Source organism: Anomaloglossus baeobatrachus, chromosome 4, assembly GCF_048569485.1.
Source record: "Anomaloglossus baeobatrachus isolate aAnoBae1 chromosome 4, aAnoBae1.hap1, whole genome shotgun sequence".
Classification (NCBI taxonomy): Eukaryota; Metazoa; Chordata; class Amphibia; order Anura; family Aromobatidae; genus Anomaloglossus; species Anomaloglossus baeobatrachus.
Genome location: NC_134356.1, coordinates 430,642,284 through 430,786,462, shown reverse-complemented (window position 1 = coordinate 430,786,462; position 144,179 = coordinate 430,642,284). Strand labels below are relative to the sequence as shown.

Here is a 144,179-nt window from a genome sequence, read left to right as displayed (position 1 = left end):
ATCTCCGTCAACTGTGGTCCTGCTTACCGTCTACCACCTAGTCCGGTAGTCCAGGGGCCCCAACCCTGACTCCACTGCACTTCACACCCTTCCACTTCAACTCTCGACTTCCACTGTCAGTGCTTGACTACTGTGTTCCCGCCCCTGACACCTCAGGACCCCTAGGTGGGGGCTCCCATCCGCCTGGTCCCGACCACTGGTGTGTCCCTATTGTCATGAGGGGGTGACTAGGCTTTACTGGCTGGTGTTGTGCACCTGAGTGTGGGTTTTGTGTTGGTAAGCCAAGGAGGGTGGAGTTTTGTACTTGAGAGATTTGTACAACCTCTGTGACTACCTGGTTTTGCCAGGGCGTCACACATGTAACCAGCAAGAACTAGTATAATTATCCTGTTCTCTGAATTCTCTTAAATGAACTAACAGATTATCAGTATACAGTAAGGGAGAATGACCTGAGATCCTACAATATAACAGTGTTATCCTAGCTGTGTAATAATAATCATCAATTGTGATATTTGTTCCCCCTACACCACCATGTGAACAAAGTGTGTTTGGTTCATTGCATGCAAATGCAGCATATAATCACTGCTGAGATGAGGAGGCACATCAGAGAACATAGTGACTCCCTGAGAGTTACATGACTATGTGGTCACATAAGAGAAGTATACCAATTTTACTTCAGACTGCTTCATCATTCCTGGTAATACCGTTGCTATCCGTCCTTCCTCCTACTTACTGATTGGCAGGACAGTCTCGCACATTAAAGTCATATAGTCCTCCCTGGCCAGGGTCTCGTCCCACCCACAGGGACTTGTTCTCTATAACGGTGTCGATCGCTGTCGGACCTGCCTCGTCGTAAGTAGGTTTCTGTGCTGACCTGTTCACCCAGGTCTATGCCAAGTCTCCACTTGAGGACTCCTATCACTGGAGTCAGTGAGAACCTCGGTAGAATTCGGGCCTGGAGCTCACGATGACAGGATGTAGGTGACCTTCTAAATGTTCCCGACTAGAGTCCTTTCCCGGCTCTCTGATCCCACTGTTGACCCTTAAGGTGAGTTGACAGGTCCCTCAAACACTCCCTTACTATGTCCTAAGGTATCTATCCGGCTTGTACACATGCGAGAATTGCACTGCTCTTGCATTACACCGGTGTAATGCGAGAGCAATGCGATGCTTCTCTCGCCCCCATAGACTTCAATGGGTGCGAGTGGAACAAGATCGCATCCCACCCACAGCATGCTGCAACTGTTTTCTGTGTCCAATTAGGGCTGAGAAAATAATCGCTCATGGCAGCGGTCCCATACAGTAATATTGGTCCAAATGGAATGCAATTTTTTTATCGCATTCCACTCGCCCTGTATAAGGCTGGTTTCACATCAGCGGTATTCTGACGCACTGCCGGATCCAGCAGAAGTGTGGTACAGTTCAATACAGTTCACTGGCATTGCGGCAAGCTCCGGTCACATGACTGCATGTGACCGGAGCTTGCCGCGATGCCTGTGAATTGTATTGAACTGTACTGCATTTGTGCCGGATCCGTCAGTGCGTCAGAATACGGCTGATGTGAGAGCAGCCTTACTCTCCATGTATGCTGGCCCTTCTAATTAGAATAGGTGACTGGGATGCCGGCATGTAGGTGGTGGCTTGCATGGCTCTGGTCCGGCAGTCGTGGACTTCGCTGACGTGGCAGTTAGAGAAAGGTCCTGCAGTTTTTTTTGCTCAATTGCAGTTATGCATGCTAGATTTCTGGAAATGGATTGTTGAGTCAGGGCTTTAACCGGTTTCTAGATTTGGAGCCGAGAGGAAATTTGCCTCAGACCCGCAACACACAGCCGTTTAATTTGTACGTGTGCGGTACGTATTTGCACGTACCGGAGACACGTACACACGGAGACCCATGATATTCAATGGTAGATGGCACACACACGTAAAATCACACGGAACGTGTGACCGTGTGGTAAGTACGTGTGTGCGCTTTTCTACACGGACGACATGTCCGTTTTTGGCCGGCAGCACGCAGGCACGGACCCGCTTTAGTCTATAGGTCCGTGCCTGCACGGACCGCACACGGAGTATGTCCGTGTTCAGCACGTTTCGTGCGTGTGCGTTTTTACACTAGCGATCTTATTTTTTGTTTTTTTTTAAATTAAAGTCAGTATACTTACCTTTTTTTCTGCTGTTTTCAGTCATACTTACATTGGCGCTCGGTTTTTTTCTTCCCCCGGCTCATACCGCTCCCCGATCACCAGCGCGGCGAGGAACAGCTGTGCAGAGAATACGCGGCAACAATTACTTTGAATATGCCGGCCGCTCATTAATCAATCTCATATTCCCTGCTTTCCCCACCCACAGACGCCTGTGATTGGTTGCAGTCAGACACGCCCCCCACGCTGAGTGACAGCTGTCTCACTGCACCCAATCACAGCAGCCGGTGGGCGTGTCTATACTGTGCAGTAAAATAAATAATTAAAAAAAAACGACGTGCGGTCCCCCCCAATTTTAATACCAGCCAGATAAAGCCATACGGCTGAAGGCTGGTATTCTCCGGATGGGGAGCCCCACGTTATGGGGAGCCCCCCAGCCTAACAATATCAGTCAGCAGCCGCCCAGAATTGCCGCATACATTATATGCGACAGTTCTGGGACTGTACCCGGCTCTTCACGATTTGCCCTAGTGCGTTGGCAAATCGGGGTAATAAGGAGTTTTTGGCAGCCCATAGCTGCCAATAAGTCCTAGATTAATCATGTCAGGTGTCTCCCCGAGATACCTTCCATGATTAATCTGTAAATTACAGTAAATAAACACACACACCCGAACAATCCTTTATTAGAAAAAAAACACAAACATATACCCTGGTTCACCACTTTAATAAGCCTGAAAAAGCCCTCCATGTCCGGCGTACTCCAGGATGGTCCAGCGTTGCTTCCAGCTGTGCTGCATGAAGGTGACCGGAGCTGCAGAAGACACAGCCGCTCCTGTCACCTCCACGCTGCTAATAAAGGGAATAGCGCGGTCAGCTGAGCTGTCTCTGAGGTTACTCGCGGCCAACGCTGAATACAGCTGATTGCGCTATTCCCTTCATTAGCTGCGTGGAGCTGACAGGAGCGGCTGTGTCTTCTGCAGCTCCGGTCACCTTCATGCAGCACAGCTGGAAGCGACGCTGGACCATCCTGGAGTACGCCGGACATAGAGGGCTTTTTCGGGCTTATAAAAGTGGTGAACCAGGGTATATGTTTGTGGGTTTTTTTTCTAATCAAGGATTGTTCAGGGGTGTGTGTTTATTTACTGTAATTTACAGATTAATCATGGAAGGTATCTCGGGGAGACGCCTGACATGATTAATCTAGGACTTATTGGCAGATATGGGCTGCCAAAAACTCCTTATTACCCCGATTTGCCAACGCACCAGGGCAAATCGGGAAGAGCCGGGTACAGTCCCAGAACTATCGCTTATAATGTATGCGGCAATTCTGGGCGGCTGCTGACTGATATTGTTAGGCTGGGGGGCTCCCCATAACGTGGGGCTTCCCATCCTGAGAATACCAGCCTTCAGCCGTATGGCTTTATCTGGCTGGTATTAAAATTGGGGGGACCGCACGTCGTTTTTTTTAATTATTTATTTATTTATTTTACTGCACAGTTTAGACACGCCCACCGGCTGCTGTGATTGGGTGCAGTGAGACAGCTGTCACTCAGCGTGGGGGGCGTGTCTGACTGCAACCAATCACAGGCGTCTGTGGGTGGGGAAAGCAGGGAATACGAGATTGATTAATGAGCGGCCGGCATATTCAAAGTAATTGTTGCCGCGTATTCTCTGCACAGCTGTTCCTCGCCGCGCTGGTGATCGGGAAGCGTTAAGTATGAGAGAGGGCTGCTAACTTCAGTCACTCGGGGGATTAGCGGTCACTGGTGAATCCTTCACAGGTGACCGCTAATCAGTACGCGGCACACAGACAGAGCCGCGGCATGACAATGAAGTCGGGTGAAGTTCACCCGAGTTCATTCTCATAGCGCAACTCTGTCTGCTGTCAGACGACATGTATCAACGACATTGTGCAACACACAAACGGACATTCCACACGGACATTCCACGTACACATACACGGGCATTTTACACACAAACACAGACATTTTACACGTACACACGGCTCGCATACGCCATGTGAGGTAGCAGCGTTGCTTGGGCAAAAACGTGAGGCAGTGAGGCAGCAGCGTGTTCACACCAACAGTCTATTTATTGTTGCAGCATAAATAGATCCAATTTCCCACTGTCAAAGTCTCTTCCGGATCACAGCCGGTGCATATAGACAAATTCTTTGCATCAAAAAGTCTTGTTACCTTAGGACCCCGTTAACCGCAGGGATCTGTGTAAGGTTCTCCTAGGCTCACACTCTTGGCCTGTGTTCACTCCACACAGAGTCAGCCCAGCTCACACGGCATGTGTTAGCTTCACCAAGCCTGGCTCTCAACTGAGACACACCCTGCTGTGCTCTGCATGATTTTAAACGAAAATGCCGGACATGAGGATTGCTACAAAACCTGGACTGGGAGGAGGGATCTGTCTCCCTGTTACCCTTTGTGCTATACTCCCAGTAATAGCTATAGCAAACTCAGAGGGTTTCCAGACACATTCTGGGGGACACATAGCGGTCTTCAAATATTACCCCTGTCACTGCCTCACATATCCCCCCCCTCAGTTCAAACGGGCGGGGTTGAACTTTTGCCAACATACAGGGACCTCTGGACAGGGCATCCGCATTGCCCTGCAACCTACCAGCCCGGTGTTCCACAGAAAAGTGAAAGTTCTGCAAGGAGAGAAACCACCTGGTGACTCTAGCATTTCTCTCCTTAGCATTCCTCATCCAGACCAAAGGGGAGTGGTCTGTCACCAGGCGAAAGTGTCGCCCCAGCAGGTAGTAGCGTAGGGATTCCAGAGCCCATTTTATGGCCAGGCACTCCTTCTCCACTATGCTATAGTTCTTCTCTGCCGGGGTGAGTTTTCTACTCAAATAGGTGACCGGGTGCTCTTCTCCATCTACCTCCTGGGACAGAACTGCACCCAGACCCACCTCAGAGGCATCTGCCTGTACTATAAACTCCTTTTGAAAGTCAGGGTTGACAAGGACAGGCTGACCACATAGGACTACCTTTAGCACCTGAAAGGCTTCCTCTGCTTGTGTATTCCAGTGGACCATGACCGACTTCTTCCCTTTTAAAAGATCGGACAAAGGCGCCGACCGTCCAGCAAAATTGGGTATGAATCGTCGGTAATACCCCATTATACCCAGAAAGGCCCTTACCTGTTTTGTGGTAAGGGGACGAGGCCAGTTTTGAATGGCTTCGATTTTGTTTACTTGTGGCTTGATAACCCCTTGGCCTATCACATACCCCAAGTAACGGGCTTCTTTGAGACCCATAGCACATTTGCTTGGATTCGCCGTCAGACCAGCAGCTCTGAGCGAATCCACTACCGCTTGTACCTGAGATAAGTGGGTGCTCCAGTCACTGCTATAGATGATGATGTCATCCAAATATGCGGAGGCATATGGTTGATGGGGTTCTAACACTATGTCCATTAATCTCTGAAACGTGGCCGGAGCCCCATGTAAACCAAATGGCAAGACGACATAGTGATAGAGCCCCCCTGGCGTGACAAAAGTGGTCTTTTCTTTTGCCGCCTCTGTCAGCGGCACCTGCCAGTAACCTTTAGTGAGATCGAGAGTCGTGAAGTACTGGGCCCGTCCCAGTCTCTCTATCAGCTCGTCGACCCTGGGCATGGGATACATATCAAACTTCGATACCTCATTTAACTTTCGGAAGTCATTTCAGAATCTTAAAGAACCGTCTGGTTTCGGGATCAGCACAATGGGACTGGCCCATTCGCTCGTGGATTTTTCAATAACCCCTAGTTGGAGCATCTTTTTTTACCTCCTCCGCAATGGCTTGCCTACGAGCCTCTGGTACCCGGTATGGCCTCAGGCGTACCCTTACTTGAGGCTCGGTGACAATATCATGGTGGATTACGGTTGTTCGGCCGGGTAGGCTTGAGAACACATCCGTATTCCGCTGCACTAATCTCCGAGACTCCCGTCTCTGCTGTTTTGAGAGAGAATCCCCTATCCTCACTCCCAATTCATCATCAGGGGACTCCTCCTTTGTTGTTGTCAAGGCACCTGAAAAGGTTAGGTCCAACGTTACATCAGCCACCATACATTCCCTGTCTTTCCACGCCTTCAGCAGGTTTACATGGTAGATTTGCTCTGGTTTTCTTCTACCTGGCTGATACACCTTATAGTTTACTTCCCCCACTTTCTCACGGATCTCATAGGGACCTTGCCATTTGGCTAAGAACTTACTTTCTGCAGTAGGTATTAGGACTAAGAGACGATCTCCTGGTTTAAAAGACCTGATGGAGGCCTTTCTATTATACTGAGTACTTTGGGCTGCCTGAGCATCCAGCAAATGCTCTTTAACAATGGGCATTATTGCCGTGATACGATCCTGCATACCCATAACGTATTCCACTGTGCTTTTGTGAGGGGTGGGCTCCTGTTCCCAAGTTTCCTTAACTATATCCAGCAGTCCCCGCGGATGTCTGCCATACAGTAACTCAAATGGCGAGAACCCGGTGGAAGATTGTGGGACCTCGCGGATAGCGAACATTAAATAGGGCAATAACATGTCCCAATCTTTCCCCTCTTTGGAGACCACCTTTTTCAACATAGCCTTTAGAGTTTTATTAAAACGTTCCACTAGACCATCAGTCTGGGGATGGTACAATGACGTGCGTAGCTGCTTGATCTGGAGCAGTTTGCACAGTTCCTTTGTAATTTTAGACATAAAGGGAGTGCCCTGATCGGTCAGGATTTCTTTGGGTAACCCCACGCGACAGAACATAGCAAACAACTCCCGAGCAATAAGCCTCGCCGAGGTGTGACGTAGTGGAATGGCCTCCGGATAACGTGTCGCGTAATCCATCACTACCAGGATGTGCTGGTGACCACGGGCTGATTTTACAATGGGTCCGATCAGATCCATAGCAATCCGCTCAAAAGGCACCTCTATAATGGGTAAAGGTATCAGAGGACTACGGAAACGGTGCGTTGGTGCGGTCAACTGACAAACTGGGCAGGACTCACAGAACCTCTTAATTTCTGCGCTGACCCCTGGCCAGTAAAACCGCTGAAACATGCGTTCCCGCGTTTTCTCTTCACCTAGGTGCCCACTCATTAGGTGGTTATGAGCCAATTCCAAGGTCTGACGGCGGTATGGCTGAGGGACCACCAACTGTTCCACTATTTCCCCCCGGATTGTATCAACCCGATAGAGCAACTCTCGCTTTAGAGCCATGTAGGGAGTTTCCAGCCTGGCACCAGGCCGCTGGGGTACCCCATCAATTACCTGTACATTTCCACGTCCAGGAGCCAATGTGGGGTCCCGGAGCTGTGCTGTTCCGAAATTATCTGGAGACACGTTCAACTCCGGGATTGCCTCGGATGGCTCAACCTCTCCTGCCATTACCTCTAGGGGGAACCTGGCAGGGTTACACTCTGTCCCTATACTGGTGACCCCTACGGCAGGTATCCCTGAGTCGGGATCGTCCGGCTCAGGGCCTGGTTCAATCATACACCTCGGAGGGCTAGGTCGCCTCCCACATAATGTCCAGAACAGGGGCAAGTCTCTTCCCAAAATAACAGCATATGGAAGTCTTTTCATCACCCCCACTTCATGTTGAACCTCTCCACACGAGGTAGCAATGGTGACCCTTTCCATAGGGTATTCACGTAGGTCTCCATGAATACAAAGTACCCCTACTTTATGTCCCGTAGGGTTTTCCCCGGAGACCAAGGAGGCATGTACAAGAGTCACTAAACTTCCTGAGTCCAACAAAGCCTCTGCTGTATAGCCATTAACACGTACTTTGCAGAGATGGGGCTCCTCCCCCATAGTAACAGTGCTTACGGTACAAACAGTATGGGCATACATTGATACCCGGCGAGCGTACCGGCAGTCCATGGGTTCTGATGTGAGTGGGCACTGTGCCATCACATGCCCGAGCTGATGGCACCGCCAGCACATAACAGCAGAGGTGTCCCTGTTTCGGGTGTCTGACTTTGGGGAACCGGGACTCCTGCTGACCTTAGTCTGGGGTTTACTCTCTGCCAGGGCTGAAGACGGGGCAGCACCCAAGGAGGGACGGGAGTCTTTTACCAACTGTGAAGGAGGCGTATCCCTACGGAGTGCCCGCCATGAAGCAGAGTCCCAGACCAACTCCTGGGTAGCTGTGTAGCGTTCCACCAAATTCACTAGCTGGTCTAGGGTACCGGGGTCCCCCTGTCCCACCCACCGTTGAATGGGGGCTGGCAAAGTCCGCACAAACCGTTCAATCACCACCTGCTCAATCATCTGTCCGGGGTTCAAGGTCTCCGGCTGCAGCCATTTTTTACAAGGTCCAGTAAGACATGGGCCTGTGAGCGTGCAGGTTTTCCCTCCTCAAAGGACCACTGATTCACTCATTGGGCCCGGAGATAAGTGTTAACCCCCATTCGTGCAAGGATCTCACCTTTCAGTGTGCCATAGTCCTTGGCATCCTCTGTGCTGAGATCCAGGTAGGCTTTTTGGGGTTCACCTACCAAGAACGGGGCCACGACATCAGTCCAACGGTCGATAGACAATTTCTCTCGCTCAGCGGTCCTCTCAAACACGGAGAGAAAGACTTCTGGGTCATCCTCTGCACTCATCCTCGTAAGTGCTGCCCTTACTCTGTCCTGGGCCGCAGGAAGGACTGGATGACCTGGAGTTACCGCTGGGAGCGCTTCTCGCAGAGCAGAAAGCTGCTTAGCCAACAAGCTGTTTGTCTCCTGTTGCTGAACGAACGCCCGCTGGAGCTGGACATTGGTTTGTTGCTGCTGAGCATTAGCCTGGGCCAGCTGCTTTACAAGATCCTCCATAGTGGCTGCTGAGTTAAACTGTAACTTTGCAGGCTTGATCATAAACATGTGAAAACTGGGTTGTTGCCCCTAGCAACCAGGCTGCAACGCCTGTAAGCTTCGTGGACCCGCCGATCCACCGCAGTCATTAAAAAATAAAATTCCTTTTTTTTTTTTCCCGGGTAAGTACCTCTTAGGCCATTGCCCTTAGCAACCAGGCTGCCATGCCCGCATTCTTCATCATAATGTGAGGTAGCAGCGTTGCTTGGGCAAAAACGTGAGGCAGTGAGGCAGCAGCGTGTTCACACCAACAGTCTATTTATTGTTGCAGCATAAATAGATCCAATTTCCCACTGTCAAAGTCTCTTCCGGATCACAGCCGGTGCATATAGACAAATTCTTTGCATCAAAAAGTCTTGTTACCTTAGGACCCCGTTAACCGCAGGGATCTGTGTAAGGTTCTCCTAGGCTCACACTCTTGGCCTGTGTTCACTCCACACAGAGCCAGCCCAGCTCACACGGCATGTGTTAGCTTCACCAAGCCTGGCTCTCAACTGAGACACACCCTGCTGTGCTCTGCATGATTTTAAACGAAAATGCCGGACATGAGGATTGCTACAAAACCTGGACTGGGAGGAGGGATCTGTCTCCCTGTTACCCTTTGTGCTATACTCCCAGTAATAGCTATAGCAAACTCAGAGGGTTTCCAGACACATTCTGGGGGACACATAGCGGTCTTCAAATATTACCCCTGTCACTGCCTCACAGCCATCACACGGATGCCATACGTACCGGAGAAACGCCCCAAAAAAACGGAACATGGACCCGAAAAACGGACCGTGTCACACGGACGTTTTTTTTGTGGAAATGTGTTTTAGGCCTCAGAGGGTTTTTGCCGACTTCTGAATCATCATGTTAGTATACTAGGACTTGATGGACCGGCCTCTTTTAGCAGGGGCCTGCAAAATTTTCTGCTCAACTCTCCTGAGAACTTATTTTAATAGGGTGCAAACAGAAAGAAAGTCACGTTCAGCTGCTTCTTACCTGCACTAGATGGCGATAATAGTATGATTCACTAAAAGAGCATGAGTGACAAAATGTAAGGAGAATGTAGTTTGATAAAACACCGGTTGTCAAGTTCAACAATGCAGTTTCTGTTGCAAGGACCTTCATGTGACATGATCTGAATGTCTTGGCGTGTTTTCAGTCACTAGGATGTAAGACAACATCCAGGAAGAAACCAACAAAGGTAATTATCATATAAAATGAATATTTTTATTTCAATACATCATTAAAGACTATATTAAAATAAAAATATATTCATGGAGAGAAAATAAATAGACATGGCGGAATGTAAAAAGGGTATGCACTATTTAAAGTATATATAGAAAACAGATGTGGGAGGGGGTAAGTAATAGGGTAACATTTATTAAGGTCTAGGGCGGTTGTGTTATTTCTCTTATTTTGTTATTCGTTCATCATGCTGTCTTAAGTGGGGATGTGTTGTGGGTCATTATACAGTGTGGAGGGGAATCTACTGTGGGGTCATCATACTATGTGTGGGGAATGTACTGCTGGGTCATCACACTCTGTGTGAGGAATGTACTGTGGGGTCATCATACTGTATGTGAGGAATGTACTGTGGGGTCATCATACTGTATGTGAGGAATGTACTGTGGGGTCATCTTAAGGGTGCTTTACACGCTGCGACATCGCTACCGATATATCGTCGGGGTCACGTCGTTAGAGACGCACATCCGGCGCCGGTAGCGACATCGCAGCGTGTGACACCAAGGAGCGACGATCAACGATCGCAAAATCGTTCAAAAACGGTGATCGTTGACACGTCGCTCCTTTTCTTAATATCGCTGCTGCCACAGGTATGATGTTGTTCGTCGTTCCTGCGGCAGCACACATCGCTATGTGTGACACTGCAGGAATGACGAACATCTCCTTACCTGTGTCCACCGGCAATGCGGAAGGAAGGAGGTGGGCGGGATGATACGTCCGGCTCATCTCCGCCCCTTCGCTTCTATTGGCCGGCCGCTTAGTGACGCTGCAGTGACGTCACTATGACGCCAAACGCCTCTCCCCCTTGAAGGAGGGATTGTTTGGCGGTCACAGTGATGTCGCTGACAAGGTATGTGCGTGTGACGCTGCCGTAGCGATAATGTTCACTACGGCAGCGAGCACCAAATATCGCACGAACGACGGGAAGGGTGCTATAGCGCTCGACATCGCTAGCAATTGCTAGCGATGTCGCAGCGTGTAAACCACCCTTTACTGTATGTGAGGAATGTACTGTGGGGTCGTCGTACTGTATGTGAGGCATGTACTGTGGGGTCATTATACAGGGTGGAGGAGAATTTACTGTGGGGTCATCATACTTTGTGTGGGGAATGTACTGTGGGGTCATCATACTGTATGTGAGGAATGTACTGTGGTGTCATCATCACACTGTGTGGGGAAAAGTATTGTCTGGGCATCATACTGTGTGTGGGAGAATGTATGGAATGTACTGTGGGGTCATCATACTGTCTGTGGGGAATGTACTGTGGGGTCATTATACTATGTGTGGGGAATGTACTGTGGGGTCATCATTCTGTGTGTGGGAAATGTACTGTGGGATCATCACACTGTGTGGGGGAATGTAGGTGCATAATACTGTGTCTGGTAGGCCATGAAAGTAGCAATATAATGTGTGGAAAAAAGATCTGACTCACTAGGAGCAATATATGCTCTCTGGCCTCCCTTCCAACACTCTTGCACCCCTCCAATCTATCCTAAACTCTGCAGCCCGCTTAATCCACCTCTCCCCTCGCTACTCCCCAGCCTCGCCACTCTGCCAATCCCTTCACTGGCTTCCCATCGCCCAACGACTCCAGTTCAAAACATTAACCATGACATACAAAGCCATGCACAACCTGTCTCCTCCCTACATCTGTGACCTAGTCTCCCAGTACCTACCTGCACGCAACCTTAGATCCTCACAAGATCTCCTTCTCTGCTCCTCTCTTATTTCCTCTTCCCACAATCGTGTACAAGATTTCTCCCGTGCATCCCCCATACTCTGGAACGCTCTACCTCAGCACATCAGACTCTCCACTACCGTGGAAAGCTTCAAGAGGAACCTCAAGACCCACCTCTTCCAACAAGCCTACAACCTACAATAGCCCTCAGCCCAGTAGACCACTGCGCAACCAGCTCTGTCCTCACCTATTGTACCATCACCCATTCCCTGTAGACTGTGAGCCCTCGCGGGCAGGGTCCTCTCTCCTCCTATACCAGTCTGTCTTGTACTGTTAATGATTGTTGTACGTATACCCTCTTTCACTTGTAAAGCGCCATGGAATAAATGGCGCTATAATAATAAATAATAATAATAATAATAATAATAATATTTTTGTGTGGATGCATATAAAGGACTGAAAAAATGTATTACAAAAGTATAATAGAAACACATGTGTGACGCCCTGGCCTATCAGGTCATCATAGGGTATTGTGCAATCTGCCCTTCTGTGCAATATCCACCTCCTCCTTGGTTATGGGTCCCTAACTAATGGTGTTGCCAAAACCAGCTAATCAAAATCCTAGGAACAATCTGCACCACACCCACCAGACACACCAGTGTACGGCCTGAGTGGAATAGGGTCGCCCACTTGGGGGGTTGGAAAATGGGAGGTCAGGAGTGTCAGGAGAGAGAGAGTGTAGAGTTGGAGGTGAAAGAGAGAGGAGGTCAGGAGCGGAGCTCCTTGGAAGTACTAGGTAGCAGACGTTGGTCTGGACCTGGTAGGAGCATGGGATCCTACCATGGCAGGGGATCATGACAAGGGGCATGGCATTGTCGTGGAGGTCAGCCGGTGGCCTTGTACCCTCACCGGGCTGGGACCAGGGCACGACGGGATACGTGGACCCTAGGTCAGGGAGTAGCTTCAGGCAACCTGACAATTCGCCCGACGAGAACGGAGCCTTCAAGATACGCTCTCCACCCACTCCAAAATCGGGGTACTAGCGCAATGAGAGGGATAGGATTTTCCACAAATACGGTCCAAGAAATCCTAAGCATGAACACTGAGACCAAGCTCCCTCAGTTAGCCACACTGGGGAGCGGGACCCGACTAGTTTCAAGCTATAGGGACCAACTAGAACGAAACAAGGTGCCAAGGGAAAGGTCACAGATCAACAGGTAACACCAGCAGAAATGGAACCCAAACGTGCTCCCCCTCAGCGGCAGTGATGTCCATAACTTTGGTTTACTAAGTTGTTGGTGTCAGCGTTATTGGACTGAGTGAGTACGCAAGTGACCCTTACCTCCCCAACGGCACCTCCCTGCCATCACCACCAAGTCCCGGGGCATCCACCCTACCCATGGAGGGGTTAAACACCTGGCTGCCCACTCCATCACCACCGGGTACTCTCAGCTGCAGCGGTGGTACTCTACCCTACCACACACCACGGGTGGCATCACAAACTCTCAATACACCACCCCCTGTAAATACCCCCCTTCTTTTGAGTGGCCGTGAGACCCCCGGGTCCGGACGCTCGTCGAGCCACCGCGGATCCGGATCCGAGCAGCTCGGCTGCTGACACGGGGGCGGCACACATGCACCACTTCTGCATTTTTCATCCACTCCTCGTTGTGGCTTACAAATACTGATATAAAATACTGACCAAATACTGAACATGTGAATGTGGTCTTTCCAGCGCTGATTAACTATGTACAAGTTGAAGGAAAACAAGAAGAGGGGATCAGCTCACCGTAGCTGCAGAAGATAAAATCAGGCGCAGGTAGTATTCATCCGGACTCCATAGCAGGTGCACGAATACATGTGGCTGGCTTTCACAGGTTACAGGAACAAAAAAGGTGAGTATCCAGCACCAATCGGAATAAAACTCAAAGTTTATTTCATCATTCAAATTATGATAAAATGCAGAACACTGAAGCGTTTCGGTCGTCAGTCCTTAGTTGTAGGTAGTGTGTAAAACTAGAGCAAATATTTAAGTGTTTTGATACAGAAATTACATATAGGATATATAGTATACTTTTTTTAACCTAACTAATAAAGATATGTTTTAATAATATTTTGGACACTCACTTCCTCTCTGAAAACTGTTCCTTTCTTCCTTCATGGACTACTTTTGTCGTGGACTGTTCCCCCTCATCCGTACGGGGAATATGTGATCTGAAGTTAGGACTGCAACCCAGATAACCTCGTGAACGGTGAGTTGGCATTTACCCTGTTTTTTCTCTGTAATCTGCTTCGTATAGGCCCCACTTGGTGATTTCAATGTGTAAAGTCTCCATTTGTGATTTTGGAAGAAGGTGTTTGTGGCGCCCTAGGACCTGGTCGCCACAACGGCATTGCCCTCCTGAGGGTTAATGCTGAGCCTGGAGGTAATGGGGAAATCTACTGGCCAGTAAGTTAACATCCACCGCAGTTTCTCCCTCAGGCCAGTAGGGGGAGCTCTGAACCTGAAGTTTCAGGGAGCTTCCTTAAGCCTGACCTGGGGGAGGAGTTAGTTAGTCTGTAGGGAGCAGCAGAAGTGAACAGACACAGAGTGAGCTGTCCTGTGAATCTGGGGCCTAGAGCTGGAGCAGTTTGGCCCAGAAAAGCAGGAGTAGCTGAGAGGCAGCAGAGAGACTCGGACATCGGAGTCTGTGGTTGCCAGGGTATAAAATCCGTCCCTGGTAGCCGAATCCGAAGGGCAGGGGAGCTGTAAGCCCCTGGCCCAGACACATCCAAGGTACAGCTGCAGCATCAGGGCCCGGTGTGGACCCCAGCGGAGAAGCACCAGGGAGTGGGCCTGCGCAGCCACCTACAGAGGGAAGGGACGTGCTATTGGTCCCAGCAGCGAAGAGGGCCATTGCTGGATTCAGAGAAGCAGGGTCCTATCATCACCAAGAAAGGTACAGGAGTAGGCCTCATACTCAGCTGGCCAGAAAGATCACCCCAAGTACTTCCAGGCCGACCGGATCCCCATCACCACCTGTAACGGTCTCCCAGGACTGGACTGTTCCCAGAGTAAAAGAGGAAAAGGTAAAGAGACTGTTGTTTGTGCCTGGTTCTTTCCTCGCCTGTCGGCCCTGCACCGTGTTAGTCACACAGCACCATAGACTTTCACAAGCACCAACTGTGTCCCGGGCATTGCTCCACCTGTGGGGAGCAGTACTACCATAGCTGCTATATCATCATCCCGGAGGCCTCACACAGCAGCGGCGGCTTAATAGCCGCATGCCACAGGTGGCGTCACGAACACAACCATTAACAAGCAAGCCACATATTCAACTGACACCCACCAGGGCCACGGAGCCGGGCCCAGCCACCACTGACTACCACCGGACTAGTCCGGCCCGGCACCGGGTGTCCCATAGCCCTGGGGTGGGCGAGTCAATTTTGGCGTCACGAACAGGATTTCGTGCCCGGTCCCACCGGGTACTGTGCGCCTGCCGGAATTGTGCTTAAAAGACTGTGTACTGGCTGCAGACCACCGCCGCCATTAGCCTCGCCGAGCGCAGGAAGAAGGGGGGGCGTGCCTGACAAAGAGCGCGAAGGGAGCGCGCCATCAGAGCAGAGCGCTGTTAACCCCGCGCGACCCGGAAGAAAATTTGAAAAGTGAACGGAGCCTGGTAAGGTTCACTAAGGGGGAGGAAGATGTCCGACTCAGAGGGAGGGCAGGTGGCTGCCATAGCCCGAGACGCCGCAGCACCAGCAGAAGCAATCCCAGTCGCCGTCGCCCCGGCCCCCACTGTAGCGCCGGTAATGCCGATCACCATGCCATACATACCGGGAGCAGAATGGCTGCCGCAATACTCCGGGGAGTCCCATACCTTGAGCGACTTCAGAGAAAGCCTGCACAGCTTATTCCGGGTGTATCCGCTGACTGAGAGCCAGAAGGTGGGCATATTAATGGGACAGCTAGCCGGCGCAGCCCAGCGTGAAGCGAAGTCATGGCCTGATACAGATAAAGGGACAGCAGCCCAGATACTGGCCAAGCTAAAGAGTACGTTTGACACTCGCACCGCAGCAGAGATAAAGATGAGATTCTTTGGGTGCAAGCAGCGGGCCACAGACAGCATAAGGGACTATGCCCTAAACCTGCAAGAGGCCCTGAAAGCAGTTAAACAGGTGGACCCAGAGGGTGTACGTGAAGAAGACAAACTCCTAACTGAGCAGTTCATAGAGGGGCTCCTGTCAGATGCCCACAGGACCCAGCTGCGTATCCTGGTCCTGCAGAACCCTGCTCTGGACTTTGCCAAGTTTAAGGACCAGGCCATCAGGGTACTGAGAGAATCTACGCCGAATGACCCAGTACCCCTCCGGCCTCCTGCTATCACGTACCCCAGGGTGGTGCCTGCAACACGAGCCACTGCAGGGGCTGAGGCGCAGTCCCTGGATAAGGATCCCACTGCGGAGCTCAGACAACAGGTCCAGGAGCTGACCAAGACTGTGGCTGCCCTTGCCAAGACCGTGCAGTCTCTACAAATGACCCCCTCGCCTGCGAAAATCGAGTTGGCCTCCAGCCCAGAGGACGTCCCATGGATGCGACAGAGAAGGATTCCGCCGACCCGAGGCAGAGACACAGACCGGTACGATTCAACAGGACAACCGATCTGCCGCAACTGCAACCAGGCGGGCCACATTGCACGACGCTGTCCTTTAAATGGGCCGAGCCTGGGGCCAGGAGCCGACCCCCAGGTGTAAGGAAGCCCGGCTCAACCCCCAGCCGCAGCAAGTATGTGGGAGGACGACCGGTCCTTCCCATTGTGCTGGATGGGATCCCTTTGAATGCCCTCCTGGATACGGGGTCCCAGGTAACAACCATCCCCCACAAACTGTACAAAAGATATTGGGCTGATTCAGACATTGACCATGGCCCAGATGATGATTTAACAATTGTGGCCAGTAATGGTCAGCCCTTACCTCAGATTGGGTACAAAGAAGTAACCATTAAAGTGGGGCGGGTGGAATTGCCATGTCAGGGGATGATAATTGTAGATATTGATCGCAAAGAATCTGACCCACTGCTAACTCTTGGTACAAATGTGATAGAAAATTGTATTGCCGAAGTGATAATTTTGTTACAACAGGCGTCTGAAACTGCCAGCTCCGGGCAGCAGCGTGTCCTACAGAGGGAGATCAGAGCCCTGATGAGGAGGCAGCAGGTAGAGCTGGCCGGAGGAGAAATTGGCAGTGTGAGGGTAAGTGACCCCCTCCCCATTGTAATACCCCCAAGAAGTGAAATGTTGATATGGTGTCGGGCAGCAATAGGCCTCAAGGGTCAGGATTACCATGCCTTGGTAGAACCAATGTATTCAGACAGTAGGCCTGGAGTCCTGATAGCCAGAGGGGTAGCGGACGTCCGCAAGGGGAGAGTGCCCGTCCGTGTCCTGAATTGTGGGGAGGAGGAGGCCAAATTGCCCCGGTATGCCACTGTGGCAAAATTGTACACTGTCAGCAACAATACCATTAAAGCAGTGGAACCCTTGATCCCGTCCGACCAGGCGGAAGACAATGGCTCCAAGGGGCAGCCGGAAGACTGGTGCCAAAAATTACATGTGGGCACCGACTCCACCCCCTCACACCAAAAGCATGGGGTTTACCGGGTGGTACAGGAGTACGAGCGGGTCTTCAGCAAACACCCCCTAGATTTTGGGCAGGTGAAAGGGGTTCAACATCAAATCCCCACGGGTGATCATCATCCCATTAAAGAAAGATACCGCCCTGTACCCCCCGCACAGTATCAGTGTGCCAAGGAAATGTTACGGGAAATGAAGGAGGCTGGGGTTATCAGAGATAGTTGTAGCCCCTGGGCAGCTCCACTAGTGCTCGTAAAGAAAAAAGATGGTACAATGAGAATGTGTGTAGATTACAGGCAAATTAACCGCATTACACATAAAGATGCTTATCCACTGCCCAGAATAGAAGAGTCACTAACAGCCTTAAAGTCAGCTAACTATTTCTCCACCTTGGATCTCACCAGTGGGTATTGGCAGGTTCCCGTGGCAGAGGCGGACAAGGAGAAGACTGCATTCACGACACCAATGGGTCTCTGTGAGTTCAATTGTATGCCATTCGGGCTCTGCAACGCCCCAGGGACATTCCAAAGGTTGATGGAGTGCTGCTTGGGCCACCACAACTTCGAAACCGTGCTGCTGTACCTGGATGACGTCATAGTCTACTCCAAGACTTATGAGGACCACCTGAAGCACTTAGCAGAAGTGTTTGAGTCCTTGTCGAAATATGGCCTGAAGATCAAGCCGTCCAAATGTCACCTCTTGAAGCCAAAGGTACAGTACCTGGGTCATGTGGTCAGCGCAGAAGGCGTGGCACCTGATCCGGAGAAAGTCACGGTAATCAAGGACTGGCCAAGACCCACCACGGTGAAGGAGGTGCGGCAGTTCCTTGGACTGGTGGGCTACTACCGAAGGTTCATTGATGGGTTCACCAAGATAGCAGCGCCCCTTCAAGATCTCCTGGTGGGCCAGCCGAAGCAGGCTAAGAAGCAGAGCCCTCCATTTGAATGGAGCAGCCAACTGGAAACATCCTTTGTCCGGCTGAAAGGGGCTCTCACGGGAGAAGAAATTCTGGCCTACCCTGACTACAGCCAACCGTTTATACTGTACACAGACGCCAGCAACGTGGGACTGGGAGCAGTTCTGTCCCAGGTACAGGGATGCCGAGAGAGGGTAATAGCGTACGCCAGTAGGAAGCTTCGGCCCACGGAAAGGAATCCAGAAAACTACAGTTCCTTCAAGCTGGAGTTCCTCGCTATTGTGTGGGCAGTGACTGAACGCTTCAAGCACTATCTGGCATCGGCCAAGTTTACCATCTTCACGGACAACAATCCGTTGACACACCTGGCAACAGCCAAGTTAGGTGCGATGGAACAGCGATGGATGGCCCGGCTGTCTAACTTTGACTTTACCATCAAGTATCGGGCTGGCAAGAAGAATAACAATGCTGATGCGCTGTCCAGAATGCCTCACTTACCCGAGTCTGGAGAAGACCTGGATGAACTCGAAGAGATAGAGTTACCGGCTTTCCATCACCAGGGTGTTTCACAGTGTGAGCATGCTGTGGGAGTGAAGCGCTTAAACCAGCACGAGGTCTCGGTCAATCCATTACTCCACCATAATTGGGAAGAAACACAGAATGGTGACCCGGCCGTGCGATTGGTCAAAGAGAAGCTAGCGCAAGCTGAGACCCATCTTGGCCCAGACGCTCCAGAGGAAGCCCAGCAGCTGTGGAAGGAGAGGGGACGACTGTTCACCTACCAGGGCAAGCTCTGCAAGAGATATGTCAACTATCGAACAAATGAACTTGTCTGGCAGATAGTGGTTCCGCAGAGGGATGCTCCAATGGTCCTAGCAGCGTATCATGATAACGCAGGGCACTTCGGGTGGAAGAAGTTGGAGGCCTTACTCCGTGATCGGTTCTACTGGGTGCACATGAGAAAGATGATCGAGAAATGGTGCCGAGACTGTGGCCCGTGTAACTTCAGGCGGAAGGATGATGCCAGCCAAAGGTCTCCCCTACAGCCAATTGTCACGAAGCAGCCCCTGGAGTTGGTGGCCCTGGACCACGTGAAGTTAACACCAAGCCGGTCAGGCTATGTGTACGCCCTCACCATTGTGGACCATTACTCTCGTTTCCTGGTAGTAGTGCCTGTGAAGGACCAGACAGCCAGGACGGCAGCTAGAGCGTTCCAGGCATCCTTTTGTCGACCGCACGGCTATCCGGAAAGGGTACTGACGGATCAGGGTCCTGCATTCGAGGCTGAAGTGTTCCAAGAGTTCTGTAACATGTACGGTTGTAAGAAAATTCGAACCACACCGTACCACCCCCAGACCAATGGACTGTGCGAGAAAATGAACCATGTGGTTATTGATATGCTGAAGACCCTACCGCTGGAAGAGAGGAACCAATGGCCAGAAAAGTTGCCAGATCTGGTAGACTTGTACAACCACATCCCAGTGAATTCGACCAACTGCAGCCCCGCTTACCTGATGAGAGCCAGACCAGGCAAGTTGCCTGTAGACTTTGAGATGGGGACTGTGTCGCCTGAGGCGGTTCAAGAAATAGAGGATTGGGATGCAGAACGGCAGCAGCGGTACCGTAAGGTCCAGGAGTGCGTGGAAAGGAGCCTGTCTCAAGCAAGAACGAGACAAGAACAGCATTACAATCAAACAGCCCCAGCAACTCCCTTAGCACCTGGAGAACAAGTCCTCAAGAAGAAGCGGAAGACGCATAAGTTGGATGATCAGTGGGAAAACGAGCCCTACACCATTATCCCCTCCAACTTTGACAATAGTAAGGTATGCCTCATAAGCAAAGATGAAGGCAAGACCTGTCAAGCAATTTCCCGAGACCGCCTGAAAGCGTGCCCTGAACGGTGCCGAATCCAAAGAGAAATGGAAGGAGTACAAGGAAGTCCCCAAAGTCAAGAGAAAGAAGGGGAGATGATTCAAACCATCCTTGGGAAGTTCCCCAAAACTTGGACCCGAATCAACAATGCCATAGTGGTACCAGTTTTGGCGTTTCCGCAGTTGGTCGAGCCAGAAACAGAAAAGGTTCCGGATCCACCTAAAGAATCGTCCGCTCCAGCACGAGATGACACGCCAGCAGTGGAACAGGAGGATCAACCCCCTGTCAGTGGTGAACCTGTCATACCCTTGGCGACTCCTAGACCACAAAGGCAACCATCACGCTTACCTATTGGGGTTAGGCCCACCTGTAGTGCTGAGATAGAAGACGCACCACGTAGTCAGGGGCAAACACCAGAGCTACGTAGGTCCCAGCGCAGCACTCGGGGACAACCCCCTCTAAGGTATAGGGAGTCTACTGTATAAAGTAAAGAGTACTTATTAGAGTGTAAATAGTTATGCAAAATGTCTGTCATGTTGTGTACAAAATGTTTTCTTTTTCTTTGATTGCGAAAATGGACAATTGGGCCACTGGACTATGGGTGGCCAACACCTAAATTGTTCATAGTTAGCACCAGTGTGCTCAAACACCCCTGAAGAAAAACCCGTCCGGCGTGCATAGAGTGGGGTCATCAATGCTCTGACGCACGCCCAGAGCCTACGTTGGGGGTTTGATCGCGGCGGGTCCCCCATGGAGCAGTGTAATGGACACCCGGCAGGGAGCCACACTGGACTCTTATAGAAATGTTTAAGATTGTAACGTTAAAGAGAATGTGCCTCCCATATTGGGATGAAATGTATGACATGTTATGTTTTGTTTCTACAGTCCGGGAGTACTGAATTTAACTAAGGGGGAGTGTGGCGCCCTAGGACCTGGTCGCCACAACGGCATTGCCCTCCTGAGGGTTAATGCTGAGCCTGGAGGTAATGGGGAAATCTACTGGCCAGTAAGTTAACATCCACCGCAGTTTCTCCCTCAGGCCAGTAGGGGGAGCTCTGAACCTGAAGTTTCAGGGAGCTTCCTTAAGCCTGACCTGGGGGAGGAGTTAGTTAGTCTGTAGGGAGCAGCAGAAGTGAACAGACACAGAGTGAGCTGTCCTGTGAATCTGGGGCCTAGAGCTGGAGCAGTTTGGCCCAGAAAAGCAGGAGTAGCTGAGAGGCAGCAGAGAGACTCGGACATCGGAGTCTGTGGTTGCCAGGGTATAAAATCCGTCCCTGGTAGCCGAATCCGAAGGGCAGGGGAGCTGTAAGCCCCTGGCCCAGACACATCCAAGGTACAGCTGCAGCATCAGGGCCCGGTGTGGACCCCAGCGGAGAAGCACCAGGGAGTGGGCCTGCGCAGCCACCTACAGAGGGAAGGGACGTGCTATTGGTCCCAGCAGCGAAGAGGGCCATTGCTGGATTCAGAGAAGCAGGGTCCTATCATCACCAAGAAAGGTACAGGAGTAGGCCTCATACTCAGCTGGCCAGAAAGATCACCCCAAGTACTTCCAGGCCGACCGGATCCCCATCACCACCTGTAACGGTCTCCCAGGACTGGACTGTTCCCAGAGTAAAAGAGGAAAAGGTAAAGAGACTGTTGTTTGTGCCTGGTTCTTTCCTCGCCTGTCGGCCCTGCACCGTGTTAGTCACACAGCACCATAGACTTTCACAAGCACCAACTGTGTCCCGGGCATTGCTCCACCTGTGGGGAGCAGTACTACCATAGCTGCTATATCATCATCCCGGAGGCCTCACACAGCAGCGGCGGCTTAATAGCCGCATGCCACAGGTGGCGTCACGAACACAACCATTAACAAGCAAGCCACATATTCAACTGACACCCACCAGGGCCACGGAGCCGGGCCCAGCCACCACTGACTACCACCGGACTAGTCCGGCCCGGCACCGGGTGTCCCATAGCCCTGGGGTGGGCGAGTCATGTTCATAATGGGCAGTTGATTTGCCTTGTAAAACTCAATCAATTTTCCTCCAGCCTTATTTCGTTCACCAAGTCCAACGTTTCCAACAATGGTTACATGCCTGCTATGGCCCACTTTGGCATTCAAGCCTCCCATGACAATGAGTACGTCTTATTTTGGCGTCTTGTCCATTTCTTCTTGAACTTGATTGTAGAATAGTTCAACCTCCTCCTCCTCGACATGGATTGGCGCTCCTTGTAGTTGTATCGAGATGGCTCTATCACTGACTGCATTGTACTTCAGGAAAGTGCCTGCCAATGTTCGGTTAAGAATAAAAGCCACACTGTTTCTTGCTCAGTTATCATTACCTTAATAGTAGACCCAATGTTAGTTTGACTGGAAATTTCCAGATTGAGTCCATAAGAGATTGTGGGGAAAATGTCCAATGAAATTGTTTCTCCTTACATAAGTCAGTTCAGATATATCATCTTGTGACACACATTGAAGATGGCCGCCACTTCCATCCCAGGGGAGCGTCATTGAGCCACCTGATGCGGCGGTCTGAGGTGTCCAACTGTTGGCCATTCTCTGAGCCAGCTGCAAAGCTGACAGCTGGTCCAAAGAATGTGCAGCGCGCCGTCCCCCAGCGATCAAGTGTACTCGCGTCTTTCAGACGCGAGTCTGATTAAAGCCCTGACCACCAGCACTTCCAGGTAATCTGATCATGCTGCTGTCATCACTTGCTGGCACCGCAGAGGTGCATACAATGTTGATGGTAAGTGCTGCTCCATTAAAACGGAAGACACCAAAGATTTATTGTAAATGTGGGCGTTATTTGAGGACATAGTTTGGTTATTTGAGGATACAGTAATGCCATAGCCATGTTGGCTACTGGCATTACTGTGATTGACCGGCTGCATTGCATCATCAAGTCTATATGCATCACTTGGTTCACTATACCCTGCAAAAAATATAGGGAGAGCTGCTGGAGAAGGGATCGTATATTAGAGCCATCTAAGCAGGGATTATAGCCTTGAAGTCCCTGCTGCTGCAGTGTAAAAAAACTTTTCTATTCTCTAATAATACCACTGTTAGCTGCATTTAGTGTAGTACTAGCTCCTGGAGAAGAGATAGTATATTAGAAATATCTAGACAGGGATTATAGTCTTACAGTCCTTGCTGCTGCAATCTAAAACCAAAAGTCCTTTTCACAGCTAAGTCTAATCTATTCTCTTCTCTAATACCACTCTTAGCTGCATTTAGTATGGGGCTAGCTACTGGAGAAGGGATAATGTATTAGAGGCATAAAGGCAGGAATTAAAGCCTTAGGGGTACTTTGCACACTACGACATCGCAGGTGCGATGTCGTGGGGTCAAATTGAAAGTGACGCACATCCGGCATCGCAGGCGACATCGTAGTGTGTAAAGCCTAGATGATATGATTAACGAGCGCAAAAGCGTCATAATCGTATCATTGGTGTAGCGTCGGCGTAATCCATAATTACGCTGACGCGATGGTCCAATGTTGTTCCTCGCTCCTGCGGCAGCACACATCGCTGTGTGTGAAGCCGCAGGAGCGAGGAACATCTCCTACCGGCGTCACCGCGGCTTCCGTAGGATATGCAGAAGGGAGAAGGTGGGAGGGATGTTTACATCCCGCTCATCTCCGCCCCTCCGCTCCTATTGGCCGCCTGCTGTGTGACGTCGCAGTGACGCCGTACGACCCGCCCCCTTAATAAGGAGGCGGGTCGCCGGCCAGAGCGACGTCCCAGGACAGGTGAGTCCATGTGAAGCTGCCGTAGCGATAATGTTCGCTACGGCAGCTATCACAAGGATAACGCAGCTGCGACGGGGGCGGGGACTATCGCGCTCAGCATCGCAGCATCGGCTTGCGATGTCGCAGCATGCAAAGTACCCCTTACAGTCCTTGCTGCTGCAACATAAAACCAAAAGTACTTTTCTGGTCTACATCTATTCTACTCCAGTTCCTACTAATACTCCTCTTAGCTGCATAGCTAACATAACATGTATAAGGCATGCGGTAAGGAAGAGGGAAATGGATGTCCTGCTGATGGTAGTGTACGCAGATGCCATGGCCATTGGCCAGGGCAAACTGTACCTGCTGCGGCAGCACAACAAACACACATATCATGTAGACAGCTACCTGTCCCACTTTGCAGACTGTGGAAGCCAGAACAATGCATTCAGGTGGTGGGTTGGATAGCAGATAATCCAGTCTGTTTCCCAGCAGCACCCTGTCTTCCACCCAGTCTAGTCTCAATACCCAAGAATCTGGACCACATAATCCTCACACTGATAATCCTTCCTGCCACCATTGCGAGCCCCAGGAGACAAGTGATCCCACATTGGGACACTCCGTGGAGCTCTTTACATTTACATGCATTGATTGCCCTGATTGATCTTGATTGCCCTTGCCCTGCATGTTTCAAGAGGAACATGAGGAGATTGCGTGCAGTGATGCCCAAATATTTGAGCAGCCACTGTCAGAAGAAGACGATGGTGGGGAACAGCAATTACTGTCTCAAGAGGTGGATGATGATGAGACACAGTTGCCAACAAGTCATGTTGTTAAGTCAAAAAGTTAGGAGGAGGACCAAGAGTGTGGAAGTGGAAAACTAAGTGGTGGAAAATGAAATCACTAACCCAACCTGGGAAGGTGGCATGCAGAGGACAGCAGCGCAGAGGGGGAGGGATCCCAAGCACCGTAATAGGCAGGACAAGGCAGTGAGGTGGCCAGAGAGAATAGGTGCTATATGTTCTCGATAGCACATACAGGTGGCAAGTTCCCAGGCCAAGGGCTAGATGTTCTATAGTCTAGTGCTTTTTTAAAGAAAGTGCAGATGATAAAAATATGGTCATCTGCAACCTGTGCCATACCAAGATCAGAAGAGGGTCTGATCACTACCAGCCTGGCCACAACCAGCATGCTCAGACACATGTTATCAAAGCACCTAACTAGGTGGGCCAAACATCTGGATGCACAGTCAGTGTCTGTGAGTGACACTACTGCCTCTTCCCCTGTGCTACGTGCAAATCCCCTCTCTAGGACACAGGCATGGATGCCTCTCACCCTGCACCTGTCATTGTATGTTTGCAAGCACCATCAACAACCACATCTGGTTCTTTGTCCCATGCGCAGTGTGCAGCTGTCCCTATCCGAGGACTTTGAACACAAGTGGAAATACGCAGCAACCCACCCACAATCCCAAACACTAAACACATGCACTTAGTGCATAGACTTAACCACTACAGGAGTCATACTCTTTTTAAAATTGTTCAAAAATGTATTATGAGGCCCTCCTCTACTTGTCTTCCATTGTGTATTGCAATCCCTTCTTTAAATTTCTACTAAGTCTTGCACTTAGTGCATAAGATTTACCAGTGTAGGAGTCGCACTGTTTTTAAAATTGTCCATCAATTTATTCTGAGACCCTCCTCTATGTGCCTTCCAGGGTGTATTGCAATTCCTCCTTTAATTAAATATGGTGAAATATGGTGAGAGATGGCCTGGCTATTAAGGCTATTTCACACAGTTGCATTTTTGCTGTGGATTTTTTCATCATTTTTTTCATGAGTTTTATGCAAATTAAAAGCTGAGTTTTACAGTACCAGCAAAAGCTAGACAATTTTTATAAATCTAACCTTTTTATTCCTCTTTATCAGTTTGCATGTCATTTTACAGAAAAGAATGTTTTCCTGGAAAATCCATTTTATCTTCAGTTTTGTATGTTTTATTGTGAATCCATAAAAGTGGTGTAATACTCTGACAATATTATTCCCAGCAGTGACCTGAGAGTCAGAAATGCATCCAGGCATCTTCTCCTTGCTGTTCCCATTCCATTTGAGTATTGTGTTAATCTATTTCAGTAATTTTACTGTCCCCCCCCGCCAGACCTTGTTGGAGGGTCTACTGGAAAAATGATCACATTTCCCATTGACTTCCATTATACTTGAGTTGAGTCCATCCCAGGGTCGAACCTGCTCGATTCAAGTAACAAGCTGTCAAGTATTTTAGTGGTCACTCATCACTAGTTACTATGTTTTTATTTATGTTAGGTGCATTAAAAGGTTTGTCTAAGTTGTTGATAAGTCTTCAGTCACTCTATGTGACTGCAGACTTCTGAATTCTCATGGTACGTGCACTGCATGTTGTCAGGATTCTCTGGTGTCTGTGGTGAGAGTAGCAACTCACAGAATCACACCTACGTGATTAACATACCTTCGGTGGCGTCCCAACTAGACATGCCCGGTCTCGCACAATATAAGTGAACTGAGTGAGGCTGGACACATCTAGTTAGAATGTGGCCGGAAGTATGCAAATCGCATTCTTCCACTCACATGACCGTCCACTTTTGCTGCCAGCATGGAAGAATCTGGAAAGTGTGCAGAGCGCACACTGTGATAATTCAGAAGTATGCAGTCATCTGGAGTGAGTGCAGATTTACATCACAAACCTGGACAAACCCTTTAATTCTAAGATTAAGCACTGTAGCATGCCCAATCTCAGCAGTGTGCAACTTGCTCACTGTAAGGATTCCACTCTGCTTGCTGGTTCCAGCAGTCATCACATGGCCACTCCATTCACATGCAATTTTCATACTTACAGATACGTGACATCTAGCTGTTCTTCTTGGTTCTCTCTATGAAGCAGGGACTGGAATTTTCAACTGAACATTGAGAGAATTATGAAGAGCAGCTCGTTGGCACGTGACTGTAAGTGTGCAAATTGCATATGAATGAGCGGTCACGAGACAACTACTCAAAATGCATGTGCGGGGCAGGAGGGCGCCAATCAGAATTCTTGCCCTGGGTGTCGGAAAACCTAGATTTGCCTCTGTTATCTAGTCTTATTGTATTGCTGGCAATACGGAACACATAAATCATAATGATCACAGATGAAGTCCAGACTATAAAAAATTGTGTTTGTTTCAAGAAAATGGAAAGAATAAATCGCATCTCCAGCATTAAATGTGAATGTGTTTCGACCTTGTAATCTTATCCATGGCTATAATAACTTGTTTTTATTTCAGGAACATGGAAAATTTAAAACAGCAATCTCCAGCATTAAGAGTCAACGCGTTTAAAGTCAAAAGTGAAAATGCGTTGGTTTTAATGCTGGAAATTGCTGTTTTATATTTTCCATAATACTGAAATAAACACTGAAAGTGGACTTTATCTCTTCCTATACAAATTTCACGTTCGTGGAACCGTGCACCCGAGACGAGGGGGAGGATTCATTATGAAAGCGGTGAGCTGGCAAGCATGACCTTTGATCATAAATGATAATGCCTAAAGGAAACAGTGTGACCAGGTGATATAGCCAACAGGGTCTACAGTAGCCCCTCGCAACCAGCAAAGGATATTCCAATCCTGGACAATCTGGGACGTAACAGTTAGGTTCAAGTGATGTCACTCCTTAGTTTTGTAAGACAGTAACAGACTTTTTACAATTGTCACAGTCATCTGAATGTGCACGCTGTAAACAGCCCATTCTAATTTAGGAAATACTTTAGATTTTTGGGAATTTCTGTGACAAATTTTGTGAGTGAGAACGAATCCTAGCACCTTTAAGACAATATAGAAGCTTTGGGGTTGCACAAATTCAGATCCCTCTGATGGCTTTAGGTTCGTTCCATACATGAATGCCTTTCCTGTAGCTACATACTGTATATTTTCAGTGGGCTGTCGGGTAAAAGAGTTCTTTTAATTGGATGTTTTGTTAACAATATATGGGGGAAGCATTCCGTGATGTTTTAACACTGCAAAAAGAAACCACAGAGGAGGAAGTGAATTTTTACAGCCGCTTCATGTAAGAGAGGAACTGTGTCAGCAGGAAATCTATAAAGACGGAACAGTTAACCACCTACATATAAAGAAAGAAACTTTAATACTGCATATTGAAAAAAAGGCACTTTATATAAAGAAGCAAGGCAAAGAGCAGGCGAACAAAGGTAAGTAAATACTGGCCTGTATCCATGTTATTATAGACTGCATGTCATGGCAGGTGCTGCGTCACCCTATGAATATGTCTGTAGGATGGGCCAGGGTATCTTCTTCATGGGCAGATAATGTATCGTGTGCCAGAGTTAGGGTGCTGCGCTCTTAAGAAGATAGAACCTGCCCTCCTTGTCATTTGTAACAATGTAAATATGCTCCATTGCTAAATATTAACCTATAGAAAAAAAGAGATAATAGCATTTAATTCAATGTGCACGAGTACCAGGAGGATGTAGTACTGTATAGCTCTCAGTATCATAAAACACTAAAAATAATAAATCAATGAAGTCTTAATTCTCCATCTGGAAGTGACTTACGAACATAACAGACGTAATGGCACTTTGTTGCATCACAGTGTTTTTTTATTTCATTATAGGAGCTCTCCCACGTAATGTTTAATAATGGCACAACCTGCAACACAAATTGTAAAAGGTCTTGCTGTGTAAATGCAGCCCACTCTGTTCATTATCCGTTCTGGTTAATTGTAACAAGGGATTAAAACTACTGGAGATGAGAGAATTGATTAGAAGGACCTTGGCCCAGCAGCCAGGTCAGTAATCTATAACTGCTGGTTGAAAGCCCTGTAAATCGCCTCTTACTACAAGACATCCATGGTTCCTCTTTTGATTAGCCGGGCTGGAATGATGTGTGTGAATTATGCCGCAATAATGACATTGCACCAGCCCGGGGACCAGCAAATGCCATCAGGTATGAGGATTTTTGTAGGCCTCCCAATCAGCGGTCACAAAATACTGATGTTGCACCAGTCTGGCTAATCAAAGGAAGATCCACAGATACCATCTTGTAAGAGGCGTCTTACAGGCCTCCCATCCAGTGGTCACGAAATACTGATATTACGCTAGCCTGGCTAATCAATGGAAGATCCACAGATGCCATCAGGTAAGAGGCATTTTGCAGGCCTTCCATCCAGTGGTCACAAAATACAGTGCCTGGCTAATTAACCTCTTCACAACACATGACACACTCAGCGGCCAACATCGGAAGTCACCTGACATGATTAAGTAGAGCCAAAGGTTGCCATGGTATCACAGTTTCATGTGATGACTCCTGTAGCTATCACGACTCACTTCCTCTTACTGCCAGCAGAGCGCCATCTGTAATAGGACAGCAGCATTTCAGCAGATCAGAGCTGTGCAGCTGTGATGTACAGAAATGCACAAGCGATCAGACTGCTGATCCTCATAGTCCCCTACGGGGACTAGTAAAATAAAAAAAAGGTAAAAAAAAAAAAGTTTTAAAAAAATTAAAATTTTATTGAAAATTAAAGAGTTAAAAAATTTTTCAAAAAAATAAACATATTTGGTATCGCTGCTTTCATAAATGCCTGATCTATCAAAATATAAAATCAATTAATCTGATCGGTAAACAGCATAGTGGCAAAGAAATTCTACATGCCAAAATTAAGTTTTTTGGTCACCGCAAATTTTGCGCAAAATGCAATAACAGGCGATCAAAATGTAGCACCTGCGCAAAAATGGTACCGTTAAATATGGCAGCTTGAGATGAAAAAAATAAGCAGTCACTGAGCTCCAGATCCCGAAAAACGAGAACACTAGGGGGTTTGGAAAATGGCGCAAAAAGTGCACCACTTTTTTGGGACACTTATCAATTTTTTTAAACCTTTAGATAAAAGTAAACCTACACATCTTTGGTGTCTACAAACTTGTACCAACCTGAGGCATCACACCGACACATCAGTTTTACCATATAGTAAACATGGTGAATTAAATACTCCAAAAACAATTGTGTAATTGCACTTTTTTGCAATTTTTCCGCACTTGGAATATTTTTGCCATCTTCCACTAAACATTATGGTAAAACTGATGGTTTCATTTAAAATTACAACTCGTCCTGCAAAAAGTAAGCCTGTATATGGAAAGATGAATGGAGAATGGCTCTCGGAAGAATGCGAGCAAAAAACAAAAACAAATGGAAAATTGACCGGGGCTGAAGGGGTTAAAGGGAACCAATCACCAGGATTTTTATATATAAGCTAAAGCCAGTGCTATACTGGCACTATCAGGCTGATTCTATACATACCTGTAGTGGTCAGCTCGGATGTTTAGGTTTTGAAATCCAAAAAAGTAAAGTTTTAAAAATTAGCTGCTTGTTGAGTGACAGTTGCACTGGAGCAGATCATATATTCATAGTTATCCCCTCCTCCTATTAGAATTAGCATAAGTATTATACAAACGATTAATTTTGTCTGTTGAAGGACTTGTGTGAGGTCATACCCATGTGACCAGAAGGGGCGGGGCCTCAGCCAACAAAGCTGGATACGAGGTCGCATGGGTATAACCTCAGCACAGGTCCTGCAAAAAAGTGAATTGTTTGTATAATACTTATGCTAATTCTAACAGAGGGAGGGGGATAACTATGAATATATTATCTGTTTCGTTGCAACTGTCACTCAAGAAGCTGCCGATTGTTTTTAAACTTTACTTTTTGAATTTCAAAACCTAAACATCCAAGCTTACCACTACAGGTATGTAGAGAATCAGCCTGATAGTAACAGTACATAACTGGCTTTAGCTTATATACGAAAATCCTTGTGATTGGTTCCCTTTAAAGGAAGATCCGCTTATGACCGTCATGTAAGAGGCAATTCTCAAGGCTCACATCTACCAGTTAATATAATATTGACATTGATGTTAGATCGGGGTTCTGCAAATCGATTCTCTCTTCACTACTATCTACTCTCGTAACTACAGTGCCTACAAGTAGTCTTCAACCCCCTGCAGATTTAGCAGGTTTGATAAGATGCAAATAAGTTAGAGCCTGCAAACTTCAAACAAGAGCAGGATTTATTAACAGATGCATAAATCTTACAAACCAACAAGTTATGTTGCTCAGTTAAATTTTAATAAATTTTCAACATAAAAGTGCGGGTCAATTATTATTCAACCCCCAGGTTTAATATTTTGTGGAATAACCCTTGTTTGCAATTACAGCTAATAATCGTCTTTTATAAGACCTGATCAGGCCGGCACAGGTCTCTGGAGTTATCTTGGCCCACTCCTCCATGCAGATCTTCTCCAAGTTATCTAGGTTCTTTGGGTGTCTCATGTGGACTTTAATCTTGAGCTCCTTCCACAAGTTTTCAATTGGGTTAAGGTCAGGAGACTGACTAGGCCACTGCAACACCTTGATTTTTTCCCTCTTGAACCAGGCCTTGGTTTTCTTGGCTGTGTGCTTTGGGTCGTTGTCTTGTTGGAAGATGACATGACGACCCATCTTAAGATCCTTGATGGAGGAGCGGAGGTTCTTGGCCAAAATCTCCAGGTAGGCCGTGCTATCCATCTTCCCATGGATGCGGACCAGATGGCCAGGCCCCTTGGCTGAGAAACAGCCCCACAACATGATGCTGCCACCACCATGCTTGACTGTAGGGATGGTATTCTTGGGGTCGTATGCAGTGCCATCCAGTCTCCAAACGTCACGTGTGTGGTTGGCACCAAAGATCTCGATCTTGGTCTCATCAGACCAGAGAACCTTGAACCAGTCTGTCTCAGAGTCCTCCAAGTGATCATGAGCAAACTGTAGACGAGCCTTGACATGACGCTTTGAAAGTAAAGGTACCTTGCAGGCTCGTCTGGAACGGAGACCATTGCGGTGGAGTATGTTACTTATGGTATTGACTGAAACCAATGTCCCCACTGCCATGAGATCTTCCCGGAGCTCCTTCCTTGTTGTCCTTGGGTTAGCCTTGACTCTTCGGACATGCCTGGCCTCGGCACGGGAGGAAACTTTCAAAGGCTGTCCAGGCCGTGGAAGGCTAACAGTAGTTCCATAAGCCTTCCACTTCCGGATAATGCTCCCAACAGTGGAGACAGGTAGGCCCAACTCATTGGAAAGGGTTTTGTACCCCTTTCCAGCCTTGTGACCCTCCACGATCTTGTCTATGATGGCCTTGGAATGCTCCTTTGTCTTTCCCATGTTGACCAAGTATGAGTGCTGTTGACAAGTTTGGGGAGGGTCTTAATTAGTCAGAAAAGGCTGGAAAAAGAGATAATTAATCCAAACATGTGAAGCTCATTGTTCTTTGTGCCTGAAATACTTCTTAATACTTTAGGGGAACCAAACAGAATTCTAGTGGTTTGAGGGGTTGAATAATAAATGACCCTCTGAATAAACTTTTCACAATTTAAAAAAAAAAATAAAAAAAGAAATAACATTCTTTTTTGCTGCAGTGCATTTCACACTTCCAGGCTGATCTACAGTCCAAATGTCACAATGCCAAGTTAATTCCGAATGTGTAAACCTGCTAAATCTGCAGGGGGTTGAATACTACTTGTAGGCACTGTATGTGTGGCTATGAGAAGGGTTGGCATTTCTGTTCTCATTTCTACATATACAGTTAGGTCCAGAAATATTTGGACAGTGACACAATTTTCGCGAGTTGGGCTCTGCATGCCACCATATTGGATTTGAAATGAAATCTCTACAACAGAATTCAAGTGCAGATTGTAACGTTTAATTTGAAGGTTTGAACAAAATTATCTGATAGAAATTGTAGGAATTGTACACATTTCTTTACAAACACTCCACATTTTAGGAGGTCAAAAGTAATTGGACAAATAAACCAAACCCAAACAAAATATTTTTATTTTCAATATTTTGTTGCGAGTCCTTTGGAGGCAATCACTGCCTTAAGTCTGGAACCCATGGACATCACCAAACGCTGGGTTTCCTCCTTCTTAATGCTTTGCCAGGCCTTTACAGCCGCAGCCTTCAGGTCTTGCTTGTTTGTGGGTCTTTCCGTCTTAAGTCTGGATTTGAGCAAGTGAAATGCATGCTCAATTGGGTTAAGATCTGGTGATTGACTTGGCCATTTCAGAAGGTTCCACTTTTTTGCACTCATGAACTCCTGGGTAGCTTTGGCTGTATGCTTGGGGTCATTGTCCATCTGTACTATGAAGCGCCGTCCGATCAAATTTGCGGCATTTGGCTGAATCTGGGCTGAAAGTATATCCCGGTACACTTCAGAATTCATCCGGCTACTCTTGTCTGCTGTTATGTCATCAATAAACACAAGTGACCCAGTGCCATTGAAAGCCATGCATGCCCATGCCATCACGTTGCCTCCACCATGTTTTACAGAGGATGTGGTGTGCCTTGGATCATGTACCGTTCCCTTTCTTCTCCAAACTTTTTTCTTCCCATCATTCTGGTACAGGTTGATCTTTGTCTCATCTGTCCATAGAATACTTTTCCAGAACTGAGCTGGCTTCATGAGGTGTTTTTCAGCAAATTTAACTCTGGCCTGTCTATTTTTGGAATTGATGAATGGTTTGCATCTAGATGTGAACCCTTTGTATTTACTTTCATGGAGTCTTCTCTTTACTGTTGACTTAGAGACAAATACACCTACTTCACTGAGAGTGTTCTGGACTTCAGTTGATGTTGTGAACGGGTTCTTCTTCACCAAAGAAAGTATGTGACGATCATCCACCACTGTTGTCATCCGTGGACGCCCAGGCCTTTTTGAGTTCCCAAGCTCACCAGTCAATTCCTTTTTTCTCAGAATGTACCCGACTGTTGATTTTGCTACTCCAAGCATGTCTGCTATCTCTCTGATGGATTTTTTCTTTTTTTTCAGCCTCAGGATGTTCTGCTTCACCTCAATTGAGAGTTCCTTAGACCGCATGTTGTCTGGTCACAGCAACAGCTTCCAAATGCAAAACCACACACCTGTAATCAACCCCAGACCTTTTAACTACTTCATTGATTACAGGTTAACAAGGGAGACGCCTTCAGAGTTAATTGCAGCCCTTAGAGTCCTTTGTCCAATTACTTTTGGTCCCTTGAAAAAGAGGAGGCTATGCATTACAGAGCTATGATTCCTAAACCCTTTCTCCAATTTGGATGTGAAAACTCTCATATTGCAGCTGGGAGTGTGCACTTTCAGACCATATTATATATATAATTGTATTTCTGAACATGTTTTTGTAAACAGCTAAAATAACAAAACTTGTGTCACTGTCCAAATATTTCTGGACCTAACTGTATATAGGAAATGACCAGCTGAGCTTGGTCGAATTGCTGTGTCATGGTCCTAAATCTGATTTTTAATCTCTTCTTGTACATTTACAATACATCGAAATAAACTGGTAGACCTGCTGTTAGATGTGGCAATATTATCATGTCAAAAACATATTCCAGATTTCAAAAGAAATTGGAGCTTATTTATCTAAGTAAAAGTGTCAGACTGTTTAGAGCAATTTCCACCAAGAAACTATCTTACCTAACAAGTCTTGTTAAACAAGGGAGCTTAGCCTCACTAAAAAGGAGCATGATTTGTTGAGAAAGTGGAAAATCCTAATGTGCAGTACTAATATGCCAATATTTCTGGCAGCAAGACAACCAAGTAATAGAGGGCGTTACGTGTGATTTAACTGTCTTAAGATATTGAGACTTATCAACCTGTGTGAATGACTATGAATAACCGGGCACATTGTAACACTGTCTAGTCTGAGGTTCAACTGTTTAAAAGTGCATTTACACTACTTGATTATCATAAATCATTATTTCTAGGAACCATTGGCGTAACAAGATTCCGATGGGCCCTGGTGCAAAATTTGGACCTGGGCCCCCCTACATGTTGGTCAGATGTATAGGCCCTTGTATCGTTCCCGATCCTATGAAGACATACATGTTGCCCTCCACTCTTCATTATATACCCTGTTTCCCTGAAAATAAGCCCTAGTAAGATTTTTGGGTCCTCTTTTTTAGTATGCTTAAAATATAAGCCCTTACTTCAAAAATAAGCAGTAGTTACAATTCCATAAGGAAGCGACCAAGCAGCAAAAAAAGTTAAAGAGTACAGCAGGACTCTTCATCAAAGAAAGCAGACATCCCCAAAAGAAAAAAAGAAAGCAGACACCTCCCCCCCCCCCCAAAAAAAAAATCACTTACCAGATTCCCAACAATTGCAGTTGGCAAGTGCCGATGGTGGACGGGCTCTCACTCTGAGATCTGTTTTGCTATCAGGTCCCTCTCCATTCCAGCTGCATTGCACTGCAGCTCTCACAAACAGATCGGGTATCAGTATCTCTCCAAGTGAGTGATTCTACTACCAGTCACCAGGGAGAGCCAACCATTGTAGAACAAAGGGGGACCTGACACAATTCAGATCTGTATGTGAGAGCCCATTCACTTGCCAAATCTAATTGTTTGGGGTCTGGTAAGTGCGATTCTATTAGGGAGTGTCTGTGTTATTTTGGGGGTAAACAGTACATACTGAATAATAAATTTAAGCAGGTAATTTAAAACTCTGTAAATATGGTATGTACCCACCACTATAGGACTGGTTCTGCACCATGAGAATAACAGATTAGATAAGAAAATGTGCATTTGAGCCAGTAATAGGAATAACACAAAATGTTGATGTTCCAGAATGTGATGACATGATTATATTTGAAACGTTAATTTTTTATTTTTTTTTCAACAATAAATGTGGCTTGTTCATGGGAAAATATAACATATCCCCTGAAAATAAGCCCTAGCGCATCTTTTGGAGCAAAAAATAATATAAGTCTTATTTTTGGGGAAACACAGTAGTAATGTCCCCCATCCATGTATATACAGTATATCATGAAAGTGAGTACAACCCTAAGATATGACATTTTGATACAAAGTAAAGTAGCCAGTACACACCTTGTGAAACAGTGTAAATTTGGTGTGTCCTCTAAATAACTTCATACACAGCCATTAATGTCTAAACCGCTGGCAACAAAAGTGAGTACACATCTAAGTGAAAATGGCTGAAATGTGCCCAATTAGACATTTTCCCTCCCCAATGTCATGTGACTCATTAGTGTTACAAGGTCTCAGGTGTGAATGGGGAGCTGGTGTGTTTCATTTTGTGTTATCGCTCACACACTTTCTCATATTGGTCTCTGGAATTCAACGTGCCACCTCATGACAAAGAATTCTCTGAGGATCTGAATAAAGAATTGTTGCTCTACATAAAGATGGCCTAGGCTATAAGAAGATTCAAAAAACACCCTGAAATTGAGCTGCAGCACAGTGGTCAAGTCCATCAGAGATTTTACCACAGATTCCACGCAGAACAGGCCTGGTCATGGTCAAAGAAGTTGAATGCACATGCTCATCGTCCTATCCAGAGGTTGGTTTTTAAAAATAGACAGATGAGTGCTCTAGCATTGCTGCAGAGATTAGAGGTGTAGGGGTTCAGCCTGTCAGTGCTTAGACCATATGCTGCACACAGCTTCAAATTGGTCTAAAGATGCACAAGAAAGACCGCAAATAGTTTACTGAAGATAAGCAGACTACGGACATGGATGACTAGAACCATGTCCTGTGGTTTTATGAGACCAAGATAAACTTATTTGGCTCATATGGCGTCAAGCGTCTGTGGCGGCAACCAGGTGAGGAGTACAAAGACAAGTGTGTCTTGCCTACAGTCAAGCATGGTGGTGGTAGTGTCATGCTTTGGGGTTGATGAGTGCTGCCGGCTATGGTGAGCTACAGTTTATTGAAAGAAACATAAATGCCAATATGTACTGTGACATACTGAAGCAAAGCATGATCCCTGCCTTTCATATTCCAACATGATAATGACACCAAACACACCTCAAAAATGACCAATGCCTTATTAAAGAAACTGATGTAGGAGTGGAAGAGGATTCCAGTAGCAACCTGTGAAGCTCTAATGTACTCAATGCCCAAGAGAGTTAAGGTAGTGCTTAAAAATAATGGTGGCAACATAACGTATTGTCATTTTAGGTACAATTTGGCCATTTTTACTTAGGGGTGTTGACTCGCCCCAGGGCTATGGTTTACTCAGTCCTGGGCAGTGTATTGCAGGGATGTGTCACTGGGTGGTCGTTGTCCAGTTCCTTGACCCTGGGGGTCACTTGAAAGAGGTTATATACAGGGGAATATTTAATAAAGTTTTTATTGTGATGCCACTTGCGGGTTGCGGTTATGGAGATGGAACCGCCGCTGGACAGTCTCGCACCGCTTGGGCTGATGGTAATGGTAGCCTGGATTTTAGGCCCTCCGCAAGTATGGCCGGGGCCCCAGGGGGTAGGTGATGGAGTTAGGCGCGGAAAGAAGGTAGGACCACACAACGGATTGCAGTGTAACTGGGCTATTTACTCACACCAGTTTGATGGCTGGTACCTGGAGGAAGGCTGGTCCTCACCGCTGGTTCCCTTAGTCCCAGTGCCGGTTTGGTGACCTGGTGGCTTCTTTGTTTCTTTCCCCTCCACCCTTCTCTAGTTGGCGGGCAGTTTGAACCCTGTAGGGTCGGTTTTCCATTCCGGTCCCTGGTTCTCCCGTCACTGCTGGTGCCCCCAAACTTTACAGTCAGTGAGGTCTGGATGGTCCCCTCACTGTGCAGATTTTATCAGGTCTGCCTGGAGCATTTGCCTGACCTAGGGCTCTGTACCCTGTCAGTGCTATGGTCTCGAGAGTACTCCACTGTACTCCTTCGGCAACCACATGCCTGCGCCTGACAGGTCACTGTCACACACTCCCCGTCAGTACAGGTACGTCCCTCTCCTCTCACTTCCACTTACTGACTCTCTGAGCCCTCGTCCCTGGTTGTCGTCTAGTGGACTGGATCGGCTCCACCCCTGGGTGGCCATCTATTGGGTCCAACTCTAGTCTGTCACCAGTCCTTGGGAAAGGGAAAAACAGGGATTATATATGTGTTTTGGTGTTATAAACACTCGTCTTCCAGGTTCCTGGGGGTAGGCCCTGCATCTTTAACAGGATAGAGTACCTTGTAGCTCCTGATGGCTTCAGGGGCACTACAGTGTACTAACTTTTAAAAACAAAAAAGTGAGCCGGAGTATGAGATGGTATACATGGAGCTTGCCACGAGCGTTACATGTGCCCCGCTGGAGACATCAATAGTCTTAGTATAATAGTGCAATATACTGTACAGTATATGCTATGTAGTATTGTATAAGGTGTAATGCAGTGGGTGATATAGCAATGTTAATGTAAGGTATAGTGAATAAGAGGGATGAAGTTATGTGAGCTGTGATGCTAAATCTGTCCACAAGAGGTCGTTTGTTTCCTACAGATATAGTTAGTTTTCCTGTGTTTAGGCAAGATAGGATTAGGCATTACAAGCCATGGAGTAGAGGAGAGGATGGTTAAATTATACAGGATGAAACAGTTCTTGTTTAGAGTTCAGTGAAGTGCAGTGTGGAATGTGGGAAAAACAACTAATACTGTGTTTCCCCAAAAATAAGACCTACCCCGAAAATAAGCCCTAACATGAGTTTTTAGCAAGGCTTAAATATAAGACCTACCCCGAAATGGTTACAAGAAAAAAAAAAGGGGGCGATTCAGCTCACCATTCCAAGTCAAGTTACAAGAAAAAAAAAAGTGGGGATTCAGCTCACCCATTCCAAGATGCTATGAGTTAGAGCTCCTAGGAGCTAGAAACGAGTAAGACATGTGGTTCTAAGCATGATTTTAAATATATAGAATAAAGGTTATTTCTTATGAAATGAAGAAGTCTGACGTGTATTAAAAAGTCAATTTGGATGGTGCTAGACAACCCTATTGAATTCTCCCGAAAATAAGCCCTAGTCGCGGTTCAATAATGAAGTGTCCATGCAGCTAAAATAGTTGAAGAATACTGCAGGACACTTCATTATAGAAAACAGACACTCCCAAAGGAAAGAAGACAGAAGAGAGAAGTTTGACGCCCTGACCTATCAGGTTGTCACAGGGTATTGTGCAATCTGCCTTTCTGTGCAATATCCACCTCCTCCTTGGTACGGGTCCCTAACCAATGGTGTTGCCAAAACCAGCTAATCAAAATCCTAGGTACACTCTGCACCACACCCACCAGACACACCAGTGGACGGCCTGAGTGGAATAGGGTTGCCCACTTGGGGGGTTGATTAAGGGGAGGTCAGGAGTGTCAGTCAGTTGGAGTCAGAGAGAGAGAGAGTAGTGTTGGAGGTGAAAGTGAGAGGAGGTCAGGAGCTGGGCTCCTTGGAACTACTAGGTAGCAGACGTTGGTCTGGGCCTGGTAGGAGCTGGACCCCTGGTCGCAGGGGATCATGACAAGGGGCACGGCATTGTCGTGGAGGACAGCCGGCGGCCTTGTACCATCACCAGGCAGGGACCAGGGCATGACGGGGTACATGGAACCCAGACCAGGGAGTAGCTTCAGGCAACCTGGCAATTTACCCGACGAGACCGGAGCCTTCAAGATACGCTCTCCACCCACTCCAAAATCGGGGTACTAGCGAAACGAGAGGGATATGACTTTCCACAAATACGGTCCAAGAAATCCCAAGCGTGAACCCTTCGAGCAAGCTCTCTCAGTTAGCCATACTGGGGAGCGGGACCCAACTAGTTTCAAGCTACAGGGACCAACTAGAAGGAAAAAAGGTGCCAAGGGAAAGGTCACAGATCAACAGGCAACACCAACAGAAACGGGACCCAAACGTGCTTCCCCCCAGCGGCAGTGGTGTCCAGAACTTTGGTTTACTAAAGTTGTCGGTGTCAGCGTTATTGGACTGAGTGAGTACGCAAGTGACCCTTTCCTCCCCAACGGCACCTCCCTGACCCCATCACCGAGTCCCGGGGCATTCTCCCCTACCCGTGGAGGGGTTAAACACCTGGCTACGCACACCTTCGCCACCGGGTACTCCCAGCCGCAGAAGTGGTACTCTACCTTACCACACACCACGGGTGGCGTCACGAATTCTCAATACACCACCCCCTGTAAATACCCCCCTTCATTCGAGTGGCCGTGAGACCCCTGGGTCCGGACGCCCCTCGAGCCACCGCGGATCCGGATCCGAGGGGCTCGGCTATTGACACGGGGGCAGTACAGAAGACCCCATGATCATACCAGACGCTGAGCGGGAGTAGTGGAATGCATTTACGTCCTGCGGTGGAACGCACACTCATACACAGATCACACACATACATGAGATCGCATACACACACAAGCGAACATCAGATTACACACACACTCACCACATGCAGCGATATTGATTGCTTCTGGCCAGCATACAGTAAGGACTAGGGACGTTGCACAGTGGAATGTCAGGAGGACCTGCAGGTGGAATGCATCATAGAGACAAGGGAGCAGAGAGTCCCCTGCTGGCTGGAAGCAAGTGGTATCACAAGATGTAGTGGGTGTGCGTACGCGCGATTGTATGTGCAATCTCATGAGTGTGTATGAGTGTGTGTGTGATCTGATGTGTGAGTTTTGGCCTGAAGGAGGGAAGGACAGTGTGCAGCATACCTGCTGGCAGCGCACGCCGAGGATTGCAGAAGTACCTGGGAGCCACGCAGATGACCGGGGCCTCATAAGTATGATGATTCTGGGAAGGGGGATCTTCAATATTTTTTTTGGGGTGGGGGTAAACTTTCCCACAACCATGTTTCCCCGAGAATAAGCCCTCCTCCGAAAATAAACCATAGCGCTTTTTGGGGGGCAAAAACATATATAAGACAGTGTCTTATTTTTGTGGAAACATGGTAGGAACAGAAGAGTGTGGGGAATTGTTGGAGCACAAGGGCGCATAAACTCAAAGAAACCTTAATGGGGACAGAAATTGATGAGAGACGCAAGTGAGTGCAACCTGTATGAGAGCAGTCTTCGACAAGAGTGACTCTAGCATTGACCGGTTTTAAAGGGGACCATGTAAGAGAAAGGATCTGTCTAGCTGGAAACATGGGAAGAGGGTATCAGCTCAAGGATCGGCCTTCATAAGGACTCAGTCAATTGTTTGGGTGTGGGAGCCATAGCGTTACACATTGACACGTGTGGTTCCGCACAAAGAAGAAGGAGGTGCCACTTATTTGTTCCTTCTGCTCACTGTACACAAGTAAAATGCTGTTGTCAGGAACCGTTAAGAGTGAGTCTCTATTTGATATAGAAGATAAAGTAAAATGTGCTGCCTGCTGCCCTATGTACCTAAGTTGTCTGCCAAGTAAAGTGTTTCTTGTTTATAACTCATCTCATCTCCTTATCCTGAAGATAAAGGGGCTTAACGAGGCACAGAACCACCTTTGTCCAAAGGCGAAGGTGTTGACAGTAATTACCTCATAACACCCACACACACAGCAACCCCTTATTTCTGTATTGTGCAGGGGCAAAGGAACCAAGTCCCTCATTCATGGCTACCACCCTGTGCACGTTTACACAGTCTGCTTATCTTCAGTAAACTGTTTTGAGATTTCTTGTGCATCATCTTTAGGCTTCCTCCTGGGACCACTGCCATGCAGACCATTTTGATGCAGTGTGCTGCATATGGTCTGGGCAGTGACAGGCAGACGCCCCACCCCTTTAACCTCTGCAGCAATGCACTCATATGTCTATTTTGAAAGACAATCTGGATATAATGCTGAGAACGTGTACCGAGCTTCTTTGGTCGATCATAGTGAGGCTTGATCTGAATGGTGAGGCTTGATCTGTGTTGTTAAACTGCTGTATGGTCTTGGCCATCATGCTGAAAGTCATTTTCAAAGTGATGGCAATCTTCTTGCAGCCTAGGCCATCTGTATGTAGAGCAATTCTTTTTTTTTCAGATCCTCATAGAATTATTTTTTATGAGGTGCTAAGTTGAACGTCCAGTGACTAGTATGAGAGAGTGTGAGCGATAACACCAAATTTAACAAAGATGTGTATGTATCAGCTTTGTACGATATTAAAATAAATGAAAAATGGAATTAAAAATAATTACTGTAATGTGAATGTGTTCAATGTATATTATAACCCATGATACAAAAGTACGAGGCTGATTGTGCAGACCAAATAAATGGCAATCATAAAACAGGGGCACTTTTTCATGCTAGAACAAATCGGTTTTCTATAGTGATGAATGCCATGCTATTTAAGGAGATATGCTGAGAACTTCCCCTTACAGCCTGCATTGCTGCATTGTGTATTTGCTGAAGTTGCCACACTTTTTTATTGTCATTGAGACAGCACTTTTACTTTGTACAAAAGGTCAGAGCAAAGTTAGGGCATACCAGTAGCCAAATTTGTTTTGCGGAGCATCCCTAATTTTTAGAGTAAGAACTATAGTGAACAAATGAACATTGTATAGCTACATTAAAGACTGTCAACAGCTAATACATATTGTACAGAAAATAAAATTAGGCTATGTGCGCACGTTGCGTAATTGCATGCATTTACGCTGTGATCTGCACTGCAGCGTAACTGCATGCGTCCTGCGTTCCTCGCACAATTTATGAAGATTATGCAGCAGACGTGCCCACGTGGCGTAATAGAGCGCAGCGCTTCGGCTGCTGCCTGAAGTGCGCTTTCTAAGAAGTGACATGTCACTTCTTTCCTGCACTCTGCATGCATCCCCCGCTCTGTCTATGGGAGTGGCTGCAGTCAGAGCGCATGGAATCGGCTTTTTTTTTTTTTCACTACGGGCTCTTTCTGCAGTGATTTGAAGCGCACGTGTGCTGTTCAAATCGCTGCAGAAATTTCTGCAGGGCCAGTATGCAACGTGCGCACATAGCCTCATATTGTAAAAAATAACTATTTCCAAATCTGAAACAGGGAATATTAGGCTGTGTTCACACAGGGTGTTTTTGGTGGGGTTTTTTGCTTCTTTCATTGGTTTTATGCAAATACATGCTAATAAAAAGCAGCTTTTTACAGTAGCAGCAACACCTATGAGATTCCAGAAATCTCATACACACAATGCTGCCTTCTTGGGGTTTTTGAGAGAAGTAGCGTTATGTATGCCAATATCACAGTGTCCAATGTTTACCAATAAGAAGTATATGTATTCGGGTGTTTTCATTCACCTCTGGACTCCATTTATATACTATAGATGTGGAAAGCAGCTGTGGGACACAACGTAGCAGTGACAGATGTTTCAGGGGGTGACGACTGGGAAACTGATCCAGATTTTGTGGTGAGTCTACAACTTTTTATTTAACTTATTTATAAAGCACCATCATATTCCATAGTGCTTTACAGACATCATCACTATCCCCATTGGGGCTCACAATCTAAATTTCCTATTAGTATGTCTATAGAGTGTGGGAGGAACCCAAAGTACTCTGAGGAAAACCACATAACCATGAGAAGAACATATAAATTCCTTGGAGATATTGTCCTTGGTGAGATTTGCGCCCAGGACTCCAGCGCTGCAGTGCTATATTACCTATCTCTGCGCCACCATGGTGCTCTACTCAGACTAACTTGTAAGGCAACCAATTATTTGCAATATTAAAATTAATTATAATTATTAATGTTAGTAATGTATTGTAATAATAAAAGGAAATATGAGGCAAATGTAAAAGAGTGACATATTATACTGAAAATTATATAGTGGAATACATGATATTTAAAAAGTATATCATGCAGCATCATTTTTTTGTACTAGCCTACTGTAAAGAAAGGCGCAGCAGGCCATGCTTTCCAATGTAGTTAGAACACCAATGTTTTGCCATTAGTTGTGTCCATAGGGGCCTATGTATACATTTAGGTGTAACTCTCTGATCATATGAAGTGATGGCTGAGGGATCACCACGGTGCTGAGTTTGATTACGGCACAAGACGAGGTTGCAGAAATAAGGGTGTTTTATTTACAAGCAGGAGTAAAGCATATGTGTGAACAAACAGGGGTATGCAATGGTGGCAACAGTAATGGTTTTAACAACTGCAATTCCTAGCTGGCGCGTACCACCATAGTTCCCCCAACTATCACAAACACCAGTAAAACAACAACACAGGCAGACAAAATATATGTTTAACTGCACTACACTACAGCCTACCTGGCCTCCACTACTGGTGCGCATGGAAACCGCGTCCTGGTTACTGTGGTCTACACTACGCCCTAGTAGTGCGCACACCAGTAAAGACTCACAGCACCGTAAAGTCCACTCCCGGGGGTTGTGTTGTGATGCTCGTCGGTGTGCATTTCTCCTTGCAGGGTAGGGGGAGCTCCTCTTCTCCATGGACCTGGGGTCTCCTTACTGCTGTCGGTGACGTCTTCGCTCTACGGATTGGCTTCTCCGGCCTCTGGAGCTTCTCAGTCCAGTTCTCGATTAACGAAGGCCAGGGGTTCTCTCATAGTCCGGCTCTTAATATCTCTGGCAGTGCACCTCTTCCCATACCATCGTGCTCGGGCAAGAAACTCAGGAAGCATTCCTTTTCTCACACTCCCAGGCGACCCAACTTCTTCAGTTCCCGCCTAAACTTCTCTGCCACTCTTTCTCCCTTAGTTAGTTTAAAAACCCACAGTTCAGAAAGGGAGACGCTGGCTGAACCAGCCAGTCCATAACACACGGGAAACAGTGGAACACTGTCTCTTAAAGGCAAAGTACTTTCAACCATTTGTAGGGGTGATACCATTGCACCTACACAAAGCAACAAACTGGATGTTGTTTCAAGAGAACATTAAAAAATAACATACAGTACATTTGGATGTTAAAAAAAAATATTGTTACTTAAAATATTAAATTATGTGAAACTGCTCCTTGACCTGGTTGATTAATCTGCTAGGTCTAAAATATATAAAGTGAGACTACAAGTTCTAAGTGGTCTGTATTTCTGTTCTTAAAAGGAATCTGTCTCATTATAGAGTAACATAATATAGGCAAAGAGACTCTGAATCCAACAATGTATCACTTAGGTTACTGGCTGCAGCTGTTCTGACACAATCAGAGCTTTTAGATTTAGCAAAGCAGCAGAGCTGAGAAAGCTGTCCAGCCCACACCAGGCTCTTTATCAGGGGTGTACATTGAAATCATGTGGCATATAGCAGAATTTCTAAATTTCCCCCTCACGCCCCAAAAATAGATAATAATATTTGGCTGGGTCACAGAAAAGCATAATTCACAACTTTGCAGCCCTTACAAGGTAGTTTTCTTCCTATTGAAACCCCTAGATTCCCCCTTTCATTACATCAATAAAGTATGATGGCAACAAAAGTGCCCCACAAACACTATATGATATCCCATAGTAAGTTCCTCCACAGTACCCCCCACACGAACAGTATGATGATCATACTGTACCACCTTTCAGTTACCCTGGCAATGAATGGTGAGACGAATACAGTAAGATCCCCAACTGTGACCCCACACAGCCCTCCATGCAGTTTAATGGGCCCTGCTATCTCTCCAAATAATACAGTCATATGTAAAAGTTTGGGCACCCCTATTAATGTTAACCTTTTTTCTTTATAACAATTTGGGTTTTAGCAACAGCTATTTCTGTTTCATGTATCTAATAAATGATGGACTCAGTAATATTTCTGAATTGAAATGAGGTTATTGTACTAACAGAAAATGTGCAATCCGCATTTAAACTAAATTTGACATGTGCATAAGTATGGGCACCCTTATCAATTTCTTGTTTTGAACACTCCTAACTACTTTTTACTGACTTACTGAAGCACTAAATTGGTTTTGTAACCTCATTGAGCTTTGAACTTCATAGGCAGGTGTATCCAATCATGAGAAAAGGTATTTATGGTGGCCACTTGCAAGTTGTTCTCCTATTTGAATCTCCTATGAAGAGTGGCATCATAGGCTCCTCAAAACAACTCTCAAATAATCTGAAAGCAAAGATTATTCAACATAGTTGTTCAGGGGAAGGATACAAAAAGTTGTCTCAGAGATTTAAACTGTCAGTTTCCACTGTGAGGAACATAGTAAGGAAATGGAAGAACACAGCTACAGTTCTTGTTAAGCCCAGAAGTGGCAGGCCAAGAAAAATATCAGAAAGGCAGACAAGAAGAATGGTAAGAACAGTCAAGGACAATCCACAGACTACCTCCAAAGACCTGCAGCTTCATCTTGCTGCAGATGGTGTCAATGTGCATCGGTCAACAATACAGCGCACGTTGCACAAGGAGAAGCTGTATGGGAGAGTGATGCGAAAGAAGCCGTTTCTGCAAGCACGCCACAAACAGAGTCGCCTGAGGTATGCAAAAGCACATTTGGACAAGCCAGTTACATTTTGGAAGACGGTCATGTGGACTGATGAAACAAAGATTGAGTTGTTTGGTCATACAAAAAGGCGTTATGCATGGAGGCAAAAAAACACGGCCTTCCAAGAAAAGCACTTGCTACCCACAGTAAAATTTGGTGGAAGTTCCATCATGCTTTGGGACTGTGTGGCCAATGCCAGCACCGGGAATCTTGTTAAAGTTGAGGGTCACATGGATTCAACTCAGTATCAGCAGATTCTTGACAATAATGTGCAAGAATCAGTGATTAAGTTGAAGTTACGCAGTGGAAGGATATTTCAGCAAGACAATGATCCAAAACACCGCTCCAAATCTACTCAGGCATTCATGCAGAGGAACAATTACAATGTACTGGAATGGCCATCCCAGTCCCCAGACCTGAATATCATTGAAAATCTGTGGGATGATTTGAAGCGTGCTGTCCATGCTCGGCGACCATCAAACTTAACTGAACTGGATTTGTTTTGTAAACAGGAATGGTCAAAAATACCTTCATCCAGGATCCAGGAACTCATTAAAAGCTACAGAAAGCGACTAGAGGCTGTTATTTTTGCAAAAGGAGGATCTATAAAATATTAATGTCACTTTTATGTTGAGGTGCCCATAGTTATGCACCTGTCAAATTTAGTTTAATTGCAGATTGCACATTTGCTGTTAGTACAATAAACCTCATTTCAATCCAGAAATATTACTCAGTCCATCATTTATTAGATATATGAAACTGAAATAGCTGTTGCAAAAACCCAAATTGTTATAAAGAAAAAAGGTTAACATTAATAGGGGTGCCCAAACTTTTTCATATGACTGTATAATGGCACCCCACACAGCCTAACACACAGTATGATAGACCCTGCACAAACCTTCACACTGTAAAATTGCTTGCATACAGTATAGTGGCCCTCAAATAACTCCAGATAAAGTTTAAAGGCTCCCTGATAGCCCTCCAAATATTACAATGGCCCCACAAAGCCTTCCATATAGTATAATAGGCCTCACTTAGTCCTCCATATAATAATGGGCCCCACAAAGTCCTCCATAACGTCTAATGCATCCCATAATCCTCCATGTATTATAATGCACCCAAAAGTCCTCCATATATAATAATGCATGCCCCATAGTCCACCATATGGTATAATACACACCCCATAGTTCTCCATATAGTATAATACACTCCCAATAGTCCTCCATATAGCATAATACACTTCCCATAGTCTTTCATATATTATAATGCAATTCCAATAGTTATCCATATATTATAATTCATTCCCCATAGTCCTCAATATAGTAAATGCACCATCCATAGTCTTTCATATCATATAATGCACCCCATAGTCCTCCATATTGTATAATGCAGTCCCAATATTCCTCCATATATTATAATACACTTCCCATAGTCTTCCATATATTATAATACACTCCCCATAGTCCTCCATATATTACAATGCATCTCCCATAGTCCTTCATATAGTATAATGCACCCCATAGTCATTCATACACGTTAATGCACCCCATTGTCCTCCATGTTTTATAATGCAAACCGCAGTCCTCCATATATAATAAAGCACTCCCGTATTGCTCCAAACAATATAATATAGCCCCATATTGCTCCAAACAATATAATGCAGCCCCATAGTCCTTCATATAGTATAATGCACTCCATATTTCTCCACATAGTATTATGCAGCCCCCATATTTCTCCATATAGTATTATGCTCCCCTTATATTCTCCATATAGTATTTTAAAGCCCCATAGTCCTCCAGATAGTATTATGCACACCCATATAGTATTATGCATCCCCATATTCCTCCATATAGCATTATGCAGCCCCATAGTCCTCCATATGGTATTATGCAGCACCCATATTTCTGTATATGATATAATGCAGCCCCCATATTCCTTCATATAGTATTATGCAGCCCCCATTGTCCTTCATATAGTATTATGCAGCAACAATATAGTATTATGAAGCCCCCATATTACTCCATATAGTATTCTCCAGCCCCCATATAGTATAATGCAGCTCCCAAATTACTCCATATAGTATTCTGCAGCCCCCATAGTCCTCCATACAGTATAATGCAGCCCCTATATAGTATTGTGCAGCCCTGATATGACTACATATAGTATAATGCAGTCACCATATAGTTTTATACACCTCATAGTCCTCTGTCACCATGTACTCACTGATTAAATACATAAATAAATACTCACCTCTCCTCTTTCCCCCGCTGCTCCAGTCTCCGTGCAAGCATCTTGAGCTTTGCACATCTCAGCACAGCACCACTGTGCTGAGACATCTGAAGGCAGACATAGCGAAGGATGAGAGCGGAAGCGCGTCGCTCCCTTTCTCATCAGTACTTTCAACTGTATCAGGATCTGCAATGTCGATACAATTGAAAGTGAAATGCTCGGTGGGGAACCTGCGGGCGTAGGGCAGTGCTGACGCTGGCATCAGGCCCTCCTGACTCACGGGCCTCATTGCAGCCACGTAGTCTGCCACGATTCGCAGTACTCCACTGCTTTCTATAGAGATTGTATACTGACAGTAAGGTCAATCACTGGAGGAAGTGTACCGGACTACCTTGCTCGAGGTAATATCGTTCACTGATGATAGAAATTACTAGATGATACAGCCTTTTGTTACAGAAAACAACAGCACACACCCTGATAAGAGAGGCATAGTTGATTTTTGTTTTTTAGCCCCTACAACATCTTGTCCTCAGATTACATAGCAAAAACCTGTTGACAGATTCCCTTTAACTTAACACCATGCTGAGTCACTAAATTCAGCGACTAAGCAAGTAAAAATGTGTAGGCTTAGTTTTCAATGTATCAATGAAGTTTATGGTTTAAAGCAATAGAAATTCTGTCTGTCTGAAAAATAGTTGTAAAAATATTGACCGTTATTGATTTAACTGTAATATAACGTAGTAAAACAACATATGTTTATGGACTCAATTAGAGAGGTAGATCCTAAAAAGCCATAGGTGAGGGTGAGCAGCTTGGGCCAAAGGTGATGATGCAGTGAGAATGGACTTGCCAGACAGTTTGTGGATCAGTGAGGACCAGGACAGAAGGGTATGTAGGACGGCAGATGGGCAAACACAGTACCAGATATAGTAGAGCCAGATGATTTGATTGCAAAAGAGTAGTAGAGATGTTTAGAGTAACAGATATATTGCGACAGTGAGGAGGTTACGCAAAGGAACAGTACATGTATGCGCCATCAGGTATCTGTGTAACTAGTAGAAGTGTGGTTTTGTAATCTTCTATTTTCCTTTGTGAAGTTGATAATATTTGTGATTTTCCACAAAATTCTTCCTCCTCAGAATGATATAACAGAAGAAGAGCAGCGATGGGGGGCAAAAACCATACAAGGATCTGGACGTCCCCAGCATATAGAGTAAGTCATTATATCTACTCATAATAAGATGTGAATCTTATACATCTCTCATGGAAAAATGTAATTTTAGATTATGAGTCTATGTACCAGTCGAGGCTCAAGTTTCACTACTTTAAATTGGCTTACTTCTGTATTACTCCTTTTTCAGTGCCTACTCTCTCTGATAGTATTAAAATGATGTAGTTAATAATCCTTTGGATGTAATACAATAAAACATAGCTTTATGTTCCAGCCTTCCAGGAATAGAAGCTTCTACTACATCCCACTAAGGAAGAGAGTCTACTAGCTATGGAGTCTTTTATTTGTATTTTAAATTATTTAAAAAACATTGTCTGGTAATTGTTATTCCATTAAAGAAGAACTCCCATTAAAATTTGTAATAGGTTAAACCTGTGTGAATGTATATGTAGTTTATTAATATGCTCACCATTCATGGCCTTCTCCGGTGTACATAGTCTCTCCAGTCCTCTTCTGAGTCACATGTGACGCGCCCACGGGGTCGGAGGTTACCCGTCACCGGGCCGCGGTTCTTTTCCTGGGTCGTCGTAGTGGCCTTGCCCAGTTCTGTGATACTGGAGGTGTCAATAAAGATGGGGATGGGGATGATGGGAGTAATTGTTCATAACGCCACCTGTGGTGTGCGGCTACTATGGGAGCCGCCGCTGCGGAGGGTCTCTCTCTTCTGAGGCGGATGGTAACGCAGCTCGGGTGTTGCAGCTCTCAACAGGTAGAGCTCGGCCCCAGGGAGGATGATAGAAGTTGTAGTCGCCTATGGCAAAGGGGCGCGATGTTGGAAGCGCCGGCAGTAACGGGACGACACAGAGGGTGCAGTTCAAGGTCTTTACACACTGGAATTACACTGTTGTTGGAGCACTGAGCTACGCTGTGATGGGCCTCAGCTAATCCCGAATACTTCGGAGGTCGTGGCCGGTGTTTCCTTCTGTGCGTCTCCTTTCGACGGTTTCCCTCCACCCCCAGCTCCTGGGCCATGGAACGGGTGCCTTCTGCACTACACGTAAACCCTGGGATCCCTCTTCTTTCCTAAGAACCCAGGTCGAGCCTCCAGCTCCAGACCACGGGTCCAGAACTGTCCGTGTCTCTGCTATTCTCCTTCTAAGTGCCACCTGGCACTTGCTGTGCCCGGAAGAGACTGACTAATGTGTGAGATAGTTCCTAACTACCCCTGTTAGTGCCCCGCCACCCGGGTTCCTGGACTAGGGGGCAAGAGGTCCCATAACACGTGATGGCCACCCCAGCACCTACCCTAGCCCGGTCCCAGTGGAAGAGCTCCCGTGTTATGTGTTGGTTGGTGTGTTGTTGGTGGTTTACTGGTGATGACCTACTCTGTATCCGAGATGAATACTGCACCTTGGGTGAGGTGCAGTACTCTGTGGCGCCTGAAGCCGCAGGGGCGCCACACATGACTAAAGGTCCAGCTCTCCAGATCACACTGTGCTCTATGTGTTATCCCGAAGTCAATTTTACAGTGTAAGTCTATGGAGTGTCAGAACTTGTCTCCATGCGCTTACGTTGTAATAGCGACTGCAAGTTCCCACAGAAACCCCAGCGTGAGCCAAAAGTCGGAATAGTTGTTACATAACTCATAAGAGGACCAGAGCGGCACTGGAAACTGGGGAAGATGGTGATCGGTGAGTATATTAATGCAACTATACTACTATACAAATTCATTCAATCTGGCTTAGCCCATAACATAGTTTGGGGAATTGTTTCTTGAAGGTAAATACTCAATACCAGACAGTATTATACACTCAATTGGCATAAGGACTTGGATTTGTGAGTGAAATACACTCCTTCTATGCCATTGGAACTCCAAATTAATAAGATTTGTTTTACAAGTGCTTGGGAAATCAATGCAGCACAGCCTAGTATGGTGTACTGAAAGTTTCTGCTTTATTACATCATGTGACCAGTTTATATAGTATCCCAAACAAAGAAATAACTTGTCAGAAGTATGCACCAATAAGAGCTGCAGGGCTGTGTGCAGAAATGTGACTTTCCTGCCCATCAGTGTTAGCTGAGCCCTATGACATCATTCAGTTATAAGACAAGATGGTTTCTATAAGAACAAAATGGCTTTTATTTTCTCACAGATTCTCGCAAGAATCATAGGAGGACTCTCTCAAAATGTTTATTTGCCTATAGGAGTTGAGCAAAGGTTACAGAAAAATGAACCCTTCTCATGTGACCAACAGAATGCAGTTTCCAGGTAGCTGAGTGCTGTCCAGGAAATTAAAGGCAGATGAAATCAGGTTGAAACAGTTGAAATGAAAAAAGTTTAAGACTGTGTATAGTTACACCAGAAACGATACAACACTCAGTCACGTTTTCATTTTGAGCCGGCAGTGTAGTGAAATGGCACTAGCAACATTCTTTCCTGTGGTAGAGCTCATTTTATGTTTTCCTCCTATAGAGTATTGTCAATAACAAAGCCTTTATCCAACAAAAAAAAATCGAACACCGCAACATTGCCTATTTAATCAGAACTGCGTGCAGAAATTAATCATACTGTATGTTGAGCAAAACAATAGCCCAATGTGTTTGTAAATGACTCACCAAAGCTCATAAACAATTAGATTCAGTACTGTATAAAATATCCTTACCTTTTGTTTTTCCCCCAAAAAAGCATAAAGGAACTAAGAAGCAATGTTTCTAAAGAACATGAGCAGTTGAAAAAGAAAGAATTTCAGCAAGGTCCCAAAGCTTCTTATGGATATGGTGGACAATTTGGAACAGAGAAAGATAGGATGGACAAGGTAATGCCATTTATATAATATGCTCTCACTATTTGTTAAATTCAGAAATACTGCATTTATTATTATTGTGCACATACGGTATATATTATTTCTAGTGATGAGCGAACCCGTAGATATTCGACTTCACCAAATCAGCGCATCCTAAAAAAAAATTGGATTCGGCAGCCAAACTTGACGCCAAACAACCAATTCCATACGAGTCCATACAAGTCAATGGGGGCGAGAAGTTCTGGGCTGTAAAATGGTCATAGTAAGCGCTAGGGGGCTGCAAATGGAAGTTAAAGGGTTGTTAAAGCAGGATAGTTATACATACCGAGGATCCCACTGCCGTCATACTCTCTTCCAGGCCCACTAATTAAGGTTCATTAATATTCACTACTTCCCACGCCCACTTTCTGTGCCAGTGTCTGTGAGTGGGTGCAGAGTGCTGTACACGCCCCCCACTCTGTGTCCACATCTGTGATTGGTTGCAGTCAGATTGCTCTATAGTAGTGTAAAAAGAAATAAATACATAATTGAAAAAAATGATGCTGGCTCTTGCCATATTTTGATAGCCAGCACAGGTAAAACAACAGCTACAGGCTGCAGCCCCTACCTGTGAGCTTTACCGTGGCTGGATTTCAAATTGGAGGGGATCCTATGGTTTGGGGGTTTTTTTTAATTATTTCAATAAATAATTAAAAAAAGCTTAGAAACCCCCTCATTTTTTATAACCAGCCACAATAAAGCTGACAAGTGGGGGCTGGTATTATCAGGATGGGAGGAGCTACTGATATTGCCTCCCCCCAGCCTAAAACTACTAGCTCACAACTGAACAGAATTGGCAGATCACAATCCTGGTGCTTTACCCTGCTTATACTGATTGTCCTTGTGCAGTGGCAATCTGGGTAATATAAGGCTGGGATTTGTCAAAAAATGACAGCTGTCATCAAGGTCTTGATTAGTAATGGGAGGCATCTATGAGATACCCCCATTACTAATCCTGTAAGTGAAAAGAAATAAAACACAAACACCGAAAAAATCCTTTTTACTAAAATTTCTAACAATCTACTAACAGCTAATTCTAATGGTTACTACTCCCTGGTGATTTTCTTGGATCTCAATACTAAATTCAAGATTGTGGATGACTAGTTGCTCCTCCACTATCCTCCACACTTTCAGGCTTAAAGACACCTTTCTCTCTTGGTTCTCCTCCCACCTCTTTGGCAACTCTTTCACTATATCTTTTGCTGGCTCATCTTCCTCTCCTCTTCCCCTCTATGTTCCTCATGGTTCAGACGTAGGCACCTCCACTTCTCTCTATACACTGCCCCTATTGGGCAAACCATCAGTAGATTTGGTTTTCAGTACCATCTCTATGCCGATGACACTCAATTAAACACATCATCTGCTGACATCACCCCTGCATTACTACAAAATTCCAGTGATTGTCTGTCTGCTGTTTCTAACATCATGTCCTCCCTCTATCTAAAACTAAATCTATGAAAAAGTAAACCTCATAATTCCGCTGTCTATTAGCTTTGCTAAATCCAATATTGCCCTTTCTGCGTGTGGTTCTACTACTTCACCCCAACAGCATGCCCTCTATCTTGGGACTATATTTGAATCAAATCTCTCCACATTTCCGCACCGCCCTACATCTCTTTCCTCATCTCTGTCTATCACCAAACCTGTGCCCTTTGTTCCGCTAATGACCTAAGACTGACATCCTCAATAATCCAAACATCCCACTGCCATCTTCCAGACTTCTCAGGAGCTGAGCCAATTCTCTGGAATGCACTATCCAAGAAAATTTGATTAATTCCTAATACCCACAGTTTTAAGCATGCCTAAAAGCACATTTCTTTAGAATGGCCTATCACCTCACCTATCTAACTATTCCTGTTTTGCCCGTACAGAATTTTCTTCCAAATCTCGTCTCTTCTATCATCTATTTACACCCTCCATACTCTCTATGCATATAATAGCACTCTGTTTAAGTACTTGTACACATACTGGCTGGTGACTGCTTCATACAGCATTATTTCAATACCCTATTTATTATATTGTTGGCTCTACCACCCAATACAAGCACTTTTTACCATCTACCTTTTGTGCCGCCCCTATTTCCTCATATATTGGAGCTTGCGAACAGGAATCTCACTCCTCTTGGTATCTGTTGAATTGTGTTACTCTGTAATGTCTCATATAGTCTGTACATGTCCCCTCTGAATTGTAAAGTACTGCGCATTATTATTATTACACAGTGTGTCAGCACACTAGATTGAATGAATACATGAGCTGCTTTATTGCTGTAAACGTTAAAAACATAAGAAACTTAGTGTTTTTTGGTGACCGTGCCAAAAGCCATCCAACCTCGTCAGGATGTATCGGTTTATTTGGAAGGACCCTAATCATTAAATGTGCTACCTCTCATGGAGTTTCTGGATTCAATAATTGCAGTGTATGTATATATCTGTATATTGGCCACATAGTGATGGCGACAAGCTTCCCATCTTTTATAAGGCTGATTGATCACAGTTGCTGCAGACTTACTTACCTCTTAATCTTTAATATTTCAGAGTGCACTGGGGCATGAGTACAAAGCAGACGTGGGAAAGCATTCCTCACAGACGGATGCAGCTAAAGGCTTTGGAGGGAAATACGGTGTACAGAAGGAGAGATGTGATAAGGTAAGTAGACATATAGTGAATATTATACGGATATATAGGGTGTAAATCTTTAATATATCAACTACAAAACTGCCATAGATACAAGATAAAGTTTGATATTTGCTAGTCATAGTGACTTTTATGTGGCTTTAAAGAGAATCTGTCAGCAAGTTTTTGCTATGTAGTCTGAAGACAGCATGCTGCAAAGGTTAACATACAGATTACAGTCAGGTGTCTCTTATCACAAAGTGTGTTTTTTGTTTTCCTGTAATGTTAGTTTAAGCTTCAGTAGCTTTACCATTAGTGGACTGAGGTGCTCCTGAGCTCAGGTCTGACTCTGCCCTCTTCTGTGATTAGCAGCTTCTGTCTATAGAAATGTATGCTGAGAGCCTGGTGTGGGCGGGGGCAGCTTGTTAAGCTCTGCTATATGCTAAAACTAAAATCTTTGATTTTGTCAAAATGGCTGCAGCCAGTGATCTAAGTCATACATCGTTAGATTCAGAATCTCCATGCCTACAGCTGCTCTCAGATGAGGTAGCAAAAACCTGCTGACAGGTTCCCTATAATAATTTCCATAATATAAAGCAACAAAAGTCTATTTTGGCTTTATGTAGGTATCATAAACATACTTGGGTGGATTTACTAAATCAATTTCTTTATTAGAAAGTGTAAACTTGCAAATGTAACAAGGAGAGTAATATTAACATGTAACTATATATTAGGATAAAAAATAAACCTACCAAGGCCTATAAGAGATTCAGGAATGGTTTAAAGTAATTCAACCAGTGTTCCCAGAACTGGCTGAATCACATAGTAACATATTGTGGCTACCAGTGGCTGCAAAATCGTCCAACAAGTGCCAAAAGGTGTTTGTGAAAACAGAACATGATAAATGGATTCATCTCACCCATTTTCAGGAATAGATCTGTGATGTCCAGGGTCATGTATTGTATCTAGAATGGCAATACAGATCTATTATAGATTATTATATATTATTTTTACAGATGTTTTATACAGTGCATAAACGTCCCTATTATACCCCATATGTTTGTACCCATGCTTACAAGGGCAGTACCCAAGTGTAGGACTGCCACTTATTTTATTCAGTACTATAAATAATGGACATCTCAATCTATTCATGGAAATTGAGTGAGATCAAACCATTTATTATTATTATTATGCAGTGTTTTTCACAAACACCTTTTTGCACATTGTTGTACTGATCTTGCTACAACTGGTAGCCACAGTTTCTTACAATGTGAATTGGTCACTTCTCAGGACACTGGTTGAATTGCTTTTAACAATTTCTGTATCTCTTAATAGGACTTGTAAACTTTATTTTTTCCTAATATACCTATGTGCAATATACAGTACAGACCAAAAGTTTGGACACACCTTCTCATCTCTAGAACAACTATTAAGAGGAGACTTTGTGCAGCAGGCCTTCATGGTAAAAGAGCTGCTAGGAAACCACTGCTAAGGACAGGCAACAAGCAGAAGAGACTTTTTTGGGCTAAAGGACACAAGGAATGGACATTAGACCAGTGGAAATCTGTGCTTTGGTCTGATGAGTCATCTTTGGATCCAACCACCGTGTCTTTGTAGAAAAGGTGAACGGATGGACTCTACATGCCTGGTTCCCACCGTGAAGCATGGAGGAGGAGGTGTGATGGTGTGGGGGTGCTTTGCTGGTGACACTGTTGGGGATTTATTCAAAATTGAAGGCATACTAAACCAGCATGGCTACCACAGCATCTTGCAGCGGCATGCTATTCCATCCGGTTTGCGTTTAGTTGGACCATCATTTATTTTTCAACAGGACAATGACCCCAAACACACCTCCAGGCTGTGTAAGGGCTATTTGACTAAGAAGGAGAGTGATGGGATGCTATCCAGATGACCTGGCCTCCACAGTCACCAGACCTGAACCCAATCGAGATGGTTTGGGGTGAGCTGGACCGCAGAGTGAAGGCAAAAGGGCCAACAAGTGCTAAGCATTTCTGGGAACTCCTTCAAGACTGTTCAAAAACCATTTCCGGTGACTACCTCTTGAAGCTCATCAAGTGGATGCCAAGCGTGTGCAAAGTAGTAATGAAAGCAAAAGGTGGCTACTTTGAAGAACCTAGAATATAAGACATATATTCAGTTGTTTCACACTTTAAGTATTCATTCCACATGTTTTAATTCATAGTTTTGATGCCTTCAATGTGAATCTACAATTTTTAGAGTCATGAAAATAAAGAAAACTCTTTGAATGAGAAGGTGTGTCCAAACTTTTGGTCTGTACTGTATATTAAACACAACTTGTATATTATTACACTTCTCTCCTTGCTACATACACAATACAGTATGTTTTATAAGAGGATTGTGTCATTCCCCATTACCTATAGAGTGTCAGTACATTTCTTGGCTGTTTTGACAATATAAATTTAGACAACACAGTCTTGAAATGAATCAGTTACAAAGTGATTCATGCTGTTTAATAAGTTTGTTAAATCTTGAAACTATTCTAAGTTTACACCTGTTAGTGCACTTACTTTAAACCAAGAATTTGCAGCACAATATTGGCATGCAGTTTCATATCATAAATAAAGATGAGCGAACCCTCCCAGCCACCCGGTTTATGGGCCCCAGTGAGCTGTATGGGCTTTCCCCACCTCAGGAGCTGCGTGTGCGGGCCCCCAGGAGCCGTGTGTGTTGGTGCAGGCTCAGCTCTGCTACATCTGCCCTGTGCTTGGTGCGGGCACAGCTCTGCTACATCTGCCCTGTACTTGGTGCGGGCACAGCTCTGCTACATCTGCCCTGTGCTTGGTGTGGGCTCAGCTCTGCTACATCTGCCCTGTGTCTGGTGCGGGCTCAGCTCTGCTACATCTGCCCTGTGTCTGGTGCGGGCTCAGCTCTGCTACATCTGCCCTGTGTCTGGTGCGGGCTCAGCTCTACTACATCTGCCCTGTGTCTGGTGCGGGCACAGCTCTGCTACATCTGCCATGTGTCTGGTGCGGGCTCAGCTCTGCTACATCTGCCCTGTGTCTGGTGCGGGCTCAGCTCTGCTACATCTGCCCTGTGTATGGTGCGGGCTCAGCTCTGCTACATCTGCCCTGTGTCTGGTGCGGGCTCAGCTCTGCTACATCTGCCCTGTGTCTGGTGCGGGCTCAGCTCTAGCTCTGCTACATCTGCCCTGTGTCTGGTGCGGGCTCAGCTCTGCTACATCTGCCCTGTGTCTGGTGCGGGCTCAGCTCTGCTACATCTGCCCTGTGTCTGGTGCGGGCTCAGCTCTGCTACATCTGCCCTGTGTCTGGTGCGGGCTCGGCTACATCTGCCCTGTGTCTGGTGCGGGCTCAGCTCCTCTACATCTGCCCTGTGCTTGGTGCGGGCTCAGCTCCTCTACATCTTCCCTGTGCTTGGTGCAGGCTCAACACCTCTACATCTGCCCTGTGCTTGGTGCAGGCTCAGCTCTGCTACATCTGCCCTGTGCTTGGTGCAGCCTCAGCTCTGCAGCAGCCGTGTGTGCGGGCCCCAAAAAGCCGCGTGTGTGTCTATATGTGCAGCAGAGTTGTGTGTGTGTGTGTATGTATGTATGCAGTAGTGCTGTGTGTGTCTGTCTGTATGTAGCAGAGTTGTGTCTGTATGCATGTATGCAGCAGCTACAGAGTTGTGTGTGTCTGTATGCATGCATGTATGCAGCAGCTACAGAGTTGTGTGTGTCTGTATGTATGCATGTATGCAGCAGCTACAGAGTTGTGTGTGTCTGTATGTATGCATGTATGCAGCAGATACAGAGTTGTCTGTATGTATGCAGCAGCTACAGAGTTGTGTGTGCCTGTATGTATGCATGTATGCAGCAGCTACAGAGTTGTGTGTGTCTGTATGTATGCATGTATGCAGCAGCTACAGAGTTGTCTGTATGTATGCAGCAGCTACAGAGTTGTGTGTGCCTGTATGTATATATATGTATGTATGCTGCAGAGTTTTGTGTCTGTATGTATGCTGCAGAGTTTTGTGTCTGTATGTATGCTGCAGAGTTTTGTGTCTGTCTGTATGCAGTAGAGCTGTGTGTCTGTATGTATGCTGCAGAGTTTTGTGTCTGTCTGTATGCAGTAGAGCTGTGTGTCTGTATAAATGCAGTAGAGCTGTGTGTGTCTGTCTGTATGCAGCAGAGCTGTGTGTGTCTGTGTGCAGCAGAGCTGTGTGTGTCTGTATGTATGCAGCAGAGTTTTGTGTGTCTGTATGCAGCACAGTTGTGTGTGTCTGTATGTATGCAGCAGAGCTGTGTGTGTGTGTGTGTGTATAATAGGCCTACATGTGTGTGTATAATAGGCCTACATGTGTGTAAAAAGGTGAAAGTCTAGGACTAATAGCAGCAGTCTACAATTAGATCTTTGATTGTAGTTCCATGAAAAATAAATATTTTGATGGTTTTCCAAATTTTTGAAAATTTCTGGATTATCAACAGCCAACGGAGGGGGGTGGCGAATTTGATGACCGCCCCGGGCGGCAAAAGCAGTAGCTAAGCCACTGGCGAACCGGTTGAAGTTCAGGTTCGCAGGGTTCAGCCGGACTTTAGATAAAGTTCAGTTCAGGACCCGGGCTTCACCTGAACTTAATCCCGGAGCCTGAACCCAATTTGAAGTCAATGATTAAGTAGTTCAGTTTGTCGCCCACATACAGCCAGCCACAAACAGGGCATTTCCAAGGGAGAGTGGGTTTAAGGTTTTATTTTAGACGCACTACATCCGATAACATAGTCTTTACCCCCATTAAGAGCCCTTCAGAGACTGCAAGCAGCTTCCACTGAGCCGAGCACCGAGCGTACCTGAGCACCCCGATGCTCGTCCTAGTGGTTAGCATTTGTACAGCACCCGAACTCCAAACTCAGACACTGAGTTTTTTAAAAGTCCTTGTTCAGTACAAACCCTTTACAGTTTGGGTTGTCTTATCTTTAATCATAAACCACTCCCTTTGTGTACAGATGATCAAATTAATCCACAGAAAATCAACTTCGAGAATAACAATAATTCTTTTTATATAGAACCCACATATTTTACAGGAGTTTACAATTGAGCAGGACATGTTCAGACAAGAAAACATTGAAAGTAACATAGTTACAGGAGGGCCCTGCTCACAAATTTCCGATCTAAAATGAAATGGTGGGGCACAATTACCAGTAGTAGGGATTTTCATATAAAGCTTCACAATCTGGTCATCAGCAAAGATCTTTCAAAGTTGGGTTGCCAAGTGCTATTCGGTGCAATGGAAGATGTGGAGACAGATGAATATGAGGGACCAGCTTTTAAGGAATAATTAGAAAGGGGGAACAGGGAAGAGTTAGATTAGTAAGGCGAGGTGATAGGCCTGTCCAAAGAGATGTGTTTTTAAAGCACGCTTAAAAATGGGGTAGCTAGGTATTAATTAGATTGTCTTGGGTAGTGCATTCCAGAAAACTGGTGTAGGCACAAGAGAAGTCTGAGAGATAGCGAATTAGACAAGAGTGGACCAAGCTTTCCAGGAGATTAGAGATAAAGGAGAGATTAGAAACAGGTGTGTAGTTAGCAAAGCAGCTCTGGTCAAAAGATGTTTTTTGTTTTTTTTTTATTAAACGGGTTATGATGGCATGTTTAAATGAGGAGGGAAAGATAACAGAAAAAAAAGAGCATGGTTAAACATTTTAGTTAGGTAAGTAGTTACAGCCGGAGACTGAATTAAATGTGCGGGAATATGGTCACTGATGCACGTTGTAGGGTGAGAAGAAGCAAGGAGGAAGGTAACTTCTTTTACCGTGTATCAAAACTTTGAGGAAAATTCTTCAAAGCTGGGAAAATTGAATATCAAACACTTTGAACATCTCAACCATTGTGTCAGAAGACACATCCCATCACCAAGCCTGGTGTGAAACATGTCTAAAAGAAATAATGATAAATCATGTACAATTTTGAAGAACAAATTATGCCAGAATTCTGGTATATTTAGCTCAGTAAAATTTCTCTATTGTACCAAAAATTACTTGAACATTTCTGAAAAGAATGTGTTAAGATTTTGTGTAAATGTTTGGGATTATGAATATCTATTTATTGACTGCCTACAATTATATTATTATGGCTCTTGTTTAATAAATGTATCTTTTGTTCTTGGGAATATAAGCTCCCAAGAGTTTGTCAGAAAATGTGTCCCTTCCTTCTGGGAACACTTGCTTGCTTACCCAAGCATGAATAGGGGGTATCAGGTGAGATAACTGTTCAGCTGTCTAAGGCCTCCGTCACACTCACGTGCCTCCGGTACGTGTGTGCCTTTTTTTTCACGTACCGGAGACACGGGCCCACGTTGTCCTATGTATTGTTATTGTTTTGGACACACGTAAGTATTCAGGAACGGAAAGTGTGTCCGTTCCGTACTTACGTGTGTCTGTTATTGAAAACCGCTGACATGTCCGTGTTGCTCCGGCAGCACGGGTGTCACACGGCCCGCACCCGTACCACACAGATGTAGTGTGGATGCGGGCTCGTCTGGCGGGACTTTCCGTTCTCCATGTGTTATTACGTATAACACACAGAGAACACGTACGTGCCACAAAAACGGCACACGGGGAACAAACCACCCCTTTAACACGTACGTGACAAAAACGTTACGTTTTATCACATAAGTGTGGCAGAGACCTAAGACATACGAATAATGAACAAATGTTTGCTGGAACGCTTCTTCCTGATTATCGCCCATCTAAATGATCCAGCAAAACTCCACCAAATTCACAAACGCTCATTCATCAGGTGCGAGGATTTTTAAGCTTGCTTAAAAATCATAGTTATGAGCAGTATATTATTCTCTATAAATAGGTGAAAAGTATAATATGATATTCCAAGTGAACAGAATGATCGTATCATTAATGATCATTTTGTGCACATAGAATTATTGCCGACCTGACTAAATAAACTATTAAACCACCAATCGGCTTGTATGTAGCGCATCTGTGGTCGGTAAAAGGCCATGATTGTGCTGTTTAAATATTGTAATTGGTAGTAGATAGAGAATTTTTCACAATAGCACTAAAAGCTAGTAGTAATGTTTCTTATATGTGATTGTCATTTTGCTTTAGTCTGCAGTTGGATTTGACTATAATGCTCAAGTAGAAAAACATTCATCACAACAAGGTAAAACTTGTGTCCTTGTGTTACTTCAACCTTCAGAAACCATGAACAATAATAAGACAAATTGCAGAAAAAATGCCCTCGTGTGCTATAACTTTGAGATGTAATCCAATGTACATAAAAGTGGTTGTTACTATTTTTAAAATGGCCGGTCAGATGTAAAAAAAAAAAAATTACAAAAATTATATTTACCCCCATTTGTCTTCTGCAGCTCCCATTACAAATTTTACTTTGTCCTCACTTGTGTCTACTTTCTGGTCTGGTCTTAACTAGAGATGATCGAATACCGTAAATATTCGTCAACGCCCATATTCTCTGAATAGCTCGCCGCTATTCGACTATTTGTGAATATTTGATGCGCAATGTAAGTCTATGGGAAACCCGACTAGTTGCCGAATAGCAACTATTCGCCGAATAGGAAACCCGAATAGTTGCCGAATAGCAACTATTCGGGCTTCCCATAGACTTACATTGTGCATCGAATATTCGCATAGCGGCGACCTATTCGTCGGATATTCGCGAAGCCGAATATTGCCGAATATTTGTGATATTCGATCATCCCTAGTCTTAACACATTGGAAATGGCAGGGAAAGTCCATTCAGCCAATCACTGTCTCAATCACCATTGTCAGTGTGTTGAGGCCAGACCAGAAACAGGTCTTTACAATATTTTTTTCCTTTCTAGACAACCCCTTTTGAGTAAAAAGCTGTGGAGAAGAAGCGCAATAGGGTTTTACCCCAATAACACACGGGGTAGAGACAGGGAGCAGTAATACACACCAAGTGAAGTTGTGAAAGTCACAACTACTATGCAGGCATGGAAAGTTTTGATCAAGGCAGCAGCAACCCAGACTGCAGATAACAGAGAACAATAGAGGAAAATAGGGTTTTTTTGAGCCGCGCCAATGATCACTTCTCAGGTATTCAGATTAATGGATCTTTATTTTGCACAGGTCTACGCATTTCTGGAGTCTCAGCTCCCTTCCTCTGGACCATCAGGCATAAGAACACATCAAGAGATTTGATGTGTTCTTATGCCTGATGGTCCTGAGGAAGGGAGCTGAGACTCCAGAAACGCGTAGACCTGTGCAAAATAAAGATCCATTAATCTGAATACCTGAGAAGTGATCATTGGCGCGGCTCAAAAAAACCCTATTTTCCTCTATTGCTCTCTGTTAGACAACCCCTTTTGGTATCTTTTACATTTATTGTGTTTTATAGAGTTTTCTTCGGTTAATGTGCATTATAGGTTTGTACCAACTTGATTTTTTTTACTTCACCTGCAGTGTAAGAAAACATCTCTATTATTTCTTTAAAAACACTATATATAAGGGTTAAAAAGAATAAACAGTGACTGGTCCACAGTCATTCATACTTTGTCACTGTAATTCATTTACAAGGTCTTTCCTTGAGTTATCAATTTACCTTAGTTTGGAGGGATCGGATAAAGAATGTGATAACACTCCCTAGATAGTGCTTGTTTGCTGTGGGAATTCCATAACCCTATTTCCCGGACAGCTGTTACTTACTTTTCCCATAAATTCATGTTTATTTTTTCTCCATATAGATCATTCCAAAGGTTTTGGAGGACGTTTTGGGGTTCAGTCGGACCGTGTGGACAAGGTGATACCATGACACAGTACAATATTATTTACACATAGGGTGGATAAGGTCTTTTATTATTTATTGATAGAGGGAGGACAGCTGGGGTATAAGAAATTATTAGTGATTATGACATAGCAGGGATAGGACAAGTAAAGATAAGTAAAGTAAATGTCATGCAGCAGTTATTCAGCATTGGTCTTTGTTCACATCACAATTGAGAAATGAATACAATTTGCTCAAATGGAAACCATACATTGGTATCTAGTATTAAGGTCATTATCATACTTTGCAGATTTGGTCCGTATTTGTAACAGCAAATTAAATGGTTAACTGTATTTATACTGCTATGTGGACAGGTCACGAAAGTTCTAGACAATTCTGGACAGTTCTAGAAACTATTTGATAGTTCTCACAGTTCCATAAGATTCTCGGAGTCTATAATCCGCACTGAATATTTTTCAAATATTCTTAAAAATAGATAGAATTCAAAATATCATTGTGCTGACCACAAAAGCAAAGTTTATGGGGAATAATAATAACCTTTCTATTAATTTTAGGCACAACAATTAGGAAAACACTTAACACCTGGAATAAAAACATATACGTAAAATTGTTATGTAGTGTTATCATCATGCACATATCTCTTTTTATTTTCTGATACCAAGTAAAATATACAACTGTATTGTGATACATGTCTACTGCTGTTTTTCAGTCTGCTGTAGGCTTTGAATACAAGGAGCAGTTGCAGAAGCATGCATCTCAGCAAGGTAATTAATACCAGGAGATGAAGAGAAATGGTCACGTTTGGCCAATTTAGAACATTTTGTGCCTAATATAGACGTTGATGGGTAATAAGTTAAAATCCAAACACATATTGAAGAAGCAACCTTAGGGCTCATTCAGACTTAGTGATTTTCTTGATAGATTGATTCTGCTTTTATTAAAGGGTAGTTCACGACTTATTTTTTCAAGCCACATTAATATAATGTTGAGAAACAAGGTTTCTCTCAAATACTTTATGTTGCCAATACTGTCTGTGAGTGTCACTATTGCCGATCGCTCATCCTCTTTTCGTGACCCCCCCGAGCTCTGTGACCTCTGATGTCCAGGGATGTCACGTTAACTTCCAGTTGACCTGACATCATTGCAGCTGGCCTCAGACTGGACAGCACATGACATTTGAGTACTATCTGATTTTTTTTTTTACAGACCCATAGACTTCCATTGCCAAAGTATGACATGTCTTTGAGATTCCTGGACATATGAATGGCCATATTCATTTCTATAGGTACAAGAGCTATCTGTGAGAAACACTCAAAAAATGGATATCTGAATGAGCTCTTACTCAGGAGTTTGAATTGGATTTTTAGTTGTTAGAATCTTTCAATGATGACATCATATTACTAATCGGGATGAGCGAACCCGTGGATGTGTGGGTTCACTGGATTCATACAAACTTTAGTTAAAAGTAGAGTTGAGCGCGGTTCGTGGTTCGTGGTTCTCCAGTTCGCGGCTCGAGTGATTTTTGGGCTGTTCGAGATCGAACTAGAACTCGAGCTTTTTGCTAAAAGCTCGATAGTTCTAGATACGTTCGAGAACGGTTCTAGCAGCAAAAAGCAGGGCTTTTTACAGCTACAGTGAGCAGGAGCCATCGCTGGCAGCCTGCCACAAGCTGGTAACCAAGATAAACATCGGGTATCCAAGCAAAGCGCTTTGGTTAGTAACCCGATGTTTATCTTAGTTACGTGCAGGAAGCCCACACTTTCCCGCTCAGCTCGCTCCACCCCCTCCTGCCCGCGGCATGTACACATACATACACACACACACACACACACACACACACATCCATATCCCCCCCCCCCCGCCCGCCCGCCCGCCCGCTCGCTCGCTCGCTCGGCTTACCTGCGGTGATGAAGTCCCGCCATCCCGACCTCAGCGCTGTCACTGTCCTCCATGGCCGCCGCTTGTCACATCACCTATCGCTTCCGACCCGAGACTGACTAGCGGTGACGTCACGGACCTCTCGCGATACTTGGTGTGAAGGCGCCGGGCGGTCATTGAGCTCAGTGACAGGGGCTGTCAGTGTGCTGGAGATCAGCGCAGGTAATGTACCTCACTGACAGCAGCACTTGTCACCCCCCTGCAGTGACCTGGGCTGACCCATTGATGTTAGCTCAGGTCACTGCACTGCTCTCCCAGCCAATGGGGAACATCCTGCTCTTCATTGACTGGGACAGTGTGCATCGTCATGGCAACCCCTTGGATTACACCAGACCTGGATTTGTTTTTCAATCTAATAAATTGGTTAAAGAGGGAATGTTTTGGGGAGTGTTTTTTCAAATAAAAATGTGTTTGTCGTGTATTTTTTTTTTATTACTGACTGGGTTGGTGATGTCGGGTATCTGATAGACGCCTGACCTCACCAACCCCAGGGCTTGATGCCAGGTGACATTACACATCTGGTATTAACCCCAAATATTACCCCGTTTGCCACCGCACCAGGGCGCGGGATGAGCTGGGGCGAAGCACCAGGATTGGCGCATCTAATGGATGCGCCACTTCTGGGGCGGCTGCGGCCTGCTATTTTTAGGCTGGGGAGATTCCAATAACCATGGACCTCCCTAGTCTGAGAATATCAGGCCCCAGCTGTCTGCTTTACCTTGGCTGGTGATCCAATTTTGGGGGACCCCTACGTGTTTTTTTTTTCAATTATTTATTTAATTTAAAATAACAGCGTGGGGTGCCCTCAGTTTTGGATTACCAGCCAAGGTGAGGTTGCCAGCTGTGGTCTGCAGGCTGCAGCCGTCTGCTTTACCCTAGCTGGCTACAAAACTAGGGGGAACCCTATGTCATTTTTTTTTTCATTTTTTTGGCTAAATACAAAGCTAAGCACCCCTTAGTGCCACATGAAAGGTACCAAAGGGTGTTCCACTTTTTCTCCATTTTTTTCTCCACTTTCTCTCCACTTTTTCTCCACTTTTTCTCCATTTTTTTCTCCACTTTCTCCACTTTTTCTCCACTTTTTTCTCCACTTTTTCTCCTCTTATGCTCCACTTTTTCTCCTCTTAATCTCCACTTTTTCTCCACTTTTTCTCCACTTTTTCTCCACTTTTTCTCCACTTTTTCTCCTCTTATGCTCCACTTTTTCTCCACTTTTTCTCCTCTTAATCTCCACTTTTTCTCCTCTTATGCTCCACTTTTTCTCCACTTTTTCTCCACTTTTTCTCCTCTTATGCTCCACTTTTTCTCCACTTTTTCTCCACTTTTTCTCCTCTTATGCTCCACTTTTTCTCCACTTTTTCTCCACTTTTTTCTCCACTTTTTCTCCTCTTATGCTCCACTTTTTTCTCCACTTTTTCTCCTCTTATGCTCCACTTTTTCTCCACTTTTTCTCCTCTTAATCTCCACTTTTTCTCCTCTTATGCTCCACTTTTTCTCCACTTTTTCTCCACTTTTTCTCCACTTTTTCTCCACTTTTTCTCCTCTTATGCTCCACTTTTTCTCCTCTTATGCTCCACTTTTTCTCCACTTTTTCTCCTCTTAATCTCCACTTTTTCTCCACTTTTTCTCCACTTTTTCTCCACTTTTTCTCCACTTTTTCTCCACTTTTTTCTCCACTTTTTCTCCACTTTTTCTCCTCTTATGCTCCACTTTTTCTCCACTTTTTCTCCACTTTTTCTCCACTTTTTCTCCTCTTATGCTCCACTTTTTCTCCAATTTTTCTCCACTTTTTCTCCACTTTTTTCTCCACTTTTTCTCCACTTTTTCTCCTCTTATGCTCCACTTTTTCTCCACTTTTTCTCCACTTTTTCTCCACTTTTTCTCCTCTTATGCTCCACTTTTTCTCCACTTTTTCTCCACTTTTTCTCCTCTTATGCTCCACTTTTTCTCCACTTTTTCTCCACTTTTTTCTCCACTTTTTCTCCTCTTATGCTCCACTTTTTCTCCACTTTTTCTCCACTTTTTCTCCTCTTATGCTCCACTTTTTCTCCACTTTTTCTCCATTTTTTTCTCCACTTATTCTCCACTTTTTCTCCTCTTATGCTCCACTTTTTCTCCACTTTTTCTCCACTTTTTCTCCTCTTATGCTCCACTTTTTCTCCACTTTTTCTCCACTTTTTCTCCTCTTATGCTCCACTTTTTCTCCACTTTTTCTCCACTTTTTTCTCCACTTTTTCTCCTCTTATGCTCCACTTTTTTCTCCACTTTTTCTCCTCTTATGCTCCACTTTTTCTCCACTTTTTCTCCTCTTAATCTCCACTTTTTCTCCTCTTATGCTCCACTTTTTCTCCACTTTTTCTCCACTTTTTCTCCACTTTTTCTCCTCTTATGCTCCACTTTTTCTCCTCTTATGCTCCACTTTTTCTCCACTTTTTCTCCTCTTAATCTCCACTTTTTCTCCACTTTTTCTCCACTTTTTCTCCACTTTTTCTCCACTTTTTCTCCACTTTTTTCTCCACTTTTTCTCCACTTTTTCTCCTCTTATGCTCCACTTTTTCTCCACTTTTTCTCCACTTTTTCTCCACTTTTTCTCCTCTTATGCTCCACTTTTTCTCCACTTTTTCTCCACTTTTTCTCCACTTTTTTCTCCACTTTTTCTCCACTTTTTCTCCTCTTATGCTCCACTTTTTCTCCACTTTTTCTCCACTTTTTCTCCACTTTTTCTCCTCTTATGCTCCACTTTTTCTCCACTTTTTCTCCACTTTTTCTCCTCTTATGCTCCACTTTTTCTCCACTTTTTCTCCACTTTTTTCTCCACTTTTTCTCCTCTTATGCTCCACTTTTTCTCCACTTTTTCTCCACTTTTTCTCCTCTTATGCTCCACTTTTTCTCCACTTTTTCTCCACTTTTTCTCCATTTTTTTCTCCACTTATTCTCCACTTTTTCTCCTCTTATTCTCCACTTTTTCTCCACTTTTTCTCCACTTTTTCTCCTCTTATTCTCCACTTTTTCTCCACTTTTTCTCCACTTTTTCTCCATTTTTTTCTCCACTTTCTCCACTTTTTCTCCACTTTTTTCTCCACTTTTTCTCCTCTTATGCTCCACTTTTTCTCCTCTTAATCTCCACTTTTTCTCCACTTTTTCTCCACTTTTTCTCCACTTTTTTCTCCACTTTTTCTCCTCTTATGCTCCACTTTTTCTCCACTTTTTCTCCACTTTTTCTCCACTTTTTCTCCACTTTTTCTCCTCTTAATCTCCACTTTTTCTCCTCTTATGCTCCACTTTTTCTCCACTTTTTCTCCACTTTTTCTCCACTTTTTCTCCTCTTATGCTCCACTTTTTCTCCACTTTTTCTCCTCTTAATCTCCACTTTTTCTCCTCTTATGCTCCACTTTTTCTCCACTTTTTTCTCCACTTTTTCTCCTCTTATGCTCCACTTTTTCTCCACTTTTTCTCCACTTTTTCTCCACTTTTTCTCCTCTTATGCTCCACTTTTTCTCCACTTTTTCTCCACTTATGCTCCACTTTTTCTCCACTTTTTCTCCACTTTTTTCTCCACTTTTTCTCCTCTTAATCTCCACTTTTTCTCCACTTTTTCTCCACTTTTTCTCCACTTTTTCTCCACTTTTTCTCCACTTTTTTCTCCACTTTTTCTCCACTTTTTCTCCTCTTATGTTCCACTTATTCTCCACTTTTTCTCCACTTTTTCTCTACTTTTTCTATGGTCGGTCTACCCATTAGCTCTGCCATGCATAGTGTAGCTCTACACCTACTGCACATGTTACTTTATGATTGACATCTCTTTCGTACCAGAGCTGTCTAAGTCTACTCTGACCCCATATTTGTCATTACTATATTGTCCTTGTACTGTATTATGACATTTGTATCATGTGTTTCATTTCTTGCTGTGTTGCAATTTTTTTGCTGCATCCCAATTGTACCTCTACATTGTTCGAGTTTATGTTATTGTTCTCTCACTCTTATGTGATACTGATTATTGTCATTTTTCATGATTACATGCAGATAAGTCCAATCTGACGAAGGCTCAGGCCGAAACGTCATTTGTAACTTGTTTTGGACAAAAACATATATGCTTATGAAAAAAAAATTTTCTTAATACGGACCAATAAAGAGTGATTTTGCATTACTATCCGTTGTGACTTACTGACTTAGTCTGGGAGATATAGAGTGCCGAGGTTACTCACTAATTTTATCTATTATTACCTCTGAGCACCTATATACCAGTGAGCAGAGCTTCCTCTACAGTAGTTCTCCTGATTAGGCATGCCCTTACCTCATGAGCAGGGCATTGCAGCTTTGGTAGCAACCATTACGACATGGACTCTGCTGCTGTGGACCCGGGGAGAGTGAGTGCAGATTCATTGCACCCACACTCCTCACATGAAGGGTCCGCACTCCTAGAAAATGGGGGATACGTTCCCTGAGTGTCTCCCCCCCATATTCTAGACGGTCCAGAGTCGTCGTGGGACCCCTTTATTTTTTTTCTTACAATAAATTGGTGAAAGAGGAAATGTTTTGGGGACTGTTTTTTCAAATAAATTTCTTTTGTCGATTTTTTGTTTTTGTTAGTACTGACAGTTTATGATGTTGGGTATCTAATAGACGCCATGACATCACAAACTGCTGGGCTTGATCTCAGGTGACTTTACAGCTAGTATCAACCCGATTTATTACCCCGTTTGCCACTGCACCAGGGCACGGGATGAGCTGGGGTGAAGCGCCAGGATTGGCGCATCTAGTGGATGCGCCACGTCTGGGGTGCCTGCGGCCTGCTATTTTTAGGCTGTGAAGGCCCAATAACTATGGACCTTCCCACTCTGAGAATACCAGACCACAGCTGTCCGCTTTACCTTGGCTGGTGATCCAATTTGGGGGGTCCCCTACTTTTATTGTGTAATTATTAATATTTATAAAATAATTATAAAAAAGAGCCTGAGGGGACCTCCACATTGGATCCCCAACCACGGTAAAGCTGCCAGCTGTGGTTTTCAGGCTACAGCCGTCTGCTTTACCCTAGCTGGCTATCAAAAATGGGGGGACCCAACGTAATTTTTTTTTTTTTTAACTATTTTTTAAATAGAAAAAATTAATGGGCTTCCCTGTATTTTGATTGCCAACCAAGGTAACGGCAGGCAGATGGGGGTGGCAACCCATAGCTGTCTGCTTTATCTGCGCTGAGAATCAAAAATACCGCGGAGCGCTACGTCATTTTTTTAAAGATTTATTTTTACAGCACTGTGATGTCCAGCAATCAAAATACAGGGAAGCCCATTTTATTTTTAGTTATTTAAATAAATAATTAAAAAAAATATATGTTAGCTCCCACTGCATTTTTTGTATTGCTAGCTAAGGGTAATCCAAGCAGCTACTGGCTGCTAACCCCCACTGCTTGGTGTTACCTTCACTGGCAATGGAAAATCCAGGGAAGCATTTTTTTTTTTTTTTGCCAAAAAGCTACAAAAAAAGGACGTGAGCTTCGCCATATTTTTGTATGCTAGCCAGGTATAGCAGGCAGGTGCTGGAAGAGTTGGATACAGCGCCAGAAGATGGCGCTTCTATGAAAATGCCATTTTCTGAGGTGGCTGCAGACTGCAATTCGCAGCAGTGGGGCCCAGAAAGCTCAGGCCAACCGGTGGTGCGGATTCCAATCCCAGCTGCCTAGTTGTACCTGGCTGGACACAAAAATGGGGCAAAGCCTACGTCATTTGTTTTCTAATTATTTCATGAAATTCATGAAATAATAAAAAAAGGGCTTCCCTTTATTTTTGGTTCCCAGCCGGGTACAAATAGGCAACTGGGGGTTGGGGGCAGCCGTACCTGCCTGCTGTACCTGGCTAGCATACAAAAATATGGCGAAGCCACATAATTTTTTCAGGGGGCAAAAAACTTCTGCATACAGTCCTGGATGGAGTATGCTGAGCCTTGTAGTTCTGCAGCTGCTGTCTGTCTGTATGGAGAAGAGCAGACAGCAGCTGCAGAACTACAAGGCTCAGCATACTCCATCCAGGACTGCATGCAGAAGTTTTTTGCCCACCAAAAAAATGACGTGGGCTTCGCCATATTTTTGTATGCTAGCCAGGTACAGCTGGCAGCCACGGGCTGCCTCCAACCCCCAGTTGCCTATTTGTACCCGGCTGGGAACCAAAAATATAGGGAAGCCCGTTTTTTTTAATTATTTCACTTATTTCATGAAATAATTAAAAAACAAATGACGTGGGCTTCGCCCTATTTTTGTGTCCAGCCGGGTACAACTAGGCAGCTGGGGATTGGAATCCGCAGCACAGGTTAGCCCGAGGTTTGTGGGCGCCTCTGCTGCGGATTTCAGTCCGCAGCCGTCCCAGAAAATGGCGCTCTCATAGAAGCGCCATCATCTGGCGCTGTATCCAACTCTTCCAACAGCCCTGGAGCCGGGTGGCTTGTTGGGTAATCATGAGTTAATACTGGCTTTGTTTTACCAGCCAGTATTAAGCCAGAGATTCTTAATGTCAGGCACGTTTGACCCGGCCATTAAGAATCTCCAATAAAGGGTTAAAAAAAGACACCACACAGAGAAAAAATACTTTAATAGAAATAAATACACAGACACATTAGAGACTCCATCTTTATTACCCCCTGTCAGCCCTCCACGATCCTGCTCTTCTGTCTTCTTTCTTTCTAGTGTAGTAGTAGTGACGATTGTAGTGAGGGGCATCACTTGGGGCTGGGGAACCTCCATCCTAACTACAATGCTCACTACAATCGGGAAGCAGCGTGCAGCCTTCACTCCGTGAGTGATCACTGCTGGCTGCTAGCGGTAACAGCGGTAACGCTGACAGACGCGTTACCATAGCAACGGTGCTCCCGGAGCCGCGGTTAGCGGTGACGTCACCGCTAACTGCGTTGCTATGGCAACGGTGATCTCCGTTAATGACCGGCTGTGTCAGCCGGTCCCTAACGGAACGGGGAGTCGACCGTGTGCTAGAGCATGTCGCCGGTACACGGCGATACACATATGTGCACCGTGTACCGGAGAGATGCACTCGCAGGTCCTACATGACGTGTCATAGTCATGTGACCAGTCTGTAGCCAATGAGATAATAGCCACGTGACTGGTCACATGGCTATTTTGACGTCACGATAGGTCCTGCTTCTCTGCTGGCAGTGCAGGTCACCGGGAGGATTCAGCGATCATCGGATGGAATAGCGGCAGGAGACAGAGTGCAGAAGGGATCGCGAGGACCGGTAAGTGTTATGGCAATGTTTATTAACTGTTTGTGTACATTTATAATGCATTTTTATGTGTTTGTGATTGCCTCCCATTATAGCCTATTGGTTCTAGTTCGGTTCGTCGAACGTTCGACGAACCGAACTCGAACGGGACCCCCGTTCGGCGAACCGGCCTCGAGCCGAACCGGGACCGGTTCGCTCATCTCTAGTTAAAAGTTCGGTTTGGTACCCAGACTTACACAGAATGTGACCCCAAAACCCATATAGGTCAATGGGGACACAAACTTATGTGCTGTGAAATTCTTGCAGTTAGAGCTAGGGGGCTGCAAAAGGAAGCAAAATAGGGGTGAGAGCAGGACAATTACTCTGCAGACAAATGTGGATAGGGAATAAATTAATTTAAAAAAAAAAAACGGCCTGAGGTCCTCCCTATTTTTGATAACCAGCCAAAGTAAAGCAAACAAGCAGACGGCTGGGGGCTGATATTATTATGCTGGGTAGGCCCTTGGTTATTTGGCCCTTCCCAGCCTAAAAATAGAAACACGCTGTCGCCCCAGAAGTGGCGCATTCATTAGATGCACTAATTCTGGCACTTTGCCCGACTCTTCCCAATTGCCCTGGTGCAGTGGCAACTGAGGTAATTTTTGGGCGGTTTATATCAGCTGTGAATTGACAGCTGGCATCAAGCTCAAGAGGTAGTAAAAAATTCATCTATCAGACACCCCCATTACTAATCTGGTAAGTATAGTGATAAAATACACACACACACACACACACACACACACACACAATCACACTGGAAAAAATAGTTTATTTAAATAAAGACTCCTCCACACTTTCTGGTTCACTAATTTATTAATAAAAAAGATCCTGGAAGTTCCGATGTAATTCAATGATGTAATGTCCCATTATGTCCATCGAATCTTATGGAGCCTCATTCTAAGAATGAAGCTCCATACATAAGTCACTTGTGGTGAGCAGTAGGCACGGATATCTCACAAGCATGAAAGGAAAGGATGTAAGACTCTAATTTTTTTTTTTTTTTAATAAAGATTGTGATGTGAAAAAAAACAGCCATTTTTTCACTACATGTAACACAAAAACCTGATTTTTAACCCTCTTGATGGACTCTCTTTAAAGTTTTTTTGGGATTAGTGATGATCGAACTCCTGTCACCACCACTAATCAGTTGACTAAATGACAGCAGGAATTCCATAACTGTGGTGTCCATTTAATTTTTAACTAGTTCAGTCATGTGTTTGGTGTTTGATTCCCACCACTCTGAAATTAGTGGCCTATCCTCAAAATAGAAGAATAGGTAAATAATATTAGTCATCATTCATTAAAGTGGACTTTACACGCAACGACATTGCTAACGAGATGTCGTGGGGGTCACGGAATTTGTGAGGCACATCCAGCCTCGTTAGCGACATCGTTGTGTGGGAAACTCATGAATGACCGTTAAACGATCAAAATTACTCACCTAATCGTTGATCGTTGACCGGTCGTTCTAATCCCGATTATCGTTGCTGTTGCAGGACGCAGGTTGTTGGTCGTTCCTGCGGCAGCACACATCGCTATGTGTGACACCGCAGGAACGAGGAACTACATCGTACCTGCGGCTGCCGGCAATGAGGAATGAAGGAGGTGGGCGGGATGTTACGGCCGCTCATCTCCACCTCTCCGTTTCTATTGGGCTGCCGCTTAGTGACGCCGCTGTGATGCCACACGAACCGCCACCTTAGAAAGGAGGTGGTTCGCTGGCCACAGCCAAGTCGGTAGACAGGTAAGTCCGTGTGACGGGTGTTAGCGATGTTGTGTGCCACGGGCAGTGATTTGCCTGTGACGCACAACCGACAGGGGCGGGTGCTTTCGCTAGCGATGTCGCTGTGTGTAAAGCCCGCTTTACACTCCCTGACAGAAGTTCTGTCGCTTATCCATGTTATGTAAATAAAAGCTTATAACCGACTTTAAATTTATCCATTGGTTTTATAAATTACTCTTTTGAAAGCTGAAACCCTCCCAAATTTGGTTTAGGTTATGAAAATAAAGTTGCTGCAAAGCTGAAATATTGATCATTTAATGAACACAGAAAGGTCAGATTTTGGCAAGACAAAAGTTTTGTCGCCCACAGAAAGTAATGTGAAAATCAAACAAATAATTAACTTCTAATACAAATATATGTTGCATAACATTGGTGAATGAAGTTGTGGTGCTATTAGAGCCATATTCAATATTTTGTGTGACTTCCATGAGCTTGAAGGACTGCATCTATGCGGTTCAACAATGATTCATACAATTTATTGATGAAGTCATCAGGAATAGCAAAGAATGCAGTCTTACATGCCTCCCAGAGTTCATCTAGATTCTTTGGTTTTGTCTTCCAAGCTTCCTCTTTCATCCTACCCCAAACATGCTCAATGATCTTCATGTCTGGTGACTGGGCTGGCCAGTCCTTGAGCACTTTGATATTATTTGCCATGAGGAACTTTGTTATAGAGATGGATGTATGAGATGGACCACCAAACTTAACTATTTTCTGGATGTAGTGTGGATCCATACGGGCTCTAGTAGGTCTCCTGTAGTATTTCCGGTGGCTGTGGTGTAATTCAACTGAAGATTCATCAGAGAAATCAACCTTCTGCCACTTTTCCAGCATCCATCTGTTTAGCAGGCTGTGGGTCTTGGCAAATGCCACATGATTTTTTAATTGCCTTTTGTTTAGTGCTGGCATTTGGGCATGACCATGGAGGCTATATCGAGACAGAATCCTACAAATTGTTCTAATTTACATAGGGACTTGAGGTGACCAGGCCTGTTGGAGCTCTGCTGCAGTGAAAAAGGGGCTGGCTTTGGATTTTCTAACCAACAATTGTTCTTCCTGAGCAGTTGTCTTGCGGGGTCTGCCAGACCTGGGCTTGTCAAAAACATCTCCAGTCTCTTTAAATCTTTTTTTTAATTCTTTGTACTTGATGCTGAGACACATTAAAAGGTGCCAGCCACCTCTGCAGTGGATCTGGTCTTCAGCCTCTTGATAATCAAGGCTTTGGTCGCAGGGTGGATTTTTGACGTGTTGTCAGAGGTCAAGTTGCAGTTCAAGTGAAGGTCTGGGGTGCTGGGTTTCTTTTTATACACACCCACTAATTAACCGATCATTTAGTGAGTACAGGTGAAGATGTAAACTAGGATTTGGGTGCATTATATGACAAGGTGACAAAACTTTTGTCTTGCCAAAATCTGACCTTTCTGTGTTCATTAAATTATCAATATTTCAGTTTTGCAGCAACTTTATTTTTATACCTTAAACCAAATTTTTGAGGGTTTCAGCTTTCGAAAGAGTAATTTATAAAACCAATGGATGAATTAAAAGTCAGATTATAAGCTTTTATTTACATAACATGGAGAAGCGACAAAACGTCTATCAGGGAGTGTAAAGAATAAGATAAGAAACACAATATAGAATAATAATTAAAATGTGGAAGGGACAATTCATTTTTTTATTCATGTAAGAGATTGCTAGGCTATACTTAGCAGGCATATAGAATGAATAATAATGGCCAATTTTAAAACATATAAAGAAATATAAATGGTACACTGCTGGAATATTGCACCATAATGTGTATTTGCTTCATTATATGGTAAGTACAGCATTATTGCCATATACTGTATATACAACCATGATCAAAAGTGTTGGCACCCTTGAAACTGTTCCAGAAAAGGAAGTGTTTCTCTCAGAAAATTATTGCAACTACACATTTTGTTATACATGTGTTTATTCCGTTTGTGTGTATTGGAACAACACAAAATCAGAGGAAAAAAAAGGAAAATTGGACATAATTTCACACAAAACTCCAAAAATGGGCATGGCAAAATTCTTGTCACCCTAAACAGCCTTTTGGAATAAATAAATGCAATTAATCGCTTCTTATAAAGATCAACAAGCTTCTTACACCTCTCAACTGGAATTTTGGGCCACTCTTCTTTTACAGACTGCTCCAGGTCTCTCATATTTGAAGGTGCTTTCTCCCAACAGCAATTTTAAGATCTCTCCACATGCGATCAATGGAATTTAGATCCGGGCTCATTTCTGGCCACTTCAGAACTCTCCAGCTCTTTGTTTCCATCCATTTTTGGGTACTTCTTGAGTATGTTTTGGGGTCATTGTCCTGTTGGAAGACCAATGACCCATGACCTAGGACACAAATCCAGCTTTCTGATACTAAGTACTACATTGCAACAACCACTTTCTTTGATAATCTTCAGATTTTATGATGCCTTGGACACAGTCAAAGCACACAGGGCTAGAGCCACCATAACAAGCACAAAATATCTTTGAACCTTCACCATATTTGACTGTAGGTACTGTGTTCTTTACTTTGTAGGTCTCATTATGTTTTCAGTAAACAGTAGAATCATGTGCCTTACCAATAAGCTCTATCTTGGTCTCATCTGTCCACAAGATGCTTTTCCAGAAGGGTTTTGGTTTACTCATGTATATTTTGGCAAACTGAAGTCTAGCTTTTTTATGTCTATGTGTCACCGCCTGGGTCTCCTGCCGTAGTGTTTAATTTCATTCAAATGTTGACAGATTCCTCGCGCGTAGACTGATGCACCTTGAGCCTGCAGAAAAGCTTGAATTTCTTTCATAACTTGATTGGGGTTGCATATCCACCATTCGGACTATCCCGCTTTGCAACCTTTCAACAATTTTTCTCTGCCGTCCATGTCCATAGAGATTAGCCACAGTACCACGGGTTGTAAACTTCTTGATTATATTGCCCAGAATGGACATTCGAGATATCTGGATTTGTAACCTTGAGTTTGTTGATATTTTTAGTTTTTGTTCAGTTTTGGTTCTCAAGTCCTCAGACAGTTCTCTTCTTCTCTTTCTGTTCTCCGTGCTTAGTGTGGCACACACAGACACACAATGCAAAGATAGAGTCAACCTTTCAACTTTGTATCTGGTTTCAGGTGTGATTTTCATATTGCCCACAGCTGTTACTTGCCACAGGTCAGTTTGGATGAGATGAGCATCACAATCTTGAAACAAAGTTATTTCCAAAATTGTGTTTAAAGTGCCAACAATTTTGTCCGGTCCATTTTGGGGGTTGTGTGTGAAGTTTTGTTCATTTTGCCTGTTTTTATTCTCTGTTTTTTTTGTGTTGTCCAAAAGAAACAAAGGAAATAAATGTGTAACTTGTAATTTTATGATAGAAATACTTCATTTCCGTATACAGTGGGGAAAATAAGTATTTGATACACTGCCGATTTTCCACATTTTCTCACCTACAAAGAATGGAGAGGTCTGTAATTTTTATTGTAGGCACACTTCAACTGCAACAGACAGAAATCCCCTCAAAAATCCAGAAAATCACATTATATGATTTTTAAATAATTAATTTGCATTTTATTGCATGGAATAAGTATTTGATCACCTACCAACAAGCAAGAATTCTGGCTCTCACAGACCTGTTATTTTATATTCAAGAAGCCCTCCTACTCTGCACTCATTACCTGTATTAATTTCACGTGTTTAAACTTGTTACCTGTATAAAAATGACACCTGTCCACACACTCAATCAATCACACCCCAACTTCTCCACCATGACCAAACAGTGGTCTAAAGACACCAGGAACAAATTGTAAACCTGCACAAGGCTAGGATGGGCTACAGGACAGTAGGCAAACAGCTTAGTGAGAAGGCAACAACTGTTGGAGTGATTATTAGAAAATGGAAGAAACACAAGATGACTGTGAATCTTACTCGGCTCCATGCAAGATCTCGCCTTGTGGGGTAAGGATGATTCTGAGATAAATCAGGAATCAGCCCAGAACTACATGGGAGGACCTGGTCAATGACCTTAAGAGAGCTGGGTCAACAGTCTCAAAGATTATAGTTAGTAACACACTACACAACCATGGATTAAAATTCTGCAGGGCACACAAGGTCCCCCAGCTCACACCAGCACTTTCACGTCCGTTTGAAATTCGCCAATGATCATTTGGATGATCCAGAAGAGGCATGAGAGTAGCTCATGTGTTCAGATGAGAATAGAAAATAAATAAAAATAGAACTATTTGGTATCAACTCCACTCGCTTTGTTTTGGGAAAGAAGGAGGATGAGTACAATCAAAAAAACACCATTCCAACCGTGAAGCACGGAGGTGGAAGCATCATACTTTGGGGGTGCTTTTCTGCAAAGGGGACAGGACGACTGCACCATATTGAAGGGAGGACAGAATAATGTATTGTGAAAATTTGACCAACAAACTCCTTCCCTCAGTAAGAACATTAAAGATCGGTTCATGACGAGGTCATCCAGCATGATAATGACCTGAAAAACACAGCCAGGGCAACTAAGTAATGGCTTGGAAAAAGCATTTGAAGGTCCTGGAATCGCCTAGCCAGTCTCCAGACCTGAACTCAATAGAAAATCTTTGGAGGGAGCTGAAACTCAACGTTGCCCAGTGACAGCCCCGAAACCTGAATGATCTGAAGAAGATCTTTATGGAGGAAGGGGCCAAAATCCATGCTGGAGTATGTGAACTTGGTCAAGAACTACAGGAAATTTCTGACCTCTGTAATTGCAAACAAAGGTTTCTGTACCAAATATTAAGTTCTTTTTTCCTATTGTACCAAATACTTATTTCATGCAATAAAATGCAAATTAATTATTTAAAAATCATACAATGCGATCTTCTGGATTTTTTTTTTTTATTCTGTCTGTCACAGTTGAAGTGTACCTACTATAACAATTACAGACCTCTCAATTCTTTATAGGTGGGAAAACTTGGAAAATCGACAGTGTATCAAATACTAATTTTCCCTTCTGTATATACTTGCTTTTCATTTTAGATTTTCCAGTTCATGCTGTTAACGGGAGTCGTTTTATTTTATTTGTCTCATCAGATCACTCTGTAGGATTTGGAGGAAAATTTGGGGTACAGAAAGATAGACAAGATAAATCAGCTCATACTTGGAGCCATAAAGAAAAAGTAGAGCTTCATGAATCTCAGACAGGTAACATTTTCCATACTAATCAGATCACAATTATTATTATTAGTATACTCTGTACAACAGATGTTATATTAAAAGAAAAACTGTTTCTGTCACAGCACCAGTTTCATGTTATTTGGGCACTAGAAGAAATAAAAGATACTGTGAATGGTTGCTATGGGCAACAAAGAATATTTTATATTTCTTTTACCATTACATAAATTTCCTTCTTTGTTTTTACTAGTTTTATTATTTCTGTGATCTATTTTACTCTATATATTACATGCAGTCGGTACATAATCATCCAAGGCAAAGATGGGAAATGTGTTTTCTACAATGTGTGAGCCCATATGTCATTCAGAACATTATAATTCTGTTTAGAACCTAACACACCATCTACAAATATTATGTCAAAGACGGCATTACACTTCTAGCACAATGATATAATATATTAATGATAATATATTGTCGATGTTAGGACAATCATTGTCACCCTATAACTAATTTTGCAGACTCTATACACTTTACTCAATACTTTTATGCTCTATAACCAGTCCATAGACGCAGTTTATACTGCAGTCGTGGCCAAAAGTTTTGAGACCAACACAAATTTTGATTTTTCACAAAGTTCACTACTTCAGTGTTTTTACATCTTTTAGTCAGATATTTCTATGATTACTGAAGTATATCTAGAAATATTTTATACATTTTTAAACTTTTTTTGACAAATACAGTCATATGAAAAAGTTTGGGCACCCCTATTAATGTTAACCTTTTTTCTTTATAACAATTTGGGTTTTTGCAACAGCTATTTCAGTTTCATATATCTAATAACTGATGGACTGAGTAATATTTCTGGATTGAAATGAGGTTTTTTGTACTAACTGAAAATGTGCAATCTGCATTTAAACAAAATTTGACCGGTGCAAAAAGTATGAGCACCCTTATCAATTTCTTGATTTGAACACTCCTAACTACTTTTTACTGACTTACTAAAGCACTAAATTGGTTTTGTAACCTCATTGAGCTTTGAACTTCATAGGCAGGTGTATCCAATCATGAGAAAAGGTATTTAAGGTGGCCACTTGCAAGTTGTTCTCCTATTTGAATCTCCTATGAAGAGTGGCATCATGGGCTCCTCAAAACAACTCTCAAATGATCTGAAAACAAAGATTATTCAACATAGTTGTTCAGGGGAAGGATACAAAAAGTTGTCTCAGAGATTTAAACTGTCAGTTTCCACTGTGAGGAACATAGTAAGGAAATGGAAGAACACAGGTACAGTTCTTGTTAAGCCCAGACGTGGCAGGCCAAGAAAAATATCAGAAAGGCAGAGAAGAAGAATGGTGAGAACAGTCAAAGATAATTCACAGACCACCTCCAAAGACCTGCAGCATCATCTTGCTGCAGATGGTGTCAATGTGCATCGGTCAACAATACAGCGCACTTTGCACAAGTAGAACCTGTATGGGAGAGTGATGCAAAAGAAGCCGTTTCTGCAAGCACGCCAAAAACAGAGTCGCCTGAGGTATGCAAAAGCACATGTGGACAAGCCAGTTACATTTTGGAAAAAGGTCCTGTGGACTGATGAAACAAAGATTGAGTTGTTTGGTCATACAAAAAGCGTTATGCATGGAGGCAAAAAAAACACGGCATTCCAAGAAAAGCACTTGCTACCCACAGAAAAATTTGGTGGAGGTTACATCATGCTTTGGGGCTGTGTGGCCAATGCCGGCACCGGGAATCTTGTTAAAGTTGAGGGTCGCATGGATTCAACTCAGTATCAGCAGATTCTTGACAATAATGTGCAAGAATCAGTGACGAAGTTGAAGTTACGCAGGGGATGGATATTTCAGCAAGACAATGATCCAAAACACTGCTCCAAATCTACTCAGGCATTCATGCAGAGGAACAATTACAATGTTCTGGAATGGCCATCCCAGTCCGCAGACCTGAATATCATTGAACATCTGTGGGATGATTTGAAGCATGCTGTCCATGCTCGGCGACCATCAAACTTAACTGAACTGGAATTGTTTTGTAAACAGGAATGGTCAAATATACCTTCATCCAGTATCCAGGAACTCATTAAAATCTACAGTAAGCAACTTGAGGCTGTTATTTTTGCAAAAGGAGGATCTACAAAATATTAATGTCACTTTTATGTTGAGATGCCCATACTTTTGCACCGGTCAAATTTTGTTTAAATGCGGATTGCACATTTTCTGTTAGTACAATAAACCTCATTTCAATCCAGAAATATTACTCAGTCCATCAGTTATTAGATATATGAAAGTGAAATAGCTGTTGCAAAAACCCAAATTGTTATAAAGAAAAAATATTAATAGGGGTGCCCAAACTTTTTCATATGACTGTACATTAAGTTTCTGAAAAGACTGCAACTTTGACCCATTTTGACTTCTACGATTCAATCTGGTATGCTGGGTTTTAGTTTCTTTGAGTTTCTGGGCCAATTCCTGACTAATGACCACTCACTCTTGCCTAACCAATATTTGGAGGTTATCACAAGTTCTCTATTTTTCTTACCTGCATATTGAGGATTGACCACAGGTTCTCAATGGAATTGAGATCTGTGACGTTTCCTGGCTAAAGACCAAAAATGTCAATGATTTGTTCACAGAACCACTTAGTTATCACTTTTGCCCTGGGACATGTTCTCCATCATGCTGGAAAAAAGCATTGTTCATCACTAAGTTACTCCTGGATCATTAGGATAAGTTTCATTTGAAGGATGTTTAGATGCCATTCTTTATTCCTGTCAGTGTTCTTAACCTCTTCATGACACATGACTTACTGGGTACGTCATGGAACGTGTCAGGTTAATCCCGCCAGGTGCCGGCAGCGATCCCTGCACATGTCAGCTGATTTGATCAGCTGACATGTGTGGCTATCAGGCACAAGTGGATTCACGATCCACTCGTGCCTGTTAACCCCTTGCATCTCACTGTCAAAATGTGAGAGGGAGAATAAACAGCGTGCCGCGATAAGCATTCACTTACACGGCATCATCAGAAGTCACGTGACGTGATAACATGGATCTGATGGTTGACATGGTAGAACAGGGTCATGTGATGACTTCTGTAGCTATCATGAGTGACGTCTTCTTATACCCGGCAGAGTGCCGTGTGTGAGAGTTAGGGCTCTTTTCCACTTGAGATTTTCATGTGCAAGTGCGATCCGATAAAACATCGGATTGCACTCGCACCAGTGTTAATCAAGTATCCTCTTGCCTTTTATTTCTGGACACGAATCGTGCTCTCGGTGCAATCGGAGCATGCTGCATTTTGCACCAAGTCTCAGGTCACGCGCCCTCATACAAGCCTATGGGAGCGTGTGAAGCATCGCACTGCACTCGCATGTTATGCGACTGCAGTGCAATATACGCAGAGACAGACAGCGGAGGAGATGGTGAGAAAGTGCTCCCTCCCTCTTCTCCAAGGCTGTGATACGATCGCAAGATTCGGAATGTTCTGACCATCATTCAGAACCTGTGGTCATCCACAAAACAAACAGATGGACAAAGAAAAAACATAACTACTAGACCTGATTAGGCCAAGATGGATTGTCATCTGTCAGGATTTGGCCCAAAGGCTGTTATCCAGCTGCCAAGGTGAATTGCAGAAGAGTCAACACCATAAATATTGAGTCATTACATAAACTTAATGTATTTGTCATAGTAGTTTAAGAAGTCAGAAATGTTTACAATTGTGCATCAGTAACCAAAGAAACATTTGACAAAAAGATCTAAAAACACTGAAGAAGCAAACTTTGTGAAAACCAAAATTTGTCGATCTCAAAACATTTGACCATGACTGTATGTCTAGTACATTGTGAAGCAGTAGTGTAGTGCCTACATTGCAGTGAACCACTAATATACTCTGTATCTGACATTTTCCCATGTTTCTCATAAGAACAATTATGTTTTGTGACTCCTACAGTTTTCTTAATATGTTGTGGTAGACTGTTACACTTTACTTCTTTTGCTAGAGAGGACTTGACAATAGATTGGCACACAGAGTTTTTGCAATTTCTTCATCCACCAAATTCAAGCAAAGAGCCACAAGTGAACATAGGAGCAGCACATAACACTAAATACTCTATACACTTTAAGGGGAACCAACCATCAGGATTTTCATCTATAAAGTAAAGCCAGTGCTATACTGGTGCTAGGATGCTGAATCTAAGTATATCTTTTGTTCATAGATTGGATGTTTTAGTTCAGAAATATGTGCAAGTATAGTTCCAGCAATGCACTGCTGTTTGATTGACAGGTGCAACAGGGGTCGGAATATGAAGGTTGGGTCTTGCTATCTGTTCCCACCCCTGTCCGCCTGCCTGGCCTTCCTCCCCCTGTCGCCATCATAGACGTTAATTCTGGCACGTGTGCAGTGGCATTTGTAAGTATTTCAGAAAACTCTTCACTAAGATGATGTCGGATTCAGTGCCTGCGGATAGCGCTATCTTCGGCACTATATTTGTGAATATTCTGTCAGCCTGCATTTTTTGTCTGGTCTCCTCTGAAGCGTTGGCCTCGTGTTCTTCTGGGTGCGGTCTACGGTGAGCTGATTTTGGGGGCGGTCTCCACTTCTGTTATGACCATACGCTCTCGTGGTCACAACAAGAGTAGAGGATGCGAGGACGCATGTGTCGCTCTCGGCTAGTGCTTATGACAGTCCGATGCAGGAAGACAGAGTGTTTACAAAGATAGTGTCGGAGATAGCGCTATGAGGAGGCACCGACTATGACACGGTCATAGTGAAGCGTTTTCCACAATACTTACAAATTCTACTGCATATGCACCGGAATTAATGTCTATGATAGCAACATGTGAAGGCCAGGCAGACAGACAGGTGCGGGAAAAGATTCAGCATCCTAGTGCCAGTATGGCATTGGCTTTACTTTATATATGAAAATCCTGCTGGTTGGTTCCCTTTAAAGTGTGTAGAGTATTTAGCGGTATACTCTGTTCCTATGTTCACTTGTGATGCTTTGCTTGAATTTGGTGGATAAAGAAATTGCAATAAATCTGTGTGCCAATCTATTGCGCCGCTTCACTTCAGCTCTTCCCGATTACCCTGGTGTGGTGGCAATAGGGCTAATGATTTTTGGTATTGTCAGCTTTGTAATGTCAACAGCCCTGGTGTTAGTAATGGAGAGGTGTCGATCAGATACCCCCATTATAAATCAGTAAGTCAAAATAAATAAACGCACACATAAAAATTCTTATTTGAAAAAACACTCCTAGACATGTTCCCTGGTTCACAAATTTATTTAAATACATGCAGATTCGACTTAGACCACTGAATCCGACGTAGTCCAGAAAGGGAAACCTTAAAGACATAAAAAGAGAAACAAAGACAAGACACCATCCCTCGTTCACAAATTTATTAGAAAAAAAATCATCCCACCCAGGTCCGACCTAGTCCATGGTGTTTCCACTCCATCTCCCAAAGGTGTAGTCCAAAACCTATGGAGCCTTGTGAAAAGGAAGCTTCATAGATTTTAGCAGCAGCCAATCCGAGTCAGGCTGCGCTCCACGAGACATTGTGCAGCAGCAAAATGTGGCATCACTTTTAATAAAGACTATATAGAAAGTTATTTAACTTTGCATTTAGGAAGTAAAGTAACTATTAAAAAAAAACTATTCAGAGGTGTAGATAGTCTATAAAGAGAATCTGTTACGTTGGACAAGCTATTTAATGCAGATGTAGGGTTAATCTATGGTTAATAGCATTCAAAAGATACCCAGCTATCTAAGAGGAAATTCACTCTTTTTTCATTTGTGAGCCATCAGCTATTAGTGGTACAGGTTTTTTGGTGCGGATGTGTCAGTTGCGGCTGTTAGCACGATCCAGCACTTTGACTGACAGCTCACAATTCAGTGCATCAGTGCATGGCCGGCTTTCAGTCAGAATGCTGGTTTGTGCTTATGGCTACTGCTCACATTGTCAAGGTTGGGAATTTTGGAGAAACCACAAATGGGGTTCGTCAGGGTCACAGAGACGGATTTCAAATTAATCTGCGCAGATATAAATGATTCTGACAATAATGATCACGGAAAAGACGTATTCACTGTTTGAACAGAAGCAAGCGTCTGGCTCATGAATTAAAAATCTCATGATTATGCAGTCCAACATTTGACCTTGAAATGGGAACAAGGAGTAAAGATAAAGCCCCAGTTTCACATCCCAGCTGGTGAGAACCAACATGTTATGAATACAATCAGTGTGTAAAGGTACTGTCACACTTAGCGACGCTCCAGCGATCCCACCAGCGATCTGACCTGGCAGAGATCGCTGGAGCGTCGCTACATGGTCGCTGGTGAGCTGTCAAACAGGCAGATCTCCACAGTGATCAGAGATCAGCCACCAGCGAACCGTGTAACGACGCTGTGCTTGGTAACCATAGTACACATCGGGTTACTAAGCAAAGCGCTTTGCTTATAGTTACCCAATGTGTACCTTGGCTACATGTGCAGGGAGCAGGGAGCTGGCTTCTAAAAGCTGCGGATGCTGGTAACTAAGATAAATATTGGGTAACCAAGCAAAGCCTTTGCTTGGTTACCCGATGTGTACCTTGGTTAACAGCGTCCGCAGAAGCCGGCTCCCTGCTCCCTGCACATTCAGATCGTTGCTCTTTCGCTGTCAAACACAGCGATCTGTGCTTCACAGCGTGAGAGCAAGACCCAAAAAATGGTCCAGGACATTCAGCAACGACCGGCGACATCACAGCAGAGGCCAGGTCGTTGCTGGATGTCACACACAGCGACATCGCTAGCAACATCGCTGTTGCATCACAAAAACCGTGACTCAGCAGCGATGTCGCTAGCGATGTCGCTTAGTGAGACGTGGCCTTTATGAATACTTCTTTGTTCATTGTACATTTTAGCTTATCCATCTTGGTTAACACATTCCTGTGCACATCTTAAAATCATATTATGCGATTGTCATGCAGACATACAGATAATTATGCAACGACATCAATGTTTTAATTATATACTCACACAGATTATCTTATTACATCAGGACAAATGGCTTACAGCCCAGGCCTTACCCCCACAGCATCACATGACTGAAAGCCGGCAGCTCCCAGAAGTGCACTTCAGTACGATGATAAGGGATATTTCTAATGCTACTTTTACTTGCAGATTAACCCCAGACCTGCAAGGAAATAGGTTATCTGATGTGACAGGTTCCCTTTAAGTATGACTGGAAGAGATTATATATTGGCAAGAATAATTTTGTGAGAGTGTTAATGAATCTGTGCCCATTGTTTCAACAATTTAGCCCATCCTTTAATCTCAGTATATTTATACATCTTAACTTACTCAATTATTTTCATTGTTGCAGACCATGCAAAAGGATTTGGAGGCCGATATGGTGTGCAGACTGACCGTGTGGACAAGGTACGAGAGTGATAGCCTGCAAAATCGAAACATTCACAGCACCACTCCAGCGTTTCTTATTGTTACTTTTTTTTCAGTGCTGGAGTGGAGCTTGAAATGTAAATCCTCTACCCCTAGTGTTATACTTACCCTGCGGCATTTTCATACTTTTTGGTGCCGCTCTGATCCCATCTTGTGCCCGTACCTTATGACTGGCCGTAAGTCAAAAGTTACATAAGCACTCAATACATCTCTATGAGAGCCACAACAAGACTCTCATAGACTTGTATTGAGTTGAGCTTACATCTGATACTTGCCTTAAATTATATAAATTTTATGGCCAGAGTTTCAATTCATGCTCACAGATTCAATGTTATTCATCTACTGATACAGTACCATGTAACTTTACGCCATTCTTTTTCCTTTGTTACAGTCTGCTTCAGGGTTTGGTGAGATTGAATCACCCAGTTCTGTCTATGAGAAAACACAGCCTCTGGAAGCCAGTGAGTGTTATATATATGTATAAATCATTCCCACCATATCTGCTATAGGCAGGCAAACTTTCATTGAATTATTGGTATATCAGTATATCAGGTACACCTTTGAAATGAGACATATCCTATTTATGTTAAGTGAGGGCCCACCAAGTGGGACCTCTGTGAGTCCCATGCACCATCATAGATGAGGAAGAGGCAGCACATCCATGGTCATTCTTCTTTATAGCTAATGAGTTATGGGGCCCTCCAAGAGATTTAAAGTGAACCTGTCAGGTGTAGTATGCACCCAGAACCACGAGCAGTTCTGGGTACATATTGCTAATCCCTGCCTAACAGTCCCTGCATCTAGTAGTATAAATAAAGAGATCTTTAGAAAAGTATTTCTAAAGATCTTTTATGATATGCTAATGAGCGCAGGGACTAGTGGAAATGGCGGTACTTCCCTGTGCTAACATGCTAAGACTAGTCGGGGGTAGTAACGCCCTTACGACTAGTCCCTGGCCTCATTAGCATCTCATAAAGGATCTTTAGAAATACGTTTTCTAAAGATCCCTTTATCTATGCTAGTGTATATGTGAAGCCCCGCAGGTGTTGTGTCGGTGCTGGTTCATTACCTTCAGGGACTCCACATGGATGAACAGTCTGGTCACAGGTAGGGAACCTTATTTTTAGATTGTCGTGACGCCACTCTCGGTATTGTGGTCAGGGTGACCGCCACTGCAGATTAAGGGGTGCCTGGGGCTGATGGTGGGTGCAGTCAGTTGTAGTGGCCTCCCGAGAGTGAGGCAAGCCCCAGGGCCCTGTGTAAGTTTGTGGAACCACAAGGCGCAGAATGACTCAAACACAGAAGCAGAATGTCTTTCAGGGGTTTTACTCACATTAGGTGGCAGGGTGAGTAACCCGGGCATAGCTGGAATGAACCAGGCTGGAACCAGGTATCCTTCCGGCTGGCTGATGAGGGTGACTACCAACTCACCTTCCTTAGCCCTTTTTGTTTTTGTGGTGACCCCAACTTGAAGTCCCTACGGGGGTCACCCAGGGAAGTTGCTGCTGCCTGTTCTCCCCTCGTTTCGGCTCGTTTGCTTGTAGCCTGGACCAGATCACTCCGGCTGCTTGCCTCCTGTGAACTATGGGCCCTCTCTTTGCTACGTGGCTGCGGACTCTGTGGTGGTATGGTGTGGGTCTGGAGTGCCCCCACCGGCAGGTTTGGCAGAAGAAAGGTGAATCTATCTCTGCACTGGGACCTGTTACCCTTCCGGGCCTGGTCCCTCCTGGCAGTCCCCTTACTCCGCCACCCCTTTGCTCTCTCTAGCCTTGGGTGGATTTCGGGCGGCACTACCAGGTGACCGATCTCCCCCATCGGTAGTCATTGCGCATACGCTGTCAGCTTGTGACAGACTCCAGGGTCTGCTGCATGTGACTGCTCTCCCTGAGCTGCACTCACTAACTGGCTCACTACTTCCTCCTCTCCTGTTCTTGCCTACGCAACCTAGCAACCAGGCTCTCTACCACACCCCTTGAGTGGACATGGAGGCCACGCCCCCTCCTGGAATCTCTCAGGGGTCCTCCCAAAGGTATATGTGTCAGACCTGATTACTATGCGCCTGTGTAGTCACACCTCGGTCAGCCTTCTGGATTACCTGTATTGTACTGCCCCCAGCATGGGTGCAGTACTCAGTGGTGCTTGACCAGGTCAGGGGCGCCACATATACAGGGACTGTTAGGTAGGGATTAGCAATATGCACCCAGAACTGCTCGTGGTTTTGGGTGCATATTGCACCTGACCGGTTCCCTTTAATGAAGTGTTTACTTGGAATGCTGTTTTAATATAGCTCACCGTTGACTTCTTGCATTTTTTTAACATTTCTGAACATGTATAGATCATTGAATCAAACAATGATTTGTCCTAATCCTTCTACATTTCATTATTTGTTGGTGAATACTTTTTTTTAAAGCTTACAACATATTGGTTGCCATCTTTTAGGTATTTCGGGGAGTGTTTTGTTTCTTGAGAATGCTGTTTTGTGTCTGTTGAGTTTGATGTTATATGGGCTTTTTACCTTCTATTCACTAAAAGGAATATATCTTTTATTCATATTTTGCCTTTAGTAATTCTTCACACTTTGTTCAGTGGGTTATTTATCTTTGTGTATGTCCAAGCCACTTTACTAAAATTTTCTTAGTATATACTGCCAGTTACAATACATGGCAATGCGGCATTGTAAAGAGGAAATTGAATTCTGGAGGTCAATGTTTAGCTGAGATTCAGGGAACGCTCACACTAGTGTATAGCATCCGTTGATTCTGCCATGCGAGACAATCGGATCTGATATGCGAATGACACTTGGTCAAACTTTGCTGTGAATGTGAGATGAGTGTAATTCACTGTGCTCCAACTCTCTCACATGCGATAATCGGAGCACAGATGCGTTGAAGATAGAGAATTTAATTTCTCCATCTTCTTGGTAATTTGATCAGCAACTCAAAGTAGGAAGTCTTAGTTTTCTTTTTTTTTTTGTAGGATGTGAAAAGACACATGATTGTAATGGGTCTGTAACTTATCCACAAAAGTAACGGAGAGTTCATATAACAAAAAACTAATATGTAAGAGACCTTAGGTCACTTAGATAATCATTTTTAATGGATTTACCTTTCAAACACTGAACTCTTCCTTTGAATAAAATATTTTCAGTGACAAGTGGAGCTCAGAACCTAAGGTCTCGTTTTGAGAATATGGCTAAGGTGGCAGAAGAGGAAAATCGTCAGAAAGCAGAGGAAGAGAGAGCCAGGAGACTGAAGAAGGATAAAGTGGAACGGGAGGCACAAGTAAAGGAGGTGAGAGAAAAAAAATGAAATTCTCATTGCTAGCTAAACATGGTACAATCATATAGTGACTTTGCATAGAGGCTTAACCAATAGAGAAAAAAGTGACTGATTAAACAAAAAGCACATTTCAGATGAACAAGTAAACCCCACACTACTACAGGGCTTTGCAAAAATATTCTCCGCCATCTGCTTCCCCCACCTCCATTGGCCTTTTTCGTGTTTTGCTACCTCACAACCTATAATTCTGGAATTGAATTTCACTGTCTGTTTGAGGGTTTCCATCCGTTCATGTAAAGAACATGCCTATAGCGGGCTGTTGTCGCGGGCGGCGGGGCGCTGCGCTCGCTAACGCTCGGGCCCGGCGCTGCTGCTGCTGCTCGGTGGCTCGAGCGGTGGGCCGGATCCGGGGACCCGAGCGGCGCTCCTCGCCCGTGAGTGAAAAGGGGGTGGTTTGGTTGGGGATTTAGTCCGTGATGCCACCCACGGGTTGTGGTGAAGGTGGGCACCACCGCTGCTGGTGACGGGGATCCCGAGAGCGATGGTAGGCAGCAGCTGGAATGTTGTTTTCCCCCTCCGTGGGTAGGGGTTGGTGGTCCCGGGGCCCGGTGGTGTGACAGGGAGGCATGGTCGGTGAGGTGCAGGGTTGCAGGGACAGCGCAGCGCGGTGCCGGATGGCACGGGTGTACTCACTCAGCAAGAGATGCACAAAGTCTCCGGTAAACCAAACGGCTGGATGGACGGGTCCCGCAGCCAGCTGCAGTGTCTCTCCCCGGACAGGTGATGGTGGCTTTCTCTCCCTGCACCTTTGTGTACTGTATTGACTCCAATGGCTTCCCAACGGTAGTCCGCTCCCCGGTGTACAGATACCGGAGGAGCCCGTTTTACCCGCAGGCGCTGGCCCTTGGATTTCTAGCCGGTGGCTGTGGCTGTATATCCTCACGGTGTGAGCGGTTGCCTTCAATCAGGACTTGGTTGTTAGGGAACCCCGGGGGTTCCTGTCACATTCGGATTTGACTGTTGATGGCGGCTCCAAGCCTGGTCGGGGTCCAAAGGCCCTGCTTGTGTGTGCTTAGCTTCACTCCGTTCCCCGGTCCGGTACCGGTGGGCCACTGCCCAGCCCCGTTCCTTATGGCTCTGCGGAGTTCCACCAATTCCTGCAGACGGCCACCGCCATCTGCCAACCTTGCTGTCAGTGTCTGGGCTCCTACCCAGACACCTTAAGTGTTTACTCCTCTCGCTTTCACCTCCAAGACTCAACTGTCATTTTTCCTGCCTCCAGGCCTGTGAACTCCTCGGTGGGTGGGGCCAACCGTCTGGCTCCTCCCCACCTGGTGTGGACATCAGACCCTGGAGGGAGGCAACAAGGGTTTTGTGTCTGACTAATGTAACTGTCTGGGGGTGGGGGTGTGTGTGTGTTTTGTCTGTGGCTACCTGGCTAGTCCAGGGCACCACACTTTACACGCTACAACATATCTAACTATGTGTCAGCGGGGTCACTTCGTAAGTGACGCACATCCGGCATCGTTAGTGATGTTGTAGCGTGTGACAGCTACGTGAGATTGCAATTGAATGTAAAACCGTTCATCGCATACACGTCGTTCATTTGCTAAAAATTGCACGTCGGGTTGCTCAATGTTCCTGAGGCAGCACACATCGCAGTGTGTGGCACCCCGGTAACGATGAACAGATCTTACCTGCGTCCCGCGGCTCCCGCCGGTAATGCGGAAGGAAGAAGGTGGGCGGGATGTTTACGTCCCGCTCATCTCCGCCCCTCCGCTTCAATTGGCCGGCCGCATTGTGACGTCGCTGTGACGCCGAACGTCCCTCCCACTCCAGGAAGTGGATGTTCGCCGCCCACATCGAGGTCGTATGTACGGGTAAGTATATGTGATGGCAATTAATTGTTTGTGCGACACGGTCAACAAATTGAATGTGTCGCACATACAATGGGGGCGTGTCACATCGCATACGATATCGTATGCTTAATTGTAAGGTGTAAAGCAGGCTTATAACTGTGAAGATTTGGTTTTCTTTTTATTGTCAAGCAAACAACTGATAGGACACAATAACTGAAAATGTCAGTCTGCATAAGTATTGACCCCCCCCTAAAGTCAGTACTTTGTAGATTCTCCTTTTATAGAAATAACACCTGCAAGTCATGTTGGATAAGTCTCTATGAGCTTTCCACATCTTGCCACTGGGATTTTTGCACCTTTCTCCAGGTAAAACTGCTCCAGCTCCTTTAATTTTGATGGTTTCTTCTGATGAACAGCAATCGTCAAGTCTGACCACAAATTCTCAATTAGATTAAGATCTGGGCTTTGACTAGGCCACTGCAATAAACGTACACATTTCTCCTTAAACCACTCAAGTGTTGCTTTAGCATTAATTTGTGGCATTGTCTTGAGAGAAGGTGAACCTCCATCCCAATCTCAAATCACTGAGACTGAAACAGGTTTTGTTCAAGAATATCCCTGTATTTCACACCCTCCATCTTTTCTTCAACTTTCCCTCATTATTTGTTCCTGCTGTTGAAAACATCTTCACTGCATGATACTGCCACCAACATGTTTCGCTGTGGGGATGGTGTTCTTGGGGTGAGGAGCTGCATTTATTTTGGTGGCCAAAAGTTCAGTTTTGATCTCATTTGACCACAGCACCTTCCTCCATACATTTGGGGAGTCTACCACATGTCTGTCACCACGGAGATGTTTGAAAACTTCGCCCCTTTGTGATAGAGTGGAGGTTTCCCCCCACAGAATGTCCCTCCAAGCTGCATGGGGTCGGGTAAGGCCTCTGGAGGTAATACCAGTACTGAAATACCCTCTCAGAAAATTTTAGTTTCAAGGGACCTCTGCCGAAATCAGTGATCAATACGTATTACCAGAGATATGGCACAATGTAAAAAACGAGGAGTCTCATACATCATCAATGCCTCCTTTACCCTCTCGGCCAAACCCTGGGAAAACTTTTTTTTCAGCTCATTGTTGATTCTGTATGTCCATTGACCGTCGCAGGAAATCAGAGCAATAATCCTCTGCAGGTAATTGCTCTGCTGCAGTCAACGGATCTTAGACCTCGGCTAAAGATGTGTTGTCTGGATCATCATAGATGAGACTGAGTGCCAAGAAAAAGTCGTACACTGATATAACAAAATGAAGAATCAGCGGGCAAGGAAAAAGGCCCACGGTTGTGGGTCCCCACTCAAAAGTGAGAATAATTCCCACACACTGTACCTCACTAGCAGAAGAGTGGGGACATAAGTGAAAGTACAACTTACATGTCTCCCTAATAGTAACAAACCAACTGCGCTCCCATAAAAATCTGTCAGGGAAAGGCAGCTTGGATTCAGATAATCCACCCGGACAGATTACTCTGGTGTGGGCGGATTGAGCTTGCTGCAGTACCGCTCCCTTTAATTCAGCCACCTGAAGAGGCAGGGTCTGCAATCGTTTTCCTAGTACAACAAACGGGTCCATGCTGGATTAAAAAAAGTTGGGGCAACTGTAATGTCACAATGTTACTTCAGGATAGCAAAGGACAGGGGCTCCTATATTGTCCCTTATGATAGGAGACCCTTAGGTTATCTCTCATCTCCAGATTACTTCTGATGGTGGAAATGCCGGAGTCACATGCATTTCTATATTCCTTAGAAATACTACTCTAATACCCCTCTCCCTCTGGGAGGGATGGTGCAGGAGCTAGATAGTAAACAGATAAGGACAGACAGGGGAAAAACAAAACTTTGACACATTGCACATACACAGGATTAGATAAAAGAGAGACTAAAGAGAAAAACAAGAGCAGCAAAAAGGCAACAAGGGTAAACTCCATAACAACAGGTATCACACCAGATAGTCTGGATCACTACACCTTCCCAGATCAGCTAAGATAAACTATAGCTGGCATAGGTGAAATGTTCCAGCCAGCATATATAGGAGGGGAGACAATGTGATTGGCTTCCCCACAGCAGGTGATCAAAGGAGACTAATAAGCTAGCCTGCCTCTGAATTAGCACTCAGCAGGTCAATGCCTGAGTCTGCATGCATAGATTACTGACACCAGCGTAGTTTTCAGGCAGAGAATCAGAATCTGCAGTGTGAAAAGAATCCGACGATGCCATGGCAGCCGTCAAAGCTTGCAAAAATCTCCATGTAATAATGTCTTTTAGGAAACTCAAAATGAGCTTTCCAATTCTTGGCTGTAAGTAAAGGGTTTTTTTCTGGTCACTGTTTCACAAATGTGAGCTCTGTGTACAGCTTATTGTGGTCATATGGACAAATACTCCAGTCTCTGATTCGGAACTCTGCAGCGCATTCAAGTTTACCTTTGGTCCTTGTGCTGCTTCTCTGATTAACGCCCTCCTTGCCCGAGCTGAGCATTTTGGTGGGCAGTCCTCTCTTGGCAGGTTTGTTGTGGTACCATGTTATTTCCATTTGATGATAATGGATTTTCTAGTGTGACGCCCAGGCAAAACCAGGTAGTCACAGATAGGACCCTGCACAACACCCTTCCCCACTTAGGAAACACACAGCCGACCTGAAACCCTAGTCACCCCCCCTTAGGGAAAGATAGTCACACCAGTGGGCGGGACCAGGTGGTTGGACACGCCCACCGAGGGGTCTAGACAGCCCGGGGCAGGAAAACAAGTAACCTAGTCTAGCTTGTAGTTCAGTTTGGAGAGGAGTGTGGGCTGGAGCTAAGTGTAGCTCCAGTAGAGGAAGTTCAAGTTGAACGGTGCCAGGGTAGGAGCCCTAGTACCTTGGCTAGGAGGCAGACGGTGGTCTCTGTCAGCAGGAGACGGGAAGACGGCTCGGCAGAACCGAGGTGGACCGGGACAGGGTTGTAGCCCGCCGGTACCGACACAGGGAACCGACCCGGAAACCGGAACACAAAGGGGGGTACTTGGACCCTTAAGCCAGGACCGGAAACCAGCAGCCTGGTTAATTAACCGATTGAGGCCAGGACTAGAGGTTCTGTCCCACCCAAAGTCCCTCATAGAAGACAACAGCCCACCGATAGGGATAGGAGGTCACCGCCAGGGCCCATAGATCTCAAGGGCCAGCGTCTGCGGGCACGGCTCCTTAGGCCACATCCAGCCGGGAGCGGACTCCTGAGTTTCAGACTAGGAAGTCCACCTTACACAAAACAGTGCAGAGGAAAAGGATAGAGACCACCTGCCCGGGTGGGGGACCTGAATGCAACCGGCTGTGGCACCGGCCACCAGCACCTTGGTTTACCAGAGACTCGTGTGATTCATTGACTGTGAGTAATCAAGCATCCCCTGCCATCGCTATACCCTGCACAGAGACACTGGGTCCCGGGGCAACCATCCCTGGCCACGAAGGGGTTAACATCTAGCTGCCACAACATCTCCCCCGGGTGCCCCATAACAGCAGCGGTGGTGTCCCAACTCACCACACACCGTGGCGTCACGAACTTAATATGGCCTAGCCCGTACATCTACATCCCCCCTTTTTATTCAGCGTCTCCGCGAGACCCCCGGGTCCGGAGGCCCTCGAGCCACCACCCCAGAAGGCCCGGATCTGAGCAGCATCGGCTGCTGGCATGGGGGCGGCACACTAGTTCTCTGGGGATCATCAGAGATTGGGATATTTTTTTTTTTTTTTTTTTAAACCCAACTCTGACTTATACTTCTCAACAACTTTGTCTCCAACTTGTTTGGAAATCTCGGTCTTCATGGTATTGTTTGGTTAGTGGTGCTTCTTACTTAATGGTGTTGCAGACTCTGAGGCATTTCAAAAAAGGTGTGTCTATACTGACAGACCATGTGACACTTTTATTGCACACAGGTGGAATTCCTTTCACTAAGCATGTGTCTTATGAAGGCAATTGCTTGCACCAGAAATTTTTAGGGCTTCATAGCAAAAGGAGTGAATATATTGCACATGGCAATTTTTATTTATTTTATCCCTGCATCTGTGACAGTTTCTGTGATTGGTTTTAATCAGACCTCTGACGTGCCAGCATCTGTGATTGGTTGCTCTCTCTCCTGGCGGTTTACCCAGCTCATCCCAATTGCTTTGGAGCAGAAGCATTCGGTCTAATATAAGGTGTTATTGACCGCTGTGATTTGTCAAAAAATCACAGCTGCCACAAAGTTCTGGATTAGAAATGGGTAGTGGTCTATGAAACCCCCCATTACTAATAGTGTAAATAAAAATAAACACAAGACAGAGAAAAATCCTTAAAAAAAAAAATACAAAAAACAACACCCTTCTTCTCCAATTTATTAACCTCCAAAACACACCTGTGGGTTCGACGAAATCCACAGCCGTGACGTCCCATGATGATCCCAGTTCTGCTTCATCCGAAGTCACAGTGCGAGGTCACATTAGAAAACGTGACCAAACACTGAGGCTGCAGAGACACATTCATGGAGCCACAGCTGTGGGCGATGACATCAGTGAGTTTGCTTGAAGTTACAGCTAGCTGTTCCCACAGTACCCAAGATGGGACCTTAGGTAAACTCACTGATGTCACCGCTCACAGCTGCGGCCCCATCATTGAACTAACATAGGAAACCCGGTATCAAATTCAATGGCCCTGGATTACCTGGATTATTATTGACTTCAATGGTGCCAGATTTCCTGATTAACAGGCACCATTCAAGTCAATAATCTGGCAGCATTGAACTTAATGCAGGATTACCGGAATGCGCACTGACCTGTAGAGGTGTTTTAGGGGTTAGTAAATTGAAAAAAGAGGGGTTTGTTGTTTTTTTAATACATTTTTTTCTGTTTTGTGTTCATTTCTTTTTGTTTACAAGATTTGTAATGGGGAGCTCATAGACCCCTCCCCATTTGTAATCCAGGGCTTGATGACAGCTGGGATTTTTTGACAAGACGCTCTTATATTATCCCAATTGCCTCCCTTTCAGGGCAATCGGGATGAGCCGGGTAAAACTCTAGGATTGGTGCATCTATTGGATGCGCCAATTCTGGGGCAGCTGTGGGCTGAAATGTTTAGGCTGGGGGGGCAATAATCATGGGCCTCCACAGTTTGAGACTGCCAGCCTCCAGCTGAACAGTTTACACCAACCCCGTCCACCAGATAGTGTGGCAAATTTTGGTGCCAATTTTAGCCATTTGCCTGTGTGAAAATGTAGTTTGGAGCTAAAACAAATTTTTTGTGGTAAAGAATAATTATTGTTTCTTCTCTGCCCAATAGCATGACATTCTGATTTTCTGGATTTTTTAATTCTGTCTGACACAGTTTAAGTGTACCTACAATAAAAATTACAGACCTCTCCATTTTTTATAGGAGGGAAAACTTAGAAAAATGGCAGTATGTCAAATGTTTATCTTCCCCAGTGTATCCCTAACTTTTTGTGAGCAGTGTAGTCAGTACAACAAAGACATTTGCATCCAGATACCTTATAGGTGACATCTCTGATGGGAGTTGTTGCCTTCCCTTTTGCCTCTACGCAGTTAAGACACCATGGTAAGATTTCATGCCCAGAGCTCGTCTTTGCAGACTTCCCTCTTCTCCATCTCCAGCAGCACTTCCAGACCTGGTGCGCTAAAAAAAAAAAAATTATATATATATATATATATATATATATATATTTATATTTATTTATTATTATTATAATGCCTCTTAAAAACAAAAAATAACACGGCTAACACGGTACAAAGATATATTTTACCTGTATCATAAAAACAAATATCTCTCATTTTGTGCCTCTGAAAAAAATAATTTCCCCTCACTGCTTCCTACACAAAATATACCTGACACAGGCCTTCTCCATAATATTCCGTCCACACTGTCCCTAGCCATACTGTCCCCCCACTAATCCTCTCCATAATATCCCTCCCACACTGAGCCTTTCCATAGTGTTACCGTCCCACACAACCCCTCTCATAATGTTGCCTCCCCACACAGCCCCTTTCCACACTGTCCCCTGTACTGTGGCTCTCCATAATACCCCCACCATACATAACGTACTGACCTCATCACGCTGCTGTATATCGGGGTCGGGGATGACGGACATTCATCTGCTTTGAGCTCCTATGCCCCAGTCACGGCTCCACACTACTCAAATGTATTTATGGCTAAAATATGCAAATACAATATAAGTAGAAGGGAGCAGAGTCTGCCAGACAGCTTCACAGGCTGCTGCAAGTCCTATGGCGGGCCATGTGCGGCCTGTGGGAAGTATGTTATGCAAGCCTGACATAAATTTACACTGGCAAGTATTAAAAAAAAGTTGTCCTTGTTAGGAAAGTGAAAAGAGGCATGGGGAAGATGTAGCTAGTAGTGACAACCATGTTGTATACATGCCATACAATGGAACCAGATAATGAGGAGAATTAGCTGTCTTACAGTAGATTTTAATTGTACCAGAGCTAATTAAAGGGAATTTGTCATGTGGAAAAATGCTATTAACCTGTAGATATGGGGTTAATAGCATTCTGAACCTGCCCAGCACCTGCACATTGAACACCACTGCCAGGTGGAAATTAACTTTGTATCTCCAGGCAGCATTCGGATTTCAGTCCCGGGTGGTGTCGGGGCGTGGGTTTAGTCACCACTCTGTATATGGAGAGCAGCAACTGTAACGTGCCCCCTACACTGACTGACCACCATTCTGCATTAGAACCTGCTGTCAGTCAGTGTGATGGGTGTGGTTACAGCAGCCACTCTCCATACTCAGAGAGGTGACGAAACCTGTGTCGGCGCCACCCCTGTGACTGAAACCCAAATGCTGCCGGTAGGAAGTTAGCTTCCTCTCGGCAGCGAGGGTTAATAATGTATCAGAAAAACACAGAAAACAAGGTCCATATTACTAGCATATATAAGGAAAGTCACCCTATTATAACAAAATACCTAAGAGGTATAAATAAGAGGGTAAAATACACCATTACTAAATACAATCCCTTCACAATGTGCTCACCGTTAGACATAGGTATGGAAGTAGGCAATAGTAACTGACTCTGGATTAATGAAACAAGGTTAAAGTAACCCACCAGGGTACCGCAAAAAAGACCCCACAGACCAACACCGCCCTGCACCTCGATGTGTTTCGCTACCGCTTCAACCCTCTTATTTATATCCTGTCATATTGGGACCCTAATGTGTAATATCTCTATTATGGAGGTCTTATTATGCTTTTGAGATCTGTCCAGGTACTAGGTTTATTATATATTGTCTGACTGCATATTCTGGACCCTATTGATTACGCTGCCTTGCCTGTTTTCATGATGTGTTTATCCACATGTCGTGCTCTGTGTTTTTCCTTTGTATGTCCCGTGTAATATGTAATAAAATATTTTTTGCTATGTTTCTAATCACATTGTGTCTATTTAGACATTATTGCATAATGAATTTGTCTGGAAGTCTTTTTTTTAGGTATTTAGGGGGTTAATAATGTGCAGGTGCCGGGCAAGTTCAGAATGCTATACCTGCAGACTAACTTCGTATCTGCAGGTTAATTGCATTTTTCCATGTGACAGGTTCCCTTTAATATATAAAAGCTGAACTCTGTTTACTATAGCAAACAAAGGACTTCTTACCATAAGACAACTTGATAAATTTTCCAGCATGTCACTGAGGAAGCAGGGGACATAATCTCCAGTTCTTCAATCGTGGGGACGTGAACAGGGAAATTTGTATAATTGCTCTCTCTTGTTGCAGACTCGACAAAGCTCAGATACTGATCAGTCTTGGAAGCAGCCAGTCTCTGTCCCCGTCCCAGTTCCTCGAATTTCTGTGACTCCGCAAACTCCAGAAAAAAAAGTAAATATCTGCTTGTAGGCTTAAAGATTAAAAAGTGAGCCCTGTGAGCCTTTTCATTGATTAATTACAACCTTATCTTATTTAGATTTCACAGGATTCTGAATATGCTGAATATGAGGCACCTCCAGATATGGATTCTGAATATGAGGCCCCTCCAGATATGGATTCTGAATATGAGGCCCCTCCAGATATGGATTCTGAATATGAGGCCCCTCCAGATTTGGATTCTGAATATGAGGCCCCTCCAGATTTGGATTCTGAATATGCTGAATATCAGGCCCCTCCAGATTTGGATTCTGAATATGAGGCCCCTCCAGATTTGGATTCTGAATATGCTGAATATCAGGCCCCTCCAGATTTGGATTGTAAATATGAGGCCCCTCCTGTTCCAGATTCTGGATATGAGGCCCCTCCAGTTCTTCCACCCAGACTCCCTGGAATGATGAAGCCTACTATACCCACTCCAGATAAAATATTTAAGCAGGATAAGACATATGAAGACATTTCTGTGCCATCCCATGTTTCAAAAGAGGAGTATGAAGATATTCCAGATCCTCCACCAAGGCTAGAAGCGGAAGAAACTGAAGATTATGAAGTCATGGACCCCCCAAATGCTCAAAATGATTCTTTATATGAAGAATTACCAAAGGATGGTAAGAGTGGTGAGTAATGATGGGCAAATAGTAACCAGTTGTGTTCAGATTATGCTTACCAAATACTGAGTACTATCCTAGTATTCGTCATGAAAAACAAAATGCTCAGTTTCTCCATTGACTTGCATAAGGTGCGTTATTCGGAACGAATACCGGAATAGTACTTTACTACTGTAGCCATATGTTTTATCTGTGCTGGGTATCATGATATGGGAGGACCCTTTGCCAATTTTTTTATTTATTTAATTAACACCACAATAGGGACACACAAAGCATCTGTGATTGGTTGCAGTTAGACATGCTGTCACACAAGGTGGGGGCGCGTCTGCCTGCAACCACTCACAGTTGATGGGACTGCTGGTGGGCGAGGGAAGCAGTGCATATATATGAAGGATAATGAACAGCACTGGATGTAGTGCTACAGCCACGCGGGAGACTGGTAAGTATAAAACACCTGCTTTTCCCCATTTTCTTTCTTTTTTCTTTATTTTTTTATTACCTGAGTTGCCAGATCCAGATAAGCACCCAGAGAACTCAAGCCCAGGGGTCAGCGCATGGGTACTTGTGAACCCACACGGATTTAGACTTTTAAGGCCGCTTTACACGCTGCAATCTCGCTAGCGAGATCGGTAGCGTGCGTACCCGCCCCCATTGGTTGTGCGTCACGGGCAAATCGCTGCCCGTGGCGCACAACATTGCTCGGACCCATCACACTACTTACCTGCCTAGCGACGTCGCTGTGACCGGCAAACCACCTCCTTTCTAAGGGGGCGGTTCGCTCGGCGTCACAGCGACATCACTAAGCAGCCGCCCAATAGAAGCGGAGGGGCGGAGATGAGCGGGACATAACATCCCGCCCACCTCCTTCCTTCCTCATTGCCGGCAGCCGCAGATAGGGTGAGGTTCTTCGTTCCTGCGGTGTCACACATAGCGATGTGTGCTGCCGCAGGAACGACGAACAACATCGTACCTGTAGCAGCAACGATATTTGGGAACTGGACAGCATGTCAACGAGCAACGATAAGGTGAGTATTTTTGCTCGTTAGCGGTCGCTCGTACGTGTCACACGCAACGACGTCGCTAACGGGGCCGGATGTGCGTCACGAATTCCGTGACCCCAACAACATCGCGTCAGCGATGTCGTTGCATGTAAAGCGGCCTTTACAGTCCGAATCCGCCCATCATTATTCATGACATAAATGAGAGAAATAGTCACATGGACATAGCTATAGGGAAAAAAAAGGCAGCAGTTACAGGCTCAGTGGAGGTACCAAGAACCCTCTGCCACATAAGAAGACTTTACGTAGTATAGGAAATTTCACTTTGGAGGATTGGGGCATATTCATAGATTTGCGTTGGGGTCCAACAACCTTCATGCATAGCTATGATGGTTAGCAATCACAAACACTGAAGAATTACAAAAGTTTCTTAGCCACATAAGAAGACACTAATATTGTAAATGACACATGGTAGGTTGGGGGTCTTGTTACAGATTTTACACTGGCACCTAGGGACTTGAACTAATGCAATATGGTAAGTGCTAATTTTGATTAATCTGTTTTCAGAGCCTTCTAAGAAATGTGGTCAAATGGGAGCCTCAGGTATCAGTGCCGTGGCGTTGTATGATTATGAAGGAGGTAAGCTGTCTTTGCAATTACTAACAAATATCACAAGTGCCAAGGATGAGATATTGTTTAAGATGTAATCATGAGGTCACTGATGATTTTAGACCAATCTGTACAGTGTAGCTCATACTAGAGTATATTTGAATTGATGTCTTTCTCTGCATTCATTTGGTCCATATACAGTGTCAGTCTGAGGCAGCAGGGGCCAGCAGAAACGTTGACTCTCGGGGCTCACTAGTCAACTATGCGCAGATATTACATTCACAAATGTAACTATGTTTTTATATAATAATATACTGGGTAGTTTGTTAAATGAATGATGAGATGTTTCCTTTATCTCTACGTAGTGAAACAAGTTTATTGTGCCAACTACTATTTATGTTGTGGGGTAAGTGACATACTACTGCAAAGGGCCCACCAGAGTATTCTCCAGTTATCCTGTGGGCCAGTCTGAGCCTGCTGCCTATATGAGCTGCTAACATCCAATTTTTCCTACACACAGCCAGAGCCTAGATCAGTGATGGCGAACCTATGGCACGCATGCCAAACAGGGCACGCAGAGCCCTTTGTGCTGGCACGCGCGCTGTCTCCACACTGAGACACTTTGTACTGTCGGTGTGATCGCGCCGACAGTACAAAGTGGTGTTTAGTAGAGGAGACATTTCTCCTCCCTCTCACTCCTCTCCTGGGCCGCAGGCCTGTTGCCTAGGAGACGGAGGAGCGTCAGAAAGCAGCGCTGGCGTCTTGTGGCCGCGCGGGAACCTGTGCTGGAAGGTGAGTTTTTTTTAATTTTATTTTTAGGCTGTGTGCGGCCAAGGTGTGGGGGGACAGAGTCAGCACGGGGCAAACATGGAGCACGGGGGACAGAGCCAGCACGGGGCAAACATGGGAGCACGGGCATAGAGCCAGCACGGGGCAAACATGGAGCACGGGGGACAGAGCCAGCACGGGGAAAACATGGGAGCACGGGCACAGAGCCAGCACGGGGGACAGAGCCAGCACGGGGCAAACATGGGAGCACGGGGACAAAGCCAGCACGGGGCAAACATGGAAGCACGGGGACAGAGCCAGCACGGGGCAAACATGGAGCACGGGGGACAGAGCCAGCACGGAGAAAACATGGGAGCACGGGGACAGAGCCAGCACGGGAAAAACTTGGAGCACGGGGGACAGAGCCAGCACGGGGCAAACATGGGAGCACGGGGACAAAGCCAGCACGGGGCAAACATGGAAGCACGGGGACAGAGCCAGCACGGGGCAAACATGGAGCACGGGGGACAGAGCCAGCACGGAGAAAACATGGGAGCACGGGGACAGAGCCAGCACGGGAAAAACTTGGAGCACGGGGGACAGAGCCAGCACGGGGCAAACATGGGAGCACGGGGACAAAGCCAGCACGGGGCAAACATGGGAGCACGGGGACAAAGCCAGCACGGGACAAACATGGGAGCATGGGGACAGAGCCAGCACGGGGCAAACATGGAGCACGGGGGACAGAGCCAGCACGGGGCAAACATTGGAGCACGGGGGACAGAGCCAGCACGGGGCAAACATTGAAGCACGAGGGACAGAGCCAGCACGGGGCAAACATGGGAGCACGGGGCAAACATGGAGAGCATGGGGCAAACAGAGCACGGGGCAGTCATGAAGAGCACGGGGCATACAGAGCACGGGGGCAGCGATGGAGAGCACGGGGCATTAGAGCACGGGGGCAGCCGTGGAGAGCACGGGGCAAACAGAGCATGGGGCAGCCATGGAGAGCACAGGACAAACAGAGCACGGGGGCAAACAAACAGAGGATAGGGGAAAACAAACAGAGCACAGGGGCAAACATGGAGAGCACAGGGCATACAGAGCACGGGGCAAACATGGAGAGCACAGGGCAAACAGAGCATGGGGCATACATAGCACGGGGCAAAGAGAGCACGGGGGCAAACATGGAGAGCACGGGGCAAAGAGAGCACGGGGCAAACATGGAGAGCATGGGGGCAAACAGAGCACGGGGCAAACATGGCTGCAAGGATGGGGGAAATGTGCAAAGATGGGGAGAAATGTGCAAAGAGGGAGAGAAACATGCAAAGATGGGGAAACATGGCTGCAAGGATGGGTGAAACACGCAAGGATGGGGGGAACATGGCTGCAAGGATGGGGGAAAACATGGCTGCAAGGATGGGGTACATTTAGCAGGAAGGGGTACATTTACCAGGATGGGGGGGAAACATGCCAGGATGGGGTACATGAACATGCCAGGATGAGGAAAAATGCCAGGATGGGGAACATTTAGCAGGAAGGGTGACATTTACCAGGATGGGGTACATTTACCAGGAAAGGGACATTTACCAGGATAAGGGAACATGCCTGGATGAGGTACATTTACCAGGAAAGGGGACATTTACCAGGATAAGGGAACATGCCTGGATGAGGTACATTTACCAGGATGGGGTCATTTAACAGCATGGGGGAACATGCCAGGATGGGGTACATTTACCAGGATGGGGGATACATTTACCAGGATGGGGGGAAACATGCCAGGATGGGGTACATGAACATGCCAGGATGAGGAAAAATGCCAGGAAGGGGAGCATTTAGCAGGAAGGGTGACATTTATCAGGATGGGGTACATTTACAAGGATGGGGTACGTTTACCAGGAAAGGGGACATTTACCAGGATAAGGGAACATGCCTAGATGAGGTACATTTACCAGGATGGGGAACATTTACCAGGAATGGGGAACATTTACCAGGATGGGGAACATTTACCAGGAATGGGGAACATTTACCAGGATGGGGAATATGCCGGGATGGGGTACATTTACCAGGATGGGGCCATGATGGGGACAAATATACCAGAATGTAGGAAATATATATCAGGATGGGGGACATGTTTACCAAAAAGTGGCCAGGAAGGGGGACAGAACTACACAATGAAGGGGGGGAGCAACTCGTACATCTTTATGGGATTTCAGGATGTTCAGACTTTGAAATGTAGATGTGGATTACAGGGTGACACCTGATTGCATTCCAGGCTAAAATCTCTGTCTAATCTGCTGCAATTTTTTCCAGAAACATCAATCCAACTGCTGTGTCTGGAAAGGGCTCCGCTTCAATGTGTGGTAAGCATGCATGAGCGTGATATCCCCTGCTGAAGAGAAGAGAATACTGCAAAGGTAAGGTTAAAATCAACTATTTAGATAATAGGATTGGTTGGCACTTCGGGGAAAAAAATGGGTTTAAGGCTACAGTATGGGCACTCGGCCTGTGAAAAGTTCGCCATGACTGGCCTAGATCCATATACACTGTGGTAGAGACAAATGCCGTAACCAGGCTTTTCATCCTTAGATTTGCCTAGTGTTATGCTGGGTTCACACATAGTGACAGCGACACCGACGTCGCTGTTACGTCACCATTTTCTGTGACGTAACAGCGACCTTGTAAGTCGCTGTTATGATCGCTGCTTAGCTGTCAAACACAGCGACGCAGCAGCGATCATAACGTCACTACATGTGCAGAGAGCAGGGAGCCGCGCACACTGCTTAGCGCTGGCTGCCTGCACTCCTAGCTACAGTACACATCGGGTTAATTAACCCGATGTGTACTGCAGCTACATGTGCAGAGAGCAGGGAGCCGCGCACACTGCTTAGCGCTGGGTGCCTGCACTCCTAGCTACAGTACACATCGGGTTAATTAACCCGATGTGTACTGCAGCTACATGTGCAGAGAGCAGGGATCCGGCACTGGCAGCGAGAGCGGCGGAGGCTGGTAACGAAGGTAAATATCGGGTAACCACCTTGGTTACCCGATGTTTACCCTGGTTACAGCTTACCGCAGCTGCCAGACGCCGGCTCCTGCTCTCTGCTCGCTTCATTTCGTCGCTCTCTCGCTGTCACACACAGCGATCTGTGCGTCACAGCGGGAGAGCAACAATAAAAAAACGCACCAGGGCTGTGTGTAACGAGCAGCGATCTCAAAGCAGGGGCCAGATCGCTGCTCAGTGTCACACACAGCGAGATCGCTAAGGAGGTCACTGCTGCGTCACAAAAACCGTGACTCAGCAGCGATCTCAGCAGCGATCTCGCTGTGTGTGAAGCACCCCTTAGGCTCTATTTAATCAAGACCGGCATTTTTCACACTGGTCTTGAAGAGGAGGTGAGAAGAAATGCAGTCACTACATGTAGCCAAAAGTGAGTTATTTTGTTCTTCTTCTGGCTAGTATACTTCGGTATACCATTTGCTTTACTGTACTGTATAAGAAACCACAGCAAAATGAAATTTCCTATACAGAGAGCTACAACAAAAATTACATGCACCGTGTGGTATACTTTTTTTCTTTTACAATCAATTCTTAGAGTGGGTGAAAACCGAACTGTGGGCACTATTGTATTTATAAAGTATATAACAAAAGTGAGTACACCCCCACATTTTTGAAATGTTTCATTTTATCTTTTCATGGAACAACACTGAAGATGTGGCACTTTGATACAATGTACAGTCTGTGCACAGCTTGTATAACAGTGTAAATTTGTTGTGCCCTCTAAATAACAACACACAGTCATTAATGTCTAAACTGCTGGCAACAAAAGTGAGTATATCCCTCAGTGAAAATGGACAAATTGTGCCCAAAGTGCCAATATTTTATGAGGCCTTAACTTTCTTGGACATAGAGTTCATTGGAGATTTACAGGAGCTACTGATATCCTCTTTCACTCCTCCATGACGACATCACGGAGCTGGTGGATGTTAGAGACCTTTGGGCTCCTCCACCTTCCATAGGAGGTTGCTCAAAAGGGTTTAGGTCTGGATACATGTTTGACCAGTCTAACACCCCAGTTTCTTTAGCAAGGTAGTGATCATCTTGGAAGTGTTTTTGGGGTCATTATCATGTTGGAATTCTACTCTGCAGCTCAGTTTCCGCAGGAAGGGGATCATGCTTTGCTTCAGTACGTCACAGTAGAAGTTGGCATTCATGAATCCCTCAATAAACTGTAGCTCCCAACAGCTGGCAGCACTCATGCAGCCCAAAACCATGACACTCCAACCACCATGCTTGACTACAGGCAAGAGACACTTGTCTTTGTACTCCTCACCTGGATGCCGTCACACACGCTTGACACCATCTCAATAAATTAGAATATCAAAAAAGTTAATTTTAGTAATTCAATACAACAAGTGAAACGCATATATTATATAGAGTCGTTACAAACAGAGTGATCTATTTCAAGTGTTTATTTATGTTAACGTTGTTGATTATTGCTTACAGCCAATGAAAAACCAAATCACTATCTAAGAAATTTTTTATAATTACCACAAAACGCCTACAAAGGCTTCCCAAGCGTTTAACAAAACGGTCCCTTAGTCTGGTTCGGTAGGCTACACAATCATGGGGAAGACTGCTGACTTGACAGATGTCCAGAAGGCAGTCATTGACACACTTCACAAGGAGGGTAAGTCACAAAAGGTCATTTCTAAAGAAGCTGGCTGTTCATAGGAGTTCTGTATCCGAGCAGATAATGCACTCCTAGCCACAGTACACATCGGGTTAATTACCCGATGTGTACTCCGGCTACATGTGCAGAGAGCAGGGAGCCGGCACTGGCAGCGTGAGAGCGGGGACGCTGGTAACGAAGGTAAATATCGGGTAACCAAGGTAAGGGCTTCTTGGTTACCCGATGTTTACCGTGGTTACCAGCGTCCGCAGAAGCCGGCTCCTGCTGCCTGCACATTTAGTTGTTGCTCTGTCGCTGTCACACACAGCGATGTGTGCTTCATAGCGGGAGAGCAACAACTAAAAAATGGCCCAGGACATTCAGCAACAACCAACGACCTCACAGCAGGGGCCAGGTTGTTGCTGGATGTCACACACAGCAACATCGCTAGTGTCGCGGGCAGAGGAGGGGACGCTGCGCTCACCCACTGCTCGGGTCCGGCTGCTGCTGCTGCTGCTCGGTGGTGGCTCGAGCGGTGGGCCGGATCCCGGGGACTCGAGCGGCGTTCCTCGCCCGTGAGTGAAAGGGGGTGGTTTGGATTTAGGGATATTGTCCGTGACGCCACCCACGGTTGTGGTGAGATTGGTGACACCACCGCTGCTCTGGACGGGGATCCCGGGAGCGATGACAGGGAGAAGCTTGGATGTTGGTTCTTCCCTCCGTGGGTAGGGGGGTTGGTTGTCCCGGGGCCCGGCGGGGGGGTAGGGATGTATGGCAGGCGGGTTACGGGGCCTGGTGAGGTGCAGGGTCACGGGGGCAGCGCTGTGCCGCACGGCACGGTGGTACTCACTCAGCCAATGATGAATGCAAAGTCTCCGGTAAAACAAATGGCTGGATGTACGGGTCCCACAGATGGCTGCGGTGTTTTTCCTCCCGGCAGGTTGATTGTGACTGCCTTTCCCTGCACCTGTGTTATCTTACGGTTCCAATGGCTTCCCACCAGTAACCCGCTCCCCAGCTTGGATGGATGCTGAGGGAGCCCCTTTTGCCCGCAGGCTCTGGCCCTGGGAACTGTAGCCTTGGCGGTGACTGTGTTTCCCTCTACGGTTTGAGTGGTTGCCTTCAATCGGGACTTGAGTGCTGGGAAAGCCGGAGGTTCCCTTCGCTAACGGATTTGACAAATTCAACGGCGACTCCTAGCCTTGTCGGGGTCCGTAAGCCCTGCCGGATGGTGCTGGCTTCTCTTTACTCTCCGATCCGGTACCGCCGGGCCACCGCCCGTCCACGGTCCATACGGTTTGCTCCAATTAGTCTCTCCTGCAGACGGTCACCACCGTCTGCCAACCTTGCTGTTCCGTCCGGGCCACACACCCGGACGCCGTCAGACTGCTCCACAACCACTTTACTTCCTCACTTCTCAAACTTCAAAACTGATCTCAACTCTACTGCTTCCTTTTCCCGCCTCCAGGACTGTGAACTCCTCGGTGGGCGGGACCAACCGCCTCGCCCACCCCCTGGTGTGGACATCAGCCCCTGGAGGAAGGCAACAAGGATTTGTGTTTGGCTTCGGTGTGCCTAATCGGGGTGTGGGGTGTGTTGGTTTAGTTCTGTGATGACCTGGCTTGTCCAGGGCGCCACACTAGCAACATCGCTGCTACGTCACAAAAGTTGTTCGTTAGCAGCGATATTGCTAGCGATGTTGCTTAGTGTGACGTGGCCTTTAGTTTGCTTGTCTTTAGCACAGTGTGGGTTTTCTTGTCCATCATTTTTAGAATAGGCTTCCTTTTTTGGGATTACATCCATGCAGATCAATTTGATGCAGTGTATGCTGTAATCCCAGCTCCTGCAGGCGGCCACCACTACCTGCCTCCTGGCCAAAAGGGAATCTGGGCTCCGACCCAGACCCCTAACAGACTTTACTCTTTCTTTCTCTCTCCCTACTCCTTTCCGTCCTTTCCCTTTCACTGTCCTCTCACTTCTCCACTCTAACACAATCTGCTGTTCAACACTCTGTTCCCTATGGGGAACTGCACTGTTTTTCCTGCCTCAGGCCCTCTCAACTCCTTGGTGGGCGTGGCCAACTGCCTGGCTCCGCCCCCTGGTGGAGGTGACTCAGGGTTTTAGGTTGGCTGGTCGTACCCTTTTTAGGGGAAGGGTGTTGTGTGGGGGCCTAACTGTGACTACCTGGCTAGTCCAGGGCGTCACACATTTATGGCTGAGTGTTGAGTTATTTAGAGGACACACCAAGTTTACACTGTTATACAAGCTGTACACTGACTACTTCAATACTTTATTTCAATAATTTGAGTACTCTAAATACATTTACTGCTTGTGGATATACACAGTAATTACTGGAGTACTTTGGAGGACTACACAATAGTACTAACATAGTATGCTAGCAGAAAAATATGTACAGTCGTTGTATCGGGTAAAGTCTAAAGCCCCTCATACACTTCAGATAACTGCTAGCTGAATGATTTTTTGGCCTGATCATTCGGCCAGCAGCTGTCTTGCTGATTCTCCCATACATCGGAGTGCTTACTCTGTCAAACACTACCAAGTTCTCTATCAAGGACTCCATTGGTGGAAGGTTATCTCGTATGGGACCAAATGATCAGCAGTTCTAATTGGACAAATAATGTCAGGACTGCTATACACATTAGACTGACAGACAAATTTGTTAATATCAGGAGACTCAGCCAACGTTAGTCTATTGTGTATGGGGAACTTAAAGAGAACCTGTTATTTGAAAAAAAATGCTATTAACATATAGTATGGGGTTAATCTGCAGGTTAATAGTCCCACTGCTTGGAGGAAATATACATTATTCCTCCACTGAACGCCTGGCCTTCAGTCATGGGAGTGTCGCCTGTGCGGGTACAGTCACTGCTCAGTGTATACTTATTAAAAAGTGTGCGTCTGGAACACCAATGGTGTGAACAAGGTGCAAGACTCAAAAACCTAACTATACAATAGGATAAAGAGCTGCACACTAGTCACAATGTACGGGGAATAATGAAAAGCAGAGCTGCTATGGGAATACTAGACTGAAAAATACAATGAAAGATCTGAAGAAATGAAAACCTGAAAATGGAATATGCATAACTGCTATGAATAATAGGAATATAAGAGATATTTAGCCTTTGTATTGATCAATACAAAAGAGCCCCAAACCACGCCAAGGTAATCTCTATTTTTGGGGTCCCTAACCTATGTGTAACCTCACCTGCAGTTAAAAAACGTGCTCTGTATGGGAAGATACAGAGTTTATTGTATTTTTCAGTCTAGTATTCCTACAGCAGTTCCACTTTTCATTATTCCCCTATACATTGTGACTAGTGTGCAGCTCTTTATCCTATTGTACTGCTCAGTGTATAGTGACCGACAGCTGTAACTGAGCCCTGACACTGACTGACTGACAGCCGGGGTAATGACAAGACCTCAGTCATTAGCTCTCTCCTCACCCCCGAGCCGAACGTTCATGTGTCTTTATCGGGGAGAGTGGAAAAAGCTGATGCTAAATTCCTCTAGCGGTGGTCACCGTAGTATCCTGAATTTTAAAAAAAAGGGTAGGGTGATAAAACTGGAGCTGTCCGAATGTTATGTCCCTGATCATTATTTGTAGGGAAGAATCAGGAGCTCATACACACATTAGAGTTCAGCTGATCCTGTTGAGCCTTATGTGATTCCACTTTACATGTTTCTGTTTTAATCAAACTCATTAGTCATTCCCCGGTCATTGGGATAATCTTCCGATTTAGTAAGCTGGGTCCTTGTGTAAAGAGCAGTCATTTTTAAACTCTTAGCTCCCGCCATCACAGTACTAGGCACAAGTAATAATTATCTGAAAGTGTATTTAGCATTTTTATATAATACATTATTCTGCATGTCTGTTTAGTGACCTTGATTGCCAGGTTTTATACTGCTAGTGTATATGTCAATGGGGACTTTCACAGATATATCCACCAGATGGTCACAGCGGGTTTACTGAGATCTCCGGATTATGTTTTTACTATGTAAACAAGGTCACAAGAGATAATTTACTGAATCAAGTAATGGTACTCATTTTATTGACTAGAAAACAGCACAACTAACTCTAAAATACCATGAATTATCCAGAATTATTTTTACAGTTGAGTTCATGCTCTATTTACACCAGATTTCCAAACAATTGGTAGTATATCTGCAAATAAAATGGATCCAGATGTATACCATTCACAGACATTCAAATGTGTCTTCTTTTAGCATGACAGATTTACTTCTAAATACCTATCATAGAAGAATATGTGTAATGTAAAAGCAAAATAAAGCCACTTCCACTTAAAAATCAATAGATCTATCAGATATATGACAATTACATAAAATAAAGAATACAAAGTGTGTATGTGTGTGTGTGTGTGTGTGTGTGTGTGTGTGTGTGTGTGTGTGTGTGTGTCATCCATGTGACATCCGGATAGCACACAGACAGCACAAACTTCTATACTTACCTGTCTCTAGCAACAATTGCCACACTTGCTTCCAGGTCCGTAGTCAATGCAGTGAATATTCATGAGCATAATGAGCAGGTCCGGAAGAAAGTGTGACAGCAGCACTGGAGACAGGTAAGTATAAAAATACATTTATTTCTCAGTGGCATGTTTACTCCCGTATGTGTCACACTGATGTGATCCTTGTGACATCGGTCCGTGTGACATCCATGGTGCCGGCAGAAATTGGAATTGTCGCTGTGTGGAGCACATGGATACACATGGACGTCAAAACATGGACGTGTGTGCAGACCCATTGATTTTAATGAGTCTACATGTATCCGTGTCTGCAGTATGTGTGAAAACGGACTTCACATGTACCAGCGACATGGACATGTGAAAGAGGCCTAAGACTGGAGGCAGACTGTGTCCACTGCAGTTCTGTACTGTGCGGCTGTAGGTACTCTGTGCTAAAATACAAAATATAACGTAAGCTCACCCAAGGCTGTCCACTGTTGGACCCATGGTTTCAGGTAAAAAGGGTTGCATGGGTAATCAATCCCATCTGATTCCTTGGTGGCAGCAATACTGAAAATAGTAATGTTTGTATTCCAAAAATATTAATTTCATGGGGCAAATTGGGCTGGAAAAAAATTGAAGGGAAAGAGGTTAATAAAATCCCAAAAGTGAGTAATTTTCTACCACGTCTTTACTATTTTTTAAATAAAAACGTTATTTTAAATTCCTGGATAAAAGTGCTATTTTCAGTAACTGTGTGCTATTGACGATAAGCCCTTATTATAGGTTAGAAGCAGTGCTTTTAGGGAACAATATCTCCAAAATAGAGTGTCTAATGAAGCATGTATGCCTCTGTAGGGAGAGGGAAGCATATAGAGGTAAAGAAGGACCCAGAAAATGTGTGGGTGCCCTATTAATCCTCTGGAGGTTGTACAGAGCACAACATTTTCCAAAAATAATTGACTTCTGGAATTTCTCACATTATATTGGAACTGACTGCAGAATTAATCTATATATTGGCTTGTGCTTCACAGGTGGAGACGATGAGATCTCATTTGAACCTCAGGACCTTATTACAGATATTGAGATGATTGATGAGGGCTGGTGGAGTGGATCCTGCAGAGGACACCGTGGGCTCTTCCCTGCTAATTATGTCGAGATTATGCAGTAATACATTCATTTTACAGCATGTAATAGCAAATTCAAAGTCTCAAATACTGTATAAAGCTTTGCACGAAATGAAGATTCCGAATGTGAAAGGCCAGAATGTAGAAATGCAGAATGTAAAAGGGAATAATAATGACTGTATGGCTTATCTCCAAACCACTAACGTACTTTTAATAAACCATATTCCTTCTCTGTTATTGTTATCACGTGTAATCTTCCTTAATTCCTGCTTCCATAATCCTTGAGAATAAAGGTTTAAATTTAAGATGCTGTGTATTTCCTCTGCAGTTACAGTTGCAATCAAAATGATTCAACCGCTATTGTAAATTCAGTGCATTAGCAAAGCATTCGGTTCTTTGCAATTAACCAAGAAAAATTTCTTCAAACTCAAAACAAATGTCATTTTCTTGACTACTGGAATCTCAGAATAATTCAACCCCTTCATGTCAAGCGTCTTTAGTAATTAGTAGACCACAATTTTGCTACTATGATCAGCAGCATGCTTCCGATTCACTATCATTGTGCTGTCAAGGGAACGGTACAATAAGTTAAGAGACAAGATCTTTGTTTTCCACAAACTAGGAAAAAGATACAAAAAGATAGTATAGGTATTGAATGTTCCTAGAGAGATAGCTGGAACACATTTCTACACTACCTGAGGAGGCAGATCAAGGATGTTGTCACTTGGCTGCCACCAGATTCCTGACAAGTTAGGTGGTCAAAAAACCTGAAGTGACTGCAGAAGACCTAAAGTGAGATTTTTGGCAGCAGGTACTGAGATATCAGTTTGCACTGTAAGGCTATGTGCACACGCTGCGTTTTTTTTGACGCTGCGTTTTTGGCTGCTAAAAAATGCACAAAACGCACCCGCGGCAAAAAAAACGCGGCAAAAAACGCATGCGTTTTTACCGCGATTTGGTGCATTTTTGGCTGCGTTTTTGATCTCTGCGTTTTTCTGCGTTTTTCCAATGCATTGCATGGGGGGAAAACGCAGAAAAACGCAGGAAAGAATTGACATGTCCATTTTTTTTTTTAAGCTCAAAAACGCAGCTTAAAAAAAAAGTTGTTTGCGGACAGCAAAAATGAAAACTCATAGACTTTGCTGGGGAAGCAAAGTCATGCAGTTTTGAGGCCAAAAATGCATCCGAAAAATGCGCAAAAACGCCGCGAAAAATGCACTGTGTGAACTTACCCTAAGGGTGCACTCACACGAGTGTCTGACTCGCACGATTATGGGATCGCATCACTCGGCACGGCCGCACACTCTCCTGACTGTGGGTCGGCTGCATGTATTTCTATGCAGCTGACACCCTCCTGTCCGAAGAGTTTGCAGCCATGGCGGGTGATGCGATCCAATAATCATGGGAGTCATATGCTTGTGTGAGCGCACCCTAAGACGCATACTAATCACTGAAGGTCTTCATGTCTAGGCTCCATGTCTAGGCACTCTGACCCAAAAGCGCAAAAAAAAAAATGTTTCAAAAATCTATTCTGTTCAGTGGCTCAATGAAACAAAACCAGAACTTTTCAGGTGCATGCTTAATGGTTTGGCTGGAGAATCCAGCATACAATAAAAAAACACCCTATCTACAGTGAAGCATGGTGGTGGTTAGCTTTGTTTCCTCTGGTACTGGAAACCTGCAGCATGCGGAGAGCAAGATGGATTTAATCAAGTATTATGAAATGCTAGGAGAAAAACTCACGGTTGCTTTGCAAAAGTTGAAGCATAGGCACCATTGGACCCTTCAACAACACAATAATCCAGAGGATACCTCAAAATTCACCAAGGCTTGGGTTCAGAAAAACTCCTAGAAGATACTGGAGTGGCTGTAAAAGTCACCCTATTTAAACAAAATAAAAAAAATCTCTGATGAGAATTGTAAAAGGTGGTTGCACCACGCAAACCCAAGAATATTAGTGATATGGGGGCTATTCCTAATGAGAATTGGGCTAAGATTGCTCAGGAATGCTGGTGTCTTGGCTTTTCATCATGCTTTAAGAAGGTCATAACAGACAAATGTGCTCTTCTAAGTACTAAAACTGTTGGTCATGAAGGGATTGAATAATTCTGAGGCTGTGAGTTAGTAAAAGGGGCATTTTGTGTTGAATTTGGAGAAATCACTTTTTGTTGAGGTATATAAATTGCTTATTTGGTTTATTGCAAACAGCAGAAAGTTTGTACCTTATTCTAAAGAATCAAATTTGTAGCAGGGGTTGAATCCTTTTGTTTGCTACTGTACATCACATCATAGATTTTGTAAAAAAAAAAAATACATATACGGTAAATTAATTCATTTTTGTTAATGTGATACATACTTTAATAAACAGTGTAACTGTTGTCACAGATTGAACCCCTTTTCTAAACCCATTACTGTATTGGACTCATCTTCCAGGTTACCTTTTAATTTACTTTTCATGCTGACATATATATCCCGTCACATAATGTACTGTGGCTGTATTACTACTCTTCCTTTGTATGAGATACTGAGAAACATCAGATTCCTAGTGAAACCTTGGAAAATTCAACATGAATGCAAATCGAATTTGTGTCTATTTTTTTTTAATTTTGCTGAGCCCAGTGAATTTGAACCACGTGCCACCAGCTTACACCATGCAGAAGATTGCCTCAGCACAAGAAGATCATATGACCTCTATCAAACACCAGCTGTCAAATCATATTGTATAGTACAGCCAATCAGGAGAGACTATCACTGCAAATATAAAAGCAGAAGCATAAAATGCAGCATTTTTGTATAGAATCTGGACAGTGAGAGAACAACATAATTCATGGCTTAACCATTGAGATAAGGAAAAAAAAAAACATAAAACAGTAAAAAAATTGTACAGAGAGTGTTTATTACAGCACAACAGTGAAGAAGATTAGAATTTGCAATAAAGAGAAAAGTGAAAGAATAATGCAGATTTCAAATCTAGTGCAAGTGAAAGAAGAGCAGATCAAGTCTGAAAGGGTCTGTTTACATGGACGATATGCAGACGTTTGCGATTGTTGATCAGTAAACCTTTACTGATCGGTAGTCATTTAATAGCCTATTCACACAGGCAGAACACAGTACATAGTGTGCACTGAGCCAGCTATAATAGTTCACTCAGTGCGTATAGGCTGACCTGGTTCTTAGCAGTGCAATTCCTGTTTAGGGCTCACTCACACATCCTTCTTTTTGCCGGTTTCGCGGATCCGGCGCGCTCCCGTACAGTGAATACAGTACAATGACAGCGCAACAAGCGCCAGTCACGTGCTGTCATGTGACCGGCGCATTTGGCCCGGAAGTTACAGCGCTGTCATTGTACTGTATTCACTGTACGGGAGCACGCCGGATCCGCGAAACCGGCAAAAAGAAGGATGTGTGAAACTGGCCTTAGACAGAACAATGCACTGCAGAGAATGATGCTGCGCAAATGATTATTATATCTAAAGAATGAGCATTTTGAACGTTCATCGGGTGATCGGTAGCTTGTTTGCACTCAGACAATTGTGAAACAAGAGTTTAAGAATGCTTGTCCGTGATTTTCTCCTAGTGTAAATGCACATTTAGACAGTGCCAAATACCTAAAATAAAACACAACAAAACAAAAACAACAAAACACAAAAAGGGCCTTCACACTTTTAGTGTCAAGGCCCATGATATTGCGACGGTACCTGCAATGCAGCTCAAAGAACGCCGAATTCTGCTCTACCGGAAGTCACCGCATTCTGATAGGCAGGATGCTGTTGTCTGTACTGTGCATGCCCAGAAAGTAGTTCCTCCCCCGTGCTTTCTGATATAGTAGAGCCCGCATCGGTTGAAGAAGACAGACGAAGAAGACAGAAGACCAGGATCGTGGTGGGGTGATAGGGAGTAATAAAGATGGAGTCCCTAAGTGTGTCTGTGTATTTATTTCTAATAAAGTATTTTTTCTCTGTGTGGTGTCTTTTTTTAACCTTTTATTAAAGATTCTTAATGGCCAGGTCAAACTTTACCTGACATTAAGAATCTCGCGCTTTATACCAGCTGGTAAAACAAAGCTGGTAGTAACCCCTTATTACCCACAATGCCACCCGGCACCAGAGCCACTGGAAGAGTTGGATACAGAACCAGAAGATGTCGCTTCTATGAAAGCGCCATTTTCTGGGGTGGCTGTGAACTGCAATTTGCAGCAGGAAGGGCCAGAAAGCGTGGGCCAACCTGCGTTGAGGATTACAATCCCCAGCTGCCTAGTTGTACCTGGCTGGACACAAAAATTGGGCTAAGTGAAATTCATGAAATAATTAAAAAAAAAGGCTTCCCTATATTTTTGGTTCCCAGCCGGGTACATATAGGCAGCTGGGGGTTGGGGGCAGCCGGTGCCTGCCTGCTGTACCTGGCTAGCATACAAAATATGGCGAAGCCCGCGTCATTTTTTTTTTTAGTTTTTCGGCAAAAAACTTTTAAAAAAAGGGCTTTCCTTGATTTCCCATTAGCCCCAGTGTCAGCCGATTACTTGTTCTGTGTCCCGCTGCATCCATCGCAGCGTATGCGGCCGGTGAGGTCAGCTGAGTTCGGCCGGCACTGGAGTCCCCTGATCTGAACTCAGTTGAACTCCAGACCGCACTATCTGTAAAAAAGTTGAAGCTGATATAATCCAACCGCTCGTGCTGTACAAAGCGGTGCTTTAAGTCCCCTAAGGCAGTGTTCCCCAACTCCAGTCCTCAAAACCCACTAACAGGTCATGTTTTCAGGGTTAAAAAAAAGTAAAAAAATACACATTTGGAATCGCTGTTTTAAGAAATGCCCAATCTATCATATTAAATAAATTAATCTGATCAGTAAAGGGCGAACAAGAAAAAAAAATAAAAACTCCAGAATTATGTTTTTTATGGTCACCTCAACAGTGCAATAAAATGCAACAACAGGCGATCAAAACACTTTAGCCACCCAAAAATGCTATAAACACGCCATCTCAGGATGCAAAAGATAAGCTGTCATTGTCTTGGAAAATGGCGACAAGAGCGCTATTCTTTTTTTGGGACAAATTTCAGATTTTTTTTCATCACTTAAATAAAAAAAAAAAACCTACAAATATTTGGTATCTACGAACTTGTACAGACCTGGGGAATCCTATATCCAGGTCAGTTTTACTATATAGCAAACCAGGTTAATAATAATAAAGAAAAAAAAACATAGAAAACAATAGTGGAATTGCATTTGGAATTTGTCTTGCAGTACAATATTGGGCAGAATGAATGGTGTTGTTCAAAGGTACAACTTGTCCTGCAAAAAAGAAGCCATCATATGGCTATATTGACAGAAAAATAAAAATGTTATGGCTCTTGGAAGGAGAGGAAAAACGTAAATAGAAAATTGCCCAAAGGTGAAGGGGTTAAGAATGTACCTTAAACCTAATTACATTTTCTAGACATGATTTTTTTTTTTTTAGTTTATTCGTAAACCCATCATGAACATCTGAAAAATGAAGCCTGTAGAATCGCTCGTGCTGCTGTTATATGGATTGTAACCCTTTCACCCCAGGGAAATTTTCCGCTTTTTACTTTTATTTTTTCCTCCTCTTCTTCCAAGAGCCATAACTTTTTTTTATTTTTCCTTACGCATGTTCTTGATTTTTGCGGGACAAGTTATACTTTTGATTGAAATCATTCATTCTTGCACATAGTGTACTTGAAAATAATAAAAATGTCCAAATGCATTGAAATTGCAAAAAAAATTGCAATTCCACAATGTTTTTTTTAATTTTTTTTTTTTACCATATTCACCATATGGTAAATCTGACCTGGCAGGATGATTATCCAGGTCAGTACAAGTACGTAGATACCAAACATGTAAAAATGTATTTATTTATTTATTTATTTATTTATTTAATTGTTGAAAAAAAATCTGACATTTGTAAAAAATAAATAAGCATATTTTTAGCTTTTGGTGCCATTTTCTGAGACCTGTAACGTTTACATTTTTTCAGGATATAGGGCTGTGTGGGGGCTTATTTTATTTGCGCCCTAGGCTATTATTACTGATAGCATTTTTGGGGCAGATTCGATGTTTGATTGCCTCTTGTTGCATTTTATTGCAATGTTGCGACTGCCAAAAAATGTAATTCTGGGGTTTTGATTTGGGGGGTCATTATGCCTTTTACCAATTAGATTAATTTACTTCATGCTTTGACAGATCAGACTTTTGTGAATGCAGCTATACAAAATATGTGTATTTTTTAAATTTGATTGTATTAATGGTATTATCAATGTAGCTCCTGCTGTGAGCCCTGGGCAATTGCCCTGTTTTCCCCCCACCTCCTCCCCAATGCTGGCCCTACACATTTCCACTGCTCCAGATTCCATTGACCACATACTTCATGGAGCTGCTTCCCCAGCACACAGTCCTTGTGCTAATATTAATGCACAGGAGGTCTGGAATTCTGCATTTAAGGAGTCATCAAAGCGCTGTTGACTTTTATGCATTGTAACTCTGTCTGTAACTATTAGGAGGTCCCCACTTCATGGTTGTGTTGTAATGGATTCTAAATGCTTCTATTTTTTAATATTACCTTTACAGTTGGTTGACCCCTGAATATTTGGTAAAGAAGAAATTTCACTAAATGACTTGTTACAGAAGTCCAAAAGACATACAGATAGGGACTTTAGATTGTGAGCCCCAATGGGGACAGTGTTCCTGATGTATGTAAAGCGCTGCGTAATATGTTAGCGCTATATAAAAATAAAGATTTATTAGAAGTTGCTTCCTATTAAAGTACAATACTTAAAAGGGTGGTTCACTAGTTAGTATTAATAGGCACATGAATATTATGTTGAGAAACAAGGTTTCTCTCAAATACCTTGTATTGCCAATAGTGCCTGTGAGTGGCGCTATTACGGTCCGCTCCTCCCCTTCTTGTGACCCCAGGACTCCGTGACCTCTGAAGTCCAGGGATGTCATGTTAACGTCTAGTTGACCTGACATCACTGGAGCCGGCCCCAGTCTTCCTGAGTGACTGGGCTATGGGCGGAGTTTCACCACTCAGCACAGCCCAGCATCTCCCTGCTCTCTCCTTCACTGCAGAGCACCGCAAGCAGGAGCAATGCTGGGTTGTGAAAAGCAGTGACACACCACTCACAACCCAGTCACTCAGGAAGACTGGGGCCAGCTCCAGTGATATCAGGTCAACAAGAAGTTGACGTGACATAATCAGATTCCAGAGATCATGGAGCCCGGGGGTCACGCAATGGAGAAGAGCTCACAGGCACTATTGGCAACACAAGGTATTTGAGAGAAACCTTGTTTCTCAACATAATATTAATGTGGAAAGGATTGAAGAAAATGGACCCAGCACTGAAATACATAAGTTAAAAATCAAAAAACTTTATTGGACAACTAAAATCTTCAACAGGATCCATAAGCTGAGAGGACACGCATAAGAGCACCTCACACGTTTCGGACGTAAAATAAAAACAAGTACTTAATCATAGGCTATGATTAAGGATTTGTTTTTATTTTACGTCCGAAATGAGTGAGGTGCTCTTATGCGTGTCGTCTCACCTTATGGATCCCGTTGAAGATTTTAGTTGTCCAATACATTTTTTTGATTTTTAGCTTTTGGATTTCAGTGCTGGGTCCATTTTCCTCAATCCATTTCAGCTTTGTACCAGCCTAGCCTGTCTGGTGGACTTCAAGCACCTCCCAAGTCCTGGAGCACAGTTGCTTAAGGTAAGCTGAAGCCCGTTTACTTCGTCCTTGAACAGCCTACGTGTTTCGAACATAGGAGTTCTTAGACTTGGCTCCTATGTCCGAAACACGTAGGCTGTTCATGTTTTTAACATGTATGTTTGTTATTAATATCATGAATTTAACTTACAAGTGTTAAGAAAAATGTTTTGGGATGAAGTTGCTGGAATTTTTTTTCCTCTCATGGATTTCCACTTTTGAACGAGAAGTTTTGCTCTCCATGCACTGCCCTGGAACATTGATCCACGTCAAGATTGAACAGGTGAGCTGATCTGATTCTTCTTACTCCTTGCATCCATATAGTTTACTTTAGAATTTTGGTGTTTATGGGAAATGAAACCCCATAGGGTGAATTACAGTATATCTTCCTTAATAATCAGTGGGAAGGTTACTAAATCGAAGACACATTCAGTTGTATTGCTCTGCTCGGTAATAGCTGGTTTATCATTAACATTTGTTCCTTACAAGCAATGTCAATACACATTTTTAAGATATTTTTTTTACATTTTTTATTTATTTAAGATTTATTTTTTATTTTTTGACAGTAAAGGAGTGGATTTTACATTACTATTAATAGCATGGTTTAAAAGTTAACCTTTGCTTATCAGGGTGTAGCTTTAGGAGCAGGAACATATGTGCTATATTCATGAAATATATTGGTGTTTCCAATATCTGAGTCACCGCCATCAAAGAAAACTCCCAGGCTAAATGACCACCCCTGTATGTCTATACTATAAAGAGAAAGGAAAGAAACATGCCGATATTTTTGTAAAGAAACTTCAGGCATATAACATATCCTTCCTCCCAAGACGAGCTAGCAATACACAATGGCTGCCTTCTCGTGCTGCGTCTTTGCTATCATGGCATTTTTATTCATTATGGTGGGGATCACAGAGGGTGAGTTATCCTATTTTTTAATGACTCTTCAGACTCAATCTATATGATTTTAGACAAACACTTATACTGGTAAGAATGTCACATTGCTACTTATATGACAAATCCGGGTTTGAAATCGAAAGGTGAAAAAAACCTTTAATGCAACGATTTACACCTCTTCTGTATTTGGATCCATTCCAAATTTTAGCATTGATGAAAATCCTGACAAGAATATGGAAATATGGAAATGTGAATGAGACTATGAATGGAACCAGTCACCAGGTGTTACTCCAATAACTATTCGCATAAGGCTGCAGCGAGAATAACTACCTTTCAGAATTTATATTTGTGTGCTCAAAGTACTTAGAATAATATGTACAGTAGTTCTAAAAACTCTTTGCGATAAGTAGGATTGAAGGGTTTCCTTGCCACATGCAAGACCTCTAACTTTTAAGGATAAATCAGAACCCACCTTTGGTTCATTGATATGGATGACGTCTCTTTCGCTTCTCCAAATATAGTTTGGATCATTTCCAAAGGGAAAAGATTTCCTCTGCTCAAAAGTAAGGAGCTCGAATCTTGCTAGAGCCACAATTTAGTGAAGCTCTGTGTATAGAGACTGAAATGGCGATGCATTGCATAGTTATCAGGATTTGGTACTTTTATTTTGTTTTCTCTATCCAAAATCCTTTAGTTGTTTGGTTTAGTTAATAATATAATTATGTCAGTGAGAGTTAGCGGATTATTAGCAATTGCTATATTATATACAGTTTATAGTATGTATACTGGAGATGAGCAAACTGATGCAAAAACTAGGTTCTCACAATGAGTTTTTGGTGAGTTTTTTGACGCTTCATATTTTTATAGTGCAAAAATGCATCATATTAGCCTTTCAGCAAAGAGGATAGTTTGGATGAGATGCATTTATATAAATCTCCTGCCCACTGCTTTTTTTTTTTTTTTTTTTTAAATTGCATAAACTCAACTGTGATGAGTGTTTGAAATCCACAACATGTCGATTTCTCTTTCAGGTACATTGAGTTTTAAGTGTTGATTTTCTCCATAGAATTGCAATTGATGCAGAAAATCCACAGGCAAAAAACATCAACAATCTTAAATATGATCTTAAATATGCAGACAATACATTGAAAGCAATAAGCATAGATGGAATGAATGACTTATTACAGAGTATCAAAATGGAAAGATCAAACATGGGATTCATACAAAGAAGACAAAGATATTTACTACTGCCAAGTATGACCAGGACACATTTGAGATAGATGGCAGCGAACTGGATGTTTTAAAGGACTTCAACCTACTTGGATCAATGATCATTCAAAGGTGCAGCAATGAAACTGGAAGTCAATAGGAGAATAGTTTTGGGCAAATCAACAATGAAGACACTGGACAAGGTCTTCAAATCAAGGAACATTTAACTGATGATGAAGACATGACTCATACCTAGTCTGGTCTTTTCTGTAGAAACATATCGATGCGAAACCTGGACAATAAAGAAACAAGACAGAAAAAGAATCAACGTCTTTGAAATGTGGTGCTGGAGAAGGATGATATCAATACCATGGATGGCAAGAAGAACAAACAAATAAATCTTGAAACAAATCAATCCAGACATGTTACATAAAGCAAGGACTTCCCTACTTTAGACACATCATACAAAGAGAGAAATCACTGGAGAAGGACATAATAGTCAGAATAAGGCTAAGACCCCACTTTGCTTTTTACCTGCTTTTTACCTGCTTTTTCAACTGCAGCATTTAATGCCAAAATGGATGTGTTCTGCTTTTCAAGCTTAGTCTATGGGAATTTGGGTTTCTAAACCCCACTATGCTGTTCAAAAAGGTGCCTTTTTGTGGCAGAAATTTGGGCAAAAACTCTGCTTTGCAGTTCTAAACGCAAATGACAAAAACAATTGACATGTCAATTGTTTTTGCCATTTGAATTTTGAACTGCAAAGCTGAGTTTTTGCCCAAATTTCTGCCACAAAAAGGCACCTTTTTGAACAGCATAGTGGGGTTTAGAAACCCAAATTCCCATAGACTAAGCTTGAAAAGCAGAACACATCCATTTTGGCATTAAATGCTGCAGTTGAAAAAGCAGGTAAAAAGCAGGTAAAAAGCAATGTGGACACATAGCCTTAGCCTTATAGAAGTAACAAGGCGAAGAGGAAGACCAGAAACCCAATGGTTTGATACAGTCAAGAAAACGGCGGAGAAGACCCTGGTGGACCTATTTAGGCTTGCACAAGATTGATCTTCCTACAGAGCGTTCACCCATCAAGTCGCCATGACGCGAGATTAAACTGAAGGCCATTAAAAAGACAAACAAAAAAAACATTTGTTTCTAATGCAGCAAACCTGATTGTAATCTACACATTACTATATCAATAAAGTGTTCTCAAAGCCTGGAAGCAACAAAATTAAAGCAGCTTTATTTAAGACACAATATACAAATACATTTAAAAAAAAAATGCAAGGAAAAAAAACTAATATAGCTACTAGGTACAGAAATTTTCTACAACATCAAAAACACTATAATATACTTATCGTGGGAATGTAGCCTATAATAATTAAATTAATTTTAACTTTCCCAACATTTCTGGATAATATTGAATTAAGATTTGTGAAAATTCAATTTGTACAAATCCTGCAATTTGGCATCCAGATGGCCACCATTTTGCTGGATTAATGTTTTCCAGGAAGGGGCTCGAAAACAATAAGTTATCATACTCACCTAGCGCCTTACCTGTTTCTGCTTTGGCAGCTCCCTGCTGGTCCTCCACTTGATTCCTAAGGCACCTGTCCTCTCCAACGTCAGTCTCTTCATCATTCTCCTTAAGGACTAAGGCTATGTGCCCACGCTGCGGATTTACCGCGGATTTTGTCGCGGATTTGCCGCGGATTTCCCGAAAATCTGCAGCAGCGGCACTTCCAAGCCATTTCAATGGCATTTTGGAAATGCTGTGTGTTACGGTTGCTGCGAGCACTGGAGACTAAGTCCAGATTTCTTGCTACTGCACATGTGCGAGCGCTGGAGACTAAGTCCAGATTTCTTGCTACTGCACATGTGCGAGCGCCGGAGACTAAGTCCAATCTTGGAGCCATTGCACATGTGCGGATGACATCATCGCAGACACGAGGTCACATGTCTCTGACACCTTCTATGCCGATTGGTCGCTGGTCATGTGCTTGTGACGTCTTGCTCGGTGATAGGCCAGCATGACGTCACTCCTGTCGTTCTGGCAGCGGATTGGCTCTGGTGTCCTCCATCTTGGATGAGGCACAGAGTCTATATAAGACCCTGACACACGCCGCATGGTGCTCAGTCCTCTTGGTTCATGCATATGAGTAGACGCTCTGTGCGCGTTCCTCTAGGCATTCCTCTGTCTATGCTAGGTGAGCGCTACCGGCAGGGTAGCGTTCTTATACCTTACAGCTTCGGCTGCTGTCCGTATCCTTACCTCTTAGGGGAGCGGACATAGGCAGGTGCCTGAGGCACATGGTCTGGCTGGGCCTTGTGATTCTACTCGTAGGTGGACGTTGCCGCTAGGGTAACGTTCCTTATACTGCGTCTGGCAGTTGTTCGTATCCTCGCACACTAGGGGAGCGAACAGAGGTAGGAGCTTTGTGCGGCTTACGCTGCTGTTCGTCTCTTTTGCACCACTAGAAGAGCGGACCTAGGCAGGTGCCATATCTAGTGGTTCGTGTCCTCGCACACTAGTGGAGTGAACGCAGGTGGGAGCTTTGTGCGGCTTAAGCTGCTGTTCGTCTCTTTTGCACCACTAGAAGAGCGGACCTAGGTAGGTGCCATTTCGCACACATTGCCTTTGTCTCTGTGATTATTAACAGAGATCATTCCACACACCCTCCAAGTAAGGGAGGAATTGCTTTACTTACTTATTATATCCTTCTGTGAGTTAACAGAGGTATTGCACTCTGCCATAGTCTGCAGCAAAGTCTTTGCACGGTGGACCCTGACTGTCTGATACTCCTTTCAGTTATTATCAGACAGCCCCCCGTAACATTAGGACTGAGCCAAGGGTCTGGCAGTTATGGCAGAATATCAGCAGTTACACCGTTACATACAAGTACTTGAGTCACGGCTCAAGAGTATAGAGGATAAATCTCAGACCATGGTGACATCTGCACATGATCCTCGACTTGCTCTGCCAAACAGATATTCTGGCGATGCCAGATCATGTCGTGGTTTCATTAGTCAGTGTCAGATACACCTAGAGGTCAACTCTTCTCGCTTCTCTACGGAGAGGTCCAGAGTAGGCTTTATCATCTCCTTACTTCAGGACAAAGCCTTAGAATGGGCGACTCCCCTATGGGAGCGCTCTGATGTGGTTACTCTGAGACATCAAGACTTTCTTGATGCTCTTAAGGCGGTATTCATGGGTCCGCAGGTTACCCATGATGCGGCCCTGAGACTGTTAGATCTATCTCAGGGTTCGTTATCCACTAGTTCTTATGCCATTGCTTTTAGAACTCTGGTGGCAGAACTAGATTGGCCAGAGAAGGTGTTGATTCCTATCTTCTGGAGAGGGTTGGCAGGCTATGTCAAGGATGCCCTTGCTACTCGTGAGGTCCCTGCTTCTCTGGAGGACTTGATCACAGTAGCAACGAGGATCGATGTACGCCATAAGGAACGTAGACTCGAGGTCTCTTCCTCACGCCCTAAGCATCGGGCTATTCCAGTTGTTGAGGGTCCACTACCATCTTCCTCAGCATCTGAAACATCTCCCACTCCTATGGAGTTAGGTCATACGTCCTCCAGACTACGCAAGTCTGGTCCTCCTATATGTTACGTATGTCGTCAGGCTGGGCACTATGCCAACAAGTGTCCTAGTCGTCAGGGAAACTCCCTGGCCTAGTAACCATTAGAGGGGGGGTTACTAGAGACGTCTTCTGCACCCTCTAAGTGTTGTATCCCAGGTCAGCTCTCGTTATCTGAGAATACATGGCCTATTATGGCTTTTGTGGATTCCGGAGCTGACGGGATTTTTGTGTCCTCAGGATTTGTAAAGGGACACAATATTCCCTCTATCATGTTAGAGGCGCCTATTCCTGTCCGTGTTGTTAATGGAACTATGTTGTCTGACTCCATTACATTGAGGACAGTTCCCTTGTGCCTTTCCCTGTCTCAGGGTCACACAGAGGAGATTTCTTTTCTTGTTTTGCCTGAGGGTATAGACGACGTCCTTCTGGGTCTTCCATGGCTTCGGACTCATGCTCCTCACATTGACTGGGAGTCTGACAGCATTATTAGTTGGGGTTCGAAATGTCAGTCCCGATATCTTCCCTTACCACCTAAGGTCGTTGCGGTTGCATCAACTGATCTCTCTCCCATACCTACACCCTATTTGGATTTCGCTGACGTGTTCTCCAAACAGGGTGCTGAGGTTCTTCCACCCCATAGGCCGTATGACTGTGCCATAGACCTTATCCCAGGTTCGGTTCCACCTAAAGGCAGGGTTTACCCCCTGTCGATACCTGAGTCGGAGGCCATGTCGACCTATATAAGAGAGAGTTTAGAGAAGGGGTTCATTCGTAAGTCTGTCTCTCCCGCGGGAGCTGGGTTTTTCTTTGTTCGGAAGAAAGAGGGTGATTTGCGTCCCTACATAGATTACAGGGGTCTCAACGCAATCACAATAAAGAACAAATACCCATTACCTTTAATTTCGGAGCTCTTTGACAGACTGAGAGGAGCTCAAGTTTTTACGAAGTTGGATCTGCGGGGTGCGTATAACTTGGTACGAATTCGAAAGGGTGACGAATGGAAGACCGCTTTTAACACCCGAGACGGTCACTATGAATACCTCGTCATGCCTTTTGGGTTATGTAATGCACCCGCAGTATTTCAGGACTTCGTAAACGATGTGTTCAGGGATTTACTGTTATCCTCAGTAGTGGTGTATCTGGACGACATTCTGATTTTTTCTCCTGATCTGGAGACTCATCGTCAGGATGTCGTTCGTGTCCTTTCCCGTTTAAGGGAGCACTCATTGTTTGCTAAACTCGAGAAATGTGTATTCGAGCAGTCCTCATTGCCTTTTTTGGGTTACATTATCTCACAAGAGGGTCTGGCTATGGATCCTGCGAAGCTCTCTGCTGTCCTGCAATGGTCCGAACCTCATTCCTTGAAGGCGGTGCAACGCTTCTTAGGATTCATAAATTATTACAGGCAGTTCATACCCCATTTTTCTACTTTGGTGGCCCCTTTGGTGGCCTTGACTAAGAAAGGTGCTAATCCCAAAGCCTGGTCTACTGAGACATCTCAGGCTTTTGAGGCAGTAAAAAGACACTTTTCAACTGCTCCCGTTCTTCAAAGACCCGATGAGAATAAGCCCTTCCTCTTAGAGGTTGATGCCTCTTCAGTGGGTGCTGGTGCGGTCTTGTATCAAAAGAACGGTGCAGGTAGAAAAAGGCCGTGTTTCTTCTTTGCTAAAACCTTTTCACCGGCAGAGAGAAACTATACCATTGGGGATAGGGAACTGCTCGCCTTGAGATTAGCCTTGGAAGAGTGGCGTCACTTGCTGGAAGGAGCGAAACATCCTTTCCAGGTCTATACAGACCATAAGAATCTGACGTACTTACAAACCGCTCAGCGTCTGAATCCTCGCCAAGCCCGCTGGTCCTTGTTTTTCTCCCGCTTTCACTTCTCCATCAACTATCTGTCTGGGAGTAAGAATAACAAGGCAGACGCCCTGTCTCGCTCTATGCTTTCTACCCAGGAAGAGATTGACGAACCTCGTCTTATCCTTCCCTCCAGGGTTTTTCATACGCTCTCCCCTGTGACGTTAGACCAAATCCCACCGGGCAAGACCTTTGTTCCGCCTGATCGACAGAATGATATACTGTCATGGGCCCACACCTCAAAGGTGGGTGGGCATTTTGGTATTAGGCGGACACGAGAGTTACTGGAGAGGTGGTATTGGTGGCCACACTTAGCCAGCCACGTCAAGAGATATGTCGGTTCCTGCTACTCGTGTGCTCGCAACCGTCCATTACGGCAGAGACCGGCTGGGCTCTTGCATCCTTTACCAGTGCCAGATAGACCATGGGAGGTGGTAGGCATGGACTTTGTGGGTGATCTTCCATGTTCACAGGGACATAGATTTGTGTGGGTCATTATGGACCATTTCTCCCGGATGGTTCATCTCGTACCGTTATCGAGAATCCCATCTTCCAGGGTACTAGCCAAACTATTCCTCAAGCATGTCTTTAGGCTTCACGGGATGCCAGATCGTATCATTTGTGATAGAGGCCCGCAATTTACTTCCCGTTTCTGGCGAGATCTTTGTAGCCTTCTGCAAATTGAGTTGAATCTCTCTTCGGCATACCATCCGGAGACTAATGGTTTGGTTGAACGTACCAATCAATCTATGATTATATACCTTCGACACTTTGTTGCTGAGAACCACGATAACTGGTCCTCCCTCCTACCCTGGGCAGAATTTGCCCTTAACAATTCGCTGGCTGAGGCCACTGGGCAGACACCGTTCGTACTCAATAATGGGCAACACCCTAGGGTACCAGTACCGTTTCCCGCTGCTGCACCTCCTCCTCTTGTGCCCGACTGGGCAACTAATGCCAGAGAGGTTTGGGATCGGACTCAAGAGTCGATCCAAGCAGCTAAGGACCGTATGAAGACGGTGTCCGATCGGTTTCGTCGCCCGGCTCCTGTCTTTTCTCCAGGGGACTTTGTGTGGCTCTCTGCAAAACACGTGAGACTTAGAGTGAGCTCTGTCAAATTTGCTCCTCGCTTCCTGGGTCCTTATGAGGTTCTTCGACAGGTAAATCCTGTAGTCTATCAATTGAAGTTACCTGTCCATCTTAGGATTCATGACAAATTCCATGTCTCACTGCTAAAGCCGGCTATTTTACCTCACGCTCGTGAAGTGCACTCTCCTGCCTCTGATTCCTCTCGCTCTAGCTATGAGGTACGAGCCATAGTTGGTTCTAAGATGGTTAGAGGGCGCAGGTTCTTCTTGATAGATTGGGAGGGCTATGGTCCGGAACATCGCTCTTGGGAGCCTGAGGAGGCTGTCCATGCTCCCGACTTAGTTGCCGATTACCTGCGTCGCCGGGAGGGGGGCCCTTGAGGGGGAGGTACTGTTACGGTTGCTGCGAGCACTGGAGACTAAGTCCAGATTTCTTGCTACTGCACATGTGCGAGCGCTGGAGACTAAGTCCAGATTTCTTGCTACTGCACATGTGCGAGCGCCGGAGACTAAGTCCAATCTTGGAGCCATTGCACATGTGCGGATGACATCATCGCAGACACGAGGTCACATGTCTCTGACACCTTCTATGCCGATTGGTCGCTGGTCATGTGCTTGTGACGTCTTGCTCGGTGATAGGCCAGCATGACGTCACTCCTGTCGTTCTGGCAGCGGATTGGCTCTGGTGTCCTCCATCTTGGATGAGGCACAGAGTCTATATAAGACCCTGACACACGCCGCATGGTGCTCAGTCCTCTTGGTTCATGCATATGAGTAGACGCTCTGTGCGCGTTCCTCTAGGCATTCCTCTGTCTATGCTAGGTGAGCGCTACCGGCAGGGTAGCGTTCTTATACCTTACAGCTTCGGCTGCTGTCCGTATCCTTACCTCTTAGGGGAGCGGACATAGGCAGGTGCCTGAGGCACATGGTCTGGCTGGGCCTTGTGATTCTACTCGTAGGTGGACGTTGCCGCTAGGGTAACGTTCCTTATACTGCGTCTGGCAGTTGTTCGTATCCTCGCACACTAGGGGAGCGAACAGAGGTAGGAGCTTTGTGCGGCTTACGCTGCTGTTCGTCTCTTTTGCACCACTAGAAGAGCGGACCTAGGCAGGTGCCATATCTAGTGGTTCGTGTCCTCGCACACTAGTGGAGCGAACGCAGGTGGGAGCTTTGTGCGGCTTAAGCTGCTGTTCGTCTCTTTTGCACCACTAGAAGAGCGGACCTAGGTAGGTGCCATTTCGCACACATTGCCTTTGTCTCTGTGATTATTAACAGAGATCATTCCACACACCCTCCAAGTAAGGGAGGAATTGCTTTACTTACTTATTATATCCTTCTGTGAGTTAACAGAGGTATTGCACTCTGCCATAGTCTGCAGCAAAGTCTTTGCACGGTGGACCCTGACTGTCTGATACTCCTTTCAGTTATTATCAGACAGCCCCCCGTAACATTGTGTCCATGCTGCGGATTTTTCCGCTGCGGATTTGCCGCGGATTTTGATCCGGAAAAATCTGCAGCATGTCAATTGTTTGGTGCAGATTTGGTGCGGATTTTTGGTTTTGAATGGGGAAAAAAAAAAAATCCGCATCAAAATCCGCGGCAAATCCGCGGTAAATCCACGGCAAATCCGCAGCAAATCCGCGGGTGCGGATTTGCCGCGAAAGTCGCGGATTTTCAGGCAGAAAAATCCGCAGGTACATTCTACCGTGGACACATAGCCTAATGGTGCCAGCTAGACTTCAACACACATTATAATATCAAGACGTACACCAACCCACAGGACCACCTTGGGTAGACAACGTTATGTGTTGGCAATCAGTGGAAAGCAGAGTGGGGGCAATTCAAGGAGCACATTGCAGTAACTCTGGTCTCACATGATAGAAACGATAGGCTTTTATGTTATAATCCATTTACACCACAACGTCTGTAGTTTATCAATGAAAGATATATAGTAATAATAATGACGACAATAATAATCCAGAATGAAAAAACAATTATGAAAAACACAAAATACCACCAGAAATACTACCATTTACTATGTATAATACATGTTTTTTTTCTGTTTAAGGTGCTTCTGTTCGCTCTTCATGCCCCCCTGGTTGGTTCTTCTACAGATCACACTGCTATGCCGTTGGGAAGCACCCAGCAAAATGGGCTGATGCAGAGGTATATAATATTATGTTATCTAAAATGTGTACCCCCATTAATGTGTGTTCATTATAAAATAAAAAACTAGGAAATAACAGAGATAGCAACCTGGGAGAGCTCTTCACATGGTGATATTTGAGCAGCATTTCTGAGAAACAATAGCAGTAAATTTTCAGTGAATATAAAATATCCCTAATAGAGATGTGCGGACCTGGAATGTAAAAGTCCAGATTCACGCGGTTTCAAAGTTTCCCGGATGCCGGGCTCGGGATTCCGGCTGTTTGATCCAGATCTGGCACTCGAGAAGATAAATAAAAAAATAAAGGAAAAATAAAGAAAATAAGAATGAAGTGAGCGCTTCATACTTACCTAGGCTCCGTCGCAGCTGTAAACTGCTCCCTCGCAGCTGCACTTTGCTCCTGCGGCCTCCACTCATCATTGCTCGCCTATATACACTCAGCACTGCTTTTCCTGGCCTGGCTCTGTGAATGGTTGCAGTCAGACGTGCCCCCAGCCTGTGTGACTGCGTCTGATTGCAATCAGTCATCGCTCATTCATTCTCCATGGAACGTGCAGCGAGCGATCATGCTCTATGGCCACTCACTGTGACAGAGATGTAGCAGAGCTGAAATCGTCATGGGACCTCGTTTGGACTACGTCGGACCTGCAGGGGTCTGTTGGGGTTAATAAAGTGGTGAAAGAGGGTGCTTTTTGTAGTTTATTCCAAATAAAGGATTTTTTCGGTGTCTGTTTATTTACTTTCACTTACAGATTAGTGATGGGGTGTCATAGATGCTGCCATTACTAAACCAGGACTTAGTGGCTGCTGTGGGCTGCTATTGACCCCTCATTACCCCGATTGCCACCGCACTACGGCAATCGGGAAGCTGGGGGTGAAGCTCAGAGATTGTCGCATCTAATGGATGCAACAATTCCGGGCAGCTGGAGGCTGATATTTTTAGGCTGCACTTCCCCAGCCTGAGAATACAGCCCCAGCTGTCGGGCTTTATCTTGGCTGTGTATCAAAATTGGGGGGACCACATGTCAGTTTTTTAAATTATTTATTGAAATAAAAAAAAAGCCGCATGCGGTTCCTCTTAGGCCGGAGTCACACTTACACAAGTCTTGCATTGCATCACATGGCACAGCTCAGCTGCACACACTCTCCTGATAGGAGCGGGTTGGCTGCATGTAGTTCTATACAGCTGCACGCTCCGGAGAGTATCAGGCAATGCCTGGTGATACGATGCAAGATTCGCACAAGTCCCATGCAACTATAACTCCAGCCTTATGGTGTGTTCACACGAGCTGTATGACTCGCACGAGTATCGGAATGCATCATCCGACACGAGCACACACTCTCCGGACACGAGCGTGCAGCTGCATAGAAATTCATACAGATACACACTCATGTCAGGAGAGTGTGCGGCTGGCGGGTGATGCAATACAAGACTTGCGCAAGTGTGTGACTCCGGCCTTATTTTGATACATAACCATGATAAAGCCCGACAGCTGGCAGCTGCAGTCTGTAACCATCGGCTTTATCTGTGCTGGTATCAGAATATGGGGACCCTGTGCCAATTGTTTTATTTATTTATTTTTATACCACCAAACTAACCCGCAGAAATTTGCATTGCTTTCCCCACCCACCAGCCGTCCTGGTGCCTGTGATTGGTTGCAGTAAAAATACGGTCTGACACTCAGGGTGGGGGCATGTCTAACTGCAACCAATTACACGCGCCGGCGGACTTATATGGGTACCAGATTCTGGACCGGATCCGTTTTTTTGGGTTCTTTTGTTTTTTTTTAAATTTAGCAGGGACCCGCAGGTCCCAGTTTTCTGCGTGTCCGCCCAGCTCTAATCTCTAACTTAAAGGGTTATTGTCATCTCCAAGATCCTAACCCATTATTATGTAGTAATAATATTATTATTATTACTATTATTATTATTATTATTATTATTAGCAAACGTCTCCAATTAGAAATGTAGTATAGTTCTCCTGAATAACTATATCAATTACCCCATGTACAGGGCATTGCCTTTTTTTTATCCACTTTCATGCTCTGTACCTCGTGCTGGAACCCTTCCTTGTACCTTGTATTGTTAATGGATTTAATAAATAATTTTTTATTCTTCTATGGCTGGACTGTGCTGGTCTTATCATTCTGTCCTTTCCCTAGAAGTGTTGTGCAGAAGTATGGTGGATACACAGCTGATAGTCCTACTGAATAGACTGTTAGCTGCTTTTTTGTTGCCATAATACAAATTCTAAGTAAAGAAAAACGAGTGGCCATCGTTACTTTAAGAAATGAAAAATTGGAAAACTTTGAAAGTGTCCCCAAGTGCAGTGGCAAAAACAATCAAATGCTACAAAGAAACTGTCTCACATGAGGACCGCCCCACGAAAGGCAGACCAAGAGTCACCTCTGCTGCGGAGGATAAGTTTACCTGAGTCATCAGCCTCAGAAATCGCAGGTTAACAGCAGCTCAGATTAGAGACCAGGTCAATGCCACACAGACTTCTAGCAGCAGACACATCTCTAGAACAACAGTTAAGAGTAGATTTTGTGCAGCAGGCCTTCATGGTAAAATAGCTGCTAAGAAACCACTGTTAAGGAGAGCCAACAAGCAGAAGAGACTTGTTTGGGCTAAAGAACACAAGGAATGGTCATTAAACCAGTGGAAATCTGAGCTTTGGTCTGATGAGTCCAAATTTGAGATCTTTGGATCCAACCACCGTGTCTTTGTGCGACGCAGAAAGGGTGAATGGATGATCTCTACATGCCTGGTTCCCACCGTGAAGCATGGAGGAGGAGGTGTGATGGTGCTTTGCTGGTGACACTGTTGGGGATTTATTCAAAATTGAAGGCATACTGAACCAGCATGGCTACCACAGCATCTTGCAGCGGCATGCTATTCCATCCGGTTTGCGTTTAGTAGGACCATCATTTCTTTTTCAACAGGACAATGACCCTAAACACACCTCCAGGCTGTGTAAGAGTTATTTGACTAAGAAGGAGAGTGATGCGGTGCTACGCCAGATGACCTGGCCTCCACAGTCACCAGACCTGAACCCAATGAGATGGTTTGGGGTGAGCTGGATGGCAGAGTGAAAGCAAAAGGGCCAACAAGTGCTAAGCATCTCTGGGAACTCCTTCAAGACTGTTGGAAAACCATTTCCGGTGACTACCTCTTGAAGCTCATCAAAAAAATGTCAAGAGTTTGCAAAGCAGTAATCAAAGCAAAAGGTGGCTACTTTGAAGAACCTAGAATATAAGACATATCTTCAGTTGTGTCACACTTTTTTTGTGAAGTATTTCATTCCACATGTGTTAATTCATAATTTTGATGCCTTCAATGTGAATCTACAGTTTTCAGAGTCATGAAAATAAAGAAAACTCTTTGAATGAGGTGTGTCCAAACTTTTGGTTTGTACTGTACTGTATGTCAGTATATGTATTTATTTTGTAGTAATGAGCGAATAGTAAAATATTTTAGTTCGGTTTATTCGTACCGAATACCTAGTTACCTAGTACTAATCCAGTATTCAACACAAATAATTAACCTAGTGCAAGTCAATGGGGAAGGCGAGCATTTTTCTAGAAAATTTCCCAGAAAAATGCTTGGGGTCCACGTAGACTTGCACTAGGTTTGTTTTGTTATTCGTAACAAATTCTGGAATACTACTAGGTATTTGGTACAAATAATCTGAAGCAGAATTTTACTATTCGCTCATCACTAATAATCAGGTAAACCACTGGAGATGTCTACATACATTTAGTGCTTGCGAAAGTATTCGGCCCCTTTGAATTTTTCATCCTTTTCCCACATTTCAGGCTTCAAACACAAAGATAAAAATTTTAATGTTATGGTGAAGAATCAACAACAAGTGGGTAGCATTGCTTAACGTGTCTCTGTGCCGCCGGTACATGTAAAAAATGACAAACACCTACCGGCAGCACGGATGTGTGTCGCAGGCCTAATACACTGCTCAAAAAAATTAAGGGAATACTAAAATACTGCTTCCTAGTTCTTAATGAATGAAATATTCCAGTTGCAAATCTTTATTCATTACATAGTGGAATGTGTTGAGAACAATAAAACATAAAAATGATCAAGATAAATCAAAATTAATATCCCACAGAGGTCTGGATGCACAAAATCAAAGTGTAAAATAAAATTACAGGCTGACCCAACTTCAGTGGAAATGCCTTAAGAGTGGCAAGGAGATGAGGCTCAGTAGTGAGTGTGGTGTCCTCCACGTGCTTGTATGACCTCCCTACAATGTCTGAGCATGCTTCTGATGAGGTGTCGAATATTCTCCTGAGGGATCTCCTCTCAGACCTCGATTAAAGCATCAATCGACCCTTTAGACATTCTGTGGTGCAACCTGGTGTTAGTGAATGGAGTGAGACATGATGTCCCAGATGTGCCCGATTGGATTCAGGTCTGGGGAACGGGCAGGACAGTGCATAGCTTCAATGCCTACATCATGCAGTAACAGCTAACACATTTCAGCCAAATGAGTTCTAGCATTGTCATACATCAGAAGGAACCCAGGGCCCACTGCACCTGCATATGGTATCACAATAAGTAGGAGGATTTCATCCCGCTACCTAATGGCAAATGGAAGTCAAGCTACCTTTGGCTAGCACATGGAGAGCTGTGCGGCACTCCAAATAAATGCCTTACCACACCATTACTGACACACTGCCAAACCGGTCATTCTGTAAGATGTTACAAGTAGCAGAACATTCTCCACGCTGTCTCCAGACTCTGTCACATCTGTTACCTGTTCTTATCTGTGAAGAGCAAAGGGCACCAAAATCTAATCTGCTAATCTTGGTGTTCTCTGGCAAATGTCAATTAACCTGCATGGCATTGGGCTCTAAGCACAACATCCACTTGTGGACATCGGGCTCTCATACCACCCACATGTAGTCTGTTTCTGACAGTTTGAGCAAACACATGGATATTAGTGGCCTACTGGAGGTCATTTTGCAGGCCTCTGGCACTGCTCCTCCTGTTCCTCCTTGCACAAAGGAGGAGTTAGCAGTCCTGCTGTTGGGTTGTTGCCCTCTTACGGCCCCCTCCACGTCTCCTAGTATACTGGCCTGTCTCCTGGTATCTTCTCTTTGCTCTGGACACTGTGCTGACAGACACCGCTAACCTTCTTGCCACAGCTTGCATTGATGTGACATCTTAGATGAGCTGATCTGCCTGAGCAACTTCTGTGGGTTGTAAACACCGCCTCATGCTACCTCTAGGGGTGAGAGGAAGGACAAAATGCAAAAGTGACCAAACGAACAGCCAAAAAGGATGAGAAAAGAGAAATGGTCAGTGGACATCACTTGCAGAACCACTCCTTTATAGGGGGTGTCTTGCTAATTGCCTGTTGTCTTTTCCATTTGCACAACAAAAAAAATGATTTACAATCAGTGTTGCTTCATAACTGGACAGGTTGATTTCACAGAAATATGATTGACTTGAAGTTACATTGTGTTGTTTAAGTGTTCCCTTTATTTTTTGAGCAATATAATATTTACCCTTGTTGTGGTGCGATGCTAGGTCTTCAACACACGTTTCGGTGCTGTGCCTTCTTCTGGGGGGCTGTCACTACATGAGTAGTCATAACCATAGATACCTAAGCTGCAATGCCCTGCATATGAGGTAAGTGACATAGCTACTCATGAAACTATACTACATTTCTTATTGGAGGTATTTGCTAATATTATTGTTATACACTTACTGCATAGTGTGATAGGATCTTTGAGATGGGAATACCCCTTTAAAACCCCAGACCTAACTACTGCACTAAGCTCACATTTGATCTTACACCTATAGGTGTCCATCACTTCACAACCAAATTAATATTAAGACTCCTATAGTAGTCATGTGACTTTATAACTCTCTTCTATTTCAGCGCAGCAGGTGGTGATGAGAGTCATATCCATTCATTTAGGCAAAAACAATGACTTAAGCAGCAGACCTAACTGTTAAGGATTAATCTCAGGTCTGGGTGAGCAGCACAGACCAAATTCGATAATACAGTGGAGTGGGTCTTGATAGACGACATGTGGATCAGTGAGAACCAGAACAGTAGGGAATGCAGGAAAATAGACAGACAAGTGGAGCTAATAGCAAAAAAAAAAGCTATGTGACTGGATAGACACAGAAGCAGTAAGTGTAAAAGAAACTCGGATCTTCCTGCAGTGAAGCAATTAATTTAATTACAGGGATTCAGTCTGTTAATTTCCAGCAGGGCAATGGTTAAACACAGGAGTAACACAGAAGTAAATGCAGTCTGATATCTTCCTGCAGAGTAATGGTTAATAGCAGTGATTTAAGCAAACTGGGATTTGTAGAAAGTAAATGGTTAACCACAGGAAAGCAATAAAATATAAGCACAGTGGAGATTTGCTTGAAGAGATACATTACATTGATTGTAGAGACCAGGTGTAAATGAGGACCCCAACACACATTTCGCTGTGTACAATCACAGCTTCCTCAGGGGAAGCAATTTATAAAGTGTCCCAGGGTAAGGGGACTTTAAATAGTCACATGATACAGGTGACATTAGTTTTAGGCGACACTTGTACAGACGGCCGAGGAGCGAGTCAGGGAGATCTGGCTGCCGCCACAAGCGGCCCTTTGAAGAAGCTGTGATTGTACACAGCGAAATGCATGTTGGTGTCCTCATATCACCCAATACATTGCCACTGTGCTCCCCTGCAGCCTCCTTACTTACATCATGAAGTTATGTGCAGCTCTACCCAGTGATTATCCCTAACAAATTGCTTTAGGTCCATCTGATGACCGAGCTCAGCCTTAAAAGGCCTGATGTTAGGTCTTTACCTCTAATTACTTTGTGTACCTATTTTGTGTCTCTGGCTTGGACAACTGTATTTTTAATTGCAGTTGAGCACTTTGATACTTATAACATCCTTTGATGAAATGGTCCATATATGTCGACATGTTGCAAATTGGGTTCTGCTATTTGTATATACGATTATGATATTGTTCTTCCATTATATTGTTAATTGTGGCATATTTTTCTATCCGACGTGGTAATGTTTACACGATTACTTGCAATATCAGCAATTTATTGCCTCCAATTCCTGTCTTTTTTTCTTTTTACTGTTTATTTTCACTGTAATTTATTACATGAGGAAATCCAGCAGCTTGATCCAAGAATTTTTAAAAATTATATTTTTTTATTGAAGTATAATTAAAAAGTCCATAAAGTCACATGGAGTGCTAAATTTGGTCTGATTTAGCACTCCATGTGACTTTATAGACTATATAATTTTTAAAAATTCTTGGATCAAGCTGCTGGATTTCCTCATGTTTCCCTGACCTGGTTTTGCCGACTTTTTCAATCACACAACTTTTTTTGCTTCTTGTAATTTATTACAGTTTACTTAATTTTTTACCCTTGTACTCCTGGTCCGCCTTCTTGTCTCAATTTTATGGGCAGGCAGGAACCTGGTAATAGGAAAGTGCCCACTTTTGGGTCTGTTAGGTGTAAACGCACCAAAACTGTTCTTGAAAATTCCTGACTGTTGCCAAGCATGGTGTAAACAAAATCATGCGCAGTGAGCCTATCTGAAGCCGGGATACATACAATCAGCGTCAGAAAAGCTCAATGCTGAGGGGTACAAAGGTATCAATTTATTCAACTTTCTATGAACAGCTTAGAAGGGCTGATCCTAATGACAGATTCCCTTTAAGTAATGTTTTCTTTTTCATTAGTATGAGTGTGGAAGTTATGGGCATGGAGCTCATTTAGCGTCTATCATGGATGATTCTGAAGCAGCCATTATTGCAAGCCACGTATCTGCTAACCAAGACTCAGAAGGAGTGTGGATAGGCCTACATGACCCTGATAAGGTTTGTACATCAATTCCATTAAAATAATCTATAATCAAATAATAAAAAATACAGTACATGTGCTCATAAATATGCATGCTTTCCAAGGCTGCATGACTTTATTCAGAAAAAAAAACAAAAAACTGACTGGCCCTCACACAGCTTCTCTATAGTATGAGCCCCCACACAGTACCTCTTTTTACAGGATGAGCCCCCACATAATCCACCTTTTATACGGTGTGAGCCCCCACATAATCTCTATATTCAGGATGAGCCCTGGTATAGCCCCTTATATACAGTATGATCCTCACACAGCACCCTGTATACATTGTGAGCCCACACATAGTTCCCTAGCTTTGGTGTGAGCCCTCATATGCGCAGTATGATCTCCCACATAGACCTCAATATATAGTGTGCACACTTACATACTCTCCTATATACACTATCACCCCCATATAGCTTCCCCATTTTCAGTATGAACCCTCAAATACTCCCCCACATACACCATGAGCCCTTACATAGCCTCCCTATATTCAGTATGAGCCTTCACATAGCCATATACAGGAAAACATCCCATACATGTGTATGTATGTATGTGTATGTACAGCTTTGAGTGTGAATCTATCTTCATTTTACAGACAATCATCTTGGCTATCTCATACATAAATTTGACTTGCAACTAGTTAGCATATGATTAGTTATGTAGATTCTTATGTCACTGCATTGTTAACATTTTTATTATTTTGCTAGTATTCTGTAAATCCACTTGTTGGCTTTCAACACTGCCTGAATCCTTCTGGTAATGCTCTTGATCAGATTCAAGCAAAATCTGATCCCAGGTCTTTCCTACACATTCCCAATGTTGGTGCATACTGATCAACTCACTTGGGTATGTATACAGCTTTTTCTTCAACTCTACCTACAAGTGTTCGATTGTGTTGAGGGTCTGGGGACTGTGGGGACCAATCCAGCACCTCTATTTCATTTTCATTGAACCATTTCTTTGCCAATCTCGATGTATGTTTCGGGTAGTTGTCCTGCTGGACACTGTCATCCTTTTCATACCCATAGACTCGAGTGTGCAAAGTAATTTGTTTTGTAGGATACTCACATATGGCTCAGCATGGAGACCACCATCGAACATGTTCAAGTATTCAACGTCATTGGATGAGAAACACCCCCATACCATCAGGTTTCTTCCACCAAACTTGACCGGTTCCTTCAAATTCTCGATCTATTAGCCCCTTTTTATCTTGTCTCTTACAGACCCATTTGCACCCATCCGAGCCTAGTCTATTGACTCCAAATCTCCAATTTCCAATCTCCTACTGTCCACTTTTCATACTTTGCAAACTCCAGCCGACGCGTCTTATGACAATATTGAAGTAGAGGCTTCTTCACCTTTTTTGGGCCACCATTCGAGACTTGTGTAATATGCGTTGCACGGTGCGTGCTTGGATCTCTGTGATCTCACTAGTACAATGCGTATGAGCCACCTCCACTGCCGTATTTTTCACACCAGAACTGGTTGAGCTTGTGATGAGCTGAGTTGTTGTCTCCAACATTTTGCATGGACGTCCACCTCTTGGCTTTTGAATTAATGGATGGACTTAATAACGTATTCTTCCAACTGTTATGGCACTCACATGATGCAGTTTGGATATTTTCATGTCCGAGAGACCGCTATCAATGAGCTGGATGATGTGGATTCTCTTTTGAGAAATCTTCTTCATGGCTGCTCCTCAAAATTAGGTTGATTCCCGTTCACTTGGGAATCAACCTAATATAACACTTAAATATTAGGAAATGTGATAGGCTGTAATTTGTAGTATACAGGAAGAAAAAGAACAAGACAGTAACAAATCATGTGCTAAATAGTTGCAAGTAATTTATGTATAAGATAGCCAAGATGATTGTGTATAAAATAAAAGTAGTCTCAAGCTCAGAGATGTAGTGGATGGTGAGATAAGGAGCCTAAAAGTTAAAACATGTGTACCCTTTATCTTGTCATAGATATATGTACATCCTGAGGATGCAGATAGCCGTAATATCGGGAAGCGGGCAGGCAAGGGCGGTGTGGCCTATAGGCTGCAGACTGGAATAGATACTGGACTGGACTAAGCTTTTATAGTAAAAAGATGCAGGCAAATAGCATTTACATCCTGTCCAACCACCTTACTAGAGCAACTGATACAAGGAGAAAATAAAATTATATCTTCTCTGCTGCCACTCTCTTCCAGGCATTGGGGTGGTGCAAAAACAGTTACAGTCACTACTCAAAATATAGTGAATGCACTTAAACACTCTCGGGCACTTTGACTGACAGTGTGCTTTGTAGGAGATTGTGTGTGTGTGTGTGTGTGTGTGTGTGTGTGTGTGTGTGTGGCAGGCTGTAAATCAGAGTGCAGGGAGGTGATTGCTCTGTAGTGAGAAGTGACTATTACCACTCCTTGCACCGTCCCAATATTTAAGAAAGGAAAATTTCCAGCGCAGTCCAACTTTTCTTATAAAAATTCATCTTTATTAGTCAATCCATAAAAAAGGGGGGATTTACAAGCGGTCAGCAAAATATAGCATAGAAGTTATGCAGACCTATGCTATATTTTGCTGACCGCTTGTAAATCCCCCCTTTTTTATGGATTGACTAATAAAGATGAATTTTTATAAGAAAAGTTGGACTGCGCTGGAAATTTTCCTTTCTTGATTTCTTCATGGCAGCCTAGCCTTCCGTGCGCCTCCCTGGAAACACAGCGGATCACAGCAATTCGGTGAGCTGAATTTTCTTTTTTGCTTTTGTCCCAATATTTAGATGCGAGCGGCTGCAGGGAGGATAAAAGTTCATTTTCTCCTTGTAGCCGCTTCTTCAGTAAACCAACTACATGATTTGAATGCTATTTAACTGCGGATTACCACTGTATTAGCAGGTAAATATTGTTTCTGGGAGTGACAGATTCCATATAACTATAAAGTGCCTGGGACAACCACCTTTAATTATCAGAAATGGTAAGTTACACTGACTAAATATAATTCAAAATTATTTCATTTCCAGAATGGCCGCTGGAAATGGACAGACGGATCCATGTTCAATTATCGTGCCTGGAAAAATGGTGTTCCAGATAATTCCAAAGGAAAAGAATATTGTGTAGCATTAGTCAGTGGATCAAGTGAGTGAATCAATGAAATAAGTTACATTTTTATTTCAATAAAGGGGATTACTCATAACGGTAAGATCTTTTTAACCCCAATTTTGACCTTAATGATTAGGTTACATTTTTTAAATTTCACCAGTGTCCCTTAACGTGGTAATAACTCTGCAATGCATCAACGCATCCCAGTGACATCCCAGAGACGCATTGTACTTTATGTTAGTGGTAAATTTAGGCTGATATTTTTCCGTTTATTTGTGAAAATATCAAAATTTGGAACATTTTTGAAAATTTAGCAAACTTGTATAGTTTTGTTTTTTTTCGTTTGTTAACCAAGTGGTGAAAAAAATTCTGAATGACAGCAAAACAGTGTGAAAACATATAACATGTATAGCCGGCCATTATAACTAGTGTAGGTTAATTTTCCATACTGAGTGTAAGTCCACACTGTTGATCTATAATATCCCAAGAATAAGACATTGTTTGTGTGTAAAAAGTTTATCATTTCTGACATTCTCTTCTCTCTTCAGAATATAAGAAATGGAATGATGTTGGATGTGGAGGACTCAGGAACTACATCTGTAAATTCCAACCTTGATGTCGCTTTATAATGTTTTATTTGCCCTAATAAAAATGTCATGATTATCACTTCGCACCATGTGTAAATGTGGACTGTATATGTAATGTATATGCTACTTGTTAGCCTTATTAAACAGATAATATGTTTCTCAACAAGTGTAATTGTAGGGGAGATGGGGCAGGTAGTAGTAGTCGTCGTGTGTGCAGTGGTTGCAGCTGCTCGGTAACCCCTTGCCTCCCGGTCACCACTCCACTGCAGGGATGCTTTTGCCACAGTCCATTCTTCCAC

General features: G+C 44.4%; 2 protein-coding genes across 4 annotated transcripts; both read left to right on the top strand.

Annotated features, from left to right (window-relative positions):
* Positions 1-27,669: 27,669 nt before the first annotated feature.
* On the top strand, positions 27,670-116,519 carry LOC142303756 (hematopoietic lineage cell-specific protein-like). Of its 3 annotated transcripts, none has more exons than XM_075345447.1 (16): positions 27,670-28,226; positions 43,095-43,178; positions 49,572-49,645; positions 52,290-52,419; positions 54,981-55,091; positions 62,158-62,212; positions 63,777-63,832; positions 64,527-64,581; positions 79,893-80,003; positions 87,350-87,405; positions 87,818-87,887; positions 90,574-90,716; positions 100,365-100,466; positions 100,552-101,128; positions 102,685-102,756; positions 113,686-116,519. In XM_075345447.1, exons 2-16 carry the CDS (start codon positions 43,095-43,097, stop codon positions 113,820-113,822), a joined length of 1,833 nt encoding a protein of 610 aa, XP_075201562.1. In that variant the 5' UTR covers positions 27,670-28,226; the 3' UTR covers positions 113,823-116,519. The 3 variants fall into 3 exon arrangements, with proteins under 3 accessions (XP_075201562.1, XP_075201563.1, XP_075201564.1); XM_075345448.1 differs by having other exon boundaries at positions 27,671-28,226; positions 100,552-101,119; positions 113,686-116,518; XM_075345449.1 differs by lacking the exon at positions 79,893-80,003 and having other exon boundaries at positions 27,671-28,226.
* A 5,740-nt stretch (positions 116,520-122,259) lies between these two features.
* On the top strand, positions 122,260-143,976 carry LOC142301610 (regenerating islet-derived protein 4-like). Its single transcript, XM_075342639.1, has 5 exons — positions 122,260-122,424; positions 132,216-132,313; positions 140,049-140,186; positions 143,215-143,329; positions 143,842-143,976. The coding sequence occupies exons 1-5, from the start codon at positions 122,355-122,357 to the stop codon at positions 143,907-143,909; spliced, it is 489 nt and encodes a 162-aa protein (XP_075198754.1). The 5' UTR covers positions 122,260-122,354; the 3' UTR covers positions 143,910-143,976.
* Positions 143,977-144,179: the final 203 nt, after the last annotated feature.

Coding starts and splice junctions, on each gene's coding strand:
- LOC142303756 (XM_075345447.1), top strand. CDS start 43,095: ATGTGGAAAGCAGCTGTGGGACACAACGTAGCAGTGACAGATGTTTCA. Junction 52,420..54,980: donor AGAAAGATAGGATGGACAAG/GTAATGCCATTT, acceptor TTAATATTTCAG/AGTGCACTGGGGCATGAGTA. Junction 87,406..87,817: donor AGACTGACCGTGTGGACAAG/GTACGAGAGTGA, acceptor CCTTTGTTACAG/TCTGCTTCAGGGTTTGGTGA.
- LOC142301610 (XM_075342639.1), top strand. CDS start 122,355: ATGGCTGCCTTCTCGTGCTGCGTCTTTGCTATCATGGCATTTTTATTC. Junction 132,314..140,048: donor CAAAATGGGCTGATGCAGAG/GTATATAATATT, acceptor CTTTTTCATTAG/TATGAGTGTGGAAGTTATGG. Junction 143,330..143,841: donor AGCATTAGTCAGTGGATCAA/GTGAGTGAATCA, acceptor TTCTCTCTTCAG/AATATAAGAAATGGAATGAT.